Source organism: Leucoraja erinacea, chromosome 1, assembly GCF_028641065.1.
Source record: "Leucoraja erinacea ecotype New England chromosome 1, Leri_hhj_1, whole genome shotgun sequence".
Classification (NCBI taxonomy): domain Eukaryota; kingdom Metazoa; phylum Chordata; class Chondrichthyes; order Rajiformes; family Rajidae; genus Leucoraja; species Leucoraja erinaceus.
The window spans coordinates 93,411,915-93,556,093 of NC_073377.1; the positions used below are offsets into that span (position 1 = coordinate 93,411,915).

The following is a 144,179-nucleotide window of genomic DNA, read 5'->3' on the forward strand; positions in this document are numbered from 1 at the left end:
CTGCCTTACAGCTCCAGAGACCTGGATGCAATCCTAACTATGGGTGCTGTCTGTATGGAGTTTATACGTTCTCCCTGTGACCGCGTGGTTTTTCTCCAGGTGCTCCGGTTTCCTCCCACACTCCAAAGACGCACAGATTTGTAGGTTCATTGGCTTCTTTGAATTGTAAATTGTCCCTGCTGTGGAATAGTGCTCTTGTACGGGATGATGGCTGGTCGGCGGGGAATTGGTGGACTGAAGGGCCTGTTCCCATACTGTACTTGATGACGTAGAGCAATTCAGTGCTGCTTGGTTATTGACAGTATGATTGATATTCATCCCTCCCCTCTAATCTGAAAGTAGGTCATACTACTGATCGGTTCCACAGATATCCCATAAATATATTCAGCTCAAGATGCTGAGTAATCTAATTCTGTACTCTTGCTGAGGAAAGCACTCCCAATGGTCAGTTGGAACAGCATGAAATTACCCCTTTTTTTATAATCATATCTATTTCCCTGACTTTAAAGAACATCGCAGCCAAACAAAATGTTGTGCTCAGTAAACACCCTGCATGATCCTGCAAACGTCAGTAAGATAAGCAGCAGTGGGAATCCCATTGGAATTGTATTAAAGGCATAAGATTTTCAGAATTATTGACTCCACTGGGTTATTGGCTCCATTTGACGGATGTTCACCATTATTAATGCGCAAATCTGGTAGCAGTGGGTGGCAAGAGTCACATTGCTGACAGACTGATGCCAACCATGCATACAACTACCCCTTATGTTTCTTGCAATTTTCATGCAGTTGCTACATTTATGCATGAATTGGCCATTGAATATAATATATAAAGTCATGTTATTACCAGTGAAAGCCACCTCTAACTGTGATGTCAATTTTAGTGACAGCTAACTATTGTTTTTGCACAGCGAGAGATCAATTGGCATTCAAACCTATCAGGTTATCAATTGTTATTAGAGATTTCAAGACTGCCAAATGAAAAATGTTAAATTTCTTCTTTTATTTCTCTGTCCTTTTTTTTCACTTAATCCAATCTCTTTATTTCTGTTTCTACACCTGACTTTAATACTTCCTAATTCCCAATCCTTCCTGCATTTATTTCTAAATTCTTTATTCTCACTGGTAATTATCAGCACAGATTTCATCTACTGAAAAATTACAAGAGAGCTAGCCATGCCTGAACTGGGTAGACCTTAGAATCATCGAATCATAGAAGTGTATAACACCCCTTCAACACCACGTCTCCATGTCAACTGTGATGCCTATCCACATTAATCCCAGATACTCACATTGGGCCCATAAAACTATATAACCATATAACATATAACAATGTATAACAACATATAACAATATATGCCTTTCTTATCCAAGTATCACCCTAATTTCATTTTAAACATTGTTTTAAAATAAATAAAATGAGACAAACCGAGCATAAGATTGATTTCTGGAAGGGCAATATCGAAAAGTAACGAAGTTTGTTTTTAATCCTGAAGTACTGCATATAATTCTGGTCCCAACAACATCCGATGGATGCACAGGCAGAGAGTGCAACCTTAAACCTATCCTCAGTTCTGATCAACCCTGCCCAGGAAATGAGTTCCAGACCATCCATATCACTCAATTTTATAAAAACTCTGTGTGGTCACCCCTCAGCCTCAGTGAGAATAGATACCGCTCATCAAAATTCTCTTTGTAATAACAATGGACCATTCCAGGCAACATCCTGATGAATCTCTTCAACTCATTTTATATATGAAATGTCAACAAGCCTCCATCTTGATTGTGGGATAGAACCAAGTCATCAGGTGCAAGGTGCCCTTGGTGTTACTGTTCAGAGTGCAAGTGCAGCCTTTACCCTGTACCTGGGACTCACTCTAATGGCTTCCACTTAATATGAAGATCAAAAATGGATCTGTCCACAAGCAATGATCTACAAATCTCCAGAGGAAATTTCCCCTTGCTAGCTCTGTGTGGGTATGTATCAGGACATACAGAACATTGCCATGGATATGGGGAGAAAGCAGGAATGGGGTAATGATTTTGGATGATCAGCCATGATAATATTGAATGGCGGTGCTGGCTCGAAAGGCCAAATGGCCTAATCCTGCATCTACTTTCTATGTTTCTATGTTTCTATGACATGTGTAGATTCTGGATATACAAAGACAAAGTGCCACTACATCCTGAGGTTCTATCCAATCCTGGTGTTGTGAAGGATGAGTCTGGCCCTGTTGCCACAACATGCTCCATTCAACTGAATCATGCCTCATCCTTGTCATGCATGGATCATACCTGTCCCTCTGAAATGGTTAGCTGAAATACCCCACCTTCGTTCACACGGCAATCACACAGTGGTCTGCACAGAATGTCTTCAGTGTCTATCACCTCCCCCCCCATATTTGTTGTGGTCCTCTGGCTTGATTGTGCAGCTTACATGACACGTTAATGATGTCAAAAGGACCTGCAGGTGCAGATTTGCAAAAAAAGATATAAAGTGCTGAAGTAGCTCGCCGGGTCAGGAAACATCTCTGGAGAACATGGTTGGGTGAAGTTTTGGTTCTGAACCCAAACCATCACCTATCCATGTTTTCCAGGGATGCTGCCTGATTCATTGAATTACTCCAGTGCTTTGTGTCTTAAGTTAATGAAGTCTCGATTCTGTAGGCATTTGATGACATTTGCCCCAGACCTATGCAAAGAATTGAATCTCCCTGTTGAAACACCAATGTCATTTTCCACAATGATTCAGCTACTTGAATAATTCTCATTGTAACTCAGCTGCTGCATTTGGAGAGTGATTGGTGTGAGGGACCAGGAAAATAGTGAGTAATCTTTGACCTCAAGATACAATGCTCCAGGCAATACCTTCTGCAGAAAATGGTTAATAATTTGCTCCCCCTGAGATGAACATGCCCCATGTCCCTCCCAGAAATATACAATGGCCATGAGGAAATTCTTCTGATGAAACACAACTACCTAAACACGAAGGGAATGAAATTTTCCTATAAAGGGAAAGGTCCAGGTTAATAAAGTAAGCCCTCATGGAGATATGACTACAGATGTGAGAATGCACGAACATCCCAGTGCCTGGGTGGCATCTGCTCCTCACAGATACCAAAATGTATGAAATTATTTCTTCCTGAATGCAGAAGCTCTCTAAAACAACAGTCTGCACTAAACTGAGAGATACAGTGGATATATGCTGCAGGCTTTTAGAAAGATCCTGTATCAAGCTGATCTTGGCTTCTGTCATATTCAAAAACATCTGGCATATTAAAATGAGTCTGGCCTAATAGTATGGAGGGTGGAATTTCACGTGGCAGTGGTCTCTGGTGCAGTCCACAATGTTGCATGATCTGCACATGCAAAATGCACAAACAGATCCAATGTCTGAGCTCCAGAACCCAGTGGTGCAGCTACAATCTTTTATTCAATTACGTTCTTAAGAAGCATCTTTGGATACTCTCTCGATGCTTAAGTAAATTGTAACTGTGGCTTTTGTTTTTGTAATCGCATATTCATGGCCCTAACCTTGCATATTTTTTGCACTCTCTTCCTGTTCATCCTTCTGATATTATTGGGACCAGAATTATATGCAGTACTGAAGAGGAACACCAAGTGCTGGAGTAACTCGGTGGGTCAGGCAGCATCTCTGGTGATGTTTCGGGTCGAGACATGGTCTGAAGGACGGTGCACCCCTATCCTTTTCCTTCAGAGATGCTGCCTGACCCACTGAGTTACTCCAGCACTTTGTATCTATCATCAGTATAAGCCAGCATCTACAGTTCCTTTCTACACATTTTATATGCAATACATTCAAAACAAGGTTCTTTCCTTTTCAATATTGCTCTTTTAGAAATCAATCTTATGCTCGGTTTGCCTAATTTTATTTCTTTGTAAACCCTTGTGCCACATTTGATGGTTTATGTTATTTGCAATCCAATCTTCCTTTGATTATTATTATTCAAGAAATGTGCACACTTCGTATATTTCTTACAAATTATACATCATGCACATAATGAAAAGCAAGCATTAGTCCCTTGTTCACTGTGTCATTTCAATGCACTGTACGACTTGATATGATATACAGTGCAATGGAGGAAAAATGGAAAACCATTAGATGTGTGAACTCTTTAGTAACATTGCATTGTGATTTTATTGACTATTTCAGTGATAATTATCCGTTCAGAAATATCTTCACATCAGGTACACACCACAAAAAATTGAAATGCTAATGGAATCATTTTGAAGTGGATTTTGACATGAAATACCTTTTTGTTTCTTGAACTGAATAAAGATAGGGTTCAGGTTTATTCGAGAGTCAAGAGAGTCAAGAGTGTTTAATTGTCATATGTACCAGCAATAGAACAATGAAATCCTTACTCAAATAGCATGCCACCAAATAAATTTTATTCCATTTGAGAAAATTGTATTTCATTAATGTGCTGCTGTTTCACTGTTTCATTGTATCAAACTGAATAGTGCATTTAAATCATTGCTGCTTTCCTGTTCCGTTGCTATGTGAAATTGTAAAATCTTAGAGTAGGTCACAGACATCAGACTCTTCTTTACAGCCATTCAATCAATCAACATAGTCCATATCGTTGAAAAAACTGATCAATTAGACCCACTTCCATGCACTTTCCCTGCAAATGTTCCCTTTTAAGTAGACGTAGTTCCTGTTTGCTTCCACACCTCATTCAGGCAATCCATTTTGGATCGTAACATCTTCTTGAATAAAAATTTAATTTCCATTGTGCTTTTTGCCACTAACTGCAAGTTTGAGTCCACTGTTTTCCTAATCCCCTGCCAGTAGAATGAATTTCATTCTCCATTCCTCCATTCCATTGAGACGTTAAATGATTTTGAGTTTTCCCATAAAATTGCCCCACAATTTTGTCTGCTCCAAGGCCACAAATCTTTCTTATTGCTTCTCAGCAGATCAGGCAACATCTCTGGAGAACAAGGATAGGTGGCATTCCATGTTGGGACCCGACTTCTGATTGATTGTAGTAGGGGAGAGGGGGGGCGAGAAATCTGGAAGAGAAGTGGATGCAAGACGTGGTAGGTCGATACAAGTGAGACAAGGGGTGGGGGGCGTGGAGGGGTTGGCAGATGTTTGGACAAAGGCAATAGGTGAAAAGACCAAAGGTGTGAGATAAGGGGAAAAGAATAAAGGAGGCATGAAATGTGAAGTGAAAAGAAGGAATATAGGTGGACGTGGATGGGGTGACGGGGAAAGGGAGAGATGGGTGTGTATCCAGGAGGGGCATAAGGGAAAGAAAGGGAAAATGGGTGGGGGGGAGGGGGTACGTTTGTGTTTGTAATCTAAAATTGGTGAATTCAGCGTTCATACCACAGGGTTGTAAGCTACCGTAGTGGAATATGAGGTGCTGTTCCTCCAGTTTGATTGTGGCCTCACTCTGGCAATGGAGGAGGTTCAGGGTGGTAATGTGAGTATGGGTATGGGAAAGCAATTTAAAATAGTTAGCAATTAGGTTATCCAGTAGGCTTTGACAGGTCAAGTGCAACAGTTTGGAGAAACCATCACCTAGTCTACACTTAGTATCACCGATATAAAGAAAGCCACATCTGGAACACCTAATGCAGTAGATGAGGTCAGAGGAGCTGCAAATGAACCCCTGTCCCACTTGGAAAGCGTGCTGGGTCCCTGGATGGATGTGAGGGAGGAGGTAGAGGGATAGGTTTTACATCTCCCCTACTATCCTGGGCCTCCTCTATTACCTGACTGAAGCCACAAGCAAATTGGAGAAACAGCACCTCATATTTCACTTCGGTAGCTTACAATAGCACGATAGCAAGAACATCGAATTCTCCAATTTTAGGTAACTAACCTCCAAACACCCACTCCCCTTTCTTTCATCCTCTCTTCCCAATTGCCCACCCATTTGAGCATTCAGCCTCCCTTCCCCTCCCCCTTGACTGTTTCCATCTATATTCTTACTTTTGGTTTCTTACTTAAACCTCTTCCATCCTTATCTCACACTTTTTTTTTGTCATCCCCAATCAAAAATCCCTGCATCTGGGTCTACCTCTCACTTGCTCAGCTTTGTCCCCTTTTCCAACTTTCTCCCCTCTGCTGCAATATGTCTGAAGAAGAAGCCCAACCCAAAACACTGTCTATCCAGATTCTCCAGAGATGCTGCCTGGCCCATTGAGTTGCTCCAGCACTTTGTGTCATATATTTGAAAACCAGCATCTGCAATTCCTTGTATCTACATCTTTCTTATTGCTGGCTACCTACAAAAGGCAGCACATGTATATCAGTGTGTGGGAGTCAGTACTTCTGGAATGGATATCCCAGCAAAGTCCTTTTAATTCAACATGCTACTTGACTATCAAGATAGTTGGCTTTTTTGGTTGCCTCAAATGAAAAATTAGTTCAGTGGCACATCTGGTAGAGTTGCTGCCTCACGGCACCAGAGACCCATGTTCAATCCTGACCTCGGGTGCTGTCTGAGTGGAATTTGCATGTACAGGTGTTCCGGTTTCCTCCTCATACATCATAAAGATGTTTTTAGCTTAACTGACCTCTGTAAAATTGACTCTGGTGTGTAGGGACAGGATGAGAAAGTGGGATACCATAGGACTAGTGCATGGATGATCGATGGTCAGCATGGACTCGGTGGGCTGATTGGTTTGTTTCCACATAGAATCATGCAATCAGTCAATAGCACAAAAAGTTGCAGTGTCTGTCGGTGCGTCAGTAAGGCCACTTGGTGTCATCTACAAACTTACTAACCAACCCATCTATGTTTATGTCTAAGTTATTTATGTCTGTCATAAACAACAGAGGTCCCAGCACAGATCCCTGCGGATGTCCATCCCCCTTGCTGAACCTATTGGCTAACTGTCAATGATTTGTGAACAAGGACACAATGGTCCTTCTGAACACAAATACTTTCAATCTCTCCACTTGGGGGAAAAAAAATAACAATTTTCTATTTCTTCAACGAAAGTGGATGACTTCACAATTCTGTACATTATGTTACATCTTTCATGCTCTGACCCATTCACTGAATCTTTCCACATCCCCCTGAAGCCTTGCTGCTCCCTATTCACACCTGGTTTTGTATCATCAGCAAACTTGGATATTTTACACTTGATCCAAATTATTAATGTCGGATGTGACCAGCTGAACCCATGCAGGTCATAGGCACCAAAAACAAAATGACCTATTTATTCCAACTTTCTATTTTCTCTTCACTAACTAAAGCACAATACATGGCAATATATTACCCCCAATACTGTGCACTCTAATTATGTTTAATGACTCTATTTGGCTCCTTATAATTGTTCAGAAAATCCAAAAGCATCACCTCAAAAGGACCATCCTTATCAATCCTGAGAGATTCAACTCAGAAAATTCCATCAGATCTGTCAAACATGATTTCCCCTTCATAAAACAACATTGCTTTCACCCAAGCTAGACACAAAAAGCTGGAGTAATTCGGCGGGTCAGGCAGCATCTCTGGAGAAAAGGAATAGGTGACGTTTCGGGTTGAGATCCTTCTTCAGGCTTGCCTTCACCCAGTTCAATTTTATTTCCGAAGTGTTCTGCCAGCAGGTGAAAGTGGTGGAAGCTCACTTCACTTTACCATCAGTCTGTTGGACAGAAGTGAAAATATGTGAAAGAAACAGAAAATGCCTTGAACACCAAGCAGCGTCTATGGAGAGAGAAAAACAGAGTTGCAGGTCAATAACCTTGTGCCAGACAAATAGGAGCAAGGGTCTGAATTCAGGACACTGTCATCCTCATTGGTCAATGGGTAGAGTTCTCCCAGGGTTTTCACCTATCGGGTGTCTGAGTCCAGAAACCTGAGGACACTTATGTGGAGAAGTTCCTTCCTCATCACTGGCATCCATGAGTAAAATCCAGCATTTTAGTTATGCAGGAGTTATCAAAAGTTCCAATGAGATCATAAATAATTGATCCAAATAGTCATAATTAAATAATTTAAAGATAGATAAGGTTAAGCTTATGTTTTATAGATACAGGTTTGAATTTTCACAGCTTTTTAGCTGCAGATTGGCAGACAAACATTTCTTATGAAATTGGAATCCAAAGGCTGCTTGATTTCACTATTCATTCCCGCTTTAACTTCTCTCCTCTCAACAGCAATGCCTTTCATATTTCAATATTTATATCCTAACTTTCTAGTTTCACTGTATTACCGCTTATTTGTTTGGATGTGATACAATAATCAGGACAAAGGATCAGCTTGAAACTAACGGCTGGTGAACAGTTTGGAAATTATTGGAAAGGTTCTTAGTGATAGGATTGATCTTCACTTGATGCAATGATACAAGTGTGGCGTCAGCTGATACACAGACCACTTATGGTCAAACCCTCGTCAGTAGCTACAAGGGCTGGCACGTAACGTCATGGCCTAGGGGGAGTGTCCTGCTACTTAAGCTTATCTCACCTTGAGATGAGGAGAGTCAACAGGTAGCTGAGCCCGAGAGAACAACCTCGCTCAGCTACAGCAACAATGACAATTACGTTAGTGGACCAACTTAACATGTAACACCTGAATAAAATCACTGTTTGAACCTGCCTAACGTCTGGCCTCATTCACCACGTTTGCTGCCGCTACATTGGTGACCCCGACTATCCAAATTGAAATTTGGATTTCTCCTGATGCACGCAGCCTTGGGAGACCTGATGTCTGCCGCCAACTGCCCAGCCCTGCAGAACGACGCTGCCGCCAACCCAGCCCTACCCTAAGGTATGCCGCAGGCCACCCGGATCAAGGGGTGCATTCCAGTGACAGTCCTTGTGTGACGGCCGCCAAGCTCTCCCGCATGACCTGCCTGGAGCCGACCATCGACCGCTTCCCCACCAGTCGCTGCTCACCGGAGCTGAGAGGTTGTGGCTGCCGCTGCTTCCCCACCAGCTGCTGCAGGATCTGTGAGCACAGCAGCCTCCTGCCCCCAGCATCACTGACGCATGCCCGACGGCCCCGGGAGCGGGGAGAGAGAAGGCACTGCACTGCACTGGGCCCCACCGCTCCAGGCCCTGCACTGCACTGGGCCCCACCGCTCCAGGCCCTGCACTGCACTGGGCCCCACCGCTCCAGGCCCTGCACTGCACCGGGCCCCACCGCTCCAGGCCCTGCACTGCAACGGGCCCCACCGCTCCAGGCCCTGCACCAGATCCAGCCTCACCGCGGCCACGGCACCAGGCCCTGCCGGCCACTGCCCAGGGTCTAGCCACCCAATAGGGCGGGCTTACCTGGGGCGACTGCCGAAGACGCCCATCTGCTCCTCACCCGCGTGACCCCGAAGATCCCTGGGCGCTGCTGCCTGTCCAGCCCAGCAGCGGGGTCTTGAATCGCTGGTTAAGGCCGCTTCAGCCATCCGGCAAAATGGCCGCCGCGGCCTACTGAAACAAGTGGCCGCCTGACTACAAAAATGGCCGTCTCGACCGGCCAAAGAGAAGCTCGACCTTCACCGATCACCGTCCACAGCACCATCTTCCGGCCGGATGCCGTCCCTGCAGCCTGACCACCGGCAACAGCGCCTCATTCAGGTCGGAGGCTGTCACTGCAACCTCTGGTTTTCCTGCACAGCTTCCTATCCTGCACCATGGACACTGGACAATTTGAACTTACCTACCACTTTGCACGTGATTGCTCACTGTAGTTTGTGTTGTTTCTTTTCACTTAGTTTACACTGCATCACCATGCCGGGTTCAGCAATCAGTTTATTTATTTTATTTCTTTTGTTTCTTCATTGTTGCCGACGTCTCCCAGCCGTTGCTGGGGGCCGTATTTCTCAGGATGCAATCCCTTAGCTGGTCGAGGAGATGCGACTGTGTCTCTTCTGTCCGGCGGCTTTTGCATCGGTCTCCTCGCACCCCTCGGCATACCTCGGGATTGCCCACGCGGAGCGTCGACTGCACCCGCTGGCCCCTCCATCCCGACCCATGCCCGGGGTGTCCCCGACCCACATGCAGGAGCCGCCCTCGATTATTCAATTCCTTCCTCCGGTTCTGGGGGAGATCCTGTGGCGTCAGCGGATACACAGACCACTTATGGTTGAACCCTCGTCAGTAGCTACGAGGGTTGGCACGTGACGTCACGGCCTAGTGTCCTGCTACTTAAGCTTATCTCACCTTGAGATGAGGAGAGTCAACAGGTAGCTGAGCCCGAGACAAGCTACAGCAGCAATGACAATTACGTTAGTGGACCAACTTAACATGTAACACCTGAATAAAACTACTGTTTGTACCTGCCTGACGTCTGGCCTTATTCACTACACAAGCCGCTACACAAGCAGCTTTTCAAGGATTCAGATCAATGATTGGACAGAGAACATTTCAAGGTTATAAACCTGTGTTTATTGTAGTAAAATAAAGGAAAACAGAATTTATAGAGCAACAAATCTCACCACCTTCTGCTCATCGAGTTCACACTGATACAATTGGTGATTGGTAACAACGAGTCTCACAGCCTTCTGCCCATTGGAGACTGAAGAATGGTCTTGACCCGAAACATCAACCATTCCTTCTCACCAGAGATGCTGCCTGTCCCACTGAGTTACTCCAATTCTTGGTGTCTATCATTGGAGATTCCTGTTTGCTATGGCTGGTCTGGAGAACTCAAGGGCCCTGGCACTGTTCCACATACCAGTCCAAGGAGAAGTCCTGTCAGCTCACTCATAGCATACACTTGTACACTCAATAATCCTAAACATCCTCCTAAATCTACAGACAACAGTCAACTATGTTTTTAAAACTAGGTATCCTCCTTAGTGATGGGAACACTATTTATTATATCGGGTTTGAGCTAATCTCCGATGTCACTGTGAAGAAAAGTTTGTCTTGTATTTTTACTATATGTCTTGGGATTGCATGGTTTCTCATGAGGTCTCATGATTTACTTGTTCATCCAAGTGAGACAAAATATTTTCCAAAACTCCTAACTGTTTTTCTAAGCGAACCTGCTTGCTCATCATGACTGTTAGAGGACAGTTCCATTTTAGTTGAAAAGCCAGTTTTAACCTTTGCGTTACACTCGGAAAGGCAGACACGGATTCCGGAGAGTCAGCATGGATTGGTGCATGGGAAATCCTACATCACTGATTGAATTTTTGAGAAGCTACATGGTAATCGATCCAAAATGAGCTTTGTGATAGGAGCAAAAAGGTAGTGGTGGAGGGTTGTTTTTTGAACTATGAATCTGTAACTTGTCGAGTTCTTGTACCTCAGTGATTGGTGGCGGTACCTTTGAGATTTTCCACACATCTAAATGGCTTGGATGAGAACGTCTGTGATCTGATCAGTAGGTTTGATGACACATCAGTAGGTTTGATGATGGCACAAAGACAGACAGGGTTGTACATTGCATGGATGGTTGCCTAAGGAGAGGCATACAGTTGAAAAGTTGGGCAAAGCAGTGGGAGATTCCCACTTGTACACTCAATAAATTTAAACCTCCTCCTTAATCTAGAAACAACACTCAAGTATGTTTTTAAAACTAAGTACCCTCCTTAGTGATGGGAACGCTATTTATTATATCAGGGACAGTGTCTCGAGCTGAATGTGATATCATGCATCTTGGGTCATTTAATACTCGCTGGACATATACAATAAATAAAAACTTAGTAACATTGATGAACTGGATGACCTTGGAGTGCAAGTTAATAGTTCATTGTTTAATGGGGACATGGGTGAATATGGAGGTGGAAAGGCTTTTCAATTGCTTGCCTTCATAGGCAGAGATATTGAATATTGGAATTGGGGCATTATGTTGCAGCTGTACAGGATGTTAGTTAGGCCACACAGATTATTGTGTGCAGTTCTGGTCAACACAGTAAAGAAAGCATGTGGTACCACTAGAAAGAGTGCAGAAATAAATGACTTGCATGTTGCATGGAACACAAGGCTATGGTTAACAGGAGAGATTGAATAGGCTGGGATTGCTTTCACCCTTTACCAAGTGACTGGGAGTTGACCTTACAGAGATATATGAAATTATGAGGGGTGTAGATAGGGTAGATACCGCTTTGTAATCAAACCATTACAATGTATTAGGTGAACCACAAAGCATTTATTAAAACCCATGCCGAGAGAACAATGCATACTGTTACACTCATCGCATCAACTTTCAGCCTACCAAACTACGGGACAAGCAGGCCATTATCAGTGGCTCCAGTCCTACTCAAATCCCGGACTGGATTACATGGTGGAATGTGTATCATGTATAATATATGTGGTGAAGGCTATATTGACACAAATTAATATGGTTGATCTACAGATAGCCACAGTCATTTCCAAGGGTAGAAAAATAATAGCCATAGAGCTAGACATCATGGAAAAAGTTAAATCAGCAAAACTTGCTTACGCTAAAGCTTGTCCAAGCATAAAATTAGAGGAGAAAGATCGAAGGTAAGAGGGGTAAGAGAATATTTAAAGGACATCTGAAGGGCACGTTCCACACACAGAGGGGGGTGGCAGGTGTATGGGACAAACTGGCAGAGGAGCTGGCAGAGGCAGGTACAATCACACCATTTAAAAAGCTGTTGGACAGAAACTAATTGAGGAATGTGGGCCAAAGGATTAGCATTGATAGCATCAGGAAAAGGGATTAGCATCGATAGCATCTCAGTTGCCATTGGCCGAGTCAGGATGAAGGGTCTATTTCTGTGATGTACGATTACATGACTCTATAACCTCTATTTCTAATTAGTTAATTCATAAACCAGCAAGTAACTTTAGAGATGATGAGCCTGCTTTACAGTGCTATGGGTAAAAGGCACATAAATACACAATGTAAGTATAATGTCACTGCCTGTCTCTTTTATGACGGCAAAAAATGGATAAGGGCAATGATCTCAGTAATAAGTATTTAAATAATACATTAGAGTTCAGCTGCACACCAAATTAAGTTAATCAGATATCTATTTTAAGTCATTTCTAGCAAATCCCATTTGCTTCTAAACCAGCACAGCAATTTGTCTTCCTTTTGTTTTACCGGTACTCGCATATCTTCATATAACAGGCTCACGTCCATTGATCATCCTGGGGAAGGAGAGCTAATGCTACAAGAACATGTTATTTAATTAAAATGCAACAATCAGGTTTATTCTAAACAGAAGGAAGAGACATAAGGAAATATGTAACCGTTGAAAGTGTGTTTTGGAAAGCACAGAAGCAGCCTTTCACAATTAAAGTTTTTTATCTTAGGCTGCATCTGGATGGATGTGAATGATGTTTAGTTTGGATTAGTATAGTTTAGTTTAGTGATACAGTGTGGAAACAGGCTCTTTGCCCCATCGAGTCCAGGCCGACCACCAATCACCAACTAGTTCTATCCTACACACTAGGGACAATTTACAGAAGCCAATTAACTTGCATGTATTTGGAATGTGGGAGGAAACCAGAGCACCCAGAGAAAAGCCACATGGTCACGTAGAGGACGTACAAACTCCATACAGATGGCACCCATAGTCAGGATCAAGCCTGGGCCTCTGGCGCTGTAAGGCAGTAGCTCTACTGCTGCACAACAGTACTGCCCTGTCTGTGGAGCAACGGTGGAGAATGAGTGATCCATGCCTTTGCTACCTTTAGCCTCATCTATATTTGCAGTTATTCTCCTCCATTCCACCCTTGACAGATGTCGTCATCTAAAGTTATTGTCTGCATCCTAATTTGCACACATTCCTATTCTCTCATCAGCCCTGAGCCTGCTGGACTGAACTGGCTCACAGATAAACAATGGTGCACGTTTCATATTTTCTTGCTCAAAAAAAGCAAAAAATTACAGGTCCTGGAAATGTGAAGTAGATTAGAAAATGATGGAAATATACAACAGGTCAGTGGCAACATTTGTAGGAAGAGTAAAACAGCTAGAATTTTAGATTTATTATCTCTCGTGAGAATTGTAAGGTCTGATTAAAGTAGAACTTTTTTCTGACCTTACAATTCAAATGAAAGGTCATCAACCTAAAGAGTCATAGAGCTCTACAGCACAGAAATATGTTTTTGGGCCTACTCGTCCATACCGACCAAGGTGCCTTTCTGCGATCGTCCCACTTCCCAAAATTTGGCCCTTTGCTCAGCCAAACCTTTCCCATCCATGTATCTGCACAAATGTCTTTTAAATGTTGCAATTGTGCCTACCTCCACCACTTCCAATGGCAGACAGTCCTGTAGATTCACCACACGATGTGTTAATAGCTTGCCTCTTAAATCTCCTTTAATCCCCTTCTCTTTGTAAAGCTGTATTCTCCAGTGTTAGACTCCCTACACTGGGGAAAAAAGACTGATAAAACTATTTTATCTATGCCATTATGATTTTATAAACCACTATCAGGTCCTAGAGTCATACAGCATGGAAAAAGGCCTGTTGGCCCAACACGCCCATACTGACCAGGGTACCCCATCTAAGCAAGTCCCATTTGCCCTCATTTGGCAATATCACTCTAAAACGTTCCTATCCATGTAGCCGTGCGAATGCCTTTTAAATGTTGTTATAGTACCTGCCTCAACCACATTCTCTGGCAGCTTGGTCATCCTGCGGCTTGTTTATAGACACATGAACATGCAGGAGATAGAGGGATATGGATCAGGTGCAGGCAGAAGGGATTTTTTTTTAATATGGATCATGTTCTGCACAGATGTTGTGGTCCGAAGGGCCTGTTCCTGTGCTGTACTGTTTTATGTTTATCTTAAATGAAAATCTGTTGATTTCATTAGTTTATCTTTACCGTTATTTAAAAATGATCTTTCCCAACACAATATCAATCATCTCCGTCAGCCCTACAGACCTTTCTGTGTTTCTTCAGCTCTGGCCTCTTGACTTTCTCCAAGGGTAGTCACTCCGCCGTGCTCCTACCTTCAGCTGTCGAGGCCCCAATATCTGAAATTATGTGCGCAACACTCTACCTTGCTTTTCTTTGAAGCTTTTGATCATCTCTAATTCCCGATTGTGACTCCGTCAACTGTTTTTTGCTGAAAGATACTTGGCATGTTTTGCTCATTAGTGTGTAAAAATGAGTTCTCGTATTTCCTTGCCACAGAGAAGAAGGCCATTCAGGCCATCGAGTCTATGCCTGCAATTATGTTCCCCCCACTTATTTCCCTGTAACTTCTTACATGTTCATCAACTCTTGTTTGCTTCACTGCCTATGCATCGGGGCAATTTACAATGCCCAATTTACCCACTGGCTTATATTCAGGTTGTGGTAAGAAACCACAATACTCAGGGGGAAGCCCATGCAGTCACAGAGATAAAATGCAATTTCCACAAAGATAGGAGCAGAGGTCTGAACTGAACCCAGGCCACTGGAGCTGTGAAACTGCATCTTTATTAGCTGGGCCATTGTGGCACCCTAGAGGAGAAAGCAGGAATGGAGTACTGATTTTGGATGATCAGCCTGATCATATTGAATGGTAATGCTGGCTTGAAGGGCCGAATGGGGTACTCCTGCACCTTTTTCCGATGTTTCTATGTTTTTGTTTCTCCCCTTGTATTTGGATAACACATTTTTTATAAGAATGTTATTTCTATCCCTGAACTAATTCTGAGCAATATCCCAAGCATATTTCCTGCAATGCAGTTGGCTGAAAGGGCAGATTTCAGAGACAATGGTCTCCAACACTTCATTAGATAAATTTCTGGGATATGATGAAATGTGCGGATTGTAATCTCTGGTTTAGATCTTCTAAGAAAGCATTATAATAAATTGCACCTATAATTGTGTAATCTATACACGTTACAGATATAAAAAAAGTTTAATCACATCCTATATTAGTTTTCATAACTAGAATTAAATGGCTACATTAGAAAACCTGCCACTGAGTGACAGTGGGTAGACAAAAATGCTAGAGAAACTCAGCGGGTGAGGCAGCATCTGTGGAGCTAATTAAATAGACAACATTTCGGGTCGAAACCCTTCTTCAGACGATGTGAGGGTGGGGGGGGGGGGGGGCAGAAAGAAGAAAGGAAGAGGTGGAGCCAATGGGCTGAGGGAGAGCTGAAAAGGGGAGGAGAAAGTAGGGACACCCTGAAATTAGAAAAGTCAATGTTATATCGCTGGGGTGCAAACTGCCCAAGCGAAATATCAGGTGCTGCTCTTCCAATTTATGGTGGGCCTCACTCTGGCCATGGAGGAGGTCCAGGACAGAAAGGTTGGATTTGGAATATTAGGGGGAGTTGAAGTGCTGAGCCACCGGGAGATGAGGTTGGTTATGACGAACCGAGTGGAGGTGTTCAGCGAAGCGATCGCCAAGCCTACGCTTGGTCTCACTGATTTAGAGCAGCTGACATCTAGAGCAGCGGATGCAGTAGATGAGGTTGGAGGAGGTGATGGTTAACCTCTGCCGCACCTGGTAAGACTGCTTGGGTCCTTGGATGGAGTCAAGGGGGGGGAGGTGACAGTATTTTGTGAGTGACAGTATTTTGCCAAACATGCTGGTAATTGCTGTGAAAGTGTGAGATTAATGATGAAGTCACTGCTTTTGAGCACCAACCACAGCATTCATGGCAGACTGCGATGAGGTTATAATGTGGTCGATAACAGGATGTTCACAAAATGCTGAATCTTACAATAATTATTCACTGATTTAATCGGCTTGTGCTTTCTGATCTCTTCTCTATCTAGAGTCAACAATGAGTAAGAACCATCAATGGGTATCCAACACATTTGTAAGTGTTATTCAGTTTGTATTTTCAATCATTAACTACAGTATACTGATAGTTTTTTTAAATTAAATAACTCTTAAATTATACCTTATATATTTTTTCCTAAGAAAAGTGATTACGCTTAAATGTACACAAATATCTGCAGTTGTGCAGCTCTATTCAGTTGCTATTGTGTCACCCTGGCCACTCCCCCTTCTTCCCTTTCCTATCAGGCTAAAGGTATAGAAGTGTGGAAAATGCACACCTCCACAACTAGAGATCAGTCCTGAACTACTATCTACCTCACCAGGGACCTTCGGACTACCTTTGATCAGATTTTACTGGCTTTACCTTGCACTAAAGTTATTCCCTTATCATGTATCTGTACACTGTGGATGGTTCAATTGTCGTCATGTACTGTCTTTCTACTGGCTGGTTAGCACACAACAAAAGTTTTTCACTGTACCTTGGTACACGTGACAATAAACTAAACTAAAACTGCATTCCTTTGAGTTGCTATATTCCAGTTTGAGACCAGTTCGTGTTGGAAATGGTCTGGGACCAGCTGCGGTGTGTTTAGTTTAGTTTAATTTAGTTTAGATTTACAGTATGGAGATACTGAGTCCACACTGACCATCGATCATCCATTCACACTAGTTCTATGTTATTCCACCGTCTTCCACACCCTATGCACACAGAGAAATTTACAGTCGAATTAATCTGGAAACCCACATGTCTTTGATATAAGGGAGGAAACCGCAGCACCTGGAGGAAACCCACATGGTCAGAGGAAGAATGTGCAATCTCCAAACAGACACCACCTAAGGCAGGATCGAACTTGGGTCTTGGGGCTGTGAGGCTGCAGCTCTACCAGCTGCGTCACTGTGCAAAATAACCTAATTTGAGGAAGGGAATTCTTGCTTTTGAGGGAGTGCAGAGGTTGACAAGGTTAATTCCCCGGATGGTGGGACTGTTATATGATGAAAGAATGGAGCGGCTGGGCTTGTATTCACTGGAATTTAGAAGGATGAGAGGATATCTTATAGAAACATATATAATTATTAAGGGATTGGACAAGCTAGATGCAGGAAACATGTCCCCAATGTTGGGGGAGGGGGGGTCCAGAACCAGGGGCCACAGTTTAAGACTAAGAGGTAAGCCATTTAGAACTGAGATGAGGAAAATCTTTTTCACACAGAAAGTTGTGAATTTGTAGAATCCTTTGCCTCAGAAGGTAGTGGAGGTCAATTCTCTGGCTGCTTTGAAGAGAGAGCTGGATAGGGCTCTTAAAGATAGTGGAGTCAGGGGATATTCGGAGAAGGAAGGAACGGGGTACTGATTGTGGATAATCAGCCATGATCACATTCAATGGCAGTGCTGTCTCGAAGGGCTGAATGGCCTACTCCTGCACCTACATATTTAGTCTATGTATCTAAGTATCTATGTATGTATCAGCTGCAACATTGTGCACTGTGTTTCTACGTCATTCTCTTAGGAAGATATATTGCCCTCGAAGGGCATGCAGCACCTTTTCAAAAATGACACCTGATTGCTAAGACTTAAGTCTCTGAGAAAGACTAGGATTGTATTCTCTGAAATTTGAAGGTTTGAGAGGTGGTTAGATGATGTTTTCTTTTAATGTTGATAAATTCTGCAAGGGGAATGGATAGAATGAAGTTCTGCTGGTTAGGAAATGTAGAACTTGCAGGAACAGCCTGGAATTTCAAGGCAGATCTATCCCAAATGAAATCAGGAGTAAAGCCTACACACAGAGGGGAAGTAGAAATGCAAAACTCCCAATTACAAACAACAACTTGGTCAGTGGTTAATTTTAAGCCTAAAAGTGGCAGATTTTCGTAAATAAATATTACAGGGTGAGGAAAAGATCAACATATTGAGTTAGGTCACCAATCAAATAATACCTTTATTGATGCAAGAACTAGCTTCATGCGTTAAATATCCTAGTCCTGTTCCTATGATTCAGTGCTGCCTGCTGTGATACACATGCCCTGATCAAAAGCCTTTATATACAGAGGACGTAATTTATGATGTTAAATCATCAATAGACCAGCAGATTTAGTTTAGTTTAGTTTAGGTTCAATGTGAAAACATTCCCTTCAGCCCACCGAGTCCATACCGACCAACGATCACCCGTACATTAATTTTATTTCGAAGTCGCGTGAGTGATTACGTGAAGAGCCCCCAGCCCGCATGCGCGTCAATACGTCGACGCATGACGCGGGAATCGGAGCAGGTCGAAACTGCTCTGGCAGGTAAGCCAATTTTGTTTTCAGGAACGAGCCCCAGCGGTACAGCGGACCCGGAGTAGCTGACGGGTGCAGCCTGTGCAGCTGCTGCAGTTGTAGTTCCGAATGGGAGAAGGCGGCCGGATTTGAAGGCCGCCTTGGAGACTACGCAAGGGGCTGGCGGGATACAAAATTGCGGCTGCCGGCGGTGCCAGTTCAGCGACCACTGCAAAGGATTAGCAGCAGCTGGGGTTTTTAAAAATAGCCGCAGCCAGGATAGCGACCACCAAGGAAGCTCAGCTGCCGGGTCAGCATTCTCTGTGGGGGTTTCTGCAGTAGCGAGCATTTTAAAACATAGATGCTGCCAGCTGAGGTCGGTTCAGCATATGCTGTAGAACAACGTATAGCATATGCTCTATTTATAGGGCAGCTATAAATAGAGCTGGCAGTTGATAATAACGGCTGCTGCTCGGTCACGTGTGTGACTATCGTGGCAGAATGGGGCTCCACTGGAGCAGGCGGCTGTTCGGAGCATCTCATGGGCAATGCCTGTACAGATTGATGCTCCGAAAGGGAGTTAGCCAGAGGCCTGAGGAGGCAACACCTGATTCAGGGTTGCATTATATTTCCCCCACCTAAGAAACTCCGTTGAGGCTCCAGAAAGGAGCTCCTGGCTTAGGAAGTTTTTTGAGCTGTGTCTATCAGACACCTGTGGGAGCAACACCTGGCTCAGGGTTGCGTCATGATAATTTCCGCTCAATAGAGGGGACTGTTGGAGATTCTTTCATAAGTGACTCCAACTATGTGGATATCGATAAAGCAATCGAATCCCTGAACTAATGGGGATATGTTTCATTTTAATCATGTGAACAAAATATGCTCCATGTACCGGAGGCATTAACAGGCGGCTCCAGCCATATGCCTGTGGCAACACCTGGCAGGGTTGCAGTATTTCTCCCACTCTGTCGAGGGGAGTATCGGAGAGAGGTGACACCGATTATGATGCCGGCTTGACCGGGTCATATGGAGGCCAGAGGCCTGAGGAAGGAACACCTGGTTCAGGGTTGCGCTCTTTTTCCTCCCCTGAAATACTTCGTTGAGGCTCCAGAAGGGAGCAAGGACTCGGAGTCACTAGCTGGCGCAACCTGTCTGGTAATTAAAATAAATAAATGAATAAGCAAACAAGCAAATATTTAAAGGGGTCGCTGAGGAACCAGCAGCAGAGGACCGTGACAGTGTGAAAATCCGACAGCCATCCGTTTACACTTCGGAGTTGCTGGCAGAGCCGGTCTGCACAGCTAGTTCTGATTCGGCTCCTAGAGGGAGCCGCTTGGCAACCCCAAGTCGGGGCAAGGCCAAAGCAAAGTCTGTGAGACAAGTCCTGACGGACGATTCAGGACAAGATGATTCTGTCGCCACATCTATGGCAGATGTGATTGACTGTTTGTCTCAATTGGAACATCTGATGGAACAGATGGTGGCACAAAATATGGTCCGTGTTACGGAGGCATGCACAGGCATGCAAGCCATATCCCTGTGGCAACACCTGGTTCAGGGTTGCAATATTCCTCCCACTCGGATGAGCGAAGTGTCGGAGATCAGTATGGAGCTGACTCCAAATATGAGTATGTGCCTGAATCCCATGCTTTAATGCATTATATGCTGGAGTCGCATAAGGAAGAGCTGCCTGCTCTTGCCTCTAAATTTGCTGTTCCCTCGGGGACGGGCAAGCCACTACAAGAGGAGTTGGCCAGCAGCATCAACTACCTAACATCACACCAGCTGAAGGAAGATGTTGTGCTGGAAACGGCTGGGAGATATCCCAGTCCGGGAAATTGCAAAACTGCCCAACTGGGATGTTCCCATAGTCAATGCTACCATAAGGAATAAACTGGTAGCGTGGCCTGCACAATAAAGTTCCAGCAAGGCCTGTAGGTCGAAGAAGTAGTCTGTCCCATTCGGCTCAGGAATGCTGGCAGGCGTGCCTTGCACAGCAATATCACTTTTGAGCTCTGGAAACAAGCTGGTGGCAAGCAATGGGCTGAAGATGTGGTCAGACAGGGTCTGCAAATGGAACTTCGCTGAAGCTCCAACAAGCAGGTCGACCTGGGTTCAGAGGCGCTGGCAGGTAAGGTCTCTTTATTAACCTCCGTAAAACTCCAAAATGGAGCAGTCTGTCGGCCCAGGTTTGGATTTACTGGCAGCATGGGCTGTCTAGTATCTTTTCACTGTCTCTGGAGTAGACAGATTGATGCAGAGACATTGGTAGGGTGCCTTGCATATGTAATTTACAATTAGGAACAGCTTGGTTACCCTGGTTCAGGATAGACAATCCTGGAACTGGCTAGCCATATGGGTCATATTGACCAGGGAAGCACTGCCTCAACATTTGTGATTGAGATTATCAGGCTGCTCAGTAGATAAGTTGTAGTCTCCCTCAACACATGATTAAAATTCTGCTCAGTTAGTGCAGTTGCCAGTTCGTTGAAAACATCATTGCCATCATCTCTGGGATAGGTAGCTACTAGCAGGAAGCTAGTCTGGCATATAGTATTTTATCTGACCTGCAGGTTCATGTTGTGAATCAAAAAGGTATATATAATAATCTGTAGGCTCTCAATACCAGTATTCGTGATTGAGTGGCTGGTCAAAGAGATTGTGTTGTGCACACTGGCAACTCAGACAGGTGGTTTCAATCAGAGGACTGCAAAGCAATTCCTGGTTCAGGCTTGACTTAGGCTATTTTCCACTCAGAGGAAAAACGCTGAGGATTCGTGGTGACTCTAATAGCCAAGAGTTGACAGGGAACTCGTATTCCCACATCAAGTGGATACGGTGTTTCAGCTCTCGTCATAGGTTCTGATTATATGTTATCAGGAAATTGAATGAATAACTAGATAATGCATCCTCCGTGGCAAGAGAAGCCAATAAATGTCCGTCCGTATGGTCAATAGAGGAACGGTGGTTCCAAGTGGAATCAGTGACATCTCACAGAGAATGAGTAGTCTGCCCAAGAACAAGAGGGGTATATTTCTGATATTCTCAAGATTGTAGAAACGTGGAGCATGCCAAATCAGGTTAGGATTTGACTAATCTGATCATGTGTTTGGTTACCCAGTTTGAGATGGATGATTGGCTTTCAGCAATTTAGCTGATTCAGAGAATCAATCTTGAAGATACATACTTTGCCATATCTATACACAAGAGGCACAGATATATTTGGTGTTTGATAACAAAGCCAGTGGTGGAAACTAATGCTGCCCTACTCAGATCAAAGGGCATTGTGTCATCAAGTTTTAGATGACATGCAAAATGTGCAGCTGATAAAACATAGGGGTTTATTAGTAGATTCCTCTTACGATATTAAGGATGAGGCAACATGAAACTTAATTGTGCCAACTTTGCCTATTCATTCAGGCCATGGTAAGGCGGCTAAAGAAGCTCCTATTTACTCAAAGTCACGAGTGATGACTGGTGCAGCCTTTTTTCTCGGGCAGCTAGCTCTCCACAATTGTATGGGAAGTTTATGAACAAGATATGTGAGTTAATTTTAAACGGAAATAACAGAGGTTTATGTTGCTTTCAGTTTGGGCTTAGAGAAGCGATTATGTGATAGCACAATTAACACTGCTTGTGCTGTTTTGTCATTCTTTATAATTCCATAAGTGGGACAATAAATGATTGGCTATTCACCTGCTGTTCACTAACATTATGCAAGGTGTTTTTTATATGACCGCTCTAAAAGCCTACAGTCATCGTAGTGTGCAATGTATATCAGTAAATTATTATGCAGATATTCATCTACTGCATTCCTAATGGGGGCAGTATCTTTAAGTTGATTATGCTTTTAGCAACTAATTTCAGCACAAAGAACACAGTCTTTACTCAACCTCTGACTCGGGGTCTGGGTCATAACTGACATTAGGGTAGCTTGTTATGGGAATGATCTCATAAAGCAAAACGGGCATGGTTGCGTACATTTGGAGTTGACAGTATACCCACCAGATCGGAGATTGGGCGTGATAATATGTATACAGGTAAACTGAGCTTGCTCGTACCTAAGAGATGAACGATAGTTTCTTCATTGTTATTTAATAGTCTCTCAAGAAATTGCTGATGGCTCATTAGCAGCCAATAGAATGGATATTTCCCTTTCATCATACAACAAGAGGCTTTCATAGTGCGTGTTCAGAAGTTATAAAATTTGGTTGAATATGTCTAGATATTTGCAGATAGAATCCTGAACAGGGTTGCATGAGTTATTGTCTAACTCAAAGCCAATTGGGACTATGGTCCGATTAAGATATGCAAGTATGCAAGTTAGCATCATGGTATTAATAACCCATGTTTTCTACCATTTATGGTTTTATCTGCTTAAGTGTTTCACACACATATTGGGTTACTGCATGAAACCACAGAGCTTTGAAGTCTTCACGTAGTCACTCACATGACTTTGAAATAAAATAGAAAGATTAAACGAGAACTTACCGTTTGAAGTTTGATCTTTATTTTATGAGAAGCTGAAGTGAGGGAATACGTGCCCTCCAATCCCAACCCTGATTCTCATAAAAGATAATCCGGTAACTCTAGTCTCGTTAGTCTTTCTATAGTTTAATTTCTGCAACTGGTCTGTGGTTTCATGCAGTTGCTCTGAAGATTGACGCGCATGTGGGCTGGCGGGCTCTTCACGTATTCCCTCACTTCAACTTCTTATAAAATAAAGATCAAACTTCAAACGGTAAGTTCTCGTTTAATCTGTCTATCATATCCTACACCCTAAGAACAATTTACAGAAGCCAATTAACCAACAAACCTGCATGTCATTGGAATATGAGGAAACCAGAGCACCCGGAGAAAACCTAGGTGGTCACGAGGAGAACGTACAAACTCCATGCAGACAGGATCAAACCTGATTTCTGCTGCTGCTCTGCCACTGTGCTGATTAGTACTAGCAGAATTAAAACAGTTCTGTTAGCATTTTCCCTAGCCCGGCATTTTGTTTAATATTTATTCCTTTATTGCCACTTACATCCTGCACTATCTTCATTTTAATGTTAGTTCCTCATATCCCGTACTTGCATATGGGGGCATTTCTGCTCATTCATTTCCTGTTGTCCATCACCTGTCCAACCCCTCAATCTCTCTGCCTTTGCCTAAGCCTGGGCTCTGAAAATTCTTTAGCATCTGGAAGGTACCGATATGCTGTAAGCCACTGGGCTGAATCTAGGTCTGTTTCATTCTCCGCAGGTGCTGATACACCTGCTGGGTTGTTGCAGCATTTTCATACATTCGAGTAGTTCCAAGGCGGCCTTCCAGCTGACACCCTGCCAACATCCTAAATTATCCATAAAAACAGCTCCAGCACAAAGGCACTCGGTGCAAAACTGAAGTCTGAAATGACCTGCTTCAGGCAGAATTTAACAGAATTAGAATTTAACAGACTTCTTCCTTCATTATGCTTCATTATTCACATTAATGTAAAATCAAAAGCCTTCTTCTGTGACATAACTGTGCAGAATAACTAATCCTGGGGGGAAAAAAATCACATTTCTGAATATTTTCTAACAAAACGGAATTCAGTTTGATCACCAAAAATCGAGAACACGGTGACTCGGACATTAGTAACCTTCATTCCTAAACTCCATGAACATGAATTTACAGAGGGAATAAGGATTTGAAAAAAAGATTTCCATATACTAATAATGTAAAGCATTTTCAATTACAGTGTTGCGCAGTTGGTAGTGTTGCTGCCTCACAGTGCGAGAGACCCAGGTTCGATTCCCGATCTCAGGTGCTGTCTGTGTGTAGTTTGCATGTTCTTCCTGTGACTGCATAGGTTTTCTCCGGGTGCTCCAGTTTCTCCCCACTTCCCAATGACATGTGGGTCAATAGGTTAAATAGCCTCCTACAATTAATGAATTTATTACTTAAAAATGTAAGCACATTTTCCAAGATGCTCATCTCTCAATGTTCCAACACATATTAACTTATAATTATCACTTTAAGTTATTTTGTCAATTTCACACCATTCTGCCAATCTATTCTGACTCCCTGTAATTTGTTCTTGTGCTCCACCATGGTTTCTGAAATCGCTCTTTTGATTCATGCATGTCGGTCATGGACAACTGTTGTCTCACACCAACCATTGTGGGACAAGATGGCCCATTATCAGTAATTACCTTCAAGTCACTTACACTTTGTGTTTTTCAGACAGTTTGCTATCCATTCGTTTACTTGTCCTCCAGTGTGACAAGTTCTGGTGTCAGTTGTGACTGTACTCTTATTGAAGTGCTTTCCTGAAGTCTATATACATTAAGTTCATGAAATAATTAATTATATTACTTCTTCAGGAATTCTATTAGGTTAGTCGTACATGACCTTCTCTTTAAGATCCATGCTGAGCACACTTTATTGTATTTTCAATTTTGAGGTAATTTTCTAAGATCTTTTAGTGAGAACTGTTATTGTTTTCATCACAGAGGTTAAGTTATAATCAAAGTCAGATTAATTGATCTTTCATTGCTTATTTTATCCATCAATCTGCAGTAAAATTATAAAAGATAACTGTAACTGTTATCTTTTCAGTCAATTAAAATCGGAAAAAGATTGGACTTCATTGCCTTCCATCACAGCGAGGAACGTGGTGAATCCGCTGTGTTGGATGTTTATGTTAACTTTTATGTAGTTGTGTGTCATTGCTTTTTTTTAGTATGGCTGTATGGTAGCAATGTTAAAAAAAATTGAGATTTTAATAATCAAGTCTGCAATTTATCCCATCAGCATAAAAAGAAATTTAATTTGACACCTAATTCGCTTTCATATCTTCAGTATTAAAAATGTTATGGCCATTTTCATACTTGGAAATTAGCATCTTGTTCCCTATTGCTTTTCCATTGACTTAACTCAAAAGCTGTGATCAAGGATAGTCAAAAGCCCATAACTTTCTTAAAAATTAAGAGAACTGAATGAAATTTTCAGTTATTGTGGATTGAAGCATTCTGAAACAAATATGAAACAATGTTACTTGGATGACCTGAAATGAAAGCATATAATTAGTTAGTTACCTAATTGTAGCTAATTACAAAATTCAATTACTAGATCTAAACATCTATCGATTTCTTAAGAAAAGGTTAACATTTTTAAATAGCCTAAGTGTCCAAATAACATTCACACAAGAATTCACAATATAACATGATTTTTAAATCTCATTGTCATGAATTTATAGTCCAAATGGCAAGAATTTAGTGTTTAATTCCCGTAAATTAATGGCCATTTTAATGATCTTGCGAGTAGGATTTTGTTCAACGCAATCAATTGGAACCTTGCGGCTGCAGTGAATTTAAACCCCATATCGACAGGAAAAATACTGCCGGTTCATATGGGTCCTAAGTCACCTTTTCGCAACGTAAAATTTAGATTAAAGGCATCCTAAGAAGCACGTTTTATTATAAAATAAACTTTCCTTTACCTGTCCCGTACGTGAAATCCGTCCCCGTTGTCGGTGTTGACGGCTTTAGAAGTTGATTTTTAAATTACTCCCGCTATTAAAATATCCAGTGCAGTTTAAAAATAATTAATAAAACCAATGTCGGAGTGATTATTCTTCAGCAGCTAGCTAAACAGCCTGACAAAAATCAATTTGAACAGGCTGGGGAAAAAAGGCATTTTAAACCCGCCTCCCTCTCAAAGGCGCCAAAGTCGTGCACACGGGCAGTTACAGAATTGCAGCGCCGCTGAAGGTGTAGGGTAATTACCTATGTATGGTAATTCGAATTTCACTGTACCTTAGTTGGTACATGTGACAATAAACTGACCCATGAAACCTTGACCTTGAATTAATTTCTGAATATGGAGTAATAATGTTGGCTGGAACTCCACTACAATATTGAAGGAGAATTGCATTATCAAATGCATTACATGTTGGGAGGAGGTGTTAAACTGAGACCTGTCTACTCAGTGCTTTAGTTATGTATGGCCTCACTGCATGCTTCAAATTAAAAAATTTCCAGCATCTGCAGTTCTTTCTTAAACAATTTGTCTACTCCACAGCTAAATCTCCTCAAAGTATATCTACTTTGATGAAGTTTTCCTCCTCTCTCCGAAGACAGTTTAGCAACCTCCATTCTCACACTCCAACCCCTCCCCCCCCCCCCCCCCCCCCCCCCCCCCCCCCCCCCCCCCCCCCCCCCCCCCCCCCCCCACAGCCTACTGTCTCCACATCTTCCTTTCTTCTTCCCCACCTCCACATCGGTCTGAAGAAAGGTCTTGACCCGAAACATTACCTATTCGTTCGCTCCATAGATGCTGCCTCACCCGCTGAGTTTCTCCAGCACTTTTGTGCTCTGTCTTTCAAACTGACTGCATTTCAAAGTAGCTCACACATTCAGTGGTGATGTCTAGTCAATGTGTGGAATCCCTAAAGGAATCTTCCTTGCTGCATCTCTTTTTGCCAGGACACATTGAAAAGTAGACCTGTCACTCTGAAACTGGGATCCTTTTTACCCTTTTGGATAATGCCACAACCAATGTATTATTGATTGATTGAATCGCATGGAAACATGCCTTTCGGCCCCTCCAAGTCCTCACTAACCATCAATCACTGGTTCACACGAGTTCTGATATCCCATTTTCGCATCCACTCCCTACACAGAAGGGGCAATTTACAGAGACAGGCCAATTAAAGCACAAAACCTGCACGTCTTTGGAATGTGCGAGCAAACTGGAACACCTGCAGGTAGCCCATGCAGTCGCAGGGAGAACGTGCAAACCACACAAACTGCACCCGAAGTCAGGGTCGAACCAGAGTTAGTGGCGCTGTGAGGCAACAGCACTACCAGCTGTACCACTGTGGTGCCCCGAAATGTAGACAATGTTCTTTACTAGAACTTGATCGGTGATCAGTGTCCATTTTCCCATTGCATAGAATTAATGAATGGTCACAGCATAGAAGGAAACTGTCTGGCCCATCAAGTTTGTGTGATCTCCATGTAAGAGCAATACAGTTAGACCTGCGCCCTCACATTCTCCCTGTGGCCTTTTCAAGTGTTTGCTGCATTCTCTTTAAAATGTAGCAATTGATTTTGTCTCCTCTAAACTACTGGCAGTGCATACCAGATTCAAAGCATTCACCGGGTAACAAGGTTTTTCTCATGAGATTTTTGATTCTTTTACCAAACACAATAATTCTTTCATGTTTACCTCTTCATCGTTGGGAACAATTTTGATCCAGTCAGACTGCAAGAAATAGCAGAGGGTTGTGGACACAGCCCTAACCATCACACAAACCAACCTCCCTTCCCCAGACTCCATTTACACCACGCTGCCTCTGCAAGTTCACCAGCATAATCAAGGTCGAGTAACAACCTGGCCACTCTTTCTCCCCTCTCCCATCATGCAAGAGGTACAGAAGTGTGAACACGCACACCACCAGATTCAGGGGCCAATTTCATCCCAGCTGTTATCAGGCATGTGAACCAATAACCATAGAGCAGACCTGAACTACCATCTCCCTCATTGGAGATCCTCAGACTATCTTTGATCAGACTTTGTTGGACTTTATCATGCACTAAACATTATTCACATTATTTAGAATTGTTACAACATTTTGAGATGTTAAAAATCAAGCATGTAATTTATCCCACCAGATAAAGCATAAAAATAACTTTAATTTGAAACCAAATTCACTTTCATATCTTCAGTATTAAAAAAGTTATGGCCATTTTCATACACGGAAATTAGCATCTTGTTCCCTATTGCTTTTCCCTTGACTTAACACAAAAGCTGTGATCGAGGACAGTCAAAAGCCCATAACTTTCTTAAAAATTAAGCGAACAGAATGAAATTTTCAGTTATTATAGGTTGAAGCATTCTGAAACAAATATGAAACATCTTACTTGGATGACCTGAAATTAAAGCATATAATTAGTTAATTACCTAATTGTAGCTAATTGCAAAATTGACCGTTGTGACAGAAATAGTAATAAACACCCAGACTGCCTTGAAAATTAAAAAATGTGATATTCTCAAGATCAGAACTTTAATATTATTGTATTATATGCTGTAAGTCCATAACAGATAGGTGAAGAAATTACAATTTCTAGCGATATACCAAGTCTTTATGGAGAAGATCAGTTGCTAGCTGGTACATTGGCATATCATAATCAGTAGCACCATCATAATCATCAGATTGTAACCAATAAGCAACTCTACACCTTGTTTTTTCTCAACTTTTCAATTTTGGCATTGTAAACTACAGGTTTTTGCTCATCAAACCACGCATAACATGCCTTTCTGCCCTCTACTTTCCCATTAAGAATGTCATGTAGATCATCACATTTGGAGTAGTCCAAATTCAGATAATCTCTGCGAATGCTGTCAAAATCAGTCTCTTTTGCTGGGCATTTGGATTGACAATTTTGCATTTCTTCTTTGGAGACATCTGTTTAAAATGTAATGGAAAAAAACACTGAACAGCATTAACAGAAACAAGTTATTATTTGCAGTTTTAGAAAAAAAGGTAGAAATGATAAAGTTAAATGCTAAAACAAATAGTAAATACCCAACAAAAAAATCATATTCATCAGTTTCATCATATCAATTAAATTCATCTAATCAATTAAATTCACCTAAATTCAATTAGATCTAAACATCTATCCATTTCTTAAGAAAAGGCTATTTAAAAAAAAAATAACAAATAACAAACTGATCCCTTTCACACACAAATTCAAAATATAACACGTTTTTTAAATCTCACTTTGTCATGAATGTATATGCCAGATGGAAGAAATTTAATGTTTAATTCCCATATATTAACCCAGAAAGATCCACTCTCAAGATAATTAAAATTGTGCACAAAAATTGACTAAAACTGTACTCTGGGAAAATATTGATCATGGATAGACAATAAGAATAGAATAGAATATAATAGTAAGATTAAATGAGAACTTACCAGTTTGAAGTTTGATCTTTATTTTATGAGGAGTTACGATGAGGGATTACGTGAAGACCCCACCAGCACGTATGCACGGCATTCTTCAAAGCAGCGGTGTGGAATCACAGTAATAGTAATTGAAATAAACATAGTAAGATAAGAAGAACTAGGATACCAGTTGACCTTTATTATGAGGGTGAGAGCGGAGGGCACGTAATCCCTCATCGTAACTCCTCATAAAATAAAGATCAAACCTCAAACTGATAAGTTCTCGTTTAATCTTACTATTCTACTTCGGAGTCACGTGAGTGATTATGTGAAGATTTTAAAGATCTGTGATTTCAAGCTGTGGAACAATCCATGCTTCACTCACTGTCGAAGTCATCCAAGGGAGGAAGTATGTTATCGTAAGTAAACATGAATCAATTTTAAAAACAATAATGGTTTATTTTTTAAACAAAGAAAATAATGCTCCCTCGGGCTAAATTATATATTTGCAGAACTTAAAATTCTTTCTGCAAACACTGCAGGTTTGGCAATCGGCTTATTATAAAATATTATAAAATGCTGCCCTCTGGAAAGCGCTATAGGTGCATCAAATCTAGGACAAATAGACTCAGGAATAGTTGTTTTCCGAAAATTATAACTACTCTTAATTCACACATGCACTGACTTCACAGCCCAACACCCGGACTTCCATCTATTATATCCACGTAATGAAATTTGGAACTGTAATGCGTATTGTAACTGTAATTTTTAACATTTTTTAAAAACATTTTTAATATTTAATATAATCTTTAAACATCTCCTTCACCATTTTGCCTTTATAGATATGTATATAGCGCCGCAGAATTGTGCACCTATCCCCCCCCCTCCCTTTTGTTTTTGTTTTCTGTTTCTTGTTTTTTGTACTAAATTATATGTATGCACTGAGTACGAGCTGCTTTTAATTTCATTGTACATGTGACAATAACATGGCATATCATATATATCATATCATATATTTGGAAAGTCCTTTTCTTTGACCATCCTGCTGTTGCCAGAATATGGTCCATCGTACCTTCATATTTCTGGCCGCCGATGTTGCTGCTGCCCTGGTGGAGTGAGATTTTAAAATGTCAGTATCCACTCCAGCAGTCCCCAGAACCTGTCTGAGCCATCTTGAGATGGTCTGTACTGACACCCGACCATGAGGCTGTTTGAAGCTAACCCATAAAGCCATTTTGATTCCTCTTAAGGCTTTTGGTGTCCTAAAATAAAGCAGCAGGTGTGTCATGACACACAAACGGGGGTCAGGTGGGTATGCCCGAAATTCCAAACTTAGTCCCAAAGTTCCTGGTCTACTCCACTTGACCAGCTCCAAGATTCTGAATGTTATCTTGTCCGTCAATGTTACCATATTGTCCAGTCTTAATTTGTATAGGGACTGGACCCTTTGAGCTGAGACCAGGGCCATCAGCATGACTGTTTTTAGTGTGAGCTGTTCCAGGGACAGGGACATAGCTGGTGACCAACCCCTTAGTAATGTCAGGCCGATACTGACGTCCCAGATCTGGGTGTACCTTGGTCTGGGGGGAATGGTGTTATAGATACCCCTCATCAGTTTGGCAACCAGAGGGTCAGATCCTATGGACTGCTGTCCTGGTGCCTGCCATAAATACGCTGACAGAGCACTCCTAGCACTGTTAATTGTGCTGTAACACAGTCCTTCATCGAAGTGAAGGCTGGATAGGAACTGCAGGACGTTGGTAATTGTAGCTGCTCTGTATGCTACCCCAGTCCTCCAGCAGTACGCTTCCCACTTCCGTATGCTGGAGAGGTACTGCTTCTTAGTCGATTCTCGGTAGGCCACCGTGATGTGATCATGTTCATGGTCCTGTCCGATAATCTCGTGTCCAACAAAGACCGTTTCAAATTCTGCAAGGCAACAGATTTATCCTGTCATGGCACGGATTACTTTCGCCCGTAACAGGATGGACCAATAGGTCTGGTCTTTTGGAAATGGTCATGAGTGGTTCAGAGACCATGTCGAGGCCAATCGGGTACTACCAAAATACCTGAAGCTGAGTCCATTTGTATTTTGCGTAGGACCCGACTGATGAGGCAGAAGGGGGGAAAGGCATAGAAAAACAATTTTCCCCAATTCAGCGAGAAAGCTGCTGCTGCCTCAGGGTCTGGTTCCCAAGCGACATATGTTGGTAACTGGTGATTCAGTTTGGATGCAAAGAGATCGATATCAGATGTACCATACCGCTTTGTAATATCAGCAAACACTTTGTGGTTCAACATCCATTCGGTGTCTGCCACTGTATTGAGCTTACCTGGTAGGTAAGTTGCTGATAGCCAAATATGTCTGTCGACACACCATTGCCAGATTGTGTTGACCAGATCGTCACACGATATCAATTTTCTTCCACCCATATGGTTAACATAAGCCACCTCTGTGGTATTGTCAATTTATAGGCGGACATGCAAGTGGTGCGTAGCTGAACAGTAAGCTTTTAGCCCATAAAATGCACCCAACATTTCTAAATAATTTATACCCAGTGTCTGTAGTAGTGATGATTCTTGTATGTTCCATCTGCCACCAGTACTAGATATAATGTTAGTTGCTTCCCAGCCCTGAGCACTGGCATCCGTTTGTAATGTGAATGCTGGGTTTCTGATAAAGATGGGGCTGGAACTATGCCAAATGTTTTCTTTCCACCATTGCAATTCTGAAATTGCTTTGGCTGGTAATTGCATAGGTCGATCAAAATGACCTGCATTTTGTTTTAGCGCTTGCACCTTTGTCCTTTGTAAATTTTGGTAATGCAAAGGTTCAAGTTGAGTAGATGGAAATGCTGCTACTAATTTCCCAATTACATTTGCCACCTGTCGAATTTAGTGAGATGCAGTTCTCCGGAGGTGTATGTTTGTCCATAGTCTCATTGACTATCTGTTCCTGCAGATAGTCCAGGTAATCTATACTGGCCAATTTAGTTTCGACTGCAAACCGGATGTTTCCCATTCGTGGTGGTACCAATACCCTGATTTAGCTAATTCCTGGTCCTGCACCCCCAGCACAAGATATGCAATGTATCTTCAACCACGAGCCCCTTTTCCAGGCCAGCCTTGGCCTGATGGCCCCCAACGCTCCCCTAGTGTCGAGGGAGATGTGATGGACAGATCCGAATACGGTGCTGTTGCGGAATGTGCGAGCACTTTTAAATCGATGGCGAGCTTGCTCCATCTCCCAGAGCAAGTCTCGCTGGAGCCTCTGCTCCATCAACCGCTCCATGCGGGATAAACAGTCACCTTTGCCGCTCTCGGGCAGCGCGTCTTCCTGACCGGACTCGTTCGAGTCTACCGGCCGGACCGACTACTGCTTCGCCTTGCCTCCAACCTGCTGCGGTCGTTCGAGCTGAGCAGCTTGCGGAGTTGGGCATGGCTGAGCAGTGATTGAGTCGGTGACTGTGGACCGCAGTGAGTGCAGTCCAGGTGCCACCAGTCAAGCCCCCCACTGCTGGAACAGGCCCTCCTGGTCCACCACAGTCAGGTTACGGGGTGCGACCTTTTCTTCGTCTGTTTTTCCTGGTCAAGTCCATGTGGGGTTGCTGAAACACAGAGGGCAGCAAGGGTTGGAAAAAAAAGACCTCAGAATATGCTTAACTTACCTGTTTCAGGTCCCCTAGTTTAAACTGCTGCCGCCCCCCCCCCCCCTGCCGCCTGGGTGTAGTTGTACTGTGTGAGACCTGCTATGTCGCTTTCATGGGTGCTGGCGGGGCCTTCACGTAGTCACTCACGTGACTCCGAAGTAAAATAGAATAGAATGTCAGGTTATTGTCATTCAAACATACAAGGTTCAAACAAAATTTTGTTCCTGCAGTTATAACAGCAAAAAACCCGAAATACACAATTAACACAATTCCACACAAACATACATCACAGTGAATCTCCAAACACCTCCTCACTGTGACGGAAGGTAAAAGTCTTAGCTCCTCCCTGTTCTCTGTTCTTTATTCTTCTCCCACAGTCAAGCAGTCAAATTGCTGCATCGAGCTGATCGAGGGTCTTTAAGATGGAGCCCCCGGCGGGCGATGGTAAGTCCCGCGGCCATTTAAGCCGCGCGGGGCGATGTAAGGCCCCACTCCGGGTCGATTTAAACCCCTCGATTCGGGCTGGCGAAGTTGCCATTGCGGGAGCTCCGAAAAGTGGTTTCCCACCAGGGACCTGTCCACAGGGCCTGCATGTTGCCGTCCACAGGGCCTACAGCCAAATCCTCCGAAGCTCCGAAGTCCGATCGCAACCATGCGCCACCACAGCGCTCCGCGCTCCGAAGTCAGCCAGCTGTGCGATGGTGAGTCCGCAGGCTCTGCGACTAGAGCTCTAGGTCGATTCCAGTTGGAGGACGCCGGCTCCATGATGTTAGGCCCCAATGACAACGGAGACTCGACAGGAAAAAGGTTGCTTCCCCGTTCAGGGAAGAGATTAAAAAGCCATTTGCACTTACTTGTATACCTCTGGAGTTGCACATAATGCACTACTAACAAAATTCCAAGGTCCATCACTATTCTCCTTATGGACCAATATGCTTCCAGGTTTTGCCTTGTCTGCATATTTGGATATGGTGCCCTGCAAAATCAAGTTCAGGTCTTCAGTCAGGCACGTGCCATCAGGGTAGACAAGGTGGGCAGTGCGTACCCTGACTAAAATTATCAAACGGTAATTATTACATTTTATATAGTAAAGATTTCCAATTCATTTACTAAAATCAGTATTTATTATAGAAACATAGAAACATAGAAAATAGGTGCAGGAGTATTCGGCCCTTCATGGCTGATCATCCAACTCAGTATCATGTACCTGCTTTCTCTCCATACCCCCTGATCCCTTTAGCCACAATTGCCACATCTAACTCCTTCTTAAATATAGCCAATGAACTGGCCTAAACTACCTTCTGTGGCAGAGAATTCCAGGGATTCACCACTCTCTGTGTGAAAAATGTTTTTCTCATCTCGGTCCTAAAAGATTTCCCCCTTATCCTTAAACTGTGACACCTTGTTCTGGACTTCCCCAACATTGGGAACAATCTTCCTGCATCTAGCCTGTCCAACCCCTTTATGTCCAACCCCATTATAACCCCTTAAAATTAAATGGATAGTATTTTAATAATCGATCATAGGTAGGCATAATTCCCCCGAGCCTTTCATCTGCAGTACACGTAATACATGTAACTATGTTCAACTCACGTGCCGTGGACGCTGCTTCAAGCCTACACTTACAACGGGCAATAAAGGCAGCTGAAATCCTGCCTTTGTACTGTGGACTGCACGCAAGGTGCTGCGCATACACAGGAGATGAGACCAACCTGCGCATGCGCGTTTTTTTAAAGATTCTTTAAAAGTCGACTGACTGCCTACAGGACCAATCTGCGCATGTGCGGTTTTATGATATTCTGCGCATGCGCGTTTGTTTACGATTTTTGAAGGTCAACTGACTGCCCAGTGCCTACCATGAGTAATTACTCACGGCACGTGACTGTCTTCAGTATATATAATGTGAAAAGCGATTATCTTAATGGCAACCACTGGTGATTTAGTTTAGATACCGTATGGAAACTGGCCCTTCAGCTCACTGAGACCATTCTGACAATCGATCACATGTTTGCATTAGTTCTGTTATCCCACTTTCTGTACAGATTAGGAGCAATTTAAAAGGCCCATTAAACTATAACCCTGTACTTCTTTGGGCTATGGGAAGAAACCAGAACACCTGGAGGAAATCCATGCGGTCACAGAGAGAACGTACACTACCCTCTATTCAGGCAAACAACTCTTGGTTTCTTTGTGCTCAGCCTGTTTGCTACTGTTCTTTTATTCTACGTGCTTCAATATTAAAGTGTTTTATGTGCCACTTCATTAAACACCTTTCTGGGAAGTGGCATCACTGGCAAGGCTGTCATTCATTGTCATCCCTGGTCACCTTTTACAGTTGAGTGATTTGTTACGTCATTTCTGAAGCCAAATGCATTCATATTGAATTTGGCCAGAGTCACACATTGGCTGGGGATTGGGCTAACACACCTAAATAGAACAGTTCTTCAACCAAAAAAACAACTTGTGAGTCTGTAGATGATACTACAAGTAACCTGTTGATTCTCGGGAGCACGGTTTCTCCAAAGAGTGAGTACACAAATTCTTTGTAGACATCAGGAGTTTTACCTGAAGAATCTTATAGCAGCCGTAAAACCCCTTGGGACAGAATGCTAAATATGACGATGGAAGCATACCTCTTCTTCCAGGAATGTACAATGCTCATGATGTTTTATTTTACAATTTACTTAGTTAACTTGCTATTGGTGTACATGAGCCAATCACACAGTGTGTGTGTCAGGAGTCTGAGAAACGTTACCTCCAGGTTCAAGAAGGGCTTCTTTCCATCAACAATCAGGCTCTTGAATTCTCTGGAATTCTCTGCCTCAGACGGCGTTGGACGCCGGTGCTCTGGATACTTTCAAGAGAGACTTAAATAGAGCTCTTAAAGACAGGGGAGTCGAGGGATAAGGGGAGAAGACAGGAATGGGGTACTGATTGTGGATGATCAGCCATCACATTGAATGGTGGTGCTGGCTTGAAGGGCTGAATGACCTATTCCTGTACCTATTGTCTATTATCTATTATCTATTGCATAACCCTAACCGCAACCCAACCTCAACACTGCACTACTGAGAATGTTGTACTACTAAAGTTGCACTAAATACTTTGACTTGCACTACTGTTATGAATTTGCCTGTTAATGGGCCTGCAAAACTGCACATAGTAAGATTTTCATTATTCCGGCCCTGGTGCATATAACAGTGAAACACTCTTGACTCTTTCTGAACTCTTGATTGAGAAGTCGTTGGAAAATTTAGTGATTAGAGGTATTATTAAGTCACTGCATTTTTGTAAGTCTCCTCAGCTCCTCATGAAATACACATTAATGTAGAAATACTCTGGTGAAATGCCTTACTTCTGCCCTTTTTTTTGGAGAGGAATTTGGGACTAGTGTTCATCAGAAAATCTAAGCAACTTTGAAGATCTATGAACTTTAAAAATCTATGTAGTTTTGCGACAGGTCTTAAATCCCATTTGAAAAGCGAAGATTATTTTGCATTGAAATTCGTTATCTACCTGCTATTCCTTTGCAGCATTTTTTATTCAGTTATGGATTTTCTGTAAGCAACATTTCAAACTCAATTTGTTTTTGCCTATCCTGTGGTGATGTTTTTAGAAAAGGTCAAAGGAACCCTGCACTGTTGGTGAAACCCAATGAGGACATGGTGGGATTTCTTTGATTTCACCTCATATCAGCTTTCAATAGGAAAAAGTTGCCACTTGTTTTGGGAAAGGGGATTCCTATTTGCCAAAGATATAATTAAATTTGCTTTTAGCTTTTGCAAAAGAAGAGCACACAATAGAATGAATTCATTCTTGGGGGTGAGGCAAAACATCCATTCATACTCAATGGAATGAAAATGTAGCTGGACACATCAAGAATTGGGATCATTAATATGTCACTTTGTATTTAAATGCCCCTTCCTTTAAATTGTTTCCATGTTATTGTTTAAAAAGCAAAACAAGCAAAGGAACCCTATACAGGAAATGGCAGTCTTCCAACGGAAAAGTCCCTTCAAATTGCTGACAATTAATTGCGTTTGTGCACCAAAGTATTGTAATGTTGAAGTTATTTTACACTTTGTGCACCTCCAACCACCTGCATCTGAAACTGTTTCATCACTTGAGATCACATCAGTTCAGCATATCTCTGTTATGTGGAGGAAGGAAATATTCCAGACTGGAAATGGCTTACTGTAGTAATCATGTAGATGCTTAAATAAATGGTGCATAATTCTCCAGGTGTTCTGGAACACATCTGTCCTAACACCTCAACTTAATATGTGGAAAATGAATTGAGATGAGAATATTGTGTCCATGTGATAATATTACATAGTCACTTCCAGGCTCTTAAATTAATGATTTTTTTTAATGTTATTATCATCATATAATTATTAAAAGTCCGATCTTGTATGTGTGTATATGTCTGTGGATATGTGTGTGTATATATGTGTGTTTATATGTGTATATATGTGGTTGTCTTTACATCTTCGCAAAAACACTACGTGGTAAAGATTACATTTTTACATATTCAATTGACATTTTTCCCATCTAGGCAGAGAGTATCTTCACTGAATATGTTCTGCTTTATTTCTCGACGTATTCTCGACTTATTACTGATTAAAAGTTTTTAAAAAATCAAAAGAATTTGAATTTAAAATGACCAGCTTCAACGGATGACGTCACAATGGCTCTGCTAGCAGTGATCAGCTTCACTGAACGTTTCATCCTATAATAGACGTTATTCACGATTAAGGTTTTAAAAATGCCAACTTTCACAAGATTTTTACATATTCTGATTCACATATTTCCCCTCTAGTCCCCTTCACTGAACATTTTATGCTTTATTTATCGACATTACTGATTAAAATAAAAAAAATAAAAAGACTGAATTTAAAAATACCAGCTTCAACTGATGACTTCACAATGGCTTGGCTAGCAATGATTAGCTTCACTGAAGAATTCAACCTATATTTCATGTTATTTGCGATTAAAGCTTTAAACATGCCAACTTTCACAGGATTTTTACTGTTAAAATCATTCCTACCAGCTTCCAACACTCTTTGATACAATGTTGCAACACAGGAACACTCTGAACTGAAGGGGGAGGGCGAATTGCTATTGTAACATGCAGGGCAAGTGCAATTGCAATTTTTTTTAAAGCCCACTGCTGAGGGAGGCAGGGGAGTGCTGGAATCTTACATTCGGGAACGGCTTGAGTTGTAGTACCACACCTCCCGTGGGGGCTACAGGTAGGAGACAGGTGCATTGGGGAAGCAGAATCTGCACTTGGTCTAGTATTTCTTAAAACTATCTTAGAATTGCAAAATATGCTATACTGTGCACTGTTTCTGTAGGAGAAAAATTGCACACGATTGGAATATTTGTTTCTAATATGTGGTGTTTGATTCCATTGGCATATTCTTGCATTTGCAACAGATAGCGACATGGAAAAACTTAAGACCAAACACCACAAATGCTAGTCAAATCTGTTCACACTGCATTACATGTAAGCAGAAATTCTCCTCAGTTTTCACGTTAGCATGAATTATAGAGATCAGCAAATGTACAAGCAGTGTTATAAACTAATACATGAAAGACCTCTTCTCTTACTGATTACTATGTTAATGCTACATTGTTGCAGAGAGTCACTGATGTGAGGATGATGGCTGATGGCGAATCTGAATATGACCTGCCAAATGAAGATGAAAATGAGCAACCTAACTACAATTACGAATATGAAATTTCTCCAAGTCTTGAGGATTTACAGCATATGAACATTTGTCCAGCTAAGCCAATAAACATGACATCTGTTTATGCAGGTAACTGTACAGAACCATTCAAGGGTTGGGTCTTTCAATTGCTGATTGCTAAGCTGCTTGAGCTAACAGTATACTGAAGAAATCATTGTTTCTGCTGAATTACCATCCAATGTACAAGTCACTGCCATTTTTGCATGCGGCAATGGTTGATACTAGACACAGGCACTTTGTTTTGTAATTGTGAGCAATTTAACAGATAAGTACATGGCATAGTGCAATATTGAGCCAGAGAGAGCAGAAGTACCCAAGGTCCAAAGTGCAGAAACAAGGAACTGCAGAAGGTGGCACACACCACAGGAAACAAAGCATTGGAATAACCCAGTGGGTCAGGCAGAATCTCTGGATTACATGGATAGGTGAACTTTAGGGTCAGGACACTTCTTCAAAAGAAGAAACTGATGAAGGTTCCTGACCCAAAAGGTCAACTATCCATGCCCTCCAGAGATGCTGCCTGACCCACTAAGTTACTCCAGCAGTTTGCATCCAAGCTGTGAAGCATTGTTTGAGTTTACATGGCTGAGCTGAGGTCAGGAAGACAAAGAATATGGGGTACAATTAACTTCCAGATTAGAACAAGTAAATTAAATCTTCTAAGCTTGCTTCTATTGTATCCAATCGTCACATCTTAATAATAAATATTGTAGACAAATAATACAATTTACATATTTCTTCCTCCACTGGTTTTGATCACCTAAATGATTTGGAATGGAATTGTGCCTTTATCCTTTTATTGACCATTGATTTTAGTTTTCTTTGTTACTTTTCTCTAACTTATTGCAGATGGGGAGGATACTCAACAGGGAATGGATGTACAGTCGGTATCAATCCCAACCTATTGGGCTTTTCATTGCCTTCATTTTCCTTTGTTTGTAGACATGGATGTGATTATCTCTGAAGTTTTCCAAAGGAGAGTAGACTGATTGCTCCCTCAAAAATAATGAGGCGGTTGCACCACTTGCAAAGAATATGGCTTGTGGCTAAATCGGGGGAGAGCAGCACTTTTCTGCGAAAATATGAACATGCGTTAGTTTTAGTTTAGTTTAGAGATACAGCATGGAAACAGGCCTTTTAGTCCACACTAACCATCAACCCCAGTACACTCCCGCTATCCTACACACTACGGACAATTTACAATCTTTACCAAAGCTAATTAAACTACAAACCTGTATGTCTTTGGAGTGTGGGTGGAAATCGGAGAAACTGGGGAAAACATACACGATCTCTGGGAGAACGTACAAATTCCACACAGACATCAAATGTACTCAGGATGGAACCCAGGACCCTGGCACTATAAGGCAGCAACTCTATCACTGTGCTTCCATGCCTCCTTCGTGAAACATGGGGAAATAAATGAATCTAAAGCAGAGAGAAGGTGGAGAGTATATCAGAGAGCATGGATTCTGGGCTTGGCACATTACCATGTTTCAGCATCTCATCAATGGTTTTAATAATGGTGATTCATGACTTGAAAAATTAGACACTGTTGCCCTCTGGTGACTAAGCATATGTATTGTTCAATACAAGTGGGAAGAGAAAAAGAGGCATTTTAACCTGCTTATGGAGAGATTTAAACCCAGATTTGGCTATTTTGTGAAGAATTAACTTCAACAAAAATAAGCAATCATTGAGAAGTCAATTCCAATTTATTAAATGATTCATTTAACTCAAGCATGCTTTGTGGGTTGCCCATTAATATGTGTTAATTGTTCAATTATAGCAATATTTCAACACAATTTAAAGTTTTACAGATCAACCATGGATTTCTCTGGGCTGTTTGAAATTTGCCATTGAACACAAAGTGAGAAGACAGCAACAAATGAGGATGATTAAAACTCAATAAATACTCACTGCCCATATCTGGATCAATTGGTGGGATAGTGGATCAACTAGTGGGATAGTGTTTTTTCACAGTACCTTTCCTGAGAGCTTGCTTTCAACACAATAGACAATAGGTGCAGGAGTAGGCCATTCGGCCCTTCGAAGCCAGCAAGTGTGGCTGATCATCCCCAATCAGTACCCCGTTCCTGCCTTCTCCCCATACCCCTTAATTCCAATATTTTTAAGAGCCCTATCTAGCTCCCTTTTGAAAGCATCCAGAGAACATGCCTCCACCACCCTCTGAGGCAGAGAATTCCACAGACTCGCCACTCTCTGTGAGAAAAAGTGTTTCCTCGCCTCCATTCTAAATGGCTTACCTCTTATTCTTAAACTGTGACCCCTGGGTCTGGACTCCCCCAACACTGGGAACATGTTTCCTGCCTCTAGCATGTCCAAACCCTTAACAATCTTATATGTTTCAATGAGATATCCTCTCATCCTTCTAAATTCCAGAGTGTACAAGCCCAGCCACTCCATTCTCTCAGCACATGACAGTCCCGCCATCCTGGGAATTAACGCTTTGTAGATTTTATGGATGGAAGACAATTCTGCTCACTCTGAAGAAAGGTCTCAACCCATAAAGTCACCCATTCCTTCTCTCCAGAGATGCTGCCTGATCTGCTGCATTACTCCAGCATTTTAGTTATGTCCATCATTGGCTCACTTATGAACTGGATGTGGAAAAATGCAGTCAATTACCTAAACACCAGATTGCATGTTTTCTTTACACACTTTAGGCACCTTGGTTTTGGTACCAAGACCAGCATTTACTGTCCATCCCTAAATGCCATTGAAAACATGGGTTGCATCTTGAACTGTTGCAGTTCTTTGGATGCTCCTACAGTGTTGAGGGCAGGAACTCTATGTTTTCAACATGGTCCGAATGAAAGATGGGAGATACATTTCTGAGGATACACCCCAAAGGGTATTCTTCAGGTGATGGTGTTCCAATGCATCTGAAGACCTTAATGGTGGTGAAGGATGCCAGTTTGGGAGGTGCTCTTGGAGCAGCCAAAGGTCACCACTATGGTCAGTGCACGCCAATGGGGGAGGAAGCATGAGTTTAGCTGGCTGAAGGTGTGCCAATCTAGCAGGCTGCTTTGTCCTGGGGAGTTTTTTATCATGTCCCTGATTTGTGCCTTGTAGATGTTGGGAAACATTGGGGTGTCAGGAGGTGAGTTATTCACCCCAGAATACCCAGTTGCTGAAATGCTTTTATGGACATGGAATTTATTTACCCAATCCGCTTGAGTTTCTGATCAGTAGTGACCACCATAATGACACTGGCATCTGATGAGCCAAAAAAAGGACAAGTCAGTCATACTTTACATAATGGAAGATGGTCAGCCATCCAAGCCCAGGACATCACAGCAGGAGCTTCTCAGGTCACTGCCTGTGATTTAACCACTTAAACTGCTTATTCAATGGTCTTCCTTCCATCACAAGGTCAGATGTAGGGATGTTTGTTACGATTGCACAATGTTCAGTTCCATTTACAACTTCTCAGCCAATAAAGTAGCCAATGTCTGTATGGCAAGGTGTGGATAATGTTTGGGCATTGGATGGAATATAGGTGGAATGGGACAAGGGAAAGGGAGAAAATCCAAATGGGGCATAGTGAAGAAAAGGTGTGGGGGGGGAGGGGGTGTTGAGGGTTATTTTGTTAAAATTGGAGAAGTCAGCAGTCATACAATTTGGTTACAAGCTACCCAGGCAGAATATGAGTTGCTGTTCCTCCAATTTACATGTGGCCTCACTCTGGCAATGGAAGAGGTCTAGGACAGAATGTTTAGTATGGGAATGGAAAGGGGAGTTAAAACGGTTAGCATCCAGGAGATCCAGCAGGCCTTGGTGGACCAAGCTCAAGTGTTATAAAGTCATAGAGTGATACAGTGTGGAAACAGGCCCTTTGGCCCAACTAGCTACACTAGTCCCATCTGCCTGCGCTTGATCCATATCCCTCCAAACCTGTCTAACTGTTTCTTAAATGATGGGATAGTCCCAGCCTGAACTACCTCTTCTGGCAGCTTGTTCCATACACCCACCACTCTTTGTGTGTAAAGGTTACCCCTCAGATTCCTACTAAATCTTTTCCCCTTCACTTTGAACCTATGTCCTCTGGTCCTCGATTCCCCAACTGTGGGTAAGAGACTCTGTGCATCACCCAATCTATTCTTCTCATGATTTTGTACACCTCTATAAGATCACCCACCCCTCATCCACTTGCACTTCAAACAATAGTGACCCAGCCTACTCAACCTCTTCCTGTAGCTCACACCCTCCAGTCCTGGCAACATCCTCATAAAAATATCCTCGTTTGACAAAAGGATGACCTAGTCTATGTTTGGTTTCATCAATGTAAAGAGGCCACGTTGGAAACACCAATTGCAGTGGGTGAGTTTTGAAGGGGTGCTTGTGAACCTGAAAGGGCTGCTGGGTTACCAAGATGGATGCGAGGAAGTGTAGGGACAGGTGTTGAATCTCTTACGGTTGCAGGAGAAAGAATGGGGAAGGGGTGGTTTGCACCGTGCTGATGTAAACATGCTCTATGGTCTTGAAAAGATGAAATTAAATCACAGAAAAATCACAGTGTATCCCTTTAAATAAAAAGCTTAAGGTCAAAATAGCTTTACTGTAACAATGGGGGACACAATATGCAGTGGTAGAGTTGCGCCTTCCAGCGCCAGAGACCCAGATTCAATCCTGACTACGGGTACTGCCTATACGCTATAGAGTTTGTACCTTCTCCCTGTCACTTTGAGGGTTTTCTTCGGTTGCTCTGCATTCCTCCCACACTCCAAGCACAAACTGGTTTGTAGGTTAATTGGCTTTGATAAAAAATTTAAATTGTCCCTAGTGTGTAGGATAGTGCTCATATACAGAGTGGAGCGAATGACTTGTTTCCACAATGTATCTATCAAGTAAAGTAAAAGTGATGGTTTGCATCTTGTAGTTCCATTTTATGTTGGTAAGGTAGAAAATGAACATTGTTCCACTGTTGCTCATTAGATGCACGTCTGATGCGAGGACATATATGAGCCATTCAATAGTAGCTCGCACCTATATATTCTCAACCCATCTCCCAATGTATGTGGCTGCACTCGAAAATTAACATGTGCAATCTATACTGAGTCGAAATGAATTTGATACTGCAGAAAAAAATGGTAATCAAAACAATTTTTAAATTATGATCTTGCAGAAAAGTAAGGTAAAAATAAGTGGAGTATGTTGGTTATTTACAGATAAGCGATGTTCACCAATGAAACCGCTTCCATTTTACTCAAAAGACAGTCTACCCACATTACCGAGGCCCCAGGCAACCTATAAACAGGGCAGGGGGAGAAACGTAAGTAACCAGTGTAACCAGTGCTTGCATGTCTTATTATCTCTATTGTAGTTGAATCAAATGATATATTATTAAAAATTATAATACTCAAACTGAAGAAGTCATACTTAAATATCATCCCAAGTAATGAGTAAAATCCAAGCAGATTTATTATTGCCAATTCAAAGCAGGAGACAAATTAATTTTGCAGTTTATCTTGTTGATATTTGAACATTGAGTCCAATGTAAGTTTAGTCTTCATCAGGAAATCTGCAGAAGGATTTGAAATAATGAAGAGAACCGCAATTTGATTGTGTAGTTTTAAACCAGAGTAGTTTTAAATCATGAAAATACCCATACTAGCCAGACTACGCTCGGCAATGTTTTGATTTACTGTGTCAGTTCTAACTCACGTTTTGTTTTGAAGATGCAAACGGACAAGAATAGTTGTGACAGTCAAGCGGGGCTTGTTGCTGAAGGTGAAACCCTTTTTTTTTTTTAAATGAAATATGCGATGCAGAAGCCCTTTTACAAATCTATTAATCATTGGCCTTCAGTTCTCTCTCTAAACCAAACTCAATGATCTGTAGTCTCTCCTCACTTTGGTTCATCAATTTCCTTTTCCAGTTGTTGTCAGCTATCAATGAGCTTCCTACATAACAACTTCCCACTTTCTGTCAAGCTGCTTGATTTCAGGCATAACAGCAATGGTCACCTGATCCTTAACATATTTAGTTTTGTTAAGAGTTACAAAGTGGAAACAGGTCCTTCGGACCACTGAGTCGGCGACGACCAGCGATCACCCGCACACTAGTTCTATCCTACACACCACGGACAAATTACAAAATCCAATTAACCTACATCCAAGGACAATGTATAGAATCCAATTAACCTACAAACCTGCATGTCTTCGGAATGTGGGAGGAGAGCAGAGCAACCAGAGTAAATCCCACGCTGTCACAGGGGGAATGTAGAAACCCCATAGTCAGGATCAAACTCGGGTTTTAGGCACGGTAAATCAGCAACTCTAATCACTGCGCCACTGTGCTGCCCTAGATTCATAATTTACTTTCTGACATTTTACAATTGGCAGCAGCCATTTGACAAATACATTAAGTTTACAATCAAATTCCCTTCAGGAAATACGCCTCTGTGATCCTTGTTTGGCCTTTGCACAAAATCTGCAGCCTATCCACATTTCCTTGGTTCATTTTAGTACCAGCTGTCTGCTGCCCACCACTTAGCCTATTTCTGACAGGTTTTGGTTCTAAACAACACGCTTTATTTATGTATATCACTCTCCAAGCAAAATAGGCTTGAGTGTAAAGCTAATGACAAAGAAGACAACAGAGCAACTCCAGTCACCGAGTATGTCTTGTTTTCCTCAGGCCCGGCTGTTGACAGAACTGTAAAGCTATCAAAGGCTGCAAAAGACACCTTTAACATTCCAGGTACATGATCAACTGGTCAACACAAAGTTATAACATTTCAAAAAAATTCAAAACTAAGGTGGAAGGCGTGTGAATGGTAATTTTCCATTTGGAAGAAGTTGAAGTCTTATAGTGACAGGTTTGGTATAAAGAACCCCACAGTGCACAACATTATTTGAGACGGAGAAAGATTTCCTCTTGGACTCCAAATACTGAAACTCAAGGAATTTCAAGGTGCAAGCTTGACATGCTTGCCTGCAGGGACCTTCATTTGAGGGTTAATCTGCAACTGATTGATTATCACCTGATACACAAACCAACTCCATTTAAGGAAAGAGAAAGGGCAAGACGTTTCACTTGACTTGCATCCATCCCAATCAGATCTTGCAACCTACCGCCTCAGGTGCCCCGGGAGCACTGCTCGTCAGCTCTGTAAACCGTGCACACAAATATAGAAGACGGATAATCCGTCAACCAACCATTCAGTATCGGACTCACTGTGACCCCAGTTCCCCTGCTCCTTACCGTTTACAGAGGTTTCAGTTATTGAATTTCCTTCCACTGAATGGTTCCCACACTCTATTTCCACGCTGTTCTCACTCTTCCTTCCAGTCACCACACTCCAGTTCGCTCTTAGTTTAGTTTAGTTTAGTTTAAAGATACAGCACAGAAACAGGCCCTTCAGCCTACCGAGACCCACTGTTCAATGATCAACCCATATGATACGAAATGATAGGATAGAACTTTATTTATCCCAGGAGGGAAATTGATCTGCCAACAGTCATAAAACACAATATAAGTGAAACATGAAACTAAAGTGACGAATGGAATGGATTGGGGATGTACAAAGATTGGGGGTGGGGGGGGGGGGGGGGGGGGGGGGGGGGGGGGGGGTCAGTCAGTCTAACCCATGACAGAAAGGGGAGGAGTTGTACAGTTTGTACAGTTTGATAGCCACAGGTAAGAAGGATCTGTAGCTTTCTGTACTGCATTTACACATTAGCACTATCCAACACACGAGGGACAATTTGCAATTTTATCAAAGCCAATTTACCTAAAAACCTGTATGTCTTTGGTGTGTGGGAGGAAACTGGAGCAAACCCATGTGATCAAAAGGAGAATGTACAAACTCCATACAGACAGCACCCACAATCAGGATCGAACCCAGGTCTCTTGTCCTATAAGGCAGCAACTCTACCACTGCGCCACCATGCAGCCCCTTTTAATCTCACATTCCCTAAGGTTTTGTCTGCTGTTAATAATTTTCCATTCATTGTCTCTGTTGCTCAATGACAAGATACGAGAATAAGCCCAATGTTTTAAGCAGCAGACTCACACCAATTAGTCAGCGTGCGGCCAGAACAATTTTGAATAACAGCGTTCTTTCCCTGTTCTGCACTACGCATCTATGTTTTTTGGCAATGAATACATAACTCCATTGAAATTTCATTAGGCCTGAAAGACATTAGCAAGTCCTGACTTTTACATTTCAATGGCTCCCACTCCAGCCAGAGGCAAGCCAAGAATAATGCCATGGGTTCACCTGTGGAAACACTAAATGGCAGAGATCTTGCAACAAACTCCTAATCATATCAATAATCTTCTTGCTGGATTGTTGTTCCTGTGTACAATGGCCAGGTGGGCAGTTCTCCCAGAAATCCACTTCGAAGATTTTACATAAAAGTACATTTCGCACACAGGTATTGTCAAAGAATAGTCGTGAAGAATATGGTACTATTCCTAGATACTTGAAGGTATTTTTATCAAGTGCTAAGAAAGATACGTGAATAATACAATCCTAACACCAGTTCTCATTTTTATTTCTCAGAGACATTTCTAAAGGTAAGAGGACATTTCCAATCCCAGAGAATATCGGCTTTATTCATGTCATTTTGACAATCTTTCAAAATGGATATTCAGAGTATGATTTTCCATCCGTGATGGATGATGATTTCAGTATCAACATTTCTCTGGGTAATCTTCAATATTTTTCTTGATATATAGAGGTTCTACAACAAATAGAACATATTAGAGCTTGCCAATTTGAACCATTCATTAAAATCTAGATCAGTTGATCACATTTTATTGTCACATGTACTTGGAACAGTGACATTCTTTGTTTTGCATACAATGCACAAGTATGCAAAGAGTCACTATGTATAGGGCACCCGACCTGGCACGGGATACGGGGGAGAGAGGGGGGATAGAGGATGGAGGAGGGGAGGGGGTGAGGGGGAGGGGGGGGAGGAGAGGAGGGGGGGGAGGAGGGGGGGGGGAGGGGGGGGGGGGGGGGGGGGGGGGGGGAGGGGGGAGGGGGAGGGGGGGAGAGGGAGAGGGGGGAGGAGAGGGAGGAGGGGGGGAGAGAGGGAGGGGGGGGAGAGAAGGAGGGAGAGAGGGGGAGAGGGAGGAGAGGAGGGGGAGGGGGGGGGGGGAGGGGGGGGAGGGGGGGGGGGGGGGGGGGGGGGGAGGGGGGGGGGGGGGGGGGGGGGGGGGGGGGGGGGGGGGGGGGGGGGGGGGGGGGGGGGGGGGGGGGGAGAGAGGGGGGGGGGGGGGGGGGGGGGGGGGAGGGGGGGGGGAGAGGAGGGGGGGGGGGGAGGAGGGGGGGGGGGAGAGGGGGGAGGAAGGGGAGAGGAAGAGAGGAGAGAGAGTGGGGAAAAATGGGGCAGAGAGAGAGGGAGAGCGGAGAGACAGATGGAGAGTGGACGACAGAGAGAGCGAGAGTGAGGGAGAAAGAGAGACAGAGGGGGGAGAGAGAGGGGGGAGAAGGGGGGAGAGGAGGAGAGAGGAGGGGGGAGAGAGAGGGGGGGGAGAGAGGGGAAGAGGGGGAGAGAGAGAGAGGGGAGAGAGAGACAGAGAGAGGGGAAGAGAGAGAGGAGAGAGAGAGAGGGGGAGAGAGAGAAGGGGGAGAGGAGAGAAGAGGGGTAGAGAGAGGTGGGAGAGAAATGGGGGGGAGAAGAGGGGAGAGAGAGAGTGTGGAGAGATAGGGGGGGGGAGAGAGAAGGGGGAGAGAGGAGGGGGAGAGAGAAGGGGGAGAGAGAAGGGGGGAGAGGGGGGGAGAGAGAAGGAGAGAGAGAGAGGGGGAGAGAGAGAGAAGGGGAGAGAGAGAGAGGGGAGAGATTGAGAGGGGGAGAGAGTGGGGGAGAGAGAGAAGGGGGAGAGAGAGAGGGGAGAGAGAGTAGAGGAGAGAGGGAGAGAGAGAGTAGAGGGGAGAGAGAGCAGAGTGTAGAGAGCAGGGGGTGAATGAGGGAGAGGGATGAGAGGGGAGGAGAGAGGAGGGGGATGGATGAGAAGAGGATGAGAGTTGGAGGGCGGAGAGAATAGGAGGGGGAGAAGAGGTGGAGGGGAGAGTGGTGGAGGGGGGAGAAGAAGAGGGGAAGGATGAGAGGGGAGGGTGGAGAGGATGGGAATATAGGGGGGTAGAGGTGGAGGGGGAGTGGAGGGGGAGTGGATGGTGTGGAGAGGGACAGGGTAGGGAGGGGTTCAGACAACTTGCTCTATTTGATCTTATTTGATTGTGCACGCCAGACCACGTGAAGGTTGCAATCTCCCACACCTGTCCCATTGTGATATCATATGTAAATGAGATCCATTGTGATTTTACATCTGTGAGATGGCACTGTGACTCGTGCAGAGGTTTGATTTCAGTGGGACCACGTGAAGGTTCCAATCTCCCACACCTGTCCCATTGTGACATCTTATCATATGTAAATTAAATCCATTGTGATTGGACATCTGTGAGATGGCACTATGACTCATGCAGCAGCTTGATTTAAAAAAATGTTGATGTTTTTTTACTAAAAAAGCAAGGAATTAATAACCAAATTTTCTAATTTTCAAAATAAATGGGGAGGAAAAACTCTACAGGAATATGTAAAAATTTCTCCGTTACGGCAAAGGGTGAAATAGATAGATAGATAGATAGATAGATAGATAGATAGATAGATAGATAGATAGATAGATAGATAGATAGATAGATAGATAGATAGATAGATAGATAGAATAGCCAGTAAACAATTTAAAATTTTAAGTATTAAATGAAATGAAAAACAGCTTATTTTACTAGCAAATAATTTAAAATCATTAAAGTAAAGTAATATGAATAAGTAACTTCATTTGCTTGCCCTTTACCATCGCATCAGTAGCTTCATTCAAATGAAAGGAGTAGTAGTTCTCATCACAGCTAGGGGCCAGATGCTAAGAGCAATCATCTCTTTGGCCCAGAACATTAACACACTGCCTGGCATTGTTTTCCAAACTTCCACGTGTGTGTAAATGTTCAAGATGCATTGAGCTGCAAGACTGCAGATCGCCAGCAGTTCCTTTCTGAACTGTTGGCTTCCAGTAACCTCGATCCAGGCTAATAATGAGCCAATGGAAGTTATGATGCTGATTTCATAGGCTAGAGAATAACAGGAGAACTAAACCAGACACTATAATTATAATTGCTGATAAACCTAATAAATAATTCAGAAAACAACTCTTTAACTAGAGATGTTATCGAATGAAGTACATGTTTGAGATTAAGGCCTGGTGCTCATATGTGGGATAATGGTCCAAGGATAAGTAGGAGGAGGTGTCTGAGAGTAGTAGCCTGGCCTCAGCCCGGTAGAGGTCAGCGCGCAAGGCTACCACGGCACCTCCCTTGTCGGCTGAAGGAGGGTCTCGATCTGAAACTTCACCCATTCCTTCTCTCCAGAGATGCAGCCTGTCCCGCTGAGTTACTCCAGCTTTTTGTGTCTGTCTACATGTTATCGAATATTTGCAATGTTAAGCTTCTAGCCAAATAGCGTGGATGCATACAAGGGAGAGAAACATATGGAAAAAGGATGGATTGATATGCTGACAGAATTTGGTGTGCAGGGGAAGGCGGCTTCTAAACATTGTTTCAGATCATCAGTGATGAATGAATGTTGGTGTTGCATCCGCTGGGCAATTCCATTTAAATGTTACTCAATCTACAAATCTTCTTCCCTGGCCCTCCTACCTGTTGTCAACATGTTACCTGAACCTGCACTAGCTCATGTGAAAGCATCAAATGTTACACCTCATTGATAACATTACAGGACTGACCCACAAAATTATCTGTGAATTAGTTTGAAAATTCTCTTATATTTCTGATTACTTCTATGATTTACCAATGCAAAGTGCTCAGTATCAGATATCTGGTGTTATCAGATATTCCTTTCCAATAGTTGCCTCGTCCCATCTTTGTACCTTGATTCCAATAACCACAAACCCTGTATCAGTCTGAAGAAGGATCCCAATCAGAAACGTCATGTGTCTATTCCCTCCACAGATGCTGCCTGACCCACTGAGTTTCTTCTGCACTTTGTGTTTTGTTCAAGATTCCAGCATCTTGTGTTTTACAAGAGGGCGGCGGATGCCTGGAGCACACTGCAAGGGAGGCACATATGTCAGTGACATTTAAGAGGCTTTGAATAGACACCTGGATATGCAGGAAGTGGAGGGATATGGATTCTGTCCAGGCAGATAAGAGTTGGCCTTGGCATCTTGTATAACATAGACAATATGGGTTGAAGGGACTGTTCCTGCCCTGTACTATTCTATGTTCTATCTGCAGTTCCTTGCATTTCTGATGAACTTGGGCAGATTCCAATCTTATCCCAATGTGATGCATACAAATCTTATTTTTTTTCTTGATTTTTGGTTCTCTTTTCCTTTTATATAATTCCTTTTCTTAATACATGCATCCCCAGATTCAGCTTCTTGAGGCTAAACTAAACAAGTGTTCATGCTTCATATGTGTCTGCGACTGCATAGTTGCTCAATCCTACATTACTTACCTACCACAAGAAGTCCAACCTTCAGCTTCAGGCGTTCTGTGTCACTTCGCTTTCTGGGTCTGTTGTGCAAGATATTAACAAGGTTGAAGTGAGCAGACCAGCTGAAACATTGTGCATTGAAATTGAGGGTGCATGTACAAATGTAATCAGTCTCAACCAAGTTAATAGACAGGAGATTTTTTTCTCTCTCTCCAGAACCAAAGACCCACCAAAGCCTTGGTCACAATCATTTTTTGATATAAAAATGAACCCCTCCCATCCCAACCCCATTGTTCTTTTGCAAGATTCAACTCAGGAGTCATCCAGATGCCCAAGTTAGTTTGTAATGCTGAGGCTTTATAGGGCATTTTGATGTATTTTGAACCATTTTGTGCTCCATATCTGAGGAGGGTAGTGCTGGCATTTGAGAGAGACCAGAGGAGGTTTCAAGAATAATCTTGGGGAAGACTGGGTTAACATATGGTCAGCATTTGACGGCTCTGCCTGGGCCTGTACTCACTGGAGTTTAGAAGGATGAGGGGGATCTGATTGAAACTTACTGAATAATGAAAGGCCTGGATAGAGTGGATGTGGAGAAGATGTCTGCAGTAGTGGGAGAGTCTAGGAACAAAGGGCACAGCCTCAGAATAAATGGACATACCTTTAGAAACGAGATGAGGAGGAATTTATTTAGCCAGACAGTGGCGAATCTGTGGAATTCATTGCCACGGGTTGCTGTGGAGGCCAAGTCTTTGGGTGTATTAAAAGCAGGGATTGACAGATTCTTGATTAATGAGGGCATCAAATGTTATGTAGAATAGGCAGGAGACTGGGTTTGAGAGGAAAAGATAGAAAGATGATTAAATGGTGGGTAGACTCAATGAGCCCAATGGTCCTAATTCTGCCCCTATGACATGAACTGTGGTCACAGTAAGGGTGTGGGCATTAAAGGCAATCGGGATACTTATGTAAGGGTCTTGGATTGTTTTCTCTAGAAAGCTGAAGACCCGATGAAAGTATATACAATTATGAGAGGCATAGATAGGGTAGATAGTCAGATCCTTTACCAATGTCAGAAAAATCAAAGACAAGAGGGCAGAAGGTGAGGGGGGCAAGTTAAAAGGAGATGTGCGGGGCAACTTTTTTACGCAGGGCAGGTGAGTGGCTGAAACACAGTGTTTGGGTTGGTGGTAGAGGCAGATATGATAGTGGCATCTAAGAGGCTTTTGGGTAGACATATGGATATGCAGGGACGGGAAGGATATGGATTATGCAGAGGTACAGTGCATTCATAAAGTATTCAGACCCCTTCACTTTTTCCACATTTTGTTACATTACAGTGGCTTGCAAAAGTATTCATACCCCTTGAACTTTTCCACATTTTGTCACATTACAATCACAAACGTAAATGTATTTTATTGGGATTTTATGTGATAGACTAACACAAAGTGGCGCATAATTGTGAAGTGGAAGGAAAATGATACATGGTTTTCAAATTTTTTTACAAATAAAAAACTGAAAAGTGTGGCTTGCAAAAGTATTCAGCCCCCTTTACTCTGATACCCCTAAATAAAATCCAGTGCAACCAATTGCCCAAGGAACACACCAGACAGGTCAGGGATAAAGTTGTGGAGAAGTTTAAAGCAGGGTTAGGTTATAAAAAAATATCTCAAGGTTTGAACATCTCACGGAGCGCTGTTCAATCCATCATCCGAAAATGGAAAGAGTATGGCACAACTGCAAACCTACCAAGACATGGCCGTCCACCTAAACTGACAGGCTGGGCAAGGAGAGCATTGATCAGAGAAGCAGCCAAGAGGCCCATGGTAACTCTGGAGGAGCTGCAGAGATCCACAGCTCAGGTGGGAGAATCTGTCCACAGGACAACTATTAGTCGTGCACTCCACAAATCAGGCCTTTATGGAAGAGTGGCAAGAAGAAAGCCATTGTTGAAAAAAATCCATAAGAAGTCCCGTTTGCAGTTTGCCACAAGCCATGTGGGGGACACAGCAAACATGTGAAGGAAGGTGCTCTGGTCAGATGAGACCAAAATTGAAGTTTTTGGCCTAAATGCAAAACGCTATGTGTGGCGGAAAACTAAAACTGCACATCACCCTGCACACCATCCCCACTGTGAAACATGGTGGAGGCAGCATCATGCTGTGGGGATGCTTTTCTTCATCAGGGACAGGGAAGCTGGTCAGAGTTGATGGGAAGATGGATGGAGCCAAATACAGGGCAATCTTGGAAGAAAATGACGAGACTGGGGCGGAGGTTCACCCTCCAGCAGGACAACGGCCCTAAACATACAGCCAGAGCTACAATGGAATGGTTTAGATCAAAGCATATTCATGTGTTAGAATGGCCCAGCCAAAGTCCAGACCTAAATCCAATTGAGAATCTCTGGCAAGACTTGAAAATTGCTGTTCACAGACACTCTCCATCCAATCTGATTGAGCTTGAACTATTTTGCAAAGAAGAATGGGCAAAAATTTCAGTCTCTAGATGTGCAAAGCTGGTAGAGACATACCCCAAAAGACTTGCAGCTGTAATTGCAGCAAAAGGTGGTTCTACTCAGGGGGGCTGAATACTTTTGCACGCCTCACTTTTCAGTTTTTTATTTGCAAAAAAATTTGAAAACCATGTATCATTTTCCTTCCACTTCACAATTATGCGCCACTTTGTGTTGGTCTATCACATAAAATCCCAATAAAATACATTTGCGTTTGTGGTTGTAACGTGACAAAACGTGAAAAGTTCAAGGGGTATGAAAACTTTGCAAGCCACTGTATACCCTTATTCTAATGTGGATTAAAGTCTTTTTTTTTTATCATCAATCTACACACAATACTCCATTATAAAAAAGCGAAAACAGGTGTTTAGAAATGTTTGCAATGTAATTTAAAAGAAATAACTGAAATATCACATTTACATATGTATTCAGGCCCTTTACTCAGTACTTGTTGAGGCACCTTTGGCAGCGATTACAGCCTCAAGTCTTCTTGGGTACGACGCTACAAGCTTGGCACACCTGTAATTGGGTAATTTCTACAATTCATCTCTGCAGATCCTCTCAAGCTCTGTCAGGTTGGATGGGGAGTGTCGATGCACAGCTATTCTCAGGTCCCTATAGAGATGTTCGATCGGGTTCAAGTCCGGGCTCTGGCTGGGCCACTCAAGGATATTCACAGACTTGTTACAAAGCCACTCCTGCGTTGTCTTGGCTGTGTGCTTAGGGTTGTTGTCCTGTTGGAAGGTGAACTGCCATCTCAGACTGAGTTCCGGAACGCTCTGGTGCGGGTTTTCATCAAAGATCTCTCTGTACTTTGCTACGTTCATCTTTCCCTCGATCCTGACTAGTCTCCCAGTTCCTGCTGCTGAAAATCTTCCCCACAGCATGACGCTGCCACCACCATGCTTCACCGTAGGTATCGTATTTGCCAGGTGATAAGTGGTGCCTGGTTTCCTCCAGACGTGACACTTGGCATTCAGTCCAAACAGTTCAATCATGGTTTCATCAGACCAGAGAATCTTGTTTCTCATGGTCTGAGAGTCCTTTAGGTGTCTTTTGGCAAACTCCAAGTGGGCTGTCATGTGCCTTTTACTGAGGAGTGGCTTCCGTCTGGCCACTCTACCATAAAGGCCTGATTGGTGGAGTGCTGCAGATATAGTTGTCCTTCTGGAAGGTTCTCCCATCTCCACAGAGGAACTCCGTCAGAGTCGGGTCCTTGGTCACCTCCCTGACCAAGGCCATTCTCCCCCGATTGCTCAGTTTGGCCGGGTGGCCAGCTCTATGAAGAGTCCTGGTGGTTCCAAAGTTCTTCCATTTAAAAATGACAGAGGCCACTGTGCTCTTTCAGAACCTGCAATGCTGCAGAAATTGTTTTATATCCTTCCCCAGATCTGTGTCTCGACACAATCCTGCTCTGACATCTATGGACAATTCCTTCATCTTCATGGTTAGGTTTGTGCTCTGACATGCATTGTCAACTGTGGGACCTTATATAGACAGGTGTGTGCCTTTCCAAATCATGTCCAATCAATTTAATTTACCACTGGTGGACTCCAATCAAGTTGTAGAAACGGAATCAACGTTGGATAATCAACGGAAACAGGATGAATCCAAGCTCAATGTTGAGTGTCATAACAAAGGGTCTAAATACTTATGTAAATGTGATATTTCAGTTATTTCCTTTTAATTACTTTGCAAAAATTTCTAAACACCTGTTTTCTGCTTCTTCATTTTGGGGTATTGTGTATAGATTGATGATGACAAAAAAATAATTTAATCCATTTTAAAATAAGGCTATAACATAACAAAATGTGGAAAAAGTGAAGGGTCTGAATACTTTCTGAATACACTGTAGATAAGAGATGGTCTTGGCATCATCTTCGACACAGACATTATGGGCCGAAGGGCCTTTTCATGTGCTGTACTGATCTATGTTCTATGTTCAATGATCAGAGAGCTCAGCATCTTTCAGAAGGTTGGGCTAAGGGATGTGACTATGTTTTGGAAGGAGGATCAGGGAAGCTGGGGCATCGTGAGAGAGGGAATCAGAAGTTCCAATTCTGTTTATCAAGTGTGAGGGAAGGTTCAGGCAACATTTCAGGTCGGGACCCTTCTTCAGAGCGAGGAAGATTGCTCAAGCTTCCAGCATCTCCAGCTTCTTGTGTCTATGCCTTTATTGCTGTGTCAGTGGCAGCAGCTCTTATCACAGACTATCTGGCTGATACTCAGCAACCTGGGATTCAGATGCAGGAAGAGACTAATCCCCTCGGGGAGCTCTGCCAGGTGACAGGAGCTTTCACTACTTTTTAGGCATTGTAGCTATGGGAGGACACTTTTTTTAAACCAAATTGTGAACAAATTATAATTCAAGGAACTGAAATTACAAGAATATAAGTACTCTTTTGCACCCAACAGCCATGGTTGGATAATATATCAGTTATACAGTTATTGTGGTTTAATTAATGGCTCAAATGTTTTTATTCCATACAGCAACCATCACGACCACTACCCAGGTAATGTCAAGCAGACCTGTGCAGAATCCTACCATGGTAAAGGGAGAAGTGTGGGGGGGGGGGGGGGGGGGGGGGGGGGATGATGGGGAGTGTGGTTGTACACAAGCCACCTGCGTACAACACAACAATCTTCATGGTTTGTCATACAAACATAACCTTGAGGCGGCACAGTGGTGAAGCCGTGGAGATGCTGCCTTACTGCCAAAGACTCGGGTTTGATGCTGATTACAGCTGCTGTCTGCAAAGAATTTGTATGTTCTCTCTGTGACCACGTGGGTTTTCTCCAGGTGCTATGGTTTCCTCCCAAACTTCAAAGATGTACAGGTTTGAAGATTAATTGGCTTTGGTAAAAATTGTAAATTGTCCCCAGTGTGTAGGATAGTGCTAGTGTACGGGGTAATCACTGGTTGGCGTGGACTCGATGGGCCAAAGGGCCTGTTTCCATGCTGTATCTCAAAAGTCTAAAGACCCTTACAATACATTGTAAACCATGTAGCTGCCTAAAAGGACCAAGCATTGAAAGTAGGGCTGTTTCATGAAATAAGGTAATAAAAAGGCACTGCGGATGCTAATTTATACCAAAGATAGACACAAAATGCTGGAGTTAATTATATGGTCAATCAGCATCTCAAGGAGAAAAGAGATAGGTGACAATTGAGCTCGGGGCCCTTCTTTAGGCTGATTGTGTGTGGGGTGAGGGGGGAGAGCAAGAAAAGACCAGAGCAAATCATGACCGACAACAGATGACCTCAGGCAGGGTAGTTCCCTGATAGGCCAATTGTTGGCTCAGGATGGGGTGATCAGAATAGGGATACATCGTTGCGAACCATGGAACTGGTTAACCAACTTTTAGTGGACGAAGGGGAGGGAAATGTGGTGGGAAAAGCAAGTGGAGGGGTGAGGGGTATGTAGAAGTTATCTACAATTAGAGGCTTCAACGATTATACTGCTGGGTTGCAAGCATCCCAAGTAAAATATGAGGTGCTGTTCCACCAATTTGCATGTGGCTTCACACTGGCAACGGAGGAGGCCCAGGACAGAAAGGTCCATTTGGGATTGTGAAGGGGAATGAAAATGGTTAGCAAGTGGGAGATCCAGTAGGCTTTGGCACACCAAATTGGCAGCCCAGATTTGCCCTGGTGTTTTCTTGCTTCCAGTTCCACCGCTACAATCAGTAATCTGCATCTTGGCTGGATCTAATCCTGGAACTCTCTCCTCAGCTACACTGGGGAAGTTGCTTCCCCACGACATGGTTCAAGAAGGCGGAATATCACAACTCGGGATGGGCAATGAATGCCGTCCTTATGGCAATGACTTCACCATAAAAAATTGAAGAAAGAAAAATACTGATCTGGGTTCTATACAGCGAGTCATCAGGAAATAGATTAGAAAGCTAAAGTGCTATTGAAGCAAAGCGTGACAATTTAGCCTTGATAAGGTCTCTGTTGTTCAAGCAAAGCATTGCAATTTAGCCACAAAAAGGCCTGCAAACATGTGTCTTGGGTTGCAGGGCTCATTGATTTATCTTCAGTGAGTTGCTGGGTCATCCGGAAGTTGGAATGAGAGGCCGAATGGTAAAAGATCACAACGGAGCCTGAAGAATCACTGCAACTCATTCCAATTGGAGAACAAGAAAATATCCAGTGGGTCAGAGATGCTGCCTGAGCCATGAAGTTACTGCAGCACTTTGCATCTGTTATTGTTAACCAGCATCTGCAGGTCCTTGTTTCTAATTTAAATGATCGGGCACAAAGTAGTTTCCAATAGTTTAGACTATCTGTGATTAGAGTACACTATTTGTACTTTGTCTCCTGACTAAGCCAAGCAAAGAAAATAATACAGATCTGAAACAGAATTGTTCAGGCAATACTCTGGGTCACCTTAATTAAGGTTCAACAGTGGTTCAATTTAGCTTGCAACCTGAGCATTTTCTTTACCCGATTGAACAGGCAGTAATTGTGTCCAGCCCAACAATGCTGAGTGTAATTACATTGCAGCTCATCAATGTAAGGTTGTTACTATGAGAATGAACGGCCAAGTTAAGAGAAATTGCATTACATAGTCAGTTGTTGGACTGTCGAATGCTTGATGCAAACTGTATAACTACAAAGATAAGATATGTTAAAATATTTATGATATAAAAAAGCATAAGGCTGCAAATGTAGGCAGTGGGATTAGATAATGTTCCACTTGCAAAAAGCACAGGCTTGATCATTTGAATAATGTGCTTCCTTCCAAATGTATTAATAGACCATGCAAAGTGATTAATTCGCATATTTTACTTTTTGTGAAATACAAGGCTATTGAGCAGTGCCACTGAAATTATTCTAGAAATGCCTCCTCGAAGAACTATTACATTGTGCAACATGAGCTGAAATCTACTTTAAGTAAATGATGCAATCCAATTGCCCGAGGACTATGAGGGAAGAGATGACTGGGCAAACAAGTTCATTCTGGACAAAACTGTGTCTTTGTAATCAATGCTGGGGTGAAGGAAGGGAGGCAGGGGGAGTGATGTAGTCGACTAATGCAGGTTGAGAATTCCGCCGTAATTAATTTTTCTCAACTCCAATTTTAAATGTCTCCATTTATGTTTAGAGAGTGTGAAAATAAACCAAACCAACGAAAATACCAAATTCAGTTTATACATCACCAGAGGCTAGATATTAATATGAACCATCCATCACTGTTTGCAAAAAGTTTACATTTTTCTCTCTGTCTCAGGCTTCCGAGCATTCTACCCAAAGAAATCAAACCACCTCCTCTTGAAGCAAAGCACTCGTATGTTCCCTCAGCACATAACAAGTCCCTGCACTCCATAATCATGGCACCAGTAACACAGTCTGAAACTGACATCAGGTAAGTTTACTTAAATATCAGAACCAAGCTCACCGATTTAGCGTCATCAAATCATGGTGACACGGGAAAATCAATTGTTGGGCATGTTAGAACATTTTTGTTTTTGATTTCAGATTATGGAAGAATAATCAAAGCAAAGTATGTTTGTCGTGAGGATTTTCCACTTTCCAAAGCTTTTGCAAAGCAACTTTGCCACTGAAACTCATCTGTGCTTATTTTGCTTTTGCACGAAAATTGCGTTAGCTGCATTTTATGATGTTTGCACTTAAATAAATTCAAATAGAAAATTAAACAACTTTCTTTTTTTCCCAACAGGCTATCATTCCAAGGAATGGTAGGTACATTAGGAAGAAAAATAACAGGAAGGTGCATGTGAAAATGAATGTAATATACAAAGAAAATATGATGTTTTCTAAAATTTCACATGTAATGACAAATAAATGTAATTATTAGAAACAGAGGCCAATCATCTGATCCTAGGCCATTGCTGAATGAGTTCCAATGGGTATTGTTCCATACGCAACTCCTCAGCAGTGCATTTTACCATGTAGCACGATCTAAATAACATTCTGCACAGGTGGATAAGTGGTACGTGACATTCATGTTGTTCATCTGGCCAAAGAAAAATTCAACAAGAAGGAATCTATATTTGAGACAGGGTGGGATTACCAAGTCCATCCCATCAATGTTCTGGAGCTCAGTTGGGCATTCACAACATAGTTCATTGTTTATAAAAGTGGATAGGGAAAGTCAGTTGGAATGTGAGAACACAAACTCAAATGGATCACATCAGACGAGATCCCGTGATAAGTTCCATACCTTCCGACGTCTTAACGCCTTTACATCGATCTGCAAGACACAATTGAGGATTGCGTACATTTCCAACAACTCTCCAGAAGCTTGACACTATCCGAGATAAAGCAGCCCAATTAATTGCAATGTCATCGACCATTCCAATCTCTATCAGTGCACCGTGAAACAACATAAACAAACTACTTTCTCTGTTACACCTACAGCACAAACCTATGATAGAAACATAGAAACATAGAAATTAGGTGCAGGAGTAGGCCATTCAGCCCTTCGAGCCTGCACTGCCATTCAATATGATCATGGCTGATCATCCAACTCAGTATCCCGTACCTGCCTTCTCTCCATACCCCCTGATCCCCTTAGCCACAAGGGCCACATCTAACTCCCTCTTAAATATAGCCAATGAACTGGCCTCAACTACCCTCTGTGGCAGAGAGTTCCAGAGATTCACCACTGATGACTCACCATGATCTCCACCAACAAGCAGGACAAAGAGAGCAGATGCATGCAAATCCACTACCCACGTGTTGTCTTCCAAGTAACACCTCACGCTAGTTTAAAAATATATAAACATTCCTTTACTGTCCCTGTATTGAAATGATGAATTTCCCACAAAAGACACTGTGGGATTATCTTTATTGGAGAAATTGCAATTATTCATGATGGCAGCTTGACAACAGTGTTTTGATGGAAAATTGGGAATGAGCAATAATTGTTCGCCTTGTCAGCAACACCACCTATTGTAAAGTAATAATAGCTATGTGGCTTTTAATGTTAGAATTTTGGGGGCATTTTTGCTGAACATCTTTGGTAAATTACATAACAAATGCACATACCAAAGAATACATGACGACGAGTTGAAAATATAATTTCCTTCAACTGGAACTAATACGGTTTGCTTCTGCAAGCGGAAGGGGTTGAGGGAAGGAGTGGGTTGTGGTGATCACATGATTTATTCTCACTGGAATATTATAGAAGTTCATTGCGTGAGTTTCAGAGCATTTTATTTTATGCAAGTGAACATGCCAGATTACAGAATGAGCAACTCGTAAGCATAGAGATTTATTTCAAAACTTCAATATAAAAAAAGGATATTTAGTTTAGTTTAGTTTAGAGATACAGCGCGGAAACAGGCCCTTCGGCCCACCGAGTCTGCACCGACCAGCAATCCCCGCACTTTAACACTATCCTACACACACTAGGGACAATTTACGTTTTATATTGCCAATTAACCTACAAACCTGAACGTCTTTGGATTGTGGGAGGAAACCGAAAATCTCCGGCAAAACGCATGCGGTCATGGGAGAACGTACAAACTCCGTACAGTCAGCACCCGTAGTCGGGATCAAACCCATTCGGAGGTGTCACGGCTGCCGCTGTGGGCCGGAACCTCGCGGGTCGGAGCCCAGACCTCACGGGTCGCAGGTGCAGCCTCCCGTTCAGAGTCCGGGCCTCGCGGGCCGGCGCTGGAGCCTCAAGGGTCGGAGGTGGAGCCTCGCGGGTCAAAGAAGCCTGTGACCATTGGCGGCTGGGTCTGCAGAGACCGCGGCTGGGGCGCCATGGAAGCGTCTGGGGACGACCCGGCAACATTAGTGGAGAGATTGGTGCAGCGGTCAATGATGGCGCCGACGGATGGATGAGGACGGACATGTGGAAGTGAGGACGCCGTTGCTGAGGGAAGGAACAAAGGAGGGCCCAGCGTGGGAGGACCGGGGTGAGGACAGGAGGCGGGGGGGGGGATTTGTAACTTTGTAAGTGCCCTTTATGCGCGACTCATTTGCATATACGTTGGCAAGGTATGCAAGCAAAGCATTTCACTGTGACTTGCCACACATGAAAGAAAGGATTCTATTCTATTCTAAACCCTGGTCTCTGGTGCTGTAAGCTCTGTAAGGCAGCAACTCTACTGCTGCAACACTGTGCCGCCCCTTATTAACTTACACTTCATGGCCCCCAGAATATGACTTTTTGACAGGTTCAGTACATTGTTTATAAAATAATATTATACGATATATTAATCTGTGATAGATAAGTAATTGGCAGCTCAACAGCAGCAAAGTTTCTAATCGAGGTTCAGGTTTAAATGTATTATTGTCATGTGTAGCAAGGTACAGCGATATGCTTGGTTTTGAATGCTATCCAATCTTCCAGGAAGCAGGGGGAGGGATTGATTGGACAAGGGGAATATTTCTGATAGGGTGAGGCCAGTTGGGCTGAGGCAAGCTGTAAACAAAATCTGTGGTCAACAAGTTAGAAAGGGGAGTTGGGTATTCAGAACATGTTGAAGAAACATTGTTTATAAACTTGATAGGTAAGGTCAGTTGGAATGTGAGAACACAAACATGCATGTGTGTAAGCCTTATAACATGCAGGGCTGATCCTCCAGTGCTTCTACTCAGCTGTGGAAAGCATCTTGTCCGGAAATATCACGATTTGGTTTTGGAACTGCTCTGCCCAGGACAAGAAGGCTCTGCAGAGAGTAGTGCGTCCGGCCGAACGCACTATGGGAACTACACTCGCCCCCCTGCAGGAACTATACATCAGAAGGTGTAACTCCAGAGCCAACAAGATAATGGGAGACCCCTTCCACCCCTGCAACGGACTGTTCCAGCTGCTACGGTCAGGCAAACGCCTCCGTTGCCATGCTGTGAGAACGGAGAGGATGAGAAGGAGTTTCTTCCCAGAGGCCATTAGGACTGTAAACTGTAACTGTACATTTTACCGTTGTATGGTGTCTTTTTAAAATTGCTGTTTTTTTCCTTTTTCTTCCCTCCCACAAATATGTCATATGTGAATATGTGATTCTGTTCCATTCTGTTTGTAGTTTGTTTGTTTGTTTTTTGCACAATCCGCGAGCATTGCCACTTTTCATTTCATTGCACATCTCGTATGTGTATGTGATGAATAAACTTGACTTGACTTGACATATGTGACGTATCAGGTAGCACCAATGCAAAGAAAAAAACAGAAGCATTAGCACAGATGAATAACCTGGCCTGTTGAGATATAGACAAAGAAAGCAGGTCAACTGAAGTTGTAGACTTCATTATTGAGTATGGAAGAATGCAATGTTCCCAGATGGAAAATGAGGTGTTCATCAAATTTACATTGCGCTAAGTTACAGCAGTGCAGAAGCCCTCACCGATAAGTTATAGTGGGAATGAGATGAAGTAGTAAATTATATAGATACAAAGATACATAGACAATAGCAGTAGGAGTAGGTTATTTGGCCCTTCGAGCCAGCACCGCCATTCAATGTGATCATGGCTGATCATCCAGAATCAGCACCGAGCTTTGCGGTACCCCACTAGTCACTGCCTGTCATTCTGAATGGGACCCGTTAATCCCTACTCTTTGTTTCCTGTCTGCCAACTGATTTTCTATCCATGTCAATACCCCACCTCCAATAACATGTGCTCAAATTTTGCCCACCAATCCCCTGTGTGGGACCTTATCAAAGGCTTTCCGAATGTCCAGGTACACTACATCCACTGGCTCTCCCTTCTCCATTTTACTTGTTACAACCACAAAAAATTGGCATGTAATACGAGATTCAGAGCCATCCCTGTGATCTGAATGCAACTGCACATTTTCTCCTCTTGGCGCTACGGGACTAGAACAAACTGATGTATCCATCTTCCTCTCATGTCCATCCGACAAGTCATGGGTCCCTATGTTGGTGGGCAAAACATCCTTGAGTTACTCCATGATTAATGATGGCAATCATTAACAGAATGATTGTCATCATGGTTGCTCATACTGTGGGTACAACAAATCTACAGACTGAGTCTGAAGTATTTATTGGCTGCACAGAAATGGGTGAGACTATGTTACATTATGAACTTTGTTCACACGTAGATAGGAGAATGCATGTTAGGAATTACTACCTCAATTGATTTTGCTTGTCATTTTGTTTGTTTAAAGCTGGGGAAATGTGAATAGTGGCCATCTGGAAAGTTGAGAAATGGCAACACCTTTGCAAACAAAGTAAAAAATGATGGAAATTCCAATCAGGAACTGTGAAAGGAAAACAGAATAAATATTTCCAGTTAATGACATTCCATCAAAACTGGGGAAATCTAGAACTAAAACGAGTTTTAAGTAGCAGAGAGGAGGGGTGATGGAAGGACCAAAAAGAAGGCATATGATAGTGTGGAGGTCCAGAGAGATTGAATGTCATTGGTGATGGTGCCAGTTGAGCAAAACTGTGAAAGGATGCTGAGGATGTTATAAAGAGGGGAAGAGCAAAATCTGAAATACCTGAAAAGAGAATAAATGTGAAATGCTGCAAATGTGAGATAGCAGACAAGAAAGGCTGATGAACTGAACTGGTGTTGGGTCCTGAGGGCCATTGGAGCAGCATAGGACGTCAATGACAGAGAGGTCAGAGTGGGAGTGAGGTGGGGAACCCAAGTGACAGGTGACTGGAAACTCATGGTCACACTTGCAGACTGAACAGAAGTGTAAAGCTGCCACCCTATCTACATTTAATTTCTTCAATGTAAAACAAGAGTTGCAAACCCATTATAATGCATGCTCCAATTTGTAGTCTATGAAATCAGTACCCAAGACATATTTAAGCAATCAGCTGAAGCACAACTATGACAAGGTGAATGTGTTCCTGTGATTCAAGGAATGATGATTTCGTCCATCAGACCTGGAAATCATCAGGATTTGAAGCTAAATCGTCCAGTGTCCAAATCGGTTTGATGCTCTTGGCTGGTTATAGAAAAAGACTAGAGACAGGTTTGTCATCTGCTCACATTTTGCTGAAGAATGATGAATTGATCCGGAGAAAAAACAAATCAATTAAAATATTAGAATTTAAATAAATAACCAGCAGAGTACAATTTTCATCTCAGCCCCACTTTACACATTGAATGTAAAGTAGCGTAGACAAGGTTAATACGGCACAAAATACAGACATTCATGAGTAAGCTGTGGTCACAATTCCTAAGAGGTCTAATAATTGATCATTTTCTTCTCCAGGTGCTGCATTCCAATGTCTACCAGGCGTTACTCCACCTGTGAGGCAGCACCATTCAGCTGAACACAGATTAATTCCCAGATCCTCATTGCCAGACAGGTACGATTGAAAAATGTGCAGCTGGCATGTTTCCGACTAGCACATAATGTTGTCAATTTAGGGTAGAAATGAGAATGCTTGATTTACTGGTACAAAGCAGGTGCCAACCTGTGACGTAATTTGCATCCAATCTACAAGATATTATTCTGATTACTAAAGTCAAGAACCCTCGTCTTACACACCCCTGACAGATGAAATATACATGCCTCTGTAATGTTCAGGAAAAAATGTGAACAAAATTGATCCTGTTCAGCCATGAACAGGAGCGATAAAACAATCAGCTGGTAAGGGTGGAGAAAAGGAAACAGGACACCTGGGACTTGTGTGAACTGGGCAGCTCTCAGGCCAATCTGTTATTTTCCAAAAATAAAGTTCATTCAGAGTAACAGTTCTGAAATTATGAACTAATTGTGAAATTAGCAGTGTAAGGAATGTGCAATAAACTATTAGTGAATTCAATTTCACACCAGGTACAAAAAGAAAATCTGGATAAGGAAAGAGAATAAAATACAAAGGAAAGCAAGAAATGAAAGTTAACCACAATATTTAACTTTACAAATAATCTTCCAAACCATTTAACACCTGAATAAATGAGAGCGCACACTTGCTGATGTTTAGTGCCAGAAAAGCTGACAGCACATTGTTACAAGAGCACAGACTGAAACAGACAAGGTTGAACACTCGGTGTTGAGTTAAAGTTCCTCCGCACCTAGCAATTATCAAAGGTGAGCCAGAAAATGAGATATTGATATTGTAAATCCAATGATGGTGGGGCATAGCTTGAGCAGTATTGATATTTGAGTTAAGGCATGCAGCTGCCTTTCTTTTGAATTTACTGCGGAATTTGTGTTTAACTAAAGGCAAGGGCCTCAAGCCTCTTCATTACTTTGATTGTGGCTCATGATGTTGTTGCTCCTGTTAATCTTTGTTTGTCATTTCAATGCTATATGCTACACACATCAGTATAGACATGATTGCCTGTTTCTGTGATGTATGACTCCATGACTCTATACTTAAACATGGAGCCACATGTATACAATGTGTTATTAAGGTAAGAATGATAACTGATAAAATGATGCAAGTGGTCTCTCACTTTTCCCCAGTCTTAATATAATATTTTTCCTTTTGCTAGCTCTTCAGATCAAACATCATGGACATCAGGTACTTATTTGCCTTCCCAATGATTCATGTTTGCTGTCTTTGAAATGTATCCAGGACATGTGACATATATTTATAGTGGATCCCATTCTGTCTTTTTATTTACTGTAAATATCACATTAATATGAGACATAAATCTACTGAAAAAGTCTGACACTTTCATTTAAACTATATTAACACACTTAGATTTTATAGGTGATGCAACCTTATGCTGAGAGAATGGAGCGGCTGGGCTTGTGTACTCTGGAATTTAGAAGGATGAGAGGGTATCTTATTGAAACATATAAGATTACTAGACTAAGTGGGACCCGTTGGGTCCCACGTTCACACGGGAGGGCCGGTCCCCCGATGCAATATTCCACCTCTCCACCAATTCCAATATTGGTGGCCAGTGGGGGGGCTTTCTGGAGTGCTGGTATGGGTTCTTGGGGTGGCAGCTCAGTCCCTCAAGCCTGATCTGCTGGAAGCTCACTCACGGTTGGTGGGCTGGCAGTTGACTCATGACTATTCCTTGAAATTCCATTTCAAGCAGGGTGCAAGGCCACCAAATTCAAATCCATGTTCCTTCCATTTCAAGCAGGGTGCAAGGCCGCCTAATTCAAGTGCAGTTTCCTACCACTTCAAGCAGGGTGCAAGGCCACCTAATTCAAGTGCAGTTTCCTACCACTTCAAGCAGGGTGCAAGGCCACCGAATTCAAGTGCAGTTTCCAACCACTTCAAGCAGGGTGCAAAGCCACCAAATTCAAGTGCAGTTTCATACCACTTTCAGCAGGGTGCAAGGCCACCAAATTCAGTGCAGTGTTATACCATTTCAAGCAGGATACAAGGCTGCCAAATTCAAGTGCAGTTTCATTCCACTTCAAGCAGTGTGCAAGGCCACCAAATTCAAATGCAGCTTCATACCATTTCATGCAGGGTGAAACCACCATAAAACCACACAAAACACCAAACTCACAGTTCATTAGACATTTAGTGTGTTCAGTTGATTCACAGCTCAGACAGAGTCGTGACCTCTCCCTCCCCCATCATGCAGAGACTGAGCCACAACCACACTTCTGGGTTTTATAACCCCTCCCACTGGCAAAGGTGTGGCTTTCATGGCGTGATTGACAGGAGAGAGATTCTCAACATTTTTTAAACACTAATAACACTTTTCATTGATGGGAAGAATTCTTTGCACCTGCTCAGCAGAGGGGGGGCTGAGTAAGATGGCCACAAATCACAGCCGTAAGTGGTAGCGTTTTATCTAAAATCAATATACAGTGCAAACAGGAAGTAAGTGCATTTGCAGTAGTGCCTTTTAACTTCAAGCCATAACATCCAAGTCACCATTTGCTGTAGATAGTGCCTTTCAACTTCAAGCCAAAGTACCCACGCCACCATTTGCAGTAAGTAGTGCCTTTAAACTTCATGCCACCATTTGTAGTAAGTGGTGCCTTTCAACTTCAAGCCAAGCACCCAAACCACCATTTGCAGTAAGTAGTGCCTCAACTTCAAGCAAAGCACCCAAGCCACCATTTGCAGTAAGTAGTGCCTTTCAACTTCAAGCAAAGCACCCAAGCCACCATTTGCAGTAAGTAGTGCCTTTCAACCAAGCCAAAACACCCAAGCCAAATTTGCAGTAAGTAGTGCCTTTCAACTTCAAAGCCAAAGCAAGCCACCATTTGCAGTAAGTAGTGCCTTTCAACTTCAAGCCAAAGCACCCAAACAACCATTTGCAGGCAGTGCCTCTTTACTTCAAAAAAGCCATATTTTCATTTTCAAACCACATTAAGGGGACTCACAGTTGTGTAGACATTTGTTCAGTGTTATTTAGAGCTCAGAGAGACATTTCCCTTGGCTTCATCCATCTTGCAGAGACTGAGTGAGGCACACCACTTCCTGGTTTTATAGTCCCTCCCCCTCCCTCCAGCAGGGGCAGCAGAGAGAATGGTGATTTTTTTAAAAAAACATTAATATCTCTCTGATTTGTCATCGATGGGAAAAATCCTCCGCACCCGTAAGGCGGAGGGGGGCTCTGAGCGAGGTGGCCAAAAATGACGGCCATAGGTGGCGGCGTTCTGTCGGAAATCGCAGCACAATGGGCCAAAAGCGGTCAAGATCAGAGTTTTAGTAATATAGAAGATTAAGGGTTTGGACATGCTAGAGGCAGGAAACATGTTCCCGGTGTTGGGGGAGTCCAGAACCAGGGGCCACAGTTTAAGAAAAAGGGGTAAGCCATTTAGAACAGAGGTGAGGAAACACTTTTTAACACAGAGAATTGCGAGTCCGTGGAATTCCCTGCCTCAGAGGGCGGCGGAGGCCATTTCTCTGGATACTTTCAAGAGAGAGCTAGATAGACCTCTTAAAGATAGTGGAGTCAGGAGATATGGGGTGAGGGCAGGATCGGGGTACTGATTGTGGATGATCAGTCACGATCACATTGAATGGCGGTGCTGGCTCGAAGGGCTGAATGGCCTACTCCTGCACCTATTGTCTATTTTTCAATTGTTCTATTGTTCTATTTATCTTTAATTGTAGATAGATTTCAAGATGCTTCCAGGACATCAAAAGAACAGTTTTATTTTGATATGCAGAGAAACAAACATTCCCTCAGGTCTGATCCGAAGGTATGTAAAATATTTAAATCTATTTATAAATCAAAACGAACAAATGCCATTTTATGTGCAGACATGCCTTCTCTTGTATGATGCAATGATTGATGCAATCTATGTGTGAAGAGCTGATGCTTCAGTCTGAGTTTATTAACTAAACTTGAATGCATATGAAATGAATTTATGGAAGTACATTGTGGAAACATGCCTGTAGATTTCCCGCACGTAGACTTGGTAAAAGAGCTATTTTCTAATAACTGTTTGATCTACAATACGGAACAATGTTTATTTCCTATAATACCAGTGTGATGCCTTCTTCAATGATTAGAGAATAAGTGCACCTATAAGTGAACCGATACCCTCTTGTGTTTAAAAGAATGTAAGGGGAACTTTATTGAAACATAGAACAGTACAGCACAGGAATGGGCCCTTTGGCCCACAATGTTTGTGCTGAACGTGATGCCAAGTTAAGCTGATCTTATCTTCCTGCACATGATCGATATCCCTCTTTTCCCTGCACTTCCATGTGCCTATCCAAAATCCTTTAAAACGCCACTATCGTATCTAGCTCCACCACCTGCCCGACAGTAAATTCCAAGCCCCCACCACTCTGCGTAAAACACTTGCCCAGCATGTTAAACTTTCCCCCTCTCACCTTATAGCTATGCCCTCTAGTGTTGGACATTTCAACCCTGGGAAAAAGGCTATGTAGTCTACCTTATCTATACCTCTCAAAATTATATATACTCGTATCATGTCTCCCCTCAATCTCAGATGTTCCAGAGAAAAAAATCCAAGTCTATTCAACCTCTCCCTGTAGCTTAAACCCTCTAATCCAAGTGGAATTCTGGTAAACCTCCTCTGCATCCAGTCCACAGCCTCCACGTCATTCCTGTAATGGGGCAACCAGAACTGCAAACAATACTCCAAATGCTGCCTAATCAAAGTACTATAGAGCTGTGTCATGACTTTGTGACTCTCATATTCACCGCCCCTAGCAAAGAAAACGAAGATACCATTAGCCTTCTTTACAACCATACCTACTTGTGCTGCCACCTTCAGTGAGTTATGAACTTGAACTCCAAGATCCCTCTGCACATCAATGATATAAGGATCCTGCCATTAACTGTATATTCCCTCCTTACATTTAACCTCCAAAAGTGCATCGCCTCAAACGCCTCGGATTAAATTCCATCTGCCACATCTCCACCCATTTTTTACAGCTGGTCTATATCCAGCTGTATCTTCTGACAGCATTCCTCACTGTCTGCAACACCTCCAGGTTTGGTGTCATCTGCAAACTTACTCACCAACCTATCTACATTTACATTGAGATTATTTATGTATGTATCATAAGAGTCCCAGTGCAGATCCCTGTGGAACTCCCCTGGTCACAGACCTCCAGCCAGTATATCCACCTTCATTCACAGACCTCTGTATTTTATGAATAATCCAGTTCTGAATCCATATGACTAAGTCATTATGAAGCCCATTCATTTTTCTGGATCAGCCTACTGTGATGGACCTTACCAAAACCCTTCCTAAATTCCATGCATCCAACATCCACCACCCTACCTTCATCAATCGCCTTCATCAACTCCTCACAAACCTAAATCAAGTTATTGAGACACGACCTGCCACGTACAAAGCATGCTGGCTATCCCTAATTCACTTCCTAATGGGAGTAAATCCAATCTCGTGGAAATCTCCCCAACAGTTTCCCTATCACTGAAGTGAGGCTCACCGGCCTATAGTTCCCTGTATTCTCCCCAAGGAAAACTAGATTCAACATTTTTTGCACATTTGAAGTCATGTTTCTTCTAACTTGGCCATCAAAAACCCAGTGATTATAGAAAAAACATAAGCAATCTGCCATTCAGCCATGAGGATTTTTTTTTTTTCGCTACAGTTTAGTGAATCTTTAGAGTTCTCACTCAAAAGGGTAAAGCTCAGTGAATCTACATGTAGGCGTACAGGTGCATGGTTCCTTGAAGATCGAGTCGCAGGTAGATAAAATGGTCAAAGAGACTTTTGGCATTTTGGTCTTCATCAGTCAGAGTGTTGAGTATAAAAGTTGGGAGATCATGTTGCAAGGTCAAGACGTTGATTAAGACGTTGATGAGATCGCATTAGAATACTGTGTTCAGTTCTGGGCACCATGTTAGAGGAAAGATATTGTCAAGCTTGAAAGGATTCAGGAAAGATTTCCGAGGATGTTGCCAGGACCAGAGGGTGTGAGCTATACGGAGAGGTTGAGTAGGCTGGGTCTCTATTCCATGGAGAGATTTAATAGGAATCCGAGGGGTAATTTATCAAACAAAGAGTGATGGGTGTATGGAAAAAGCTGCCAGAGGAGGTAGTTGAGGCTGGGACTATACCATTGTTTAAGAAACAGTTAGACAGTTAGAAACAGTTAAACAGCTGGAGGGATATGACCAAGCGCCGCCAGGTGGGACCAGGGTGGCTGGGACATTGTTGGCCAGTGGGGGCAAGTTGTGCTGCAGGGCCTGTTTCCACACTGTATCACTCTATGACTCGATGTTCAAGACAGAGATTGATTTTCTTTTAGATATTAAGGGGAATTAAGAGATATGCGGTTGGTGTTGGAAAGATACTCAGAGTTAACAGATCTGCCATGACATTGCTGAAAGGTGGGTCAGGCACAAGGGCCTGAAATGCCTATCCTGCTTCTGCACCTTATTTTGTTTGGGAAGGGTAATAACTTGTGCAGAACAACAAGATTTGATTCCTAGTCTGTGCTAACATCAGCTAGAGCAGAAATGGAAATGCGGGAACTCAGTTCAATGAGTGAAGCAGCAACTAGGTTCACCAGTGCTCCCATTCCGATGTGCCACAGTGTATGGTTTGTGTGGAGATGGAATGAGGTGCACAAGGTCGAACGCTGGCCTGGCCATTAGTATCCAATTTCTCAAGTAAAGAATGACAAATTGAGTCAAACTTTGAAGGTGGGGATACTTATGCCATCAAATGTAGCACAACTCAAAGCTTTCAGAAGAAGAGGGGGGGGGGGAAAGTAAACTCCAAATTCGGAAAAATGGCACGTGAAGCAGAACATTGTAGTAGTCAGCAAGAGACTGACATTTTGGGAAAGTGGGAATTTAGTCAAGAATCTACTTCCAGTTTTCCTCAAAAGTGTTCAAACATGTTTTTTTATGGTTATTTTTTAATTTATTGAACGTCTTTTTGTTGTTTGTTATCTTCCGAGTACAATGTTCACATACCTGTTGTGCTGCAAGGAATAATTTAATTGTTCTGTTTCAGGAAATATGACAATAAAACATTATTGACTCTTGACTTGCCGTGGTATACCTGGTGTCAACTGGAGTTTATATGTTGCTTAATGCATTAGCAAGCTCAGTGCCAGTGTCAATTTACAAATCAACTAATTAAGCTCAATATTATCAGACAGCTTATTCCCCCTGTAATCTTTGTAGGCAAGGTGGTGTTCACTATTGATCATTGTGCATAGCAAGCTGTTGACTTGTGAAATGTTGCATCAGATTGCTTAAATTATTTCCTATTACTTACATTCGAAAAACATTTCAGGATTTAGAAGGAAACATATGGTATGTTGGTACCCATAATCGCCACGAAGCAGAGAAAGCTTTGAGAATATACAACAAGGTAACCAATTCTGTTATATTTATAAAACAGTAAGTCCTTTAGCTGTATGTATTCAAATTCAGTACCATACAATGAAGGCTATAAAGCTTCTTTCCAAATTTTCAGGTTTACCAAATTCTCATGTGTTATGATATGTTCATAATTTCTCTAGTGTGGTTTCACTGTGAAAATCTCTGGATATTGTATTACATAAAAAGTTATTTACAGCAGTTAGAAGTATATATTATATTGATGAATTCTCAGACTGGATTTACTAACAGTTTATATTCTCCTAATTCAGAACGGTGCCTTCCTGGTAAGGGACAGTTCCAAAGGAAACCCTGATAAACCGTATGTGCTGCTGGTGTACAACAACTATAAAGTTTACAGCATTCAGATTCGCTACTTAGAGAGCAGCCGACAGTATTCTTTGGGGAGTGGCCTCAGAGGATATGATGTAAGTTTTCTGCCAATTTTTGTTTCTTTCTTCAGGTAGTATAAAAAACAAATAACATCTTCCCTGCTGTTGGAAAGGCCAAATGAATTAACTTTTTGAAGTTATGAAGGGCACTTCGAGAGGTTCATTTTAAAATACACATTTCCCACATGAAACATGACAGAGACATTGGATTTTGTGTGTTATTGGCTTCATACTCAAAAGGCAATAAGATACTGTTACTCTTCTGTACATTAAATGGATATTTAGTGGCAACCTTGTTTGCCAGACAATCTGGCATATTTAGGAAAATCGTGTTCAATGAAGTGAAAATGCGTGAAACTGTTTCCTTTCTCAGTAGAACCCAGGATCACCGTAATACATGAAACCATTTCAGATTTAACAATGGGAAAATATCTTTGCCTTCCTTCCCCTTTTTTTTTAATCCACAATCTGTTCTTCCCTTTCTTCCCTAATCTCTCTCTTTCCATTTCCCACCCATCCTTACCAACTTCCTTTCTTACTTTTTTCTCATTCTATTATTGTCCCTTTCTCCTTCTTCATTTACCTACCCATTTTTTCTTCACGTCCTCAATCTCCATCTTGACATTTCAGTCTGTCTCCACTCACCTTTCCATTTCCTTTCTGATTTACATTCCACTTTTTCAATTTATTTCCAAATAGGCATCTCTCTCCTAATCTCCTGTTCCCCACAGCCTCCCTCTCTCCTAATCCCCATGGCACCACCACTTGCTCCTACTCCCCACACGCCCCGCTCTTGCTTCAATCTCCATCTCCACTTTCTTCTTGGTTTCCCTTTTGTTAGCATTTTCTATTTCTCATTCCTCACTCCATCCTATCAAGCGTAGGACCAGGGCCACATGCAACACTGGCAACCATTTGCAGAAATAAACAAAGCAAGATGAAATTGTAATTTTACTTCGGAGTCACGTGAGTGACTACGTGAAGAGCCCGCTCAGCACGCATGCACAGCATTGCGTTCAGCAGTGCAACAGCGGCCGCAGCGGGAGTCAGGCGCTCCCGCTGCAGTTTAAAAGACGGACCGTCAGGTAAGTTACTCTGAGGTCGGCTTTTCTTTTGCAAGGAGAGCCTTCTGATTTGTTTTTCAGACATGAAGAAAAGGCTCTCGAAGAAATCTGTCCCCCGCTCGACTCCGCTGGAGGAGCATTCCATCTGTGGGGGGCAGGAGGCGGTAGGACCGCTTACCTGGCGCTTCGCCATCCCCGACAACGGGCCGAGCCCAGACCCGCTAGCGCCTGAGCAGCGGACTGGTTGTATAGCCACCAGGAAGAGCATCGGCCGGTGGTTTCTGACTCGTTGGACAGGGACGTCTCACCACCCGTTCGGGGGAGAGACAGCCGCCTGAGCCGCATGGAGCGGCTACTGGAGCAGGTGCTCCAGCGAGACTCGCTACGTGAGGGGCAATCTCGCAGGGGGAGTTCAGGCACTTCCTCCACAGTGCCTTGTGCACTGCCCATTGCTTCCTCCTTACCCGAGGGTAGCTTTGGTGACCAGGACTGGGCGGGTCAGGAAGAGGGGAAGAAGAAGTCGGGAGTATGCATGGGGTGCAGGACCAGGAAGAGCTGCTGGGTGTGGTGGACCGCTACGTGGCAGCCCCACGTGCAGGAAGGCCATTAGAGCCTAAACTAGCGGCCAGCATTAACCACCTCTCCAACAGGCCCCTACAGGAGCAGGTGGTTAATGAGGCCTTAGGATTGTACACAGCTCTAGAAAATTGTGAGTCTCTCAAAGTGCCGGCTGTCAGCAGCCAAATCTGGGGGCACGTCGGGACAAATATTCGGAACCAGGAGCTGAAACTACAGCGGATCCTCAGGCTCCTGACGTCAGCCATTACATCATTTGCTCGTTCTGTGGACAATACGGAGATGACCACAAACCAACTCTTGCGCTGTTGTGCAACACGCAGTTCGAGATAAATAACCTCCGTAAAGAAATTATAAGACCTGCCCTAAATCCAAAATTTGCGGGGTTATGCAAAACCCCAGCCACTGAGCCAGACACACTGCTCTTTGGCAAAGACCTCACGAAAAAAGTAAAGGATATGGAAGAGGCCTCTAAAAAACTTTTGGTCTCATGAGGGCAGGCCCTGGGACGAGCAAACCCAAAACAACAATACCCAAGCGGCAGCACCCCATCGCGTCCACCAGTCGACGTCTACAATATGGGACTGGTGAAAGCTCGGGGTCCGCATATCACCACCTGAAGTCTTTTTTAGACCAAGGCCCAGAGCGGACCCCATGGAAAATGCGCCACCCCCAAACATCACCGCCACGTCAGACAATGCGCAAGACTCGCTGGTCTGGGAAGGGACAGAAGAAACACCCATAACCATGGAGGTAGGTGTGTCTGGTTCCTACCAGCATATAGGAAGTAGGGGCGTAATACTAACAGGGGGGAGATTACACCTGTTTAAGGAAGCATGGGAGTCTATCACAAGTGACAATAATATACTCAATAGCATTAGTGGATACAAAATACAATTTATACTAGAAAAATTGCCACCAGTTCAACATTCACCCCAGAGGGTATTTTCCCTCTAAGTTAAAGAGAAACAAGAAGGACAAGCTGAACTGGTGAGACTAATCACTAAGGGTATCATGGGAAAAAACAAAACATGAACCCTTGGAATTTGTGTCAAATATATTCACTAAAACTAAAAAAGATGGTGGGTGTCGCATCATCATTGACTTAACTTCACTAAATATGTTTGTTAAGTATGTACATTTCAAAATGGAAATGTTTGTTACTGCCAAACAACTGATTTCCAAAGGATACTTCATGGCAAGCATTGACCTCAAAGATGCTTACTATTCAGTACCCATTCACAAGGATCATCGCAGATACCTGAAATTTACCTGGATGGGGCAACAATGGCAGTTTAAAGCATTACCCAATGGGTTAACATCAGCCCCAAGATTATTCACCAAGATACTAAAACCAGCCCTGGCAATATTAAGAAGACAAAAACATATGGTCATGGCATATCTTGATGATATCTTAATAGTAGGCAAGACCATGGAATTGGCATATCAGCTGTGTCAGCTACCAAACAGTTGTTCGAAACCTTGGGATTTGTCTTACATCCAGATAAATCTAAGTTGAAGCCATCGACAACCATGGACTACTTGGGCTTCACAATTAACTCAGCCCACATGTCTGTAACTTTGCCAAAAGACAAAACAACTGAATTGGCACAATCATGCAACAATTTAATGGTCAACGAGCGACCAACTATTCGACAAGTAGCAAGAGTAATTGGGGAAATGGTAGCAGCATTTCCGGCTACACAATTTGGACCTTTGCACTATCAAAACTTACAAAGAGCAAAGGTACAGGCACTAAAACGACATGCAGGTCATTATGATCGTATCATGAAATTACCCACTGTAGCAATATCAGAACTACAGTGGTGGGCAGAAAACGTTTTGGCATAGTTTCAGCCCTATCATCATCATTAACACTACTTTAGTTATCCAAACAGATGCCATTGCTCAAGGCTGGGGAGCGACTAACTCCATATCCAGCACAGGTGGTAGATGGACTAACCTAGAGTCATCATTACTACTTACACTGGGCATTAACTATCTAGAGATGTTGGGTGCCTTTTATGGTTTAAAAGCATATGCATCCAATATGCATCACTTGCATGTATGGTTACAAATAGACAATACTACGGTGGCGGCTTACATTAACCATATGGGCGGCATAAAATCGATATCATGCAACAAATTGGTCAACACAATTTGGCAATGGTGTGTCAGCAGGCATATTTGACTATCAGCAACTTACCTACCAGGTAAGCTAAATACAGTGGCAGACACCAGGTCACGCAAATTTAATGACAACACCGAATGGATGTTAAACCCCAAAGTATTTGCAAAAATTATCAAGCAATATGGCACGCCAGATATCGACTTATTTGCATCAAGACTAAATCACCAGGTACCTATGTATGTTGCTTGGGAACCAGACCCTGAGGCAGCAGCGGTAGATGCGTTTGCGCTGGATTGGGGAAAATTCTTCTTCTATGCATTTCCTCCCTTCTGCCTCATCAGCCGTGTACTACGCAAAATACAAATGGACCCTGCTTCAGGTATTTTGATAGTACCCGACTGGCCTACACAGCCATGGTTCCCATTACTCCACGACATCCCTCCGAACATCCACAAGAAAACAGTACTTGTCCAGTATCAAAAAGTGGGAGAAGTACTGCTTGGATACAGGGACCACCTACTCAACCGCTACAGTTACCAACGTACTGGAATTCCTGGCGAACCTTCACCACGATGAAGGACTCAGCTACAGTGCCATCAACACAGCTAGAAGTGCCCTGTCTGTCTATTTAAAACAAGCTCCAGGACAACAGGCCATGGGGTCCCACCCGCTGGTGGTCAAACTAATGAAGGGTATTTACAACTCTAACCCCCCTAGACCAAGGTACACCCATATATGGGATGTCAGTGTGGTCCTGACATACCTCAGGGGATGGCCACCAGCCAGATCCCTCAACCTGGAACAATCTACGCTCAAAACACTCATGTTGATGGCACTTGTATCTGCACAGAGGGTCCAGTCACTACACCTATTGCGACTGGACAACATGATCACAGCTCCAGACCAGATCTCTTTCATTATCCAGGGACTGATCAAACAGAGCAGACCAGGAACACCTAATCCAGTCGTGGAATTCCGGGCTTACCCGCCAGAACCACGGTTATGTGCCATGACCCACCTACTGTCCTACATAGACACAACCAAAAATATTCGAGGGAGTGAAAAAGCCTTATGGGTCAGTCATAAAAAACCTTATGGTCGGGTGACGAGCCAAACCATTTTGAGATGGCACAAGCAGGTGCTAAAAGCTGCTGGGATAAACACTACCATGTACAAATCTCACTCCACCAGGGCAGCATCCACGTCGACGGCCAAAATAATGGACGTGCCTATAGACCACATCCTGGCTACAGCAGGATGGTCGGGGGAAAGAACGTTCAGAACTTTTTATAATAAGCCGTTGGCAAAACCTGCTTTATTTGCAGAAAATTTTTTACAGACTGCAAATATTTAATTTAAGCCCAGGGACGCAATTTAATTTCTTTGTTGTTATTGTTAAAAAAAAACGTTGTGTTTTTCTACAAACAGATTCATTGGTTGATTGCGATAACACAGTTCCTCCCTCAAGGACTTCGGCAGTGAGTGAAGTAATAACTGTTACACGGTTTGAAATCACAGAGCTTTAAAATCTTCACGTAGTCACTCACGTGACTCCGAAGTAAAATTGTAAGATTAAACGAGAACTTACCAGTTTGAAGTTTGATCTGTATTTTATGAGGCGTTACGATGAGGGATTACGTGCCCTCCACTCCCACCCTCAATAATATGGGTAAAACTGATAACTGATGTCTCCTTTTCTTTACTATGTTTATTTCAATAACTGTGTCTATCTGTGATTCCACACCGCTGCTTTGAAGTATGCCGCGCATGCGTGCTGAGCGGGCTCTTCATGTAATCCCTCATCGTAATTCCTCATAAAATACAGATCAAACTTCAAACTGGTAAGTTCTCATTTAATCTTACTATTATGCTCCTAAAGCTTACCCCCCTTATTCTAGTTCAGTAAAACACTGAGTCAAGCACTGGACCACTAAACATTATTATTTAAAACAATAACAAACTCCCTATACAATATTAAACACCACGGGTCTGGTCCTTGTCTCAGCTTGTTCAAATCCTTCAGCCTTGTGCAAGCAGACACCTCCAAAAGGTTACACAGTCCCAAGCAACCCTACAGAAGATAAACGACAATCCTAGTGGGGATCACTTTTTTATAGGTCATCGGACCCTGTGGGGGCAGAACTACATAGGGTGACAACCCCTACAAACCAATCACAAATATCGATTACATGGTATGGTTATTGACAGTTCCCTAACCCAATTACAAAGTAGCCCACTACAATGTTTCGACAGAAGCTTCTGGAAGGAAGTCAGTTCATCAAGTAATGCAATATTTTCCCAGGTAGTATAAACAATTCAAACAAGGCTTCTCACTTCAGCCAATCATCAAACAGCAGTACAAACACCTTGCAACATTATTAACAGTATTTTAATGCAGCTGGCCAATCCTGATCATGCATTTGCAATACCTTTGAGTTCCTCTGCAAAATCCTCATATTTTAACAATGGAGAGGACATCTGGATCTTTCCTTATCCTGCATATCAATCTAGGTCCTAGACTTTCTGTCGCCAGCTCACAGCTTCCAACTTTTCACAGACAGAAGCCAAGCAGGTCTTGCAAATGCAAAAATCCTCCATTTTATAATAACTCTAATTTGGCCAATATTAAGAAAATCAATAAGCTTTGATGAGGAAATGGAATCTATCCCCAATTCCTTCCAGAAATAGACAGAATTTTTTTTAAATCAGAAAATAAAGGGGTCTCACCTTCTCACCTCCCATTTTACCCACTTCCTTGTTACTTTCTTATCACTGACACACTCTGAGAACATTGTAAAAGAGTAGCTGCGGGCATCCTCAGACTGATGGAAATGAATAATGACCATTTTCAGCAATATGAAAACAATTCTTTCTTTACCAGAGTGAAACATAATAATGTCCAGGTGCAGGTGGTGTCTTGTTATTCTAGAACTCCAGTCAGATATTTTCGGGTGTTAGTCATTCTAGGACCCTGGTGTAGCTTTGGCTGAAGATTTTATCATTTCTCTTGGAACTCACCTTTTGCTACATTGTAGGAGTACTTGCACCAACTGGCTCTCAGAGTATCTATTGATGGTTCCTCCCTGCATAACTTGGTAATAGACAATAGACAATAGACAATAGGTGCAGGAGTAGGCCATTCGGCCCTTCGAACCTGTACCGCCATTCAATGTGGTCATGGCTGATCATTTCCAATCAGTACGCCGTTCCTGCCTTCTCCCCATATCCCTTGACTCCGCTATTTTTAAGAGCCCTATCTAGCTCTCTCTTGAAAGCATCCAGAGAACCTGCTTCCACCACGTTCTGAGGCAGAGAATTTCATAGACTAACCACTCTCTGTGAGAAAAAGTGTTTCCTAGTCTCCGTTCTAAATTGCTTACTCCTTATTCTTAAACTGTGGCCTCTGGTTCTGCACTCCCCCAACATCGGGAACCTGTTTCCTGCCTCTACCATGTCCAAACCCTTAACAATCTTATGTGTTTCAATGAGATACCCTCTCTTCCTTCAGCTGCTCCATTCTCTCAGCATATGACAGTCCCGCCATCCTGAGAATAAACCTTGTAAACCTACGCTGCAAACCCTCAATAGCAAGAATGTCCTTCCTCAAATTAGGGGACCAAAACTGTACACAATACTCCAGGTGTGGTCTCACTAGGGCTCTGTACAACTGCAGAAGGACCTCTTTGCTCCTATATTTGATTCCTCGTGTTATAAAGGCCAACATGCCATTCGCTTTCTTCACTGCTTGCTGAACATGCATGCTTACTTAATGCTTACATAATGTAGGCATGAGATACATGACAAGTAAGCCAATGACAAATTCATCCTTAGGCCCCCATCCCAACTTTTCACATCTCCCCCCACACATGCACTTGATCTCCCAATCTAACCCTATGGTCTCCTGATGTGCAACACTTTCCTCTCCCACCCTATAATCATGCACGATTATTGATATCTCAGGTAATCCCCATCCCATCACCCAAAACTCTGCCAATGTTCCCTTAATGCTGAAACATGGCTTCTGCTTTCCCTTCATCCTTGCCACCCAACCTTCCACTAGTGGAGTTGGACTCTGATGCATCTGACTGCCAACCACAGCTGGAATATAATGGTCTTACAGCCCCCAGTCATCCAAAATGTGGCTTTGGAGCAGAGCATTAGAGAGCAAATTTTTACTCAGCAGAATTTGCTTGGCAATTGAGGGCACGATGTCAGTGATAGAACAATTCAAATTGCTCATGCCTGGACGAGAAGTGGACAGATATTTCATGCAAGAATGAGAGGAGATTATAGATTAGGGAGAGTTCAGAATTTGAACACTATAGTAAACTGTTTTAAATGCCATCATGGGTCCGCATACACAAATGCAATGGAGGAAGTGGACTGAGTTAGGACATTGCAACAGTTTCATAGGTGGAATGCCAGAAATTGAACTATTGCAATGAACCCTAACCCAAACCTTGAGCAAACGCAGTGAACTTCAGCAAATGTAAAGAAACAAGGATATATACTTGGTTTAAAGCAGTTGAACTAAACTAGGGCAGGCAACAAAGCAACCTCAATGCAAGCTAATATTAATAATAATTCAGCAACAGCTTCCTTGTACAAAATTATATCATTTATACAATATCTGTAACACTTCACTTTGTTTATTTTGTATTATTTTTAGTTAATGTAGGTGCATGTATTTTTATCAAAATCGAGTTTTTTAATATATTTTTAAAATCAATAGATGCATCAGATTTCTGTATGGACAAAGTTTGATCTGATAATAATGTAACCGAATGAGCATGTTAACTTTAAAATGGACCACCTAATCATCACATTCACACCATTGAGCAAGCATCCCACAAACAAGATTACTACGCAACATTGCCATATATATAATTTGTGAACATTCTGCAATGGATGCCATTTATTGCTAATCTGGAGATTTATTGGCCATGTTCTTTTCACCTGTATAGGCAGCATTTTTTTAAATCAAAAACCATATAGGTGGCCCATATATCTTAAATATGATCAAATACTACAGTTTTATATTTTAATAGAAGCACCTTTGTATCACATTGTATTGCTGATGCACATGTTCATAACAACGGGCCCGGTTTAATGCAAAAATATTGAAACCTTTTGTTTAAAAAAAATCCCCTCTCCAGGAGTGAACCATGTTACAATTTCTCTGCTTTCCTGAGGAGGAAATCTAGCCCAAAAGGAGCGTTTGTTACAATTATAACAATGAACCTTTCAGTTGTGTTTTTGAAAAGATTCTAATTTTTTCCTCAGTATATTAACAGTAAGAAAAATATATATTTGTTGTTGTCAACCCATTTAATTGCATGGGTGCTTATTTTCACGCTTCATTGTATGGAGCTTGAATTCACTTTGGATCTCCTTTTCTTTGAATTTGCATTAAACCACCATCCTAACAGGCATCAAATGAGTGTGTCAGATCAGCAGATGAAATTCACTCCAATGGCTCTGAAGTCATTTTGAAGAGCCAATGTCCAGCTGCCAGACGTCCGCAACAAAACAGTGAAATTCAGCTAAGAGTGTTGCTAAGGCAACAGGCTTTGTGCGACAATACGCACAGTGTCTGTGAGCACTCAGATTAATAAAAAGCTCCTGAAATCGAGATGCCAATGCAGCTGCTCCGTGTGTCAGCAATGATGTTTTCAGTTTGTTTGATATCTAAATAGAAAACAGCACAGACAGGGGGACGTGAATATGCAAGGTCACTGCAGCCAACTATTTACAACGCATGATTATTTCTTGGGGAAAAAAAGTTATAACTAAACAAAATCTTTTAAATCATTGGAAATATTAGCTGATATCAGGTGTGTCAATAAAGCAAACAATATTGCTCATTTGTAATTGACCTTAATGGGATAACTTGTCTGTTGTCAGCAAGCCCAGTGTCCTGGATACAAATTATAGCCCATATAAGGCCCATTTGAGTTGGATTTTTTAAACATACCACAAGTTACCTGTCGAGCAGTTAGTACACTGATAAGTATAATAATCCTGTCATGGGTCAATGCAAACAGACAGCATTTTAGAAGAAGGATCCCGACCCCAAACATTACCTATCTATGTTCTACGATGCAACAAGTAGAATGGATAAGGGAGAGCCAGTGGATGTGGTGTATATGGACTTTCAAAAGCCTTTGAAAAAGTTCCACACAAGAGATTAGTGGGCAAAATTAGAGCACATGGTATTGGGGGTAGGGTATTGACATTGATAGAGAACTGGTTGGCAGACAGGAAGCAAAGAATAGGATTTAATTGATTCTTTTCAGAATGGCAGGCAGTGACTAGTGGGGTGCCGCAAGGCTCGGTGCTGTGACCCCAGTTATTTACAATATATATTAACGATTTAGACGAGGGAGTTAAATGTGACATCTCCAAGTTTGCAGATGACACAAAGATGGCTGGCTGGCAGTGTGAGCTGCAAGGAGGATGTTATGAGGCTGCAGGGTGACTTGGATATGTTGGGTGACTGGGCAGAAGCATGGCAGATGCAGTATAATGTGGATAAATATGAGGTATTCCACTTTGGTAGCAAGAACAGGAAGGCAGATTATTATCTGAATGGTGTCAGATTAGGAGAAGGGAGGGTGCAACGTGACCTGGGTCTGCTTGTACATCAGTCATTGAAAGTAAGCATGCAGGTACAGCAGGCAGTGAAGAAAGCCAAAGACATGTTGGCCTTCATTGCGAGAGAATTTGAGTTTAGGAGCAAGGAGGTCCTACTGCAGTTGTACAGAGCCCTGGTGAGACTGCACCTGGAATGTACTGTGCAATTTTGCTCCTAATTTGAGGAAGGATGTAGGAGCCATTTGCCATTACAAAGGGCATTATTACTTTTGAGGGAGTGCTGCGTAGGTTCACCAAGTTAATTCACAGGATGGCAGGACTGATGTATGATGAAAGAATGGGTCGACTGGGCTTGTATTTTCTGGAATTTATAAGGATGAGAGAGGATCTTATAGAAACATATAAAATTCTTAGAGAATTGGACAGGGTAGATGCAGGAAAAATGTTCCCGATGTTGGGGGAGTCCAGAACCGGGGGTCACAGTTTAAGAATTAGGGGTAGGCCATTTATGACTGAGATGAGGAAAAACTTTTTTTCATCCAGAGAGTCGTGAATCTGTGGAATTCTCTGCCACAGAAGGCAGTGGAGGCCAATTCACTGGATGTTTTCAAGAGGGAGTTAGATTTAGCTCTTAGGGCGAAGGAAATCAAGGGATATGGGGAAAAAGCTGGAATTGTACTGATTTTGGATGATCAGACATGATCTAATTGAATGGCAGTGCTGGCTCGAAGGGCCAAATGGCCTACTCCTGCACCTATTTTCTATGTTTCTATGTTTCTAATGTTCTCTAGAGATGCTGCCTGACCCGCTGAAATACTGCAGCACGTTGTGTCTTATTTTTGTAAACCGGCATCTGCAGTTCCTTGTTTCTGCATTTTAGAATGCAGGCCTAGAATTTCACACCTGGTCCGCAATATTAAATGGAAGGACTAGGCGCTTCAAAACGATGTACCCTGTCTAAGTAAGTAAGTAAGTTTATTGGCCAAGTATTCACAACAAGGAATTTGCCTTGGTACTCCGCACACAAGTAACAATATGACATACAGTGACAGTTATGAATGACTCAGAAAACATAATAAAACATAAATGATAAAACACCATTGATCAAGCATGTGAACCAACAAAATACCAGATCAAAGGGAAGCTACAGATATTTGGCTGTTGAGTAGAGCAACTATTCGTGGATAGAATTGTTTTTAATGTCTGGCTGTGGCAGCTTTGACAATCCGGAGTCGCCTTCCAGAGGGAAGTGATTCAAAGAGTTTGTGGCCAGGGTGAGAGGGGTCAAAGATAATCTTGCCCACTCACTTCCTGGCCCTTGCAGTGTACAGTTCATCAATGGTGGGAAGGTTGCAGCCAATAATCTTCTCTGCTGATCAGACGATTCGCTGCAGCCTCCAGGTGTTGTGCTTGGTGGGTGAGCCAAACCAGACCATGATGGAGAAGATGAGAACAGACTCTACGATGGCCATGTAGATTTGGAACATCATCTCCTGTGGCAGATTGTGCTTCCTCAGCTGCCGCAGGAAGTAATAATAATAATAATAATACATTTTATTTATGGGCGCCTTTCAAGAGTCTCAAGGACACCGTACAAAAATTTAGCAAGTAGAGGAAAAACATGTAAGTGGAATTAAATAAATAGTAGAGACATGACTAGTACACAAATTAAAGACAGAATTCAATTCAAAACACAATACGAGGCAATTCAAGCACAGATGAAAAGGGAGGGGGACGTGGGCTAAGGATAGGCAGAGGTGAAGAGATGGGTCTTGAGGCAGGACTAGAAGATGGTGAGGGACACGGCATTGCGGATCAGTTGGGGGAGGGAGTTCCAGAGCCTGGGAGCTGCCCTGGAGAAGGCTCTGTCCCCAAAACTGCGGAGTACATCCTCTGTTGTGCCTTTTTGACTGTGGAGTCGATGGTAGCCCCCCCCCCCCCCCCCCCCACACTTAAGGTCCTTGGAGATGATGCTTCCCAGGAACTTAAAAGGCACCACAGATGTGACTGTGGTGTTGTTGATGGTGAGTGGGGTGAGGGGAGGGGGAGCTCTCCTAAAGTCTACAATCAATTCCACTGTCTTAAGAGCATTCAACTCTAGGTTGCTACTACAGCACCAGGAAGCCAGCAGTGTCAGTTCATGTCTGTAGGCAGATTCCTCCCCATCCTGGATCAGTCCAATCAGGGTTGTGTCATCCGCAAACTTGAGAAGCTTGACAGAGGTGTCTGTGGATGTGCAGTTGTTGGTGTAAAGAGAATAGAGGAGAGGAGAGAGTACGCAGCCTTGCGGTGCTCCTATGCTGAGCGTTTGCGGGTCAGAGATGTACTTTCCCAGCCTCACATGCTGCTTCCTGCCTGTCAGAAAGTTGGTGATCCACTCTCAAATTGATACCATTAACTTTGATGGAATGAAATTTGTTAAGAGAGTCAGCGAACTGATGCCACTACAAAATCCATTTAGCAATACCAATCCGTCGTGATTTTCAGCCCAATATTTGTTTTAATGCCTCGTGAAAGTATAGACCTCGATATGTTTAAGAACAGTAGATGATGCTGTTTGGGAAATACAACTAAAAAAGTGTTAATCATACAATGTAAGCATTGTAGCAACAACGTCGGGTCCACCCTGTGAGCTAACTATTTTAGGTAGTTGACCCATCACATCGATTCTGAAAACATTTAAAATTAAATGTCAGATTTCAGCATAAAATACCCACTAGTGTTCATGCATTACGAACATTTAAAAAAAATCCTTTTGGAAAACTGCAACAGAGATGTATCAAATAACTTGATCATTAGGATGAGTTTGGATTCTAGCGACTACTTTGAAAACCAGTACATACTCAAAAGTGCACAGCGACTGTTACGCTTCAACATCGAGCATTTTTGCGGGTGTTTTTGCCAACTTGAGGCAAACATGCGAGGAGAATTTGCAATCGGAAGCAAATTCAAGTTCTAGGCCATTTTGATTTCATTTGAAATATTAGCTAAAAGTGTTTTGGGGAATTGATTGGAAGAGAGCCGGAATGACACCATTACCAAACAAAACATTCAGAAGGGCCTCGACCCAAAACGTCACCCATTCATTCTCTCGGGGTATCCTGACTTCCCCGCTGAGTTACTCCAGCATTTTGTGTCTATATTTACAAACGACATATTTTTTTTCTTTCAAATTATTAGTTTGGTTGCCACTTTCCACTTATAGATTCCTCACACGTTAAGAAACATTAGGTAGCAAAATTATCACGAAATTCTTGTGTATAATTCCTCTCTGTTTCACTTTTACCATGACATTTTGAAACTAAAGGTTATTTTCAAACCCCACAGGTGTTTGATTCGGTGCCACATATAATAGACGTTCACAAAAGTATTCCGCTGCGATTAATCGATGGCAGGGATCAATCCGGAAGGCAAATGGAACATTGCGTGCTCACCGTTCCACTGATGCTGCATTGACGAATTAATACTGTCCCATGATTTTGTATTTTATCCTCGAAATATCTGTTGTATAGCTAACTGTACTAAAATATTTTAATGTAAATATAAACTGGTTTTCATTGTAATTGTTAACGTCAAAATGAATAACGTTTAGATATGAGACAATTCATTGTCTTATAAGAAAGCCGAAATGATGCAGGAAATATTTGAAAGAGGAAATTAGCTGTTATTTTATATAAAAGTAATTAACGTTCCTTTATTTCTATTACAATCTTATTTTACTTGCCATAAGTTACCTTATTATTTTTGCCACTCCACAAAACAAAGATTAGTCAAATTATTCCATATGGCACCGTCATCATTCCCCATATTAACGTCGTGTTTAAATATAAAAATAATAAACAGTTTAGAATACGAAGGAATGCATTATTTAAAACATTAGGATGAAGCTCCGCTCAGTATGTGGGGCGTATGGAAATTATTGCACAATCCATTTAGGCTGAATATTTTCATAATTATATTCCAAATATAGAGCTTCGAAATTATCATGCTTGATCTCATCGGGGTGCGCTTACTTGCGACATTCTGCGCTGACCCGCCCAAGTTCAAATGATACAACGGAAATGGTGACTGTGCATCGGGGCTTGCTACTTGGGAACCCGTTGGACAAACATTGCAGTAATTCCACGTACAGACCCTAATAGATGCACGTTTAACCCGTTGAAGTTTAACACGCATAAAGGTTGTATTGTAAGGTAAAGTATCGTTTATTGTCATTCAGACATAGAAACATAGAAAATAAGTGCAGGAGTAGGCCATTCGGCTCTTCGAGCCTGCACCGCCATTCAATATGATCATGGCTGTTCATCCAACTCAGTATCCTGTTCCTGCCTTCTCTCCATACCCCCTGATCCCTTTAGCCCCAAGGGCCCATCTAACTCCCTCTTAAATATAGCCAATGAACTGGCTTCAACTACCTTCTGTGGCAGAGAATTCCACAGATTCACCACTCTCTGTGTGAAAAGTGTTTTTCTCATCTCGGTCTTAAAAGATTTCCCCCTTATCCTTAAACTGTGACCCCTTGTTCTGGACTTCCCTAACATCGGGGACAATTTTCCTGCATCTAGCCTGTCCAACCCCTTAAGAATTGTGTAGGTTTCTATAAGATTCCCCCTCAATCTTCTAAATTCTAGCGAGTACAAGCTAAGTCTATCCAGTCTTTCTTCATATGAAAGTCCTGACATCCCAGGAATCAGTCTGGTGAACCTCCTCCTCTGTACACCTTCTATGGCAAGCATGCCTTTCCTCAGATTTAGAGACCAAAACTGAACGCAATACTCTAGGTGTGGTCTCACTGTACACCTGCAGTAGAACCTCCCTGCTCCTATACTCAAACCATTTTGCTATGAATGCTAACATACCATTCACTTTCTTCACTGCCTGCTGCATCTGCATGCCTACTTTCAATGACTGGTGTACCATGACACCCAGGTCTCGTTGCATCTCCCCTTTTCCTAATCGGCCACCATTCAGATAATAGTCTACTTTCCTGTTTTTGCCACCAAAGTGGATAACCTCACATTTATCCACATTATACTGCATCTGCCATGCATTTTCCCACTCACCCAGCCTATCCAAGTCACCTTGCAGCCTCCTCACAGCTCACACTGCCCCCCAGCTTTGTGTCATCCGCAAACTTGGAGATGTTGCATTCAATTCCCTCATCCAAACCATTAATATATATTGTAAATAGCCGGGGTCCCAGCACTGAGCCTTGCGGCACCCCACTAGTCACTGCCTGCCATTCTGAAAAGGACCCGTTTACTCCTACTTTGCTTCCTGTCTGTCAGCCAGTTCTCTATCCATTTCAGTCTGAACGAAATTGTATACCTTGCAGTCATAACATAGAATAAAATAACAAAACACACACTTAACCCAGTTTAACATCCACCACAGATAGGCTACCAGGCACCTCCTCACTGTGACTGAAAAGTCTTAAAGTCCTTGTCTCTTCCCTCCTTGTTCTCCCTCTGCGTTGAGGCGATTCAGGCTACCGATGTTGGGACCCCGCCGGGTGAAACTTTTTAATACCAAAGTAATACCAATAGTAAAACTTTTAATACCAAACCATCCCTCAGATTACCCTTATCCCCATTATTTCATCCACCAAAAGCCGCCATTGGTTCAACTAGTGGCTTTGTGCCAATTTTTTGTTTTGTTTATTTTAGTTTAGAGATACAGCACGAAAACAGGCCCTTCGGCCCACCGAGTCCGTACCGACCAGCGATCCCCGCACATTAGCACTATCCTACACACACTAGGGACAATTTACACAACAAACCAATTAACCTGCATACCTGTACGTCTGGAGTGTGGGAGGAAACCGATGATCTCGGACAAAACCCGCGCGGTCACGTGAAGAACGTACAAACTCCGTATAGACAGCACCTGTAGTCGGGATCAAACCCGGGTCTCCGGCGCTGCAAGTGCAGCAACTCTACCGCTGCGCAATGTGACTAAATATAAATTCAAGAACCAAAGTCAAAATCAGGTGCATCCAGTTGGTGGATCAAACATTTTTCTTTGCTCAATCCAATGTCATGATGGGGATGTTTAATGCGTTCATTTTGGATCTACTGCTCATCCTATACAAGGAAACGTTCTGCGAATGGAGCACCAAGGTCAATTTACTGGAACGGGAATCATTAATGGTGCGGAGTGGAGACTTCAAGCCCCTCCACCACAGTCCTTTGTTTAAAATGTAATAAATAACGTGTGTTCTATACAATCGGCCTACTGTCTAAGATGCAATTTATTCATTCCCTCCCCCCATATAAATTGAGATTTAAAACGCACTTGCACTTCCATTATACAAAGTTAATGATATTACATTCACAGGTATATTAATCAAGTTCTGAGATTTGATCGATGTATCGATATTTTCACCCAAGCAAAATGTCCTAGTTTCAATCTCCGCTGAGTTAATTTCAGGTAAAACATTTTCGGGAAGCAGTAATTGTCCTCAGCACTTCTGGGTTAGCTTCTACAGATTCATCCAAATTGTCCAGTCCACGGGACCTCACTGCATGCAGTGCATGGTCGTGGAATTGGGAAAGGACAAAGAATTGATTCAACAACGAAGCCTTCATAACTTGCTGTCATTCTGCAATGAATAGGAGCTACCTGTGTGTGATTCCAACAGACGATGTTGTTGCAGCACATATACAAAGGTTAAAATAAAACATTACTGTACAACAAAATAAAGTGTTACGCTTAATTAGCTGATCGAATTTTTTTGTTTTATTTTATTGAGAAAACAAAGGTTCTTATTTATTTTTCATTGTATTCATGGCTGAAGAAGGGTCTCGACCCGAAACGTCACCCATTCTTTCTCTCCAGAGATGTTGCCTGGCCCGCTGAGTTCCTCCAGCATATTGTCAACCTTCGATTTAAACCAGCATCTGCCGTTCTTTCCTTCACTTAATGAAACCATTAGCGGGGGCAAGACATCAAGTTCCACCAAAATGGTGGCCTCCAGTGCACTCCATTCCGCAGCATGCAGGCGGGGTTGAGCACCAACATGGTCGAGCATCGTTCTCCTCAACAAATTCATACCGAAGAAGGGTCTCCACATAAAACGTCACCTATTTCTTTCTCCAGAGATGCTGCCTGACCAGCTGAGTTACTCCAGCCTATTGTGTCTGTCTAGTCTTCATACTGGTACACGCTGGGTCTGGTACATTCATCACGCTATTTTCCATTCTGCATCTTAATGTACCTTCCGCTATCAATGCCAAAATGTTTCAATTGCCATAAATTCAGTATTCATAATGTAACTTGAAATTTTAAAGATATGCATTTATTTTGCCTCAGACAGATAAATACACCGACACTGAAAAGAGAATTTAAAATTTTCACTCTGGTCTATTCAATGCAAGTAGCAGCATGGTCCATAAAAATTATTTAAATAATTCTCAATATATCTAATGCTGTGGATGCATTCAGTAAAAGTGTCATCGTTGTAACCCCCCCTCGGAAAGATCCCTGATCTGTGTAATTTTGGTGCTCTGCAATTCTGTCCTGGCTCTGCTTTCCTCCTCCACCCCACCCCTACCCCCAGTAGGAGCAACAGTGTTCCCTGGTCCTCATCCCTTTCACCTCACGAGACTCAGCATCCAACACATAATTCTCTGACATTTCCGCCACCTTCCATATGATCCCATTACCAGTCACCTCATCTTATCTTCACCCCTCTTTGCTTTCTGCACTTGCCTCTCCATAACTCCTTGGGTCACATTTCCCTTCCCATCCAAACCACCCTCTTCCCAGGTACTTCCCCTGCAACTGCAGGACACCCAACGTCTGTCCCGATACCAGCTCCCTCACATCCATCCAGGGACCCCAGCAGTCCATCCAGATGAGACAGAGGTTCATATACACATCTTCAAAACGTATTTACTATATTTGGTGCTCCCAATGTGATCTTTATATTGACGAGGGCAAGCATTGACTAGAACACTTGCACTCAGGCCTGCTGCATCCCCTGGTTACTGACCATTTTAACTACCCTTCCCAACCTTTCTGTCCTGGGTCTCCTCCATTGCCAGAGTGAGTTTACACACAAACTAAAGGAACAGTACCTCGTATTCTACTTGGATAGCTTACAACCCAACAGCGTGAACATCAAAGACGTTGGTGAGGCCGCATTTACAGTATTGTGTTCAGTTCTGGGCACCATATTATACGAAAGATGTTGTCAAGCTGGAAAGGGTACAGAGAAGATTTATAAGGATGTTGCCTGGGCTGGAGGCTCTAGGTATAGGGGGAGGTTGAGTAGGCTGGGACTCTATTCCTTGGAGCACAGGAGGATGAGGGGAGATCTTATTGAGGTGTAGAAAATCATGAGGGGAATAGATCGGGTACATGCACAGAATCTCTTGCTCAGAGTAGGGGAATCGAGGATCAGATGACATACTGTAGGTTTATGATGAAGGGGAAACGATTTAATAGGAATCGGAGGGGTCACTTTTTCACATAATGGGTGGAGGGTGCACGGAACAAGCTGCCAGAGGAGGTAGTTGAGGCAGGGACTATTCCAACATTTAAGAAACAGTTGGGCAGGTACATGAATAGGATAGGTTTGGAGGGATATGGACCAAACACCAGCAGGTGGGACAAATGTAGCAGGGACATATTGGCCGGTGTGGGCAGGTTAGGCCAAAGAGCCTATTTCCATATTGCATCACTCTATGACTCCCCCCCCCCCCCCCCCCCCCCCCTTGCTACCCCACCGCCGTCCCTGTGTCCTCCCCCAACCTGATGTGCACCATTTCTTCCACTGTCCTGTCACTCTTTCCCCCCCACCGGCTTTACATTTCATTCTTCCTTTACTGACAACCTTTTGTCCTCTTTTCATCTCAAGCTTTTGTAATTTACCCAACACATCTGCCAACTCCCTTTTATCCAGCTATGATTTGTCAGGCATTGTCCTGCCCCACCTTCAATATTCCAGTTCTCTCCCGCTCGATTATACAATCAGTCTGAAGAAGGGCCCCAACCTGAAACGTTGTCTGTCCATTCCCTCCACAGATGCTCAGTGACCCACCGAGTTCGTCCAGCACTTTGTGTTTTGATCAAGATTCCAACATCTGCAATTCTCGTCTCCATGGTATTGAAAAGTGATATTTGGAACAATTTTATATTTGTTCCTAACTATATCCAAATCTATCTTATTATGTGCCAAAGATTGGTTATTTAAAAACAAAGTTATAGAAGCAAAATTGTCACATAAGATGGAATACAGGTCATCCCAACAATTCAGTGATGCGGGCAGTCTCTCAGTTGTTACACAATGTCTTAAGACAAAACAAGCAAATGTAATGTGCCCATCTAAAGGAAAAACTGCAAACCTCAATGACAAATATTTATAATTGGTTTATAAATATATCAATGCAAAAATTATTCCTCAAATAATATTCAGATTCAGAGTTTATATTAATGAAGTACAATTGATGACATGAACATTAATTTAATTGAAAGAGCAAGCATTTACACCTCACAGTTTGGGGTACCACTATCAAATTGGTATCACTGCAATTTAAAAGTTTTCAACAAATATCAGTGTTGGTACTTCAATCTGTCTGTAATTAATTTAAACTTGTTTCATAGTGAGAAGCAAACACCAATGTAAAGCAGTTTCAAAACAAGAATATCTCTTAGTTTACTTTATTTTGTCAACTATCAAAGACAATTGCAAGAAACATCAATTTTTTGAAACACTTAACTGTTGCGTTTAACCTACTCTATAAATTATTGACTGGGAATGCGTCCATTTGGGAACACTACATTTGTCACTAGCCTCAACACATTGCACACTGTCTCCAATTATTCATTCAATTGAAATTAAATAATACAATATTCAAATTAGTCAGATTTTAGAATAGTACCAAACTAAAACTCAATGCATTATATACCAAATCTCAAATTAATTCCAATGGAATGGATCTTTTGAGGCAGTGTACGCCACCACTACCATTTAATACTTCTGACGGGGATGAATATCTAGGCATATTCTTCTAAACGGTGTACACAAGTTTAATATTACAGACATCATCTGTTCTTATAGTTCAGGAGTGCATATTCAACATTTCCATGTACACTAATGAGTTAATAAAATGGCAATGTAAAATATTACAAAATTGTGCAAAAAAAAGCACTCGTTTCGTTAGTTTTACCAAATCTACAAAATGTAAGAATAAGAGTAAAATTAATACAGAATTTAGCAGTCAAAATAATAAACCTCCAAATACAAGGCTCTCATTTTACTTTCAGCATCTGTTTCTTGTGATTGGTATTACATTAGAACATTCAAATGTTGCGTCCAATTGCAGTTCTTCAGTGATATAGAATAGCTTTTCTTTTGACTTTTCTGTACTCTACATGTTTACCAAAGGAACAATAGACTGCAGTCAGCTTATCTGTCATTGCTAAGGTCAATTTTACAGAGCAAAAAAAGCAGCATTTAAAGATTTCATGCCAATAAGCGAGCTAAGATGAAAAAATCCACATTGTGTGCACTCGCGGCAAAAACATCCAGACATCTTATATCTCTGGATCTGTAATTATATATTACATGTCCTTTGATATCCTTTTCAATACTTCAGCTCCATTTTCTGTAGTTTCCCGAAAGTTGGTAACATCATTCCAATCCCGGGTGGCTTCCATTAAATGACGTTGCCCATGAGCAATCCATTCTTCTTGATCACAAAACATGCGACCACAAAACCAACAGTGGAATTTAAACTGCAGCTCTTCATTCTGAATACTTTTCACAATCTGGTAGTTATTTTTATGGATCTTTTTGAGTTTCATTTTCAACATCAGCCTTTCCTTTACTGGACTGACCACCTTGCAGTTATGCCATTTATCGCGTAAAATACTTTGATTTCCAATCTCTTGTCTTTGCTGTTTTTTCTTTAAATTGAGAGAAATGACTGTTCTCTCAGATAAAACCACTTTAAGTACATGTCCTCTGTACTTGCCTATTGTTTGCATGACATTAGATACTTCTTGAACATCTACATCTGGATGGTTTAACACAACTACGGGCTGATTACGGCGTGGGCATTTCACCAACTGACTGTCATCGAATGGCTTGAGTCGAAGTTTACGGGCAGTCTTCAATTGCTCACAGATATCAGTTGCAACAGAAGCAAGATGGTCTTGTTTTTCTGTCAGTTTTGATAGTGTATTATGCTGTACTTGATCTGCTTTTCCTTTCTTGGTACATCGCCGCTTCAATGGCAATTCTTCACTGTACTTCATCTGCCGAGATTTCTGACGAGCAAGTGACTTAAATGAAGTACCATTACGAGTGTTTGGTTGGTCAACCAAAACAGGAGACAATTTACAGCTTACAGTTCCCTGATATTTTGTCTTGGATGAGGAATTATTTATGGAACTTGGTTCTTTTCGCATCTTTTCTACCAATGGTGCATGCATTTCTGATTTTGTTGCTGTGCTATCTGAAAATGTTGAGGAATAGAATACACTGAAGTTTTGTGACTGGTTGCCAGACTGGCAACCAAGCATAGATTCTTTTTGTTTGGAATCATCAACAGCACTTAGTACTCTAAGCACAATACCACTTGAAACAACCTTGTAAGTGGTTTCATGTTGAGAGCAGTCAGTATCTTTTATACAATGGTGAGGTGGTTGTGTACGTTCAGGATTAACTGGGGCTTTCACAGAACAGATTGGAAATGCAGAAGTACATAAAGAAGAAACCTCTGGCGTAGACTCCATTTGAGAAAGTGGATTCAGAATTTTCTGCCCTCTGCTGACACTTCCAGTTCCACTAGTCCAAGGACAGTTTGGTTTATTGCTCTTAATTTTATCACTATTTTGAGAATTAACACAATCTACTGCACATTTAGTTTGATTAGATGCATCACCTTGTATAGGAAAGCACTGACCTTGATTGATGCTGGAAGATAACGTGGAATTAATTCTACTTATGTTATTAGGTGGCTTCAATTGAGCTTTGGTAGGATTGCTTTGGTTATCTGTAGCCAATGATGTTGAGAGTGAAATACTGTGTATTTTTGTAGCAGGTGGAAGTGTTAACCTTTCTGTAAACTGCTGCGTTTGGCCAAGACTCTGCGGTACATGTTCAAATATTTCAGCATCATGAGCAGAATGAACATTTTTAGAATTTGCATTGGAATTGCAGCTTGGAGAAAACAAAGAATCTTTGTTTTCCAAACTATGTTGGTGGCAGAGTTTCACAGAGGACATTGTATTAGTTATAGGCAAATCCTTTTGTAATCCTTCTGAGAAATGACATATGTTCTGATGAAAGGAATCTCTCTTACAACTGATCGCATTTGGTTCACAAATGTTTTTAAGCCCAACATGATTCTGAACTTGTTCTTTAAAAGCATTTGTGGCTACCCCAGAGAGAGAAGGTGAAAGTAAAAAGCTGCTACTAACATTATGTGAAACAGAAGTCTTCGCAAGTCCATCTACACCTGATGATTGAGTAATTGGTAGTGATTTATTTTGAAGCGATACATCATATGGAGATAAATCTAGAACATTTTGGTTTGGGGGTGAGACAGGTTTAGTTCGGTGATTCTGTCCAACCCCATTTAATGCATTTTTAGTGGAATCAGAGTTGGTACTTAATTGTTTTACCTGCACAAAACTATGCAAATTAGTGGAATGCTCCACAGCTGTGTCATTACCACCTGTGGGAGACTGATCTAAACATACAGTTGAACTGCTTTTACTTAAAGAAAATTCACCAGGACACAAATCATATGCATCCTGGAACACATGGACGTCATCATCAAATTGCTTAAATCTTTGAGCAGAAGAGCTATCGTCAATCTTTGTCAATGACACTGGTGGTAATAAGGAAGGACACTTTGCCATTCTGGATAATTTAAACGGTCTTTCACTTACCACCGACTGAACTGCTGTGGTGCTGAGACTTCGATCTCCAGATTTTGATGTATGCTCTGGATTCTTATGACTTAATGATTCACTTATATTACATCCCTTATTTGATTTTCTTTTGTCAAAGGTATTTGAGAGACTCATATTATCTGTCCGAATCAGAGAACATGGGTAAGGTTTTACAATCTGCTTAGTACCAAATGAAGGGCAAATGTTATCTTGGTCATTGTCCCATTGAATATTCTCTGCAACACCATTAGTACCACAACTAAGAGAAAAGACAGAGGAAATTACTGGCCACTGCATATCAAACAAATGGTCTTTAGCGGACGTGATGCCTTCCAAATCACACCGATTGCTGAAATCACCACGGTCTGAATTAACTGCGACGTCTTGCAATGTGCCCCGGGCATACTGAGCATCAGGGTTAAGACATAAAAATCCCCTTTTAACTAATTCATTGTTGTCATGCATTTTGCTCACAATTGCCAGACTGCCAGTTGACTTGGTGTGGTTGACAGCAGCTCCTGTCAAAAGAGGACAATTAGTATTTTCTTGTATATCTGAGCGTATTTTTGTATCCAACGTCAGGCTGTGTCCCGATTTGATGTTATTGGCTTCATTAATTTCTTTATGTTCCAATGCATTCCACTGCTGAATAGGCACATTTGATGTCTTCCTGCTCTTTTCACATTTTCTCACTGTAGAAAATGAATTGACAATGTGGGGAACTTCATTATAACCTCGCAAGCATGAATCAGATATATTTCTGGGATTCTGTGCAGCAGTACAGCACTGACTTTCATTTTCAGATCGACTTTTACAAGCTTGAAAATTATTGGGTTGCTTGTTCGTAATACCAGTTCGCTGATTTTTCAAATGTGCTGGGTGATTTGTATCTTTGGATACAAGCCTGGATTGCAGGGGTGGAAAGTTAGGTGCAACTTGATGACTACAGTCTTTAGAAAATGAAGTTGTGACATGACGAGATGAGGTAGAATACATCTGCAACGGTGCGGGCATTTCAGTATCAGGTGATGTAGAGCATGGTGTCATACAAAGATTGCTTTTAGTTCCATCAACTGGCAAAGACTCCGCTGTTCTGATTGCAGTTTTGCGAACAGAGCCCAATAACTGGTAATCACCCACACGAGCATTTGCAACCTTAGGCAACTGTGCAAATGGTTTCCCAAATGTTTTGTTAATAGTGATAACTTCATTGTAATTAGTGGATTTATTGTTCAATCGTGATAGGCCAGGTCGCTCTCCATTTGAGTTATATTTTTGTTCTTCATTAGTTAAATACAAATTTTTACTTTTCTGTGCTTCTTTAGATCCAGAAAAAGTTAAGGATTCATTATCAAATTGATTCATTATCCCTTGAGTAACTAAATTTAAATTGTTTGCAGGGGTTTTGCTGTCCAAAACACCTTGCTGAAGACAAGGCACTGCTTTACTCAAAATATCTGGTGATACAAAGCCATTCTGTTGTAAATTCCATGCTGAATTAATTGAAATCAACTGTTTACTTTGCTGCTGGTCTGCAGTTACTTTTTGCTTCCATTTTGGACTACTTTTATTTCTAATCTCCAATGTGGAACAGCTTCTTCTCCTATCACCCAAAGACTGAGAATTTGAAAAGATTGTTTTAGTATTAATTCCCCTAATGCTCTGGTCAGCATTAAAACCTTCATTCAAAGGATCAAAATGGGAAAATAAATTGCAATCAACCGTTTTTGTGAGGAATGTAGATGAATTATTTGACATGCTGTTCTTTTGTGGATTTGCAATTTCTGTATTCATATCTTGTTGCATTTCCTGTGATGAAAGGGCAGCCACTCCTGATGCATCAGAGCCGACCATGGGGCAGGCTGCTGCGGAGGCTTGTGGTATTAGCTTGAACACCAATTGCTGTTTTCCATTAACAGTTTTTATTTCTGTTAGCTGAGCCAAACAATTTGAAGGAATAACCACTTGTGCTGGAGCAACCAACGTTAACGGAGTGCCAGGCTGTACAGAGTGTTTAGAAGATGCAAGTACCTGAAGGCGAATTTTTCTAGCATCAGTCGGAAAACAATTTAAATGCTTAGCATGTTCTGTAGTTTTCTCCCAGTTCTGACTTTCACCAGGGCCATTGCTATCTGTCTGGGGAAGAACAGCAATATCAAAGTCCTGGAAATGACAGGACATCTCATTAGGATTTCGAGCCAAATTAATTGAATCTGACATCTGATCACTCATGATTATATTGGCAGAATTGTCATTTTGTGCATTTGCCACTTGCTTGCCTTTTAAGCCATTAACAACAGGTTTAGGGAAGGCTTTCTTATGACCTTTCCTCATTGGTAGAACAAGGACAGAGCCACCATTTTTTACAATATCTCTGTGCACTCCCTTTGTATGTTTCACAACATAATCCTTTCGGACTGCACCATAATCACAATATCTACATTTAAAAGGAAATGTTCCTGTATGCTGCACTGAGTGACGCTGGAATTCTCCCCTGGTGTAACAAATGTGATCACACCGTCCACATTTGTATTGAATTTCATCATGCCTCATGATATGTTTTTGAAACTGAAGTGGATCTTTCGTTGAAAACCTGCATTTATCACAATACAGAGTACCTTTCTTCAAATGTCTAGTTTTATGCAGTTTCCTCGCACCCGAGCACTGATCTTCCTTGCCATCACCAGGTTCTCCGTTTAATGGACTGTCTACTTTGTGTGCAATTGCATGTACATTCATTTTTTCCACATCATCCACAGTGAAACCACATCTGCTACAGACAAACATGGGCTTATCTTCAGGATGTTTTTGTTGGCAGTGTTCTTTCAGTTCTCTAAAGCTGAATTTCTGAGCATCTTTACATTTAACACAAAACATTAACATTTCAGTAATCTCTTTTCCATATTCTTCCCCATGATCACACACTTCTATTATCCTTTTAATCATTCCAGGATTCTGTTTTGCCTTTTGCTGTGCAAGGTCAAGAGGATTTTTCATTACTAAGGCCTTTCTTGCAGTCTGTTTTCTTCCAGTACCAAATTTCATTGAAGCATCTGAAATAGACGAAGCAAATCTCTCCTTTTGTGGTGGTCTCTCCATTTTTGGAAGCAGAACTCTTAACCATTTAAATTGCATTTTTTGAGCTTGCTCAAAATTTCAGCACATTGGTAAAAATAGATTTCTGAAAGTGCGCAGTGTTGCATTTGGTCTTTTACTTTACACTGGCAGTTCCAAGCAATCATTTGTAATGCTCCAATTAACTGTGTTCCGAAACATGTAACATTTTACATGCCCAATAAAAATATGTCACTTGCTACAATACAAATGTAGATGAAATGTTTCCTTCCTGCATATGTTCTTTGAACTTCTTTTTTTGAACTGAATTTGAAATCAGGATAGCTCATCTTGAATGGCATTGTAACGGTTTCACTCTGTAGAGGAAACAAAATAAACTAAGATTATATCGTGGACTATAAATAGGTGTTTCCTATGAACAATGAAAACAGCATTTTTTCCAAAATCACAATAAAAGTGAAATGGTACATTTAATAACTTTTGAATATTTCATTGTGTGCAAAAGGATACCTGAAATCCAGCCCAACAGTGACCAAAAAATGCATAACACTGCTCCACATACAGATCTTCTAAGACAAATTAGAAAGTAAAGACTGAAGAAGCATTTTAATGGAAGAGAGTTGGAAATATTTAGGGAAGCCATTCGAACCTGGAGCTTTGACACCTTTAAAATCAAGGTGACTAGCATTGGAAACATTTATATTTTGAGTATTACAAGGAAAGAGCATACGAGAAAGATAAGTTAAGATCAAGGATTAAAAAAAAGGTTAATTGCTGGAGGAATTCTGTTCTTCTGACTGAGTGTTCTAATATGATTTTATTTCCACGCCAGCAGCTATCCCCATACATTAGCGATATTCTACACAATAGGAACAATGTACAATTTACGGAAGCCAAATTAACCTACAAGCCTGGATATCTTTGTAATGTGGGAGAAAACTGGGGCAGCCGGAGGAAACAAACGTGGTCACAGGGAAAAGGTACAAATTCCATATGGACAGCACCCATAGTGAGGATCAAACCCGGGACTCTGGCGCTGTAAGGCAGCAACTCTACCTCTGTGCCACCATGCCATTAGCAGTGTAGTTATGGTCATGGACTATACTGTCTACAGACCAGTCTGTCCAAATTGGTGGAAAAACCTCATCCTCAGTAACAATCAGTACGGGAGCACCGCAAGGTTGCGTGCTCAGCACCCCCTGCTTTAATCACTCTATACTGATGACTGCATAGCCGGACATAGGGCAAACTTAATCATCAAGTTTGCCGACGACACCACTGTTGTTGGACGAATTACAGATGGTGATGAATCAGAGTATAGAAGTGAGATCGACCAATTGACCAAATGGTGCCAGCACAACAACCTGGCTCTCAACACCAGTAAAACCAAGGAACTGATGGTGGACTTTGGAAGGGGATGGATGAGGACCCATTACCCTGTTTATATCAATGGGACAATGGTGGAGAAGGTCAAAAACTTTAAATTCATGGGCATGCATATTTCCGAAGATCTTTCCTGGAACCAGCACACTGATGCAATCGTAAAAAAAGGCACATCAGTGCCTCTACTTTCTGAGAAGATTACGGAGAGTCGGTAGGTCAAGGAGGATTCCCTTGAACTTCTACTGGTGCACAGTGGAGAGCATACTGACTGGCTGCATCGTGGCATGGTTCAGCAACTTGAACTTCCAGAAGCGGAAAAATCTGCAAAACGTTGTGACCGCTGCCCTGTCCATCACCGGCTCTAACCTCCCCGATCTATCAAAGTCGCCGCCTCAAAAGGCGGCCAAATTCATAAAAGACCCACACCATCCTGGCCACACACTCATTTCACCATTGCCATCGGGAAGAAGGTACAGGAGCCTGGAAACTGTATCGACCAGGTTCAGGAACAGCTTCTTTCCTATAGCCATCAGGCTATTAAACACAACAGCAAATAAGCTCTGAACTATTATTCTATTGTTGCACTATATTTGTTTATTTATTGAATATGTGTGAATGCATATGTATATACATATACATATGTATATACATATATATACACACACATATACACACACACTGAACTTTTTTTTTCTCCTGTTGTGTACTATGTTTACATGTTCTGTTGTGCTGCTGCAAATAAGAATTTATTTGTCCTATCTGGGACATATGACAATAAAACACTCTTGACTCTTGAAAGTTGTAGAGGTGTAGTGGTGTAGGCTTGATAAACAAGATTTTGAAAGCGCAGTTGTACATTAACGAGGAAGTACTTTTTGCCCCTGGAAGCAGAGCTGGGAAGTGAGCAACGGAACAGTATGAAGAACAATATCATGGTTTTATTTATGATCGACTCAAGGTAGCAACATCATTTGACAGCAGATTTAAGGGGGTTTAGGACTTTAATTGGAGGGGAAGATTAAAAGAGGAAATAATGGGCACCGAGGTGAATTTAAAATGTATGCAGAATTTAGACACCCCCTCCCCAAAATAAAACTGCTGGTGAAAATTGGCAGATCATGAAAGCAGAAGTGTATGCCACTCATGCACTTTAAAAAAAAAGTACCAAGCAATTCATCCACACCTATAAAATCAGACATCAATTCCAGCTTTCCTTACAGGAAAATGGCATCCAAACTCAAAATTGCAGCTCTCACAATTGAAAGAAAATTGCACACATCGAGGCATAACCAAGTTGCAGATAACCAGTTACATAATTAGAGCATAAAACACTTAAGTTTCCAATGGTGTCAATTTTCATCGGAGTACACTTTTAAAGTCTGGAACAAGCCAGTTTTTTTTTTTATTACAAAATTAATGAATTAATAAAGAAGATGCCCTCAAAATAGAATATTACCCTTCATTATAAACCTTACCTTGAAATAATATAACCCATAATATAGATTAATTTTCTATTAACTAATACAATGGTTATGGATCCATGGTTTTGTTCTAGAATCTAAAGACATTGAAACTATTTTTTTAAATCGTGTAGCAATTTAATTTGTTTGGATTTATGTGATGGAACCTTGATTAAATAGTAACAGATACAATTACAGCAATTCATTGGGGGACATTTCTTTTGTCATATTTTTCATGTTTACATTTGAGATTCGTACCTGGAGATATGGAGACATAGCCAGCAAATTTATAGTTCTTCATTTCAGCTGGTATCATATTCTGTCAAACATGTTCTGGAAATAGTAAAATAAGTAGTTGTTTTAAAACATCTTTCAACCAATTCATTTGACAGATCTTATGCACATCTTTAAGAATTCATGTCAACACCAGCTCAATATTTCAGATCTTTAAAATAGACTTTCACGTCATCTACTATTATTCAACTTAGCCCAGCTTTACTTGTAGGGATTATAGCATCATACTTAATTGAACAATAATACAACAAATGTTTGGCAAAAGCCACAAAGTGCTAGTGTAACTCAGCGGGTTAGGCAGCATCTCTGGAAAACATAGACAGGTGACATTTTGATTGGAATCCTTCTGAATATCCATGTTTTCCACAAATGCAGTTCAACCCACAAAGCTCCTCCAGCATATTGTGTTTTATGTTCAAGATTCGGCATCTGCCATTCTGAGTTTACAAGAAACGGTTTACAATTATAAAAGTTGGCTGTTCTGTAAAGAAGGAAACGTATCAGTCTTATCCCAGTCTAGCCTGTGTGACCACAACCCTACAAATACCTTTTTTCTATGAACTATCCTTTTCTAGGGACTAGCAAGCCACTTAGTGACATCAAAGCACCACTAATGCTTCAACAACGTGCTGAGATAGGTTATGCAACATTACCTATCCTTGCAGAATACCTACATTCCAAGCAAACTATTTAACAGGAAGATATCATCAAAATAAATATATAAGAATTTACAATGGAAACAACAAAATTAATTGAAAATATGACCTAGCTAAAATAAGGTCAGAAGAACATCACTAGCTATTATCATCACTTCAAATAATGCTTTCTGAACTGCTGCTAATCACATGGAGAAGGAGATCCTTTCATTAATGGGAAGCGAATCACAGGATTTTGCTCCATCAATATTAAAACAGGAATGCAAATCTAACGGATATACAACTTTTTGTTGGGAGGCAGGGGGAGGGAATCTTTAAAGTAATGACATTACAGGAATCTGCTGTACTTATCCTTTGTGGTGTCAAAGCAACTGCAGAGATTCCCTACAATATTTCTTGTAGAGGCTACACAACACAATGATATTGCTTCAATTGAAGAGTTGGTAAAATTTTGTGATTATGTTGGAATGACTGCCAGACACACAGGTTGCTTTGCACTGAGTGATATCCAGCTCAGCATTTCACCCGGCCAGAAGTGTTGTTTATCTCACATTCCTGATTGATCTAGCAAATGGTGGAAAGCTTGAGGAGTCAGGGACAAGGCACTTGCTACAAAACAGCCAAATTCTGCTCTTTGAAATTATGTTCCAATTGAATTCCTGGTCAAAAGCGTTCATCCAGGACATTGACAATGACATCGCCAATACTTTGATTACCATCAAATTATAGGACATGCTGTAATGGTTTCTTCACAATGGTGTTTATCTTTATTCTATAAAGTATATGCCTTATAATGTATCAACCCTAGTCCAAATCTTCCAGAATATATCACTACCTATGAAGAATTTTCTCATTTATTTCTATCCATATCATAGCAGGCTGACAGTGTAGCAGTTGAAAGTGGCTGAGTGTTGAGTTCTCCTGCAAATTATATTCCTGGGGAAAATTAACCTCAAGCATCTGTTCAAGCACGATACTGAATTTAGCCAAGGATAGATTATGTCTGAAACCCATGAGCCAGGGCAGTTTGCATTTGAACAAATTCACTTAAATGTTGCTTGGATCTTGCACCTGACCTCTGATCATTGAACAGTGCAGCACAGGAACAAGCCTTTCCTCCCATGTCAGACTCGATAACAATCAGCACCGGAGCACCTCAAGGCTGCGTGCTCAGCCCCCTGCTGTACTCACTCTATACTCATGACTGCGTAGCCGGTCATAGTGCGAACTCCATCATCAAGTTCGCTGACGACACCACTGCCATGGGACGTATCACTGATGGAGATGAGTCCGAGTATAGAAGAGAGATTGAGCAACTATCCATATGGTGCCAGCACAATAACCTGGTCCTCAACACCAGCAAAACCAAGGAACTGATTGTGAACTTTGGAAGGAGTAGGATGGGGACCCACGGTCCCATTTATATCAACAGGTCAATGGTTGAAGGGTCAAGAGCTTCAAATTCCTGGGCATGCACATCTCTAAAGATCTTTCCTGGTTCGAGAACACTAATGCAATTATCAAGAAAGCACATCAGCGCCTTTACTTCCTGAGAAGATTACGGAGAGTCGGTTTGTCAAGGAGGACTCTCTCTAACTTCTATAGGTGCACAGTAGAGAGCATACTGACCGGTTGCATCGTGGCTTGGTTCGGCAACTTGAGCGCCCTGGAGAGGAAAAGACTACAAAAAGTAGTAAACATTGCCCAGTCCATCATCAGCTCTGACCTTCCTTCCATCGAGGGGATTTATCGAAGTCGATGCCTCAAAAAGGCTGGCAGTATCATCAAAGACCCACACCATCCTGGCCACACACTCATCTCCCTGCTACCTTCAGGTAGAGGGTACAGGAGCCTGAAGACTGCAACGACCAGGTTCAGGAATAGCTACTTCCCCACAGCCATCAAGCTATTAAACCTGGCTCGGACAAAACTCTGAACATTAATAACCCATTATTTGTTATTGGCACTTTATCAGTTTATTTATTCATGTGTTTTGTAGTCAATGCCTATTATGTTCTGTGTGCGGAAGCAAAGCAAGAATTTCATTGTCCTATCAGGGACACATGACAATAAACTTGAACTTGATGTATGCACTGAACATGATGCCAAATTAAACCAAATAAATACTTCTGCATGCATATGACCCACATCCCTTTTTATCCTGAATATCCATCTGCCTATCTTTAAAAAAAAAAGATGTTATCCGTTTCTATTACCAACCCCGACAGCAGATTCCAGACACGTACAACACCCTGTAAAAAAAAATCTTTCCCGATCTGACCTTACAAGTTATGTCTAGTCTTTGACATTTGAAAGCTTCTGACTATCTACCCAATATCTCTGCCTCTTATAATTTTATAGTTCCATCATCTTTTCTCAGCCTCTACCCCTCCTAAGAAAACAATTCAAATTTCCCCAACCTCTCCAAATATCTTCTATTCCAGGCAGTAAACCACTTCTGCACCCTCTCAAAAGCCTCCGTCCTACTCATAAATGGGACAACTGGAACTGATCACAATACTCCAAATATAGCCTTCTCAAAATTTTATATAGCTGCATCATGACTTCCTGACATTCTCCATACCTCAACTGATGAAAAATCTACTGATCCAGCTATTCAATGTATACTTCCTTCTAACATTTGGGCTCACAAAGTGCACCAACTCGCTCTTGCCTGGGTTAAACTCCAAGAAATAAAGCAATTTGATCAATCTTTGAAGCAAAACTGTAACAAAGCGAGAATGTAGTGGATTTAGTACAAACCACCTCAACTGACTGGCAAAAACTGACACTAACATGCTCCAGCATTTCCTGATGATTAAAAATAGATCAGTACTTGATCAGATTTGATTTGTCTTGTATTTGTTGACAAGTCATACTTGCAAAATATTCTACACAGAAGGGTAAAAGGCACTATAATAAAGCCAGAAGCATGATTACTTCTTCATTACATATTTAGCAACACAACTGGAAGCTTAGTGAGTATACAAATTACCTGTATGATATCAAATCCATTTAGGCCTCAAATAACATATGGATGGAACTACATTGGCTTTTGTGTGGGAAACTCATAAGGAGGCAGCCAAGATAGACAATTTATCGGGAACATCTGGGCCAAGATGATTTACAATGCATCAGCTGATCTCTGTCATTGTTGAGGCCAAGATTGATCAAGGAGAAACTTCATTTGTCAAATACAAAACCTCCAGCACAATTTGTGAATATTTCTGAGAGCCTGTCTGACACAGTGGGTATGGGAAAATTTAGTTCAATTTTGCAGGCTTCTTCAGAAGATCAGCATACATAACATTCAGTATTGTAGCTTCACCCCGTAGGCACCTAATTTTCAAGCACTTCCAGCACTGCTTCTCATATGGTTTTCTGCAACTCATCAATGAACCACAATTAGTCTGCTTACTGAATGGTAACTGTAGTGATATTCTGTGCCATTACAAACTGGCTGCATACAATTTTCCACCTTCTACAGAAATTGGCAGTTACTGATCTATGAGCTGCTAAATCTATTACATTTGGCACAAAGTGGTTGTGTTTTACAATTGAGATGAAGTCCAGTTCAATTGGATCTTCATGTCCACAAAGATAACAAGATGGTTATTGCTACAAATACACCCATGCAAATGGTTCAGTATCTGATTGATTAGCAAGTACACAGCGATACATGTTTTCCTCTCATCCCTTTGGAGAGCAACATAGTGGAACTGTGTCCCCAGTTGGAAAGGAATGAAGAGGCAGTGGCACAGCAGTAGAGCTGTTGCCTCACAGCACCAGACACCATGGTTCAATCCTGACTACAGATGCTGTCTTTGTACCTTCTCCCTGTGACCACATGGGGTTTCTCCAGGTCCCACATTCCAAAGACATGCAGGTTTGTAGGTTAATTGGTCTCTGTAAATTTCCCCCTAGTGTGTAGGATGCAAATGTGGGATGACTGATCTTGGGTGATTGATGGCTGGCGTGGACTCGGTGGTCTGAAGTGCCAGTTTCCATGCTATAACTAAACAAAGTCTTTGGAAGTGAAGTATGGAAAACATGCCATGTCAGGAATGGAAAGAGTTTAATATCTTCCGATGGTTAGAAGGTGAAGGATGAATGAGAAGGGAAAACAAGAAGGCAAGGTCTCAAAGGAGCAGCTCAGATCTATGAAAAGTGCAGAGGAATATCCTTTTCAGGATAAGAATATCACAGAGGGCTCCCAGGGGAAGCGAATTGATGTAGCATGATGGGGGTGAGGAAATGTCTTGAGGCTTCAGATGTGTCGTGTTGGTCTTAACTGATCGAAAGACAGTTGGGGGTGGGGGGTAGCTGGATATGAAACAATGTGTCCCAGGGTTCCCAACGGTATTAATGTTAGACAATGAAAAGGGCTAGCTGAAGAACAAACCCCTTCACCAGGCAACTCTTTCTCCTCCCCAGCTAGCCTCTGCTGCGGGGTTCCACAAGGTTCCATCATTGGCCCCATTCTCTTCTCCCCTTAGGACAAGTTATTCAAAGGCACGGCATTTCCTTCCATTGCTACGCAGACGATACACAACTCTATCTCCCCCTGAAGCCCAAAAACCAATCAAATCTGCATAACCTTATCCGCTGCCTCGAGGATATAAAGTGTTGGATGGCCCAGAACTTCCTCCAACTAAACGAAAGTCTGAGGTCATCCTTCTCAGCCCCTCGGACTCAATCAAAATGATAGCAGGCAGCCTTGGAAGCCTTACCCCATTACTCAAACCTCACGTCAAAAACCTTGGTGTGATATTTGACTCAGCATTGAAATTTGACAAACAAGTCAATGTTGTGGTAAAAGCTAGCTTCTCCCAGCTTCGGATGATAGCTAAAATAAAACAATTCCTCCAGTTTGATGACCTCGAAAAGATCATCCACACATTTATCTCCTCCCACCTAGATTACTGCAACTCCCTCTATACTGGCTGCCAATCTTCCCTGTCCCACCTGCAACTGGTCCAAAACGCCGCAGCAAGACTCCTGACGGGCACCCGAAAAAGGGACCACATCACCCCGATCCTGGCCTCTCTCCATTGGCTCCGTGTGGTTCCGAATAAATTTCAAGATCCTCCTTTATAGAAACATAGAAACTTTATGTCTACAAAGCCCTTAATGGGCTTGCCCCCACCTACATCAAAAGACTGCTTACACACCACACCACCCCCAGGTCCCGCAGATCGGCCGACTTGGGGTTACTGAACATCCCGCGGTCTAGGCATAAGCTCGGGCGACCGCGCCTTTGCGGTTGCAGCTCCTAGACTGTGGAACAGCATCCTTCTTCCCATCAGAACTGCCCCCTCCATCGACTCCTTTAAATCGAGACTTAAAACTCATCTCTACTCCCAAGACTTTCTTGAATTCTTCTGAGCGAGGGCTATATGTATGTAGTGATGTTTGTATTTAATCTATGAACCATTGTTGTATAACGTTAGTACCTCCACCAATGTAAAGTACTTTGGCCAACGAGAGTTGTTTTTTAAATGTGCTATACAAGTAAAAGTGACTTGACTTGATACCATCTAACTGCAACAATGTTGGGCACACCCGTTTCATACCCCACTTGCACTCCCCACCCACCCGCTGCCACCACAGCCAAGTAATAACTCTGCCGGTCAACACCAAGCCAACACACTAAACCACTATCGGACTACAAGGCACTGCTGCAGTTGGGTTTGGAGTTGAAGGGAATCAGGATCTGAGAGGCAGGGCAATCCAATACCCCACCTTGCAGGCTGGTGGGAGGGGGGGTTCATTGCAATGGGGTGTTGGAGTCACGGTCCTGCACCCCTGGCGCTGGGTGGGGAACGTCTCGTGGGGGTTGGGGCTGGAGATACAAGTGTGAGGGAGATGGTGATGGGACGGTCGATGGCGGTGGTGGTGGTGGTGGGGGACGGTGCAGGGGGGGGGGGGGGGGGGGGTGGGAGGCATGTATTTGTGGGTGGGAGGGGGGCGAGGGGGGAGGGGGGGGGAGGGGGGGTGGGGGGGGGGGGGGGCGGGGGGGGGGGAGGGGAGGGGGGGGGGGGAGGGGGGGGGAGGGGGGGGGGGGGGAGGGGGGGGGGGGGGGACGGGGTAGGGGGGGGGGGGGGGGGGGGGGGGGGGGGGGGGGGGGGGGGGGGTGGGGAGGGGGGGGGGGGGGGGGGGGGGGGGGGGGGGGGGGATGGGGGGAGGGATGGGGGGGGGGGGATGGGGGAGGGGGGATGGGGATGGGGGGAGGGGGGGGGGGGGGGGGGATGGGGGGGGGGGGGGGGGGGGGGGGGGGGGGGGGGGGGTGGGGGGGGATGGGTGGGCGATGGGGGGGTGGGTGGGGAGGGGTGGGGGGGGGGGGGGGCTACCTGTGGCCCCGCAAACCCACCAACAGCCACCGCCCGCCCGCCCCCGTCCACCCGCTGCCCCTCAGCCGCGGATCCCTGGCCGTCCCCGGTAAAACAAAACTCCACACCTCCTCCCCCTCCCGCCGCCGCCATCATCTTCCCCTCCCCTCCCCCCGGCAACGCAGACACTCACTCACTCACGGCTGCCCGGCGACCAACAGACAGACGAACATCATCTCCCGTTGTCCACCGTCGACGATGGACAAGTAGTTCCAGGTGGGGGGGAGGGGGAACTACTTGCCCGCCGCTTCGCCGCGCACTCGGCGGCCAGAGAAGCCGCTCCGCCGCCGGCGGCGACTCACCTCCTGGAGCCGCCGTTGTGTACAACCGCCGCCGGCCGGCAGCTGCTCCTATTGGCTGGGCGCGCGGTTATAGAATTCTACTGGCGAGCTGTGAGACAACAACCCCCCCCCCCCCCCCCTTCACTCCAGGCTGCAACACAACACAACACAACACAACCCACCGACCCGTGTCCCTTCACACAAACTGTAACTTGTCCCTTCCTACAAAAGAAGGAGGGAAAAAACGAATGTGCTCTGATACGCAAATGTCAAAGAAAAAGAAAGACATCATTCACAATAAAACCCTTTTTTGTTTGAAAAATAGAAGTGGGTAGAACCTATTCTGAATACATCGCACTGCAACCCCTTATGTGGAAAGCATGCAAAAACATTGCCGCTTTGTTTGCCGAATTCAGAAATTTTGCAAATTGTTCCTCCTTGTTTAAAAGCTAATCTGGCTCAATAGACAACGAATAAAGTATACATTCTGCCATTTGTCTACAATATTTGAGCCAATCCAGCCAAATGGCGGCGATTGATTTACACTAAATCGTCGTCTGTTTGGCATTCCGCTACCGACATTAGGAATTTTTAATTACATTCCTCCATGGCTGCTGCGGAATTCAATCCGAGCAGGTTTGGTGGCAATCGATGCGAAGCCAAGAATGTTCAGAAAATACCTTTCAATTCATTGCACAGATTAGAGGCAAAATTCTTGCACCTTTGTGGACGATGACTTCAAATTGCGTTTATATCGACGTGCATGCCTCCATCATCTTGTGTCTGAAGCAATTGTAACCGCTTTACCAATCCACACTGTGATTTTCCATGAAGTAACTTTCCCTTCGGCTAGTAAAATCAATTTATTTTAAAAGTCCACTGGTAAACAATCAGGGTGGGAGGGAAAAAGCAACAATTACAACGTTGCTTGGCAAGATTGAAGAAAATGTTTTATGGTGTAATTATATTTTATACCAACCATGCTGATAAGAAATTCTGAACACGTCAGTATTTGGTTCAAATTACGCCCGTCGATCGAGCAGAATGGTTGGTTATTTAGGTTGAGTGTTCATCGACTATAATAGTAATGATTAGCCATGGGGAAGCGGCAGTTGGAGTCTATTCTTGCCAGCGTTCAAATCTATATCGTTTTAACCCAACTTCGTGCGGTCCAGTCGACAGAGAGTGAATCAAAACCAACTCGTACCGGGATCTGGCTCCCTCCCTCCCTCCGCCCCTCCGCGTCCGGCGACACGTTGACAAGTTGGAATGTTCTGACGTTTCTGCAGACTTTTGTAAACCAACTGGGCATCGGGTTGTAACTTTTAGGATGCGCAGTGGGAAAACTATCGAAGGACCGAGCTTAAGCTCAAGATACACAGGCATGAACATCATTAAAAACACCCAGAAAGCACTGAAAATACTCAGCTGGTCCGATCGCAAATGCTGTAAGACAAGCAGTGATAACTTTTCAGGTCCAGGAACCTGATACAAAACTGAAAAGGATAGAATTGAAATTTGTTAAGAAGAAGGAGAGCCGACTCATAGGTTAAAACCGCGGTAACCATGAGGCTAAGCTGTATACAAGGTTGTCTAGCCAACGAGGGCAGTTCGAGAGTGAGAATATAAACAAGAGGGCACGGAGAAAAGGATGTAGCAGTTGCAAAATGCAGAGTAGCAATGCAATAGGCAAGTCCTTTGCTCCCAGAGAAAACAAAACAGGTGAGCCAATATCGCAGGCGGATGACAGATTCAGAAATTGAAATCATGAATTTGTAGGTTGTAGAATTCATTACCGAGTCCAGAAAGCTGCTTCTCGCCCTGGCAGAACGAGGGGGATGATCATCAAACCTCAATTGTAACAGGAGAAACTCAGCGGGTGCAGCAACATCTATGGGGCGAAGGAAATAGGCAACGTTTCGGGCCGAAACCTTTCTTCAGAGGACACGGAGAAAAGAACGTAGCAGTAGCAAAATGCAGAGTAGCAATGGAATAGGCTGAAGAAGCGTTTCGGCCCGAAACGTTGCCTATTTCCTTCGCTCCATAGATGCTGCTGCACCCGCTGAGTTTCTCCAGTTTTTTTTATGTACCTTCGATTTTCCAGCATCTGCAGTTCCTTCTTAAACACTCAATTGTAACAGTGCAGGAGGCTATAAGCCAATGGGTCAGAGTAGAAGTGGGATGGAGAATTCAAGTACACACAACAGGAAGCTCAAGGTTCCCCTGCGGACAGAATGCGGGTTTGTCACAATGTGATAATCCAATCTGTATTCGGTTTATCCGATGTAGAGGTCACATTGTGTACATTGAATGTAGTAAACTAGAGTGGAAGTGAAAGTGAATTGCTGCTTCACTGGAAATAGTTTGGGTCCTTGATTGGTAGGAAAGGAAAAGGTTAAAGGCTAGACGTTATTTTGCTTGAAGATGCAAATTAAACTTTCAAAAAGAGTGTTGTTGGTGGGAAAGGAAAAGTAGATGAGGAGTTACCAAGAGAATATTCCTTGAAAAATGATGAAAGGGAATGGAGGAAAAAGTGTCTTTGAAAGATGGTGGAAATTGTAAAGAATGAGCTGTTGAAACCAGAGTCTGGTGAGGTGGAAGGCAAGGACCAGATAAACCCTATCCATTTGTATGGGAAGACGCATCGTTGGAGAAATACAACACAGATAAAGGAGACTAATTTAGATTCCCTCCAGGAAACAGGGTGGCATGAAGATTAGTCAGAGAGGTCTCAGAGTTAGAGATTAGCAACAAATGTAATGGATTTGTCAAGCTCTACATGACTACAGGAGGCAGCACCAATGCCATCATCATTGTATTGAATTGGGTAGGACTGAAACAAAGACTGTTCCACGTTTTCAACAAAAAATCAGGCATAGTTTTGGTCCATGTGAATTACCATTCTAACTCCTTTGATCTGGGGAAAGTGAGTACAGTTGAAGGAGAAGTTGGCCAAAAAGTTCACCAGGTGAATGACTGTTGGACCTCTGCTCAAGGAAGAAGTAAAGAGGTGTCAGACCATCCTGATGTATGGGGTGGAGATGTAAAAAGATTTTATGTGCATGGTAAAAATGTCAGTTGGGACATGGACATTTGAAATAGTTAAATTGGTGGAAGTAATCATGGATATAAATGGGAAGGAGCTGGACCAGACACGATAGGATAGAATCAAGGCACAAAGAAATATGTTGAGTGGGACAAGAGAACACATTAGGCATAATCTACATACCATAAAATGTATTCAGATACGAGTGACCTCTTCTGGGCTTATGATTCCACTACTGGTGTGATGTATGTATAGGATAAAGACCCAAACAAGTCCTGGGTGGGTAAGACAAAAACTTACATTTCGCTGTTCACCTGGTTAGTTGGATAAAAGAGTATGCAACTGCAGGGTGTAGCCGCATGGATAAAATATCAGTTAAGTTTTAAAGAAAATGGACCCTGATTTGCATTCATCATCATTGTTACTTGCAGTATTTAAAATATCCATAATCTGTGCATTCATGAGATATGCTTCAGTCTTGAAATAATTTATCGCATGAATGAACCAGGTGAAGATAAATGCACTGTAACATAATGTTCCCAATGGAGAAAAGTTTGAGACAAAGCCCTCAATTGACTTTGATCAAATGTAGTGAATCTGATTATATGCCTAAATAATTATGGGAGGAGAAAAAGGCAGTGTCATGTTAATTGATAATGCATAAAGCTTCATAAGACTTTGTTATCTAGTATTTTTACTAGTTTGACGCCTGGATTAGAGGGTTTCAGCTATAGGGAGAGCTTCGATTGACCTGGGTTGCTTTCTCTGGAATGTCAGAGGTTAAGGGGAGACTTGATAGAAATATAAAACTAAAAATTATAAGAGGCATCGATGGGGAGACAGTCAGAACCTTTTTCCAGGGTAAAATATCCAACACTAGAAAGCACTGCTATAATTGTATTGTATATCTTTATTGTCATTTTCCTGAGTACTCACATACCCAGAGGAAACAAAAAAATGTTGCTCAACCAGTGTCCATTCAGTGTGCAGTAAAAAATAAATAGAAATAAAAATACATATATCATGAACAAATTAACACTCTACTCTCTACTAAACATCAACAGGCGTTCGGATCGGCAGCGGCAGGACAGTGGTTCTGCTGCAGTGTGTCCAGGTTGGTGGTTGGTGCGCGATACTTTGGCAGGGGGCAAAGTCCATTTATCAGTCTTATAGCATATAAGAAGCTATAAGGTGGTAGAAAGTTTAATGGAGATGTATGGGGTTAATTCTTTTTACATATTGCTTGAAGTTGTGGTGGAGGCAGATACGTTAGTGGCAGTTAAGATGTTTTTAGATATCCACATTGAAGTGTAGGGAATAGAGAGATATGGATCATGTGCAGGCAGATGAGATTGGTTCCGCTGGGCATCATGTGGAGCACAAACAACGTGGGCGTAGGGGCCATCCCTGTGCCTTACAGTTCTATGTTCTATCAGAAAGACTACACTGATTGTTAATGGAAAGGTGAAGGCATTTGGGAAAAGGACTAATTCACAGGTAAAGGATGTATCCAATGTTTGAGCTGAACAGCTCCATTCTGCTGACAATTAAAATCACATTGAGTGCTTCGTTTTTTTCCCTCTGTGAACAGAACAAACATTTAGTAAAAATGAGCCTTTTACAGAAAAATAAGCTTATAATTAAGCTTATAGGCTATTAAACAATCTCAACCTATGTTGGAATTGTTCAGATTTTCACGTTGTCAAAAACAGCACACCAGTACCTTTATAATCTTGAAGCCACGATTGTTCTAATTTAGATGAAAGATATCCCTAGTGGGACAATAATTACATATTTATTTTCGAAAAGATACTAACATACAATTAAAGTTAAAAGATTTCAAAACCAAAGATGTTATCGGTGGGCGGCGCGACCCTGGTCAGCAGCGGCCTCTGCAGTCTGTCCGCGGTTTTATTATTTTTTGTCTTTGTTTTAATGTAGTTTTTGTTATTTTTGTTGGGGTTGTGTGGGGGGGTGGGGGGGGGGGTCGGGGGAAACGGTTAGTCTCTTCCCTGTCCCGGGGCTGGCCGAGTCCGGGGCGGGTGGGGCGGTGGAGGAGCGCTGCTGCTGCTGCTACCGGAGAGTCGGAGGCTCCAACGGCAGGTCTGTGGACGGCGGCACCGGGAGCCCGCGGCTCCCTGGAGGGAGACCGCTTTTCAGGGCTCCTGCAACGGCGACTTCCCCCGCCCGAGTTGCGGGGTTGAAGAGCTCCTGGAGCGGGGCCTGACACCACTGCCCCGCGCGGCTTGGAATGGCCGCGGGACTCTGCGAGCGCACGCCTGGGGCTCTAACACCAAGACCCGGTGTGCGACCTCGCACCACCCGGCGTGGCTTTATGGTTCGCCATTTTCAGCCGGGGGCTTTTGAAAAGATACTAACTTCCATCACAATTATGGAGTTTTAAATTTGTTTGTAATGAGAAACGGCATTTCAAAATAACAATTAAATGTATCTTGTTAGCCTGCTCAATCAGTCCCTTACTTTAGATTTAATTTAAGAATCTATGGAAAATACGTTTGTTTCAATTTGAATTTTATTTGCATGTTGCTAAGTTAATGATATTTGGATCATTGATAAAAACAAAGTACAAAGTTGCAATCAAGCATTTATATACAAACCTAGTTTTAAGGAATACTGCACTTAAAACATTTATTCTATTTAACCCGGCTGCTTAAAAAATATGCAGGAATTAATTGCTATTATGGAGAATATGATTGATATGCACACAAAGACGCTGTTCTACTGCACAAATCAACAATATGTTGACTTAGTCAGCTTGTAGTTTTCCTTCATTTTATTAAGCTGATAAATTTAATTCAATTTGGTGCGTTGAGTACATTTCTAATGCATTTTCAAAATGCACCAAACTAAAATATGGAAATGTTATATTTACATCACACTCTTCAGTAGAATATTAAAAATCAACAGCTGAATCACATAGCATAGCATAACATTAATAAAAATACACAGTTGGATTTTGATTCCTGGTTAAAAAATACAGTTTTGTTTATGTATTAATTTATTCAACAACTCTGCAAAAGATTTCATTTACAATAATGTTACACATGCACTTGTTGTGGTCTCTAAAGTCAATATTTTTAGCCCAAAATTCACTGAGCTTGTATTTTCTAACATCAGAATTGAGAAAGGACAAATGTCTAACCAATCCAGAAAAATAACTTTGTATATTAGTTTAAAACTAATTTAAATCAGCTGGAAGAAACTTTAATAATCCTTTTATATAAATCTTAATTTATTTACTGGTTGTCTTTCTTCAGTGTCGAACATTGATGATATGGATAGATGTGCATGTACAATGTTAATTTCCTGCCTGCAAATGTCTCCTTTATTTGCACTGGCTTTAAGACTCAAAAGACATAGATCAGTCTACTTGGGGTCTTCCTTAGGTAAATTTCCCTCCTGGGATAAATAAAGTTCTATCGTTTCGATTGGTATCGTACCTGCTATCTACCTCCGCATCAGGTATATATTTCCTTTTACATTGCTGTAAATCTCCTCATTGGTAGAGTAGCTGTGCTCATTTGCCTGAAGCTGTTGCAAACTGTCCTCGTTTACTGCTTTGCAATTTGTGTTTTTTTATTTTATAGACCTTTTTTTTTTAATCATCTACATTAATTCGTTCCTACAGCATTCTGTATTTTAACAAATGTAGCTCTGCAGACGGATGTGGACAAAATGATGCAAAAAATACCTTGCCAAATATGATTAGAATCATGATACTGTGTCAGGCTGAGATTAGAGGAAACAATAAAGCTCAGAATGGACAGCAGCCCGTCAAGCCATTGATAGGAGCATATTTAGGCCTTTTGGCCTATCGTCCACACCTGCATTCAATCATGACTGATCTATCTCTCCCTCCTAGCCCTATTTCCTGCCTTCTCCCTATAACCCCTGACACCCTTATAAAAAGGCTTTCTGAAAATCAAGGTAAACAACACCCACTGACTCACCTTTGACTGTCCTGCTATTTACTGCCTCAAAGAATTCCAACAGATTTGTCAGGCAGGATCTCCTCTTTACAAAACCATGCTGACTGGCCTATTTTATCATGAACTGCTAAGTAATCAGGGAGGAGTAACTTAATGCCCAGATAATATAACAGTTAATATAACTTGAAATCTGACAAGCCAGGACTAATCATTGTTCAGTCAAGACGAATATTGCAAAAAAAGAGTTATGGTGAGATACATGCCCTCAGTGCATTTCCAATTTATTTCAAGGAATATAAATGTGTCCTGATGTCTTCATTTATGTTATGATGTCTATGATGTCAAATGCATGTCAACATTTTGTATATACTCGAAGCCTGTAAAATAAATGGATGTGAGGTAGATTTTCGATAAGGCCCCATGCAGAAGGTTAAAGCACACACTGTGAAAGAAATTCTTTATATCCTTTCTTACTTAATTTTGATCGGAATTGAACAAGGTAACAAAAGGGTGTTTGGATGTGACAATTGGCATCTCTCATTGATCGGACGTAGAAGAGGTTCTTGGGAATCAGCAAAGTAAGATTGGATGTATTACCTCTTGTCTAGGAATGTGTTGAAGGGTGGATGGTAAATATAAACATGAAATAGTAGACGCAGATAAGGAAGCTTGTTTATCTCAGCAGTATGTTACAATAGACCATCTGTGCCCCCCTACCACTAGTAGCGTAGATATGTTGCAGTAAATGGGGGGCTTATGATTGGTTCGGAGAGGGGATGATGGCGTGGTCTGCCTATAAGGTGAGATGGAATAATGTCAAGATGTCCTTGTATTGTGTTTGACTTGTATTAATCATGTTGTTGAATAAGATTGACATAAAGAAAAAGTATGTTATTACTAATTAAATAATTGGTACCCGTGTAGTAGATAGTATATTTTCATATAGTTGTATCTAACAAAAAACAAAAGTTGTTTCCAGTACATTATAACTGTCGGCTAATTCTGTTGTGAAGTCAGAGAACTGGTGAGCAGTTAACTGCCGCCATCTCCCCATGATATCATGCAATAATGTCTCTTGAAGCAAACTTGCGATGTCTCCACTTTTCATAATCATTTAATATCCCCCGAAATTAATTTCTTCCACACATGCAGAATTAGTATTAATACACAGTGATTGGATTAAGAATTTGTTAACAAACAGAAAGGGAAATTAACTGCTTTTCTCAGCTAAGGAGAAACTGGTGCAGCAACATCACAGTACTGTCTAACATCTGTTCTCCCAATCATTTAGAACGGAGATGAGTATACACTTTTTCACACAGAGAGTTGTGAGTCTATGGAATTCTCTGCCGGTTCTCTAGATACTTTCAAGAGAGAGCTAGATATGGCTCTTAAAGATAGTGGAGTCAGGGGATATGGGGAGAAAGCAGCAACGGGGTACTGGTTGGGGATGATCAGCCATGATCACATTGGATGGCGGTGCTGGCTCGAAGGGCCGAATGGCCTACTCCTGCACCTATTGTCATACTCGTCTATGGTCGAAAGCTGTGACCTCTCCCCTATGCTTCTTCAAACTAAACTAACTACTAGGTAGTCTGCGGGAAAATCCCAGCCGCAAACCGCCTCAGACAACGTATAAATCCCACCCACATAATTACAGGCAGATAAAATTTAAAGGTAACTGGTTATAGTTATAACATACTGAGTTAAGCTAAATGGCTACTAGATACCGGCCCCTAATTGTTCTGAGTATATAACGAGGCAATCACTAATAGACGTTTAAAAAGGAGCTAAAAAGCTTAACTTGTATCAAAAGACAAAAAAATAACATGCATTATCTATCAACATTCAGACTTCTATAGCGATTCTTCCATCTTCACCGTAGCCTTCTAAAAGCAAACATAACTTGGTTATTGGTTGTATTAAAACATTGTTCTTAGTCTGAAGTCGTACTGTACGCACCAAACCCTTAACGTCAGGCATGATACCCCAGTATATAGTGCAAATCTCAAAAGTCCAAAGTTTTGACAGCATAAAACTTCTTCCTCCATGTCCGATCAATTCATGGATATGCCGTAACAATAATGTTGATATGTGAAAGTCCTTCGAGAGAATAATAGGATTTTTAGCAATAACGTTCACTGTGATGTTTTGTTTAATTTCCAGATCATTACCAGAGGTTTCAAACCCCAGCTCAACCTTTGGCCATTCTCTGTCTGGCCTACAGAAAAACACTGGTCCAGTGATCCATCTCTTGTTGCTTATGAAGCGGTCTGCTGTTAGTCCTCTAGAAGCTTCATCCGCAGGATTTTCCTTTGTGTTAACATATTTCCATTGTGAAATATTAGAGGCTCCCAATACAAAAGAGAGTCGGTTTGCAACAAATGTCAAAAAACTTCTGTTCTCATTGTTGAAATATTTAAGCACCGTAGTACTATCAGTCCAGAAGATAGATTCTTCCAGTTGAAGCTGGAGTTATTTTTGCAGCATTATGTCACCTTTAACAGCTAAGACTGCGGCAGTAAGTTCCATTCTGGGAATTGTCATTTGCTTCTGGCCTTTTCCATTAAGAATGCAACATATACTTTTTTGTCATCATTTTCCAGTCTTAGATTTGAAACAGTACCATTGCCACTTTCACTGGCATCTGAGAAATGATGCAGCTGTGCACTTCTGATCTTACCAAAGCTTGTAGATTCATGCACCGGTCCACTTTGAATTCCGAGATCTTGATGATATCTGCTAACCATTCTGTCCATCGGTGAGAGGAAGTTTGCGTTATACTCCCATCCCATCCAATTTTTTCCTTACAAAGATCCTGCAAAATCAACTTGGCTGGCAGTGTAAATGGTGCAAGAAAGCCCAGAGGGTCATGAACAGAACCAATCATGGATAGGATACCCCTTCTAGTACATGGTCGCTCTTGAATCAAGATTCTGAACTTCAACACATCTGTTCCAACGCCCCAGTGCAGTCCCAATGCTCTTTCCATTGGCAGATTGTCTATCCAAATCCAACTCCCTGGTCTCCTTGGCTCTATCATCTGGTGGAATGCTTTCCAATACAACAAGGCTGTTGCTGATCCACTTGGAAAGCGTGAATCCTCCCTTATTGCAGAGGGAAGTCAGATGTTTTACCATTTGAATTGCTTCCAGCTCTCTAGACATGGATTTTAATCAATCATCCACATAGAAATTATTCTTCACAGTGTTTAGCACTTCTGGAAAATGAGCTTTATTGTCCTCTGCAGCCTTCTTTAATGCAAAGTTTTCACAACTTGGTGATGACACTGCTTCAAAGAGATGTACCTTCATCCAGTATTCAACGAGATCTTGTTGTGCATCACCATCAGGCAACCATAGGAATCGCAAGGTCAATGTATTTTTCTGATACTTTAACTTGATGAAACATCGCTTTAATATCAGCCATCAAAGCAATTGATACTTGTCTGAATTTAATAAGAACCCCAATGAATGAGTTGGTAAGGTCTGAACCTTGCAGAAGTTGACAGTTAAGTGATGTTCCTTTGAAGACTGTAGCACAGTCAAAGACCACCCTCAGGGTCCCTTTCCTCGAGTGATACACCCCATGGTGCGGAATGTACCAAAGCTCTCCGTGGCTTTGATTTAGTTGGTTTGTTGGTACCATTTCCGCATAATCATTGTCAATCATATCCTATATTCCTCATGAAATTTAGTATTCTTGCCAAACTTGCATTTCAGAATCTGGGTGCGTTGCTCTGCCATACGACAATTATAAGGCAGAATAACACTTCCCTGTTTGAAAGATAAGTCCAGACAATAGTGTCCGTCTATCATCTTTACTGAGTAGTTCATAATATCCAAGAACTTTAACTCTTCCCTGGACATTTCTTCAGATTCCTTACTGGTACTTTCATTGACGTCATGATTGTATTGCTTGATCAATAGCTTTTCTAATTTACCAGTGGATATTTGATTAACAGCAGCAGCAGGGTAGTTCTTCTGGTTCCTGCTTTCGTTGTTCCTTCTCAAGGAGCCATAGATAATCCATCCTAGTCGGGTTTTCACAGCAAACGGCTCATCACCTTGGCTGCTAACGATCTCTTTAGGTGCCAATGCCTTCAAAGCATTTGTTCCAATTAGTAGGTCGATACCAGAATTTATTTTAGGTAACTAGACATCCTTCAAGTAAGGCCATTGTTTCAAGTCTTCTTGCTTTGGTATATTTTGATGACAAACAGGCATGGTCTCATGTGTAAACACCTCAGATATTGGTCTTAAAATTGTCTTCATCCAGACTAGATATTTCCATATTTGTAATGTGATGACTAATGCACTCATTCGCTTCATTCATGGCAGGCAATAGAATCTTAACTGCTTCTCCTGTAATGTCCAGCCTTCTCATCTAGCTCTCTGTTCAAAAGGTAGTCTAGCTAAATGATCCAAAAATGCATATGTTTGCAACACTGTATTCCCCTTGCTATTCCTTACCTGTACTAGTAAGATAGAGAAGATACAGGTTTCTACCCTGGCCCCAATATGAGCAGTTATCTGAGGTGTGGTGACACTATCACTAGTAGCTGGCTTCTCCCTCTGTTCTATTTGCTCTGGCTTCGTCTGCTCAGTGTGAAGTGCTTCAGAACGATTGTTCTTGCACTTATCACGTTATAGGATTCATACAGTCTTTAACCATGTGTCCTTTTTTCAAACATCCGAAACAGATTCCCTTATTTAAGAAATCCATCTTTTCTTTATATTCCTTCTTGAATTTCCGACACCACCTTATGGTCTGACCAACTTCATTACATGACAAGCAGAACCATCTTGGCTTAACAGTAGATATATCTCCTTTCTTTTCACCTTTTGTTTCTGCAGCTATTACAGCGGTAGCAAAACTACTTCCCTTAGGTCCTGACCTTTCTTTTGTTTTAGTAAACCTTTGACGGTTGCAATTGGTTTAGGATCTTGAATACACCCATGGTGCAGATTTGACATTAACCACACCTCCCTTTCCATGAAATTCACCAGATCAAAAAGCGTGGCTTGCCGGCCCCCATCCTTCCATTATCATACCTGCTTTATCTCTCCAACTTTCTCTAAGCCTATAGGGCAGCTTCAGAATGATAGCCCTAATATTCGTAAAGACATTCATTTCTTGCATGTAGTTGGAATTTCTCATCGAGCTGCAGCAACTTCTCAGGAATATCTAGAACTCTCGTAATGCCTTTGCATCTTCTGTCTTTATAGCTGTCCAAGCATAGGCCTTCTCCATATATGCATTAGCAATCTGGTGCTTGTTACCAAATTGTTCTCTAAGCAATTGTCTTGCTTCCCACAAGCTGCTTAGCATGTCTAACTGTGTAATATCCAGAAATTGTAAATGATCTTTATCATCGGTAGTTTCCCTCTCCACCTTTCTCAAACTGGTCTATGAAAAGCTCATATCGCAAGGGATCTCCATCATACGTAGTAATTTCCATTTGCGGTAACGTTGAAGAGATATTATGTTGAGCTAGAGACTCGTGAATTCTCATTTCATTCCAGCCCAATTCGTAGAATTCATTGGGAGGTCCCTGGTTGAGCACAGATGGATATTGAGTAGGGTACTGTCTTGATAAGCTTTGTCATGAGCACCATGGCTCGTTGTTTGTCCCTGTCTGGGTGCAAATGATTGATAGGCAAGCACCTGCCCATGTTGGCCAGCTTGAGCCTGTATAACAGGCCTCTGAAAAGGATACTAAATTGGTGGTTTGTTACGAGCCTCATCAGGAGGCCCATAAATTTGTTGCTGCGGTCTAACATCCTGTTGTTGAGGTAAAGCTTTGTCGGCCCACCACTGTTTAAGCGGGTGTTCAAAGCCACGGGACCTGGTGGTCCCCGGCTGTGGATTTAATCCAGCTGCTGTCTCCAGCTCGGCAGCTTCTTGGACTGAGGAACTCTTCCTTTAAGATACTTTCGAGCCGCTTCTCGAACCTCGATTTTCCAGTATCTCTGCTGTGCTCTTGGCAATTGCCAATTTTTTTGGCTTGTTCCAGCTGTTCTTTTTGTCTACTCAACTGCCTTTTTCATTCCTCAGCCTCTCTCTTAAGCCACATTTCTTGTTCTTCAATCTCAGTCATTTCCTCCATCGCTTTAACTTTTAACAAAAGGGCAGCTATGACAGCTTCAGCTTGCACTTGAACTGATACCCTTGTGAATGAACTGGCTACAGAACCAGATTTATGGTTTGGTCTTCGTGTTGAGACATTTGATACACTATCTTGAGGCACAATCTGTTCTACCAATTCGGCACTTTCTTGCATGGCACTTCCGGCAACAGGGCCCCATAAGCTCTTCGTCTTCAAGTAGTCAATACTTCATAAACTCCACAAATTCATCAAAGAATTGCACCTTTTCTTCAAACCGCTGGGTGTGTGTTTCAAGCTCTTCCCCTCCATTCAGTCGCGCTTTCGTCAATGCCTCTTGCCTTTTTCTAACCTCGAGACCAAGATTTAGTAATTGTTCCTGATTAGATCGCACCATCGTCACGTTTTCTGTGGATTCCATCAGTTTCTACTGGCTCTCAATTTTCTGGACCATATTCTTCCATAACTTGTCTCTATCCTTCTGGGTTTCTTCCAGGTAGGTTGCTTCTCCACCTGGCTTACCTGTTGAAGATTCCATGGCTCCATCTGGTGGCACTCCTTCACCTGGCTTACCTGCTTCTTCTGACTACATGAATTAAACAGGTCTTGGTAGACAGCCAAATCTGTTAATTGGACAAACAGGACCTCTTCAGTCAGCTTCTGTCTTTATTGATAAACATTCTGGTGCAGTGTTCCATAAACACCCGAAATAATCCAAAACTATGGACTTTCAGAAAACATCCAATTATTTTCGGTATAGAATGGCTTCAGTTCGGAAAGAATGTGTGTTATCTCAACTTCAAAACATACCAAGGCCGAGCACTTGGGAGTCCAGTTTTACTTGCTTCTTGGATGCTTTCCAAAACTAAGCAGAACTTGAACTTCTAATACATCCCTAGACTCTTTATCAGAGCCTGTAATTTCACCTTAAAATGTGACAAAACAGTCAAACCTTCCACAGCATCTCGTTAAGAAGCTGTTCTAATTAAAGCGTTCCAGCTTTCAAATTTACAGCATAATACAAAAGCTGTTCTACTCACGCATTCGATCAGTGAAGTTTATAAATCTTCAGATAAGTCGTGTGGCTTTGTTGATTAACCTACCGGCAGGTAGGCTCTCAAACAATCTCTGGCAGAGATCTAGCTTCTTCAGTTCCTCTTCTACGGAACCAGTCTTCAGTTCGACTTCTACGGGTCCAGTCTTCTAGCAGTAATCTCTCACAGAGATCTAGCCCTATCTTCTGTCCCTCTTCTATGAGACCAATCTTCTACCTCCTGGTAGTAAGGTAGAATTTGACTCGAATGTAGTGACATCCTTTATCCTTTAGTCACTATTATTGAAGGCGAGATCAGAAGATAATCAAAACGCACTCACAAGCTCTCCCCAAGACATTCAATGCCGTCGAAAGAAAAATCTTCCAAACACAGTCTCTTGATTAATAGTTTCTTTATTGTAGTAGTTAAAACAGTAAGATATTCATCCAACCTTCTTCTTGTATCAGTACATTTTAATCTTACTTGTGGTCATACTCGTGCATAGTCAAAAGCTGGGACCTCTCCCCCATGCTTCTTCAAACTAAACAAAGTATTCGCGAGTACATAAAAAAGCTGGAGAAATTCAGCTGGTGCAGCAGCATCTATGGAGCGAAAGAAATAGGCAACGTTTCGGGCCGAAATTCCTTCTTCAGTATTCGTGAGTCTGCACGAAAATCCCAGTCGCAAACACGCCTCAGATTGCGTATAAATCCCACCCACATGATTACAGGCAGATAAAATTTAAAGGTAACTTGTTATAGTTATACCATACTAAGTTAAGCTAAATAGCTACCAAAAATATCACAGATCCCCTGCTGGACCCTCTGCAGTTTGCATACCGGGCCAATAGATCAGTGGAGGACCCAGTCAACATAGGCCTGCACTTCATCCTCCAACACCTAGACCACCAGGGTTTTGTTTGTGGATTTTATCTCTGCATTCAACACCACTGTGCCAGAGCTACTACACTACAAACTCTCCCAGTTGACTGTGCCTGAACCCCTTTGTCAGTGGATCACCAACTTCCTGACAGACAGGAAGCAGCATGTGAGGCTGGGAAAGCACATCTCGGACCCGCAGACCCTCAACATTGGAGCACCGCAAGGCTACGTACTCTCCCCTCTCCATTACTCCCTCTACACCAACAACTGCACCTTCACAGACTCCTCTGTCAAGCTTCTCAAGCTTCTTTCATGTGGCACCTTTTCAAATATCTATGTTAAATCCCAACTATATCCACAGGTTTTATCCAGCCCGCTAGTACTTTCTCAAACTCAACTGCTATTTTTTAATTTTCACTAAAGTGCAGACCCATTGGGTCTGCTCCCCAACGCAAAATATTCCATCACTCACCCGTTCCCCCAACGCAACCCGTTTCCCCAACGCAATATTCCACCACTCACCCATAGCCCCTAACTGCGCAGGCACGGCTCATTTCCCCTCAGCCCCAAGCACACCCTTCTCCTCCTCTTCATCGTCCTTCTTGCCCCTCTCCTCCTCCTCTCCCTCACCTCCCACCCTCTCCTTTCCCCTACCCTCAGTCACTCTCTCCCTACCTCCCTCTCTCCCTGACTCATCTCCCCTCCCTACCCACCTCCTATCCATCTATCCTCCACACCACCCCTAAACCCCCCCCACTATCCCTCCTGACCTCCCCCCACCACTGCCCTCCTTGCCTCTATTTCCCACTTCCTACCTCCCTTACTCCCCCTCCTCTACCTTTATTCCCCCTCCTCCTCCACTCTCCTCATGTCCCCCACTTTCCCCTCTCTCTATCCCTACCCCATCCGCTCCCTCAATCCCCCCACTCGCCCTCCTCACCTCCCCAGGTATTCCCCACTCCCTCCACTCTCCCCCCCCTCTATTCACCCTCCACCCCCGCTCTCCTTCCTCCACTTCCTCCCTTCTCATTCCCTACCCCCTCCTCTCCCTCAATCCCCCCACTCTCTCTCCTCATCTCCCCAGGATCTCGAGGTTGCCGCTCCTCTGCCTCCTTGCGTGCCCGCAGCAGCAGCAGCCGTCGGCGTCAGCGCCAAGGCAGCAGATCCCCGTGGGTCCGGCGGAGAGCCAGCCTCAGCGCCAGGCTCTGGATCCTCGGTGCGACCTCAGCCGGCCGCCCCCAGACCCAGAGCCGGCCACTGGCTGCCGCCGCCGCCAGCCTCAGTGCCCAGGTCCCAGATTGTCGCATGGCCTCTCCCCGTCACCGGCCAGTGGGCGAGGCGGGCACCGCCTTTCCTTTTCACGTTGGAACATTCTCATCGCTGTGGGCTGCGTCCACGCAGATTGGTCTCCACTCCTTGACAGCGGACACGGCCAATCAGTGCGGTGATGGTGCAGGAAGGGGCATCGCCATCCTGGTCGTGGCAGTGACTGACAGGACAGGAGACCAATCTGCGTGGCGGAGACGAGCCGGAGAGGAAACCACTGTGCAGTTTTTAAGATTTTAAAACCTTAATAACTTTTTAAATATACCATTGATCAGAACAAAACGTATTGCACTCGCAGTACAGGAGAATGGCGAGTAAAGTGGTGAAAAATCATAGCGCTAACGTGTACCGTTTTTGCGCAAATAGAAAAAATGTGCAAACCGGAAGATAACAAGATCAGTTTTAGTTATGTATAGATCCGATACCTAGCCACAAGTGAATACTTTTCCCCCAATAGAGTCTATATTTCCGATACATTAGCAACAATTTAAATAGTTATTTCAACACCTGTCTGTTTGTCTATTGTCATACCATTTTAACTAACTTTTCATTCAACCTCTTCCTATTTAATTGCAGTATAATGTTCTGATTTCATAATTCACTTTCAAACTAGATATGAAACAAGGTCAGAAGTGATAGGAGCAGAATTAGGCCATTCGGTCTATCAAGTCTACTCCGCCATTCAATCATGCCTGATCTATTTCTCCATCCTAACCCCATTCTCCAGCCTTTTCCCCATAACCCTAGATGTCCATACTAATCAAGAATCTATCTATGCCTTAAAAATATCAATTGACGGCCTCCGCAACCTCTGTGGCAAAGAAATCCACAGATTCACCACCCTCTGACTGAAGAAATTTTTCCTCATCTTCCTAAAGGAACGTCCTTTAATTCTGAGGCTATGACATCTGCTCCTAGACACTCCCACTAGTGGAAACATCCTCTCCACATCCAAGCCATCATATTATGACCACTCATTTCCAGAAGGTAGACAAAAATGCCGGAGAAACTCCACGGGTGAGGCAGCATCTAAGGAGCGAAGGAAATAGGCGACGTTTCGGGTCGAGACCATTCTTCAAACCAATGTGGAGGTGGGGGGGGGCGGGAAGAAGAAAGGAAGAAGCGGAGACAGTGGGCTGTGGGAGAGCTGGGAAGGGGAGGGGAAAGAGGGAGAAAGCAGGGACTACCTAAAATTACAGGTCAATATCCATACTGCTGGGGTGTAAACTACCCAAGCGAAATATGAGGTGCTGTTCCTCCAATTTACGGTGGGCCTCACTCTGGCCATGGAGGAGGCCCATGACAGAAAGGTCGAATTCGTAATGGGAGGGGGAGTTGAAGTGCTGAGCCACCAGGAGATCAGGTTGGTTATTGGGAACCGAGTGGAGGTGTTGGGCGAAGTGATCACCAAGCCTACGCTTGGTCTCACCAATGTAGAGCAGCTGACACCTAGAGCAGCGGATTCAATAGATGAGGGAGGAGGTGCAGGTGAACCTCTGCCGCACCTGGAAAGACTGCTTAGGTCCTTGGATGGAGTCAAGGGGGGAGATAAAGCGACAAATGTAGCATTTCCTGCGGTTGCAAGGGAAAGTACCAGGAGAGGGGGTGGTTTGGGTGGGAAGGGATGAATTGACCACGGAGTTACGGACGGAGCTGTCACTGTTTTATATGACGGTTGGTAGGGTGAAAGGTGAGGACAAGGGGGACTCTGCCCTTGTGACGAGTGGGGGGGATGGGGAGTGAGAGCAGAGTTAAGGGATATAGATCAGACCCTGGTGAGAGCCTCATCTATAGTAGAAGAGGGGAACCCCCGTTCCCAAAAGACATCTTGTTTACCAGCAGATTAACAATTAATCTTCTTTTATTATGCATGATCAGGTGCAAAATAACCCACAAACTGGTTGGAAATGCAAGAGTGCAGCCTCTTGTATTTTGAGCAAAAAAGTGCTTAAGCGCCTTCACCACTTTGTGTTCCATAACAATTAAAATAACATTCACAAAAGCTGAAGAAGGGTCCCGACCCGAAATGTCACCCATTCCTTCTCTCCAGAGATGCTACCTATCCCACTGAGTTACCCCAGCCTTGTGTCTACCTTCGATTTAAACCAACATCTGCAGTTCTTTCCGACGCACAGGATCAAAAGCTTAACGGAAGCTATTTTTACCAGGCTCATTTTAATTGGTGGTGTAAGGGAAATACTGTAATGGTGATGGGAGTTAAGGGTTCAGGCAGTGATGGCTGGTGTTATGATTGTGTGACAAAGAACCAAAATAGCTGTCTAAGTGCAAAATATGGCAAAGGAAATTAGTGGTTAAAGATTGTTCGGAAAGCAACATAATTATTTAGAAACTGGGTCAGTGATCTCAAAATTAGTTTGTTAGATTTGCAAAGCAAGTTAAATGTGATAAAGATAAAGATTAGAATTTACGGACAAGGCGCGAATGATAGACAGATAGGCAGATACTTCATTAATCCCCTTTCTGGGAAATTCAGATGTCCTGCAGCACACTAATAAAAATACAACATAACATTAAAGAAGAAATTTAACATTAAAACATAAAAACATCCCCCCCCCACAATTGTTCCCACTGTGGGGAAGGCACAAAGTCCAGTCCTCTTCCACTTGTCCACCCATGGTCTGGCCTATTGAGGCCTCCGCAGCCGCCGCCACAGCGGCCCGATGTTTTAGGCCATCTCACCAGATGATGGTGCTCCGGCGTCAGGAGAACCCTCTCAGCTGCTTGGGATACCTGGAATGGCCGCTTCCTTTTGATCTTATGACCTGGAATGACCGCGGCTCCCAAAGCCAACAGACCGTGCTGGTTGGAGCTCCAACACTGGCGATCTCGGAGAGAGATCCCAGGCTCCCGATGTTAAAGTCAGCGCCGCCGCCCATGGCTGGCCGCTCCACAGACCCGCAGCTCCGCGATGTTCCATCGGTGGACTCAGCATTCCGGAGCTCTGCTCCGTGAAGGTGTTCCAGCGCTGTGCCGCCACCGAAGCCGTGGTTCTGGCCAGTCCCCTCAGAAAACGCCGCTCCAGTCCTGATGGTAGGCCGTGAGGACAGGGCAAAGATGCGGCTCGGAGGAAAACCGCCTCTCTGCAAAGGTAGGGGCTGAGAAAAGCAGATTCATCCTCCTCCCTCCACACATAAAAAGACTAGACCCCCAACAATACATTTTTAACGTACTAAAAAAAATTAAAAAAAAATTATTGGACATGGTTGTGAACATTTCCACACGATAGATACTAAGATATTGGCCTTGAGCTATACTAATATTCCAAAGCTTTGTCCAATATTGCAAAGGGTTAAAAGGTTGGGAAAAAGTTTAGGCAAAGAACAAAAATCAATGTTAACCATTAGATGGTAAATAAAGTTTTGTTCCTTTAAGGGAAAAATGGATGCCTCCGTAACCATTTATAATATCCTCAGAATTCAAATGAAATTTCTTGTTTGTTTACTCTACTCCCACTTTCTTCACTTCCAACTTCTCAGTAGTTGTATAATTGGCCTACTTTGAATCAAGTTTATATTATATATTTTAAGATAAAGAAACAATTCATTGTTGTGTTTACATTTTAGAAACTGGTGTGCAGCATATACGCCATTTTAGACGGCTGGATTTTTAGCATGTGATTTATGTGATGTCATGCTGCTCGATCACACACCAAAGTTAGACAATTACTCATCACAACTTTCCAAGTCTAAATGAGCAAAGCATTTTCTGCTCCTTCCCCTACAATTAGAGACCTCTAAACATTGATTGTAAATCCTGTTGTCTTACTGAAATTGGCGTACTAGGGATTAAAAACCAGCAAAAATGTCTAAATAATTGCATGTTATCATAGTTACCAACATGTTGTAGCCTGCTGCAAGGAACCCACACAATGCAACCAGCAATACTAAAGATTTTTCAAATTGGAACAGACTACTGACAAATTTTGTTTTAATGTAATTTACATAAACACTTAATTAAAATCTGTTACATTCTGTTTGTAGTTTGTTTGGTTGTTTGTTTGTTTGTCTTTTTGCACAAAGTCCGCGAGCATTGCCACTTTTCATTTCACTGAACATCTCGTATGTGTATGTGACAAATAAACTTGACTTGACTTGAAAATCAAAAATGTTTCAGCTATTGAACACCAATAGTTGGGTGCCTCGGGGGGTCAGTGCTGGCCTATTGTTGTTTCATCATTGACATCGATTTGAATGAAAATCTTCAAGTCATGATAAATGAGTTTGCACTAAATAGGTGGCATCGTACTCAGTGAAGATGGTATCAAAAATTAGTGTTGGTTCTTGATCAGGTGGGTAATGGGCGGAGGAATGATTCATGGATTTTAATTCAGATAAGTGTGCAGTGTTGGATTTTAGGAAGTCCAACAAATGCAGGAACAAGTTGCGCAGGTACATAGTTAGGAAAGATTTAGAGGGATATGGGCCAAAAGCAGGCAAATGGGATTTGCTTAGATGGGGCATCGAGATCGGCATGGACGAGTTGTCTAATGGGCCCGTTTCCATGCTCTTACCAAGCAGAAAGTACAAATATCCATCCAACATCTTCTTCAAAGAATGGTGTGTTTCAAAACAATGGCCTATTATGCAATGGCCTATATCTTCTACCATTTTTTTATTAACACTATCATTTGGCTAGACTGCATAAATAGAAAAAATATATTGCAAAATTATGTGGATGCTGGACATCAGAAATAATAAAGGAATGCTGGAAGCACTTAACAGTTTAAGCCACAGCCATGACAAGAGAAACAAATGGATTCTCAGTCCACAGATGTTGCTAGATTGGTTGAGTAAATCCCAGCATTTTCTGGTCATGATTTCTAAGCATAAATATCTGCACCATACCATTGAATACAAATGAGGAGAATTCCTGTGCTTTAGTCTTCAGTAATTTCCCAATAATGTTTCCAGTGATACTCAGAAACTAGTTACAAGCTCTTACAAGAGGGCAACATAATTAATGTTAGGGGCAGCCACCAAAGTTGGGTTTTGGACCAACATCTTGAAAATTCAGCGGCGACCAGAAAGCTACGACTCTTTGGAGACCATTCACGACCATAGGAGACCTCTCACTTCCATACAGGCTGCATGGTCGTGACAGGTCTACTATGGTCATGAGAGGTCGCCCGCGACATGTCATCGGAAATGTCCTCATTCTTCAGGGAACGGGGGTTCCACTCCCCTACTATAGATGAGGCTCGCACCAGGGTCTCTTCAATACCCCATAACAATGCTCTCTCTCCCCATCCCCCCCCACTCGTAACAAAGGCAAAGTCCCCCTAGTCCTCACCTTTCACCCCAATGGCCGTCACATACAACAAATAGTCCTCCGTCATTTTCGCCACCTCCAACGTGACCCCACCACTTGTGACAACTTCCCATCTCCCCCTGTCTGCTTTCCGCAAAGACCGCTCCCTCCGTAACTCTCTTGTCAACTCTTCCCTTCCCTCCCGCACCAACCCCTCCCCAGGCACTTTCCCTTGCAACCGTAAGAGATAGAAACATAGAAACATAGAAATTAGGTGCAGGAGTAGGCCATTCGGCCCTTCGAGCCTGCACCGCCATTCAATATGATCATGGCTGATCATCCAACTCAGTATCCCGTACCTGCCTTCTCTCCATACTCCCTGATCCCCTTAGCCACAAGGGCCACATCTAACTCCCTCTTAAATATAACACTCCCTCTTAAATATAGCAATATCTTAAATATAAAGATGCTACACTTGTCGCTTTACCTCCCCCCTCGACTCCATTCAAGAACACAAGCAGCCGTTCCAGGTGCGACAGTGGTTCACCTGCATCTCCTCCAACCTCATCTATTGCATCCACTGCTCTAGATGTCAGCTGATCTACATCGGTGAGACCAAGCGTAGGCTTGGCGATCGTTTCGCCGAACACCTCCGCTCAGTCTGCATTAACCAACCTGACCTCCCGGTGGCTCCGCAGTTCAACTCCCCCTCCCATTCCAAATCCGACCTCTGTCCTGAGCCTCCTCCATGGCCAGAGTGAGCACCACCGGAAATTGGAGGAGCAGCACCTCGTATTCCGCTTGGGCAGTCTGCACCTTAGCGGCATAAACATTGAATTCTCCAATTTCCAGTAGCCCTTGCTGTCTCCTCCCCTTCTCAGCTCGCCCTCAGCCCTTGGACTCCTCTTCCTTTTTCCTTTCTTCTTAATGTTAACATTAATGTTTTAATAACATTCCCTCTCATCCTAAATTCCAGAGTGTACAAGCCCAGCCGCTCCACTTTATCAACATAGGACAGTCCCACCATCCCGGCAATTAATCTTGTGAACCTACGCAGAACTCCCTCAATAGCAAGAACATCCTTCCTCAAATTGGGAGACCAAAACTGCACACAATACTCCAAGTATAATACTCCACAATACTCACTAGGGCCCCGTACAGCTTCAGAAGGACCTCTTTGCTTCTATATTCCTCATTATGAAGGCCAACCTGCTGTTCGCTTTCTTCACTGCCTGCTGTACCTGCATGCTTATTTTCATTGACTGATGAACAAGGGCCCCCAGATCCCATTGTACTTCCCCTTTTCTAAACCTGACTGCATTTAGATAATAATCTGCCTTCCTGTTTTTGCTACCAAGTGATAACCACATTTATCCACATTAAACTGCATCTGCCATGCATCCGCCCACTCACCCAACCTGTCCAAGTCACCCTGCATCCTCATAGCATCCTCTTCACAGTTCACACTGCCACCAAGCTTTGTGTCATCTGCAAATTTGCTAATTTTACTTTGAATCCCTTCATCTAAATCATGAATGTATATTGTGAATAGCTGCAGACCCAGAACCGAGCCTTTACCCCACTATTCACTGCCTGCCATTCTGAAAGGGACCCGTTAATCCCTACTCTTTGTTTCCTGTCTGCCAATCAATTTCTATCCATTTCAGCACCCTACCCCCAATACCGTGTATTTAGCCCACTAATTCCCTGTGGGATTTTATCAAATGCTTTCTGAAAGTCCAGGTACACTACATCCACTGGCTCTCCCTTGTCCATTTTCCTTGTTACGTCCTCAAAAAATTCCAGAAGACTAGTCTAGCATGATTTCCCCTTCATAAATCCATGCTGAATCGGACTAATCCTGCTACCGTTATCCAAATGTGCTGCTATTTAATCGTTTACAATTGACTCCAGCATCTTCCCCACCATAGATGTCAGGCTAACTGGTCTATAATTCCCTGTTTTCTCTCTCCCGCCTTTCTTAAAAAATGGGATAACATTAGCAACCTTCCAATCCACAGGAACTGATCCTGAATCTATAGAACATTGGAAAATGATCACCAATGCATCTACAATTCATAGAGACACTTCCTTAAGTACCTGGGATGCAGACCATCAGGCCCTGACAATTTATCAGGCCCTGGGGATATACTGATGGGACCTTCAGTCCCATCAGTCTATCCAACACCATTTCCTGCCTAATGTGGATTTCCTTCAGTTCCTCCGTCACCCCAGATCCTCTAGCCACTGGTAAATCAGGGAGATTGTTTCTGTCCTCCTTAGTGAAGACGGATTCAAAGTACCTGTTCAACTCGTCTGCCATTTCCTTGTTCCCCATAATAAATTCACCTTTTTCAGTCTTCAGGGGTCCACTAAATTTATAAGACTATTTGGTCTTAACTACATTTTTCCTCTCCACATACATAAAGAATCTTTTACTATCCTATATATTCTAGGCTAGCTTACCTTCATACCTCATCTTTTCTCCCCGTATTGCCTTTTTAGTTATCATTTCTTGCTCTTTAAAAGTTGCCCCATCCTCTGGCTCCCACTCATCTTTGCTATGTTATATTTTTTCTCCTTTATTTTTATACTGTCCCTGACTACCCTTGTCAGCCACGGTCACCACTTGCTCCCCTTGGAATCTTTCTTCCTCTTTGGAATGAACTGATCCTGCACCTTCTTTATTGTTCCCAGAAATACCTGCCAATGTTGCTCCACTGTCATCCCTGCCAGGGTATCTTTCCAGCCAACTTTGGCCAGCTCCTCCCTCATGGCTCCATAGTCCCCTTTGTTCAACTGTAATACTGACACCTCAGATTTACTCTTCTCCCTCTCAAATCGTAGATTACAATTTATCATATTATGGTCACTACCTCCTAATGACTCCTTTACCTTTACTGAGTCAGTCCCCTTATCAAATCCTGCTCATTCCGGTATTTTACAAAAGGGATTATAAATGACTGTGTGCATTAAATGCAGTGTTAATTGGTAGAGGAATCAAGACGTTCAAATTCATAAAAAGTGTGATGAACACGTGCATATTTTAAAAATAAATTTTAGTATTTGAGGTTTTATAAGGACATTGACGCAACAAGATCAAAGTGTAGAGAAAGACTATCTCATGTGACATTAGTGAAACAAATTAGGTTGGAAGTTTATCTGATGGCTGATTCATATTTTCAAATATTTCATTCTGATGGCTCTACTAACAGTGATTCAGTATGCTTATTATTCAGGGGGAGGAGCCATCTTGGTGATGGCCAGCCAGCAGCTGTCCGTTTTAAATTATTTTTTTTTATAGTTTTTAGTGAGTCCTGTTTTTTGTTTGTAGGGGATATGGTCTTTTTAATGTGGGGGGTAGGTGTAACTTTATTTCTAGGTCCCTACCTGGTCGGTGTGTGGCAGCCTTTACTCCGGGCTGCCCGTCGACCCGTCCTCGTAGCCTACCAGCGGGCTTGGAGCGCCTTTCCTGGTGGGGACCGCACAGCATCTCGGCCTCGGCAGCGGCACAGCGCTGGAGCGGGCAATGCCTTGCCTGGGTCGCCGCACTGGAGCGACGCGCTGGAGCTCTGGCGAGCTGGACCGCCGAGAGCAACATCTCCAGGCTGCGGGTCTGCGGAGTGGAGAGGCGGCGCATGGAGAGGCGGCAGTGCAGAGAGGCGGCGCCGACTTTTTCATCGGGAGCCTGGGAGCTCCAAACCGGCGCGGCCTTGTCGGTTTCGGCAGCCGCGGGCTCCAACCAGGAAGCGGCCGTTCCAGGTGGCCCAGCCGCCGAAAGGACTCCCGACGCCAGGGCAAGACCACCCGGTGAGAACGGCCAGGGACATCGGGCCTCCGTAGAGGCAATTGCGGTGGCCTCAATAGGCCTGACTTTGGGGTGAACATGGGGTGGGGACTGGACATTGTGCCTTCCCCCACAGTGCTATCCACTGTGGGGGGATGATTTTTTTGACTAATTGTAATCCTGTAAGTATGTGTCCAAGATGGCTGCCGTGAAGAGAGAGTGGACGCTGGCGCGCTTTGGCTGCCGCTGCTCTCTCTTCACATTGTGTTTTTGATTTTCTGTTTTTGGATTGAATTCTGTTTTTAATTTGTGTCTCTGTGATGTCTTTATTACTTATTTTATTCCGATTATATGTTTTTATTCCGATTACTATGTAAGGTGTCCTTGAGATGTCTGAAAGGCGCCCATTAAATAAAATGTATTATTATTATTCAATCTACAATGCTATCATTTGAAAATGTGGTCACTAGGAAAGCTGAACGTAGAACAGTGAAATTAATTATTTTCAAAAATAGCAATCTTCAGTGACAAGTGAAATGTAAAATTATATGTTTTCAACAATTGTGAAGAGAATCTACAGGTGATCAGTTCTTTCTAATTTATGTTGTTGTCAAACGTCCAGCTTTCAGTAGAACTGCCAATGTTGATGACAAGCTTGCAGAATTGGAGTGACACCAACAGAAATGAACTGCGCAAGTGAGGAAATATGGGAACTGAAGGAGCTTTTGGCATGGTGGAAGTTGATTTTAATAAGTTATTTTGTATTTGTGTATCAGACAATGTCAGAACACCCTTCAGCAGAGTAAACCCTCGGAAAGCAAATGGACCAGGTGTGTTCTCAAAAACTGTGCAGACCAACCGACTAGTTTTTTCAGACATCTTCAAACTCTCATCACTGAGGTCTGAGGATCCCACCTGCTTTGAAAGGGCATTAATAATACCCAAGAAAAGATAGGTACACAAAAATGCTGGAGAAACTCTGCGGGTGCAGCAGCATCTATGGAGCGAAGGAAATAGGCAACGTTTTGGGCCGAAACCCTTCTTCAGACTGATGGGAGGTGGGGGTGGGGAGAAGAAAGGAAAAAGGAGGAGGAGCCGCTGCTTCAAGACTGGAAGAGTATTCCTGGTCTGTCTGGACATGAGTTCCTGAGCCGGCGAACCAAGTGTGTGATCACGTGGAATGTGGCAGAGATTAAGAAGATCCAAAACACGTCAGACCCTGACCCTGCTGGACTTCTCCATGAGCTCCTTTGCACTGCGGACAGCTCGCTCAGCCAGCCCATTCGACTGGGGGCACGCTGGACTGCTGGTGATGTGATTATAGTCCCATTCCTTTGCAAAGTCCTTGAAAAGCTGACTTGTGAATTGGCCACCATTGTCAGACATGAGGGTTTGAGGTACCCCATGGACCGAAAAATGCCTTGCAAGTTTCTTGACAACCGCAGATGGATCTCAAACCACCAAATCAACCAGGGCCAAGTATTGGTTGCCACGTCAGTCGAAAAAATCAGTAGACTCCATAGACCAGGGCAAGTCAGGAACCGGGTGCTACAAAAGAGGATCTTTCTGTTGATGTGGAGCCATGCTGTTGCACACAGTGCAGGACTGCACCCTCTGGTGTATATAATCTGACATGGCAGGCCAAAAAAACATGCTCTTTGCTCGTAGCTTCAGTAGCTTCAGAACCAGGATTATCTCTGTGTATGATGTCAAAGTACTTTGTTGTAGTGAAGCCGGGATCACTGCCTTATGGCCCTTTTTGATAACCCCACCTTCAATGGCCAGTTTGTTTCAGACAGAAAAGTAAAGCCGACCAGCAAGCGGAAGTGAATGCTGATTGCCAGACCATCCGTGATTGATGACCAAGGCGAGCATCTGCAGGGTGGCATCTTCTGCCGTACGAACCACCAAGGTATCCAGATGTGAAGGATGAGTGACATCAATTGCAATAACGTCAAACGTATCTATTTCTGATGTGTGCTGAGCGCTCGACCTCTTGGGAGCACGGGATAATGTGTCAGCCAGATACATGTGCTTGCCCTGCTTATAAGTGAGATATAATTCATACTTCTGGAGCTGCAGCCACATTCTTAGCAGGCGTGCAGGAGCAGGATGTATAGGCTTGTTGAAAGTTGGTAGTCAGTCTCCATGGTAATAGCTTTGCCAAAAATGTAATAGTCGAATTTGACACGTGCAAAGACCACTGCCAGTAATTTCTTCTCGATCTGGGCACACCTCGTCCCCGTGTCTGTCATCGTCCTGGAGGCATAAGCAACAAGCTGCTCATCCTGCAGACATGCTGCCCCGAGGCCATACTGGGATGCATCACAGGTCAAAGTACAAAGTTAATTTGCACATGGTGTCGGAAGTGGGATTTTGGTTTGACTTTGGCTGTTATTTAATAATAATAATAATAATAATAATAATAATCATCATTTATTGTCATTGTAAATATATACAACAAAATTACAGGTACACTGCCCGAGCGGAGCTCCAACGTATCAGATAAATAATATCGACAATGGAAACAACAAGAAAAACATTGTCAAGTCAGAATGTGCAATATTTCACAGTATAGTGTTGTGGCAGTACAAAATATTGGCTAGGAGGGGTGTGTGTTCAGTGCAGACTTCAGAGTGATGATGGCCTTGGGGTAGAAACTGTTTGTTAATCTTGTGGTGTGTGATTTGATGGACCTGTAATGCTTTCCTGAAGGCAGGGCAAACAAGTGATGTGCAGGATGAGATGAATCCTTTAATATGCGTGTTGCCTTCCGCTGGCAAGGCTTTTCAGTCTCAGACATGTCTGAAGGTTTCAGAAAACCTGACCCACTCATTTTTGATAGCAGAATCGGAGCAACAGTATGATTTGTTCATTGCTGCAACTTCTCATGACAAGCAAGCATGCTCCTTCTACTCACAGGAGATGAAACTTACGAACAAGCACGACAGTTTGTGTATGCTGAGGCAATAACTCATCAACCTGCCGATAGTGAAGAGCATATCGTGATCCCAGCTGAGTTGCCGGAAGACCCGCAGTGTCTCAAGAGAAAGTTTTGGCAGTTGTGTGACCCTCAAGCTAATCCAGTCATCAAATGTTTCTCAAGATACCAGAATGAGAATGAAGCTATTGAATCTTTTGTTTGTGCTATAAAGAAGGCTGCAGGAGCTTGCAGATTTGGCGATCTCAAAGACAAATTTATTAGAGATCGGTTCGTATGTGGTCTTTTTAATGGCAAGCTAATAATGCATATAACCATATAACAATTACAGCACGGAAAACAGGCCATCTCTGCCCTTCAAGTCCATGCCGAACACTTATTTTCCCCTAGTTCCATCTACCTGCACTCATGTCTGCGATCCTGCAATAACTCTGGATAGAGTTATTGCAGTCTGTAGAACTTACGAGCTGTCGATTCGTAATGCCCAAACGCTCACTCAAGCACTACATTCCAACGCGGGAGTTGATTGTATACATTCCAGTATAGGAATTGATAGCGCGCTAGCTCCTTTTCCAAGGCAAAGAAGGCAGCAGCAGATGGCACTCCAAGGTCAGGTTGAGAACACTCACTTCTTATCTCCCAGTCAACCCAGGCAAGAATGAACAAGGCATAGAGCAGACAAAGCAGCCAATAAATTTGCTGCAGGCTGAGCTACTGTCAGATTTGTCCGATAGCAGCATGGACGAGAGGCCAAAGATCGATGGAATCGTTCTGCAGGGACATTCTATTATCACACAAAAAGTGCAGAATAGCGAGCCAATGGCCACCGTAACAGTAAACAATAATGTAATCAAGATGAAAATTGACACTGAAGTAAAATACAATGTTCTGTCTCGGGAACAGTTTATCGTCTGAGGAACACAGAGCTATTAAAACCCACCAATGTTACTCTTCTCGCATAAGGGGAAGCAAGGTCAATACGGTCGGTATTGTGAAGCTGCTGTGCTACTTAGGCGATCAACCATACAGGTTGCGATTCTATATCGTCGACCGCAATGTTATTCCACTTTTAGGCTATGATGCCAGCAAAGATATGGGAGTTGTTACCTTCAGCAAGGCTGTGCATCAACTAACTTCAGTTCCGGATTCTACACAGCGTAGTCTCATGGATTACCATGATCTTTTCACTGAAAAACTTGGCAAGCTACCAATAAGAGGGAGTGCAGAGACGGTTCACCAGACTGACTCCTGGGATGTCAGGACTGTCTTATGAAGAAAGACTGGATAGACTTGGTTTATATTCTAGAATTTAGGAGATTGAGAGGGGATCTTATAGAAACTTACAAAATTCTTAAGGGGTTGGACAGGCTAGATGCAGGAAGATTGTTCCCGATGTTAGGGAAGTCCAGGACAAGGGGTCACAGCTTAAGGATAAGGGGGAAAACCTTTAAAACCGAGATGAGAAGAACTTTTTTCACACAGAGAGTGGTGAATCTCTGGAACTCTCTGCCACAGAGGGTAGTTGAGGCCAGTTCATTGGCTATATTTAAGAGGGAGTTAGATGTGGCCCTTGTGGCTAAGGGGATCAGGGGGTATGGAGAGAAGGCAGGTACGGGATACTGAGTTGGATGATCAGCCATGATCATATTGAATGGCGGTGCAGGCTCGAAGGGCCAAATGGCCTACTCCTGCACCTAATTTATATGTTTCTATGTTTCTAACTTACTCTATGTCTTTAGACCCAGAAGTGCATCCGGTGAATATTCTTTTGAACTTCTACAGGTATACAGTTGAGAGCATATTGACGTTGCAACACAGCATGGTTCAGCAACTCGAACACACAGGAATCAAGAGATTGCAAAAAGTGATGAACAGTCCATCATAGGTACTGACCTTCCCACCATCGATGGGATCTATAGGAAGCGCTGAATCAAAAGTCAACCTGCTTCATCAGTAATCCACACCGCTTTGGCCAAACTCTCATTTCATTCCTGCCATCCGGAAGAAGGTATAAGAGCCTGAAAACTTTAACAGGAACAACTTCTTCCCAACAACTCAGGCTATTGAGCACTGGGGACTCCAACCAAACACCAATCTACAAACTGCCTTGATTGCATCAGGGATTTTGGTCTATATTCTTGTTCTTGCACTATATATTTTTTATTAATTCAACTTATTTTTGTTGTTTCTACTGAGCACTATGTTTGCAGACCTGTTGTGCTGCTGCAAGTAAGAATGTCATTGTTCCATTATGGGACATATGATAATAAAACACTATTGACTCTTGATAAACTTTTAACATAAACAACAATCCCAGATATAATTTATAACAGATGATCAATTATAGAAAATGAATACAGATATTAATTGATTAAAAAGTAATTGTTAATCCCCCCAATGGTGTTAATATATATTGTGTAAGAGGGAACTGCAGATGCTGGTTTAAACCGAAGATAGACTCAAAAATCTGGATTAACTCAGCGGGCCAGGCAGCATCTCTGGAGAGAAGGAATTGGTGACGTTTCAGGTCGAGATCCTAATGCCCCTGTCCCACTTAGGAAACCTGAACGGAAACCTCTGGAGACTTTGTGCCCCACCCAAGGTTTCCCTGCGGTTCCCGGAGGTTGCAGGTGGTTGCCGAAGGTTGCAGGTAGTGGAAGCAGGTAGGGAGACTGAAAAAATCCTCAGGGAACCACACGGAAACCTTGGATGGGGCGCAAAGTCTCCAGACGTTTCCGTTCAGGTTTCCTAAGTGGGACAGGGGCATTATAGGATCTCCAGAGGTGCTGTCTGTCCCGCTGTACTCCAGATGTTTGTGTCTATCTTCGTGCTAATATAATTGTTCAGTAATGATCTGTGGTTCAATCATAAATATCCGGTATCACACCTGTCACTGTAATTGAAGCAAATTAACATAAAAATATCCCACATGGGACACAACATTAAATCCATTCATAATGCCGTCATTAGAGTTTAGATGAGGACATCAGCTAAACTTTTTATGCCATCATTTTATAAATTTCCAGATATAATCGTTGAATTATCTATAGAATTCAGAAATAATTTCCAAATGGTTTATGAAAATCTGACATCGAAGCCAGAACCACAATCACGGGTATCCGGTTCCAGTCATTATACACCGCAAGCTTCCTGGTGTTTCAGATTTTAGCATACACAAAATAAAATTAAAATGGCAAAAAGTTGTAATGGGGATAGACATGAAAGGAGGACTTTGGTAAAGCTGTCGGGGGGTTACGGGAGAAGGCAGGAGAATGGGGTTTGAGATGGAAATATAGATCAGCCATGATTGAATGGCGGAGTAGACGTGATGGGGCCGATGGCCTAATCTGCTCCTATAACATGGACATATGACGTGACCAAGGCAGAATCAGACTGGTGTCCAACTTTGCTGGTGTCGGCTTAGAACGAGGAGACCGTTTACCCAGCTGACTGGGCACTTTACTTCACCACCCTCACCGAATGCCGCCGTTTAGTTTAGTTTACAGCGCGGAAACCGGCCCTTCGACCCACCGAGTCCGCGCCGACGACCAGAGAGCGATCCCCGCGTACACTGACGCTAACCCATTTAAGGACAATTTACAATTATACCAAGCCGATCAACCTTTGGAGACCGGAGATCCCGGAGATCACCCGCGCACAACGTGCGAAATCCCGGACACACAGCACCCGTTGTCAGGAGGATCGACCCGGGTCTATGTCTGACGCCACGTGTGAGGCAGCAACTCTCAAAGCAGGATCGACCCGGGTCTGGGTCTGGGTCTGGGTCTGGCGCTGTGTGTGAGGCAGCAACTCTGCGCCGCCCTCTGAAGGCAGGATCGACCCGGGTCTGGGTCTGGGTCTGGCGCTACGTGTGAGGCAGCAACTCTCAAAGCAGGATCGACCCGGGTCTGACGCTGTGTGTGTTGGGCAGCAACTCTGCGCCGCCCTCTGAAGGCAGGATCGACCCGGGTCTGGGTCTGTGTCTGGCGCTGTGTGTGAGGCAGCAACTCTGAAGGCAGGATCGACCCGGGTCTGGCGCTATGTGTGAGGCAGCAACTCTGCGCCGCCCTCTGAAGGCAGGATCGACCCTGGTCTGGGTCTGAGTCTGGGTCTGGCGCTATGTGTGAGGCAGCAACTCTGCGCCGCCCTCTGAAGGCGACGATGAGCAGGTTTTGCAGCCTGGGCTCGGCGTGACGCTGCCACACGGCCGCGGATCCCATTGGCACGACACTAGATTTCTACTGAAGCCAAGCGCCGCCGATAGGGAGGCGGCTCTAGGCGCCAATGCCACTTCACCTACGACACTCCCACCCAAAGATTATAATCTTTGCTCCCACCACCCGCTCCCACAATAAAAGCTTCCCTGGGCACTTTGTTCATTTTCCCCCTCAAGATTCCGGCACCCTTGAGCATCACAAAATATAGGTGGTTGTGAACAGCAGCCACCCTGGCCTCGGGACACCCGGCTGCATGAATAAGTCTACACCCAATCTTGAGTGTCAAGTTTCCGCAGTTTATCACTTCAGTATTTCGTCCAACACACAAGTAAGTGATTGGCCCTCAACTCAACTCAACTCACGCCACCACACCAACAAAATGATTCCTTTCCATTTAAAGCCAAGCTGGCCGCACTATTTGAACTTGCCTGCCTTGCTGCGTGATTCGGTTGCTGGAGGATGTCCCACGTCCTCTCTCTCTCTCTCCTTACCAGCCGCAACGAACAGCCCCGGGGATCCAACTGACAGCGGCAGCAGTGGAGCGTCACACCAGCGCTGAATCCGCCGCAGCCGGACGAGCCCTGTTGTGTCAGCGCATCCGAGGCTCCGCATCGCCCCAAAATGGGCTTTATACCACAATACGACAGCAACACCAAGGGTGCACTTCGACGAGGATTTAGCACTGAAAGAACTCCACCAACTATTTGCACTATTTATTAGGCGCAGACATATCATTCTGCAATTTGCATTCTCCCCTTGCAACTATAATTACATTTCCCAAGAGTAGACACATATCCCCGCGTGTACTGTGCTCATTCATAAAATTGCAAGGTAGGATCTGCTAATACTCAAGTGTACAAAATAAGTGTTTAGGTGTTTGGATCTAACAATCAAAAACAAATCTCCATGTCGCGTCGCGGTCAAGTTACAGAACTCGTTATTTCGTCTTAAATTAGGGGTTGTACTTCGGCGTGGAAAGTAGCAGCGAGCGGCGTGAAGCGGCCGTGGAGAGTCTGCCGCTCGAATACTTTGCTGTAGACACATCACCGCATTCCCAGCGCATTCTGCACTAAGCTTCATGTGAAACTCTCTACAGATTTAAATAAACTGATAATAATTATACAAGCAGTATTAAAAAGTTATGATGTTTTAATGTTAACTTAATTTTAGAGCAAAACCTTCTGAGGGTCGACATTATTTTAAATTTAATTGAAAATGTAGCTTGTGTTCAATGGGCCGCTGAACAAGGCTCGCTATCCTTAACGCTGATTGAATTTTGCCCAATTGCCATTAGCAAAACAATATATTAATGCAATGAATAAAGTTACTGTATTCCTGATTACAAAATATTTCAGTTTTGCAGCTTAGCTCTTAGGTGTTGTAATTGGGAAACTTAGATGTTGTAATTGGGAAACTTAGATGTTGTAGTTGGGAAACTTAGTCTTGTGGAAAAGGAAATATATTTAAAGTTGATTCCAATTATTTTGTTTTCCGTTATGATCCAACCCAAATCACACACATGCATTTGGATGC

General features: G+C 42.8%; 2 protein-coding genes across 8 annotated transcripts; one reads left to right on the forward strand and one right to left on the reverse strand.

Annotated features, from left to right (window-relative positions):
- Positions 1–56,707: 56,707 nt before the first annotated feature.
- Positions 56,708–89,163, forward strand: LOC129699329 (cytokine-dependent hematopoietic cell linker). Its single transcript, XM_055639006.1, has 10 exons — positions 56,708–56,729; positions 59,454–59,588; positions 59,702–59,726; positions 59,904–59,922; positions 65,388–65,484; positions 66,617–66,645; positions 69,163–69,251; positions 72,804–72,881; positions 73,162–73,317; positions 86,974–89,163. Exons 2-10 carry the CDS (start codon positions 59,554–59,556, stop codon positions 87,100–87,102), a joined length of 657 nt encoding a protein of 218 aa, XP_055494981.1. The 5' UTR covers positions 56,708–56,729; positions 59,454–59,553; the 3' UTR covers positions 87,103–89,163.
- A 4,130-nt stretch (positions 89,164–93,293) lies between these two features.
- Positions 93,294–111,055, reverse strand: LOC129699339 (uncharacterized). Of its 7 annotated transcripts, none has more exons than XM_055639045.1 (4): positions 109,943–110,132; positions 108,386–108,509; positions 102,729–102,803; positions 93,294–99,983 (listed from the first exon to the last, which is right to left on the reverse strand). In XM_055639045.1, the coding sequence occupies exon 4, from the start codon at positions 99,685–99,687 to the stop codon at positions 94,213–94,215; it is 5,475 nt and encodes a 1,824-aa protein (XP_055495020.1). In that variant the 5' UTR covers positions 99,688–99,983; positions 102,729–102,803; positions 108,386–108,509; positions 109,943–110,132; the 3' UTR covers positions 93,294–94,212. The 7 variants fall into 7 exon arrangements, with proteins under 7 accessions (XP_055495020.1, XP_055495010.1, XP_055495047.1 ...); XM_055639035.1 differs by having other exon boundaries at positions 109,939–110,132; XM_055639072.1 differs by lacking the exons at positions 108,386–108,509; positions 109,943–110,132 and adding an exon at positions 110,812–111,055 and having other exon boundaries at positions 93,294–99,981.
- Between the last annotated feature and the right edge of the window lie 33,124 nt (positions 111,056–144,179).

Bases quoted from the DNA above. Each gene is read 5' to 3' on its own strand.
- LOC129699339 (XM_055639072.1), bottom strand. From the start codon at position 99,687: ATGCAATTTAAATGGTTAAGAGTTCTGCTTCCAAAAATGGAGAGACCA.
- LOC129699329 (XM_055639006.1), top strand. From the start codon at position 59,554: ATGGCACCAGTAACACAGTCTGAAACTGACATCAG. The intron at 65,485-66,616 runs GTACGATTGAAA...TCCTTTTGCTAG, and splicing joins AGATCCTCATTGCCAGACAG to CTCTTCAGATCAAACATCAT. The intron at 72,882-73,161 runs GTAACCAATTCT...CTCCTAATTCAG, and splicing joins CTTTGAGAATATACAACAAG to AACGGTGCCTTCCTGGTAAG.